Raw genomic sequence first — 144179 nt, 5'->3', positions numbered from 1 at the left:
TGTGTGTTTGGACTTTATTACAAGTGTGCCCCGTGCCTGCATTGCCATCTACCATGGACCGTGCCTGTTCCCTGCTTTGGACTGTGTTTTACGTACTGTTCCCCCTGCCTCCATGGAAGCCTGCCTCATATGGGCCCAAGCCGCCGCTAGCAGCCGGGCGCCTGCTGGGGAAACCTCCAGCGAGCCTGGCTAGGCGCTCCCTGGTCAGTTCCCGCCTGGAGCCTCCCGCAGGCCGGTCGCCGAGCTTGCCCTCGCTACCGGGCAGCCTGCTATCCAGCCCCAGCTATGCCCAGCCGGCAGCCATGTTCTCAGGCAGCCAGAAGACCCAGGGGAGAAGACTGCTTTGGGAAGCCATTTCGGCGAAGCGGGCACACCACGTCCGCAGCGAGAGTACCTTGCCCCGCTCTGCATATCTTAGGAGCCGCCCCGGAGAAGGAACTAAGTGCCGACCATCCCAAGCACTTAGAGAATGCATCTCAAAGAAACCTCCGCATTCCAGAGCTGATGACATCAGGACAAGCCCTGTCCGCTGGAACATCCATTCAGCCCACTTGGATTTCCCCCTCCCTCTTTTGTCCCCTCTTCCTGAGGTGTCACTTATCACAATCAGATTACCAAAGTGGCCCATCCAAGCCATTCAGTAGCCCATTAGAACCTTTGTTTTAATCTGTGAGAACCACCAAGTAAAGCAACAGCCCCAGGGTACGTTTTGGGGTATTTAAGCCGGTCTCCCAGACCGCATGGCGCGCGTGCCATCCTATCCAGAATCCCTTGCTGTCCATCTGTGGTCCCAGTGCTGGCATTGGGCCACCTCGCTGTTGTGTCTCTGCTTCGCTTCAGGATTGTGAGTATTCCCCACCATCGTTGGGAACCAGCTAATGCGAAAGTCTCTGCATTTCCTACTCTGTATTTCTTAGATCTTGTGTGTTCTCTTGTATGCTTGTGCAAGTGTAGGCTTACGCCACATTGTTAGCAAATACACGTAATTGAAACTATTTGTAGTCTGCCTCTTTTTCACTAGAGTGTCTGGAATCAGGACCTCCGTAAACATAGGTTAAGATCCGCGCTAATTTTAGTTACAGACTGCTAAAGCTAATTCCCCATTCAAACAGAGCAGTTCTGGTAACAATGGCTGAATAACACAAACTACTGAAGAAGTTGCAATCAACCAGGTGATTATATTCACATGTGGAGGTCATGCCCTGTAGTATCAAAACTTTTGGAAAAATATTTATATAAATGGAAAATATCACACAATAAAGTTATTTATGCCACACTAGCATATGCCCTGCTAACAATGGGGAGGGGGGACAAAATAGACAAGTGTCATCCAAGGGATTAATAGTGTTCATGTTGATGGCAGTGCATAAGGTAATAGCAAAGTACTGGAAATCTGTATAATCCTTATAAATTACATCATTGGTACTCTGAGTTATGACAAATAGCTGTGGCAGAAAAATGAACAAATCAACTTAGAGTCATTAAAGGGGACACCAGAATGTCAGATTTTTATGAAACATGGCAAAATTTCAATTCATATACTAATCAGAACAGTACCCAATAACAACGTTTATCTGAACCCTTCCTCAAGTTATGGAAAAGAGATGAAATGTATAGTATATAGAGAAATTTCAGGGAAAAAATCCCATTTGCCATTAAAGATGTTTTATATTGTGCAAGATAAATTTGAAAAACCTTCCATTAATGGTTTGAATTCAGTATTGCCTGTTTTCTTTTTTCTCATTTCTTTTTTCTCTTTTTTCTTCCCTTTTGTGTTTAATCATTTTTTTCTTTCATTATATGCTTATTTCTTTATTCTTTCATGTCATACTGTATATATGTGGTTTAAATGCTAATTTTTTGATGTGTTTGAAAAAAATTAATAAAAATGATTTTAAAAAATATATAATCAATCAAGCCCCCCAAATTCATAAGAACCAATGTGAAGCCAAAGAAAGAAAGAAAGAAAGAAAGAAAGAAAGAAAGAAAGAAAGAAAGAAAGAAAGAAAGAAAGAAAGAAAGAAAGAAAGAAAGAAAGAAAGAAAGAAAGAAAGGGCATGTCACAGGCCCACATGTGGGTGATTGCACTACCAGTTTAATTAAATCATTTGTCTTATGTCTGAACTAAGCCAAGAAGTGCAAATTAAGGTCAACTGTTCTGACTATTTGGATACCTAGGCCCAAATCTAGAAAGAAGTTGGTGGAAAAGTCGGGCTGAATCCAATAAACCATGCTACAAAGCCCATTAGAAGACTTATGATGTAGTGGTGATAGCAGCAAAGAAATGTTATTTTCCCACAACAATTGCATCAGCTGGTTCATGTCCATCCCAACTGTTTAAGATGGCTTGACATTGTTCAAATATGACCCAGCAGTTGTGAGTGCTTCAGAATCTTCCCCACTTTTGGAAACTCTTATTGAATCAATACAGAACATGAAACCTACAACAATTGTATATAAATATTTGATATTGGTCAATAAATATGATACACAGAGACTTAGAGATGAATGGAATAATGAGCAGGCACATCCAATTCTACTAAAGCAATGGGATAAGGCTTTAAGCCTTATACCTGTTGCTGCTCTCGATCTTAAGCTGCGACTTATTCAGCAAAAAATTATGTTTAGGGTATATCGGACAACACAGCACCTTTTTACTAAAGGATTAAATGTTGTTGGTTTAATTCACAAGATGCATCTCATAAGCTTAAGCTTTGAACATGTTCAGCCATTCAGCCCTTTTGGAGGGAAATCATTACTCATATTAATTTTGTATTAGAATACTCATTTATTTTTGAGGATGTTAATGCACTGCTAAACTATTTGCCTGTCTTTTGTAATCTAACTGATCGTCAACGGAATTGGACCCTACATGCTCTTGCAGTCGCTAAAAGACTTATATTACAGTACTGGAAAGACAAAAGTCTGCTTTTAATAATTCATTGGAATAAGGAACTTATAAACTTCAACATTTGAACATATTGCATACAGACTCCAATTATGTATGAATTTACTTTTAGATATTTGGAAACTTTTTATAGAAGCCTATGTATAGATTCGCTAAAAGTGTTTTTGTAACCTGCATTTTTATGTCTGTTTTTAATTTTGTTTTGTTTTTGTTCTGTTTTGCACTAATAAATAAAAATTTAAAGCAAAAAAAAAAGACAGCTTAACATCTTAAATCTGAACCCTTACTGGCTCAAGAACTTTGCAAAAAAATTTGCTGATATAATAGGTCTGATCTGGATGCCAGCTGTAATATAGATGAAGCAGAAGTAATGCTTAACTCACCATCTAGTCCACTTCTGAATAATTTTGAACCAGTTCCAGTGTGGGATAGGAGTGAAGGTGGCATGGTATAGCCTGATCTAGTCAGCACTTGCATAGGAGACCATGGAGAAAGGCTCAGCAGAGGAAGGCAATGGCAAACCATCTCTGCTTCTCACTTGGCTTGAAAGCTTATGCTATGGCCACCATAAGTTGGGTATGACTTGAGGGCACTTTACATACACACACAGTGACCGATATTGACAGAATTCTATTATCTGTGAAGGCCACTACTTGTACTCTAGATCACTGCCCATCCTGGCTACTAAAATATTGTAAAGACCACATAAAGCAGCCTTGATATCTATCGTAAATGCAATCACCAATTTAAGGCACCTTCCTTCATCCTCTCAAAGAGGTGATCATCAGCTCACTACTTTAAAAAAAATCCTTATACAAAAAAGATGCCACCAATTATCGCCCATTCTTTAATCTGTCCTTTCTCGGCAAAGTGGTTGAAATAACAATAGCTGACCAACTTCAGACCTTCTGGGGCAACTTTTATACTCTGGTCCTTTTTCAGTCTGGTTCTAGGCCAGGCTATGAGATGGAGACAGCTCTAGTTAATGTCCTCTACCTAAATGTTGACCAAGGCCATGCTTCATTGTTGTTCCTCCTGGATCTATCTGTAGCCATTGATACAGTAGTCCATTCCATCCTGTTGTGGTATTTGGAGGCAGAAGTAGGGATGTGCCTTGGACTAGTTTAAATCATTACTTGTGGGGCAGACTCATAGGGTTGCTGTAGGAAGCAAGCTATCTTCAGTGTTGGAATGATCACAAGGCACAATCTTATCTCCTATGTTATTCAACCTCTATATAAAGCCTTTAGGAGAAATTATTTGTAGCTATGGAACTGGATACCATCAGTATGCAGATGATACCTAGGTCTATATCTCACCACTCAAATCCCCCATGGTGATGCTGTAGAGGTATTAATTTGTTGCTTGATGGTTGTCAAATGGCTGAACATAAACAAATTGAAATTGAACTCAGACAAAAGTGGTGCTGGTTGGAAAAGCAGAGATCTTGAAACCTTTGATAGGCCAGGTTGGAAGCAGAGTACTTCCAACCTTTGATCGAGTTCAATTGGCTTTGACTTGGTTGATTTGGTAAAAAGCCTAGGAATGTTGCTGGAGAAGCAAAAAAGGCACTATTCCAGCTTAGACAAGCCTAGAAGATGGTCCCCTACCTCTACATGACTGATCTGGCTCCTGGATTCATGTCACACTGATATTGAGACTACTGTAATTCACTCTACATAGGTCTCTCCTCAAAGTCAACTCTGAGACTCCAGCTGGTGCAAAATGCTGCAGTTCATTTACTTTCAGGAGCTAGATAGAACATGCATATCACTTCCATTCTGCAGTCACTTCATTGGCTTCCTATCAGTTTCTGTGACCAATTCAAGGTCATGACTATTACATTCAAAGCCTTTCATAGCCTAGGGCCCTCATATCTGTGAAACCACCTCTCTTCCAATGTTCTGCCATGCAGCTTTGCTCATCTGAACAGGGCCTTCTGCAGATACCACCCTGCAAATTGGCTAAATCAACAACTGCTTGTACATGTTCTTTCTCTGTGGTAGCCCCCACCTTGTTGAATAGCCTGCCTGAGGATGTCAGGAAAGCTCCCACTCTCCTGGCTTTCTGCAAACTATGCATGACTGAATTATTCAGGAGAGCTTTCTACTCAGATTATAGGGTGGTGCCATAAGAAATAGCTCAAAGATTATTATTTATTTGATTTGATTTGATTTATACCCCTCTCTCCCCACAGATGGGCTCAAGGTGGCTAACAACATTCAAAAAATACATTAAACGTCACAAAAACATAAAATCAATAATAATTTTTAAAAAATCATTAAAATAGTCCAGGAGCAGGCTATTTAAACAAATATTGGGAGTCCATATATGGGCATAACAGATGGCCAAGGGCAGCCCCAGAAGAAGTGGTGGTCTTAGATGGAAGAAGGAGGACACCCACTGGCACTCAGCCGAAGGCCCGGCAAGACATCTCCGTTTTACAGCCCCTGCAAAACTGTAACAGGTCCTGCAGGGGCTGGATCTCCAACGGGAGAGTGTTCCACCAGGCCGGGGCCAGGGCAGAAAAAGCCCTGGCCCTGGTTGAGGCCAGACTGATGTCTTTTGGGCAGGGAACCACCAGGAGTTGCTTGTCTGCAGAACGCAACACCCTGCAGGGGACGTAATGGAAGAGGCGGTCCCGCAGGTATGCAGGTCCCAGTCCATGAAAGGCTTTAAACACCAAGGTTAACACCTTGAACTGGATCCGGAACTCCACTGGGAGCCAGTGCAGCTAGCACAGCACAGAATGAATGTGCGCTTGGATTAGCATTCTGGTAACGACGCGCGCCACTGCATTCCGGACCAGCTGTAACTTCCGGGTCTGGCCGAAGGGCAGTCCAGTGTAGAGTGAGTTGCAGTAGCCTAGCCTGGAGGTGACCGTTGCATGGATTACTGTGGCCAGGTCCCGGGGCAAAAGATAGGGCGCCATTTGCCTGGCCTGTCAATGATGAAAAAAGGCAGACCTCGCAACGGTTGTGACTTGGGCCTCCATTGAAAGTGTGGCATCCAAGGTCACACCCAGGCTCCTCACCATCAGTGAAGGTTTCATTTGTACCCCATCGAGAGCTGGGAGCCGGGTCCCCAGCTCAATTGCCCCACGACCCAGACACAGAACCTCCATCTTCAGGGGATTCAATTTCAGGACACTCTGATGTAACCATACCATCACAGCCTCAACACCCTTGGCCAAGGAATTCAGAGCGAGATCAGACTGGCCGTCCATCAGCAGATAGAGCTGAGTGTCATCTGCATACTGGTGAGAACCCAGCCCAAACCTGCGGGCTAACCGGGCGAGGGGGCGCATATAGATGTTAAATAGCATCGGGGAAAGAATCGCCCCCTGAGGGACACCGCATACCAAAGAATGGCGAACGGACATCTGTTCCCTGAGTGCCACCCTCTGTCCCCGATTGTGAGGGAAGGAGTTCAGCCATTGCAGGGCTGTTCCACGAATCCCCACATCGGCAAGGTGGTGGGTCAGAAGATTATGATCGACCATGTCGAACGCTGCTGTAAGATCTAAAAATATCAGCAGTGCCGCCCCGCCCCGGTCCAGGTGTCGCCGCAGATCATCTGTGAGGGCGACCAAAGCTGTATCTGTACCATGGCCAGGCCTGAAGCTGGACTGGAATGGATCCAGGATAGAGGCATCATGCAGCTGTTCCGCTACTGCCCTCTGTCCCTTACCAAGAGATACCTTGGTAAGGGACAGAGATTATAGATAAGGTATTGGGTGCTGTCTGCTGATATAAATACACTCCTACTGGGTAGTTCAACATTACTAAAGATGTCATGTTAATTACTTACGCTTTAATTCAGAAAGATTTTATCTATGTGTTAGGCTTTATGCTTGTTTTCAAATTTGTGGCCACCATACCCTATTGTATCTGTTTTCATTGTATGCTCTAATTGTTGATCATATTGCATTTTTGTTCTCTGAATATCCTAGCAATTGATTATATTGTATTCACTTGCAGTATGCAGTCCACCTTGTATTTCAGTGAGAAAGACATACTATAAATAAACCACTATAATAAATAATAATATCTGGAAAACGTGGGTAAACTTTTTTAGGAAATGAAAGAATGGTGATGGAGATTGTACAGCAAACATTGCAAAAATAAATGTGAAGGGTTTTTGTGTATCTAAAACAAAGACACATATATACATGAAATACTGCTACTCAAATGTGGATATTATATCCAACTCTTCTTTTTAATTAATTTTCTTATAACAGAGGAATAAGACTGGAGATATTCTGTCTTCTGCCTCTTCCTTCATTGATAAAAGATGTCCTAAAATAAAGACAACACTTTTTCTTAGGCTTTGTGTTTTGCTCATTGCCCTAACAGGATGAACTCAATATTATTGGCATTCAACATGAGCAAAGCATTCAGATGGGAAGATTACCATGCGTATGCAACGCTATTCGGCACAGCTTTAAAATTATAATTATCTTTACTGTATGCCCATGCGTTGCTGTCTTGTTTTTAAAAATGGTTGACAGAAGCAATTAAGATGTAGCCACTGCTCCTCTGACTTGCTGGTCCCTTACAAAGATCTGATCTGGTACAATCTACTGATATTTTAAATTTCTCTGCATTGGAAAACATGCCTACCTCTTTGTTAAGCTATGAAGAAAGAATAATTGTGGCTGCCCTAGCGAATACAGGAGGATTTCAGTTGGACCTTACTCTATCGAATATGCAATATACTAGTTAATCCATCCAAGAGCATATAATTATAATAGCAAGGACTGTTTGGTATATTTTCCATCTCTAATATGTGCCCTACCTTAGGTAAACATTGGTGTTTACTATAGCAACTTTTTATATAGAGATTTTCAAGTTGGATAAACATGAGTACATGAAATCACGACTGACTTCATGTTTTGCAAGGGACATTCTGAGTCATTTTCTCATTAATGAGAAAGATCTATCAAGTTTGGCCAGTCTCATTATCAAGCAATTTTATTCTGTGGTTTACATAACCCAGATTTTTAGGAAATAGCCAATTTTTAGGTAGTAATTTACAAATCATGAGATGGGTGACATCAGAAATCACACTATGAAGGTGCCAGTGTTCTGTGAGTCTTGTGCTAGGTTAAGGATGTGTGGAAACGGCCCTGCTCTGGTTATTCTTCAAATAGTAGATAGGTTATGATTTCAAGCAATATGCTATACCAACAAGCCTGGGGATTAAAGAAGGGATGCCTAATTTCTGTATTCTCCCATTGTCCAGGCAGTGGTTGAGGGCTAGGGTTGGCAACCTCTTGGTAGGACCTGGAGTTCTCCCAGAATGACAAGAGAAATCATTTCCTCTGGAGAAAATGACAACTTCAGAATGTATATTCTATGGTATACCAGAAATTAGGTGAAACCCTTCTGCAAACCCCTCCCACTGGCCCTACCCCCAAATCTCCAGGAATTTCCCAGGCTGAAGTTAGGAACCCTATCAAGCCCAGAAGTATATATGCAACTACTTGCATGGGTGTTCAAGATCCATAATAAACTTAGCACTAGCTAGCATTAAAGACTTCCCAGATACAAGCTGAACCTGACCTGAATCCAAATTCAAACTCAAAAATTGGTTTAGAGAGGGCTAGGATGTTTCCTTTTCTTTTTTAAAACTGAAATGCTGAAATTAGTAGCTAATTTCAGACTTTCACCTGCTTCTCTATCTAAGATGAGCATGAATTTGTAATTTCTAAATATTTATAATCCAAATGAAAAACTGAGTATCACTTTCTCCTTAGATGCTTGTTAGAAGAAGAAGGTATATGTGTATCTCTATATAAGTGTGCATTCACACATGCATGCATGTGTGGCCTTAAGCCAAGAGATAAGGTGGGGCATAAATATTTTAATAAATTAATACATAAATAAAGAGAATAAGAGAATGAAAAGTGAGTGTGTATGTATACACTCAATCTAATGGCATAGTTCTCTTAATTAAAGACTATAGTTATCATCTGGTAGTTGACCTGTCAGTATACAACTTGTTTTAGATGACCAACATTTGTGCTTTTAAAGAATAAATTATGGGACACAGGCCCTCAAAGTGGTATTTAAAAATATGCTATGATTGCATTTCTTCTGAACCACAATACAGTTCATTTCACTTGTTATCTACTAAAATGATATTCCCATTTTACTTGGTTCATTTTTCAATACTGTGAAAAATGTATAACTGCAAATTGAGCAATCCAGCTGTTTTAAAAATAAGGCTGTTGTAAACAAGAGCATTTGTTAAAAAATGCAGTAACTGATTGCATAACTAAAAAGAGTCCAGTAGCACCTTTAAGACTAACCAATTTTATTGTAGCATAAGCTTTCGAGAATCAAGTTCTCTTCGTCAGATGCCTGACATCTGTATCAGGCATCTGACGAAGAGAACTTGATTCTCGAAAGCTTATGCTACAATAAAATTGGTTAGTCTTAAAGGTGCTACTGGACTCTTTTTGATTTTGCTACCACAGACTAACACGGCTAACACCTCTGCATCTATGATTGCATAACTGCTACCTTGTTTTCTTCTTGCTTAGGTTTTCTTGAATGTATACACTTTTTAGTTTTTTATTTGGGGAACCCTGCAATCTAAGTGAACATTTATTTGCCTCATTGCAAACCATCAGGTCTGCTTGGGGCCAAAGTATCTCTTAAGGTAAGCCTGCCCAGATAGGCCCAAGGAAGTATTCTGTGTGACTCGGTGAAAACCAAAATCTGGGGCCAAGGAAGAGTGAAGAGTCATTTCCAGAACCAAGGAAGAGCAGTTCCTAGAGAGGTCTGCCCAGACATGTTTTGCAGAACACAGGAGCAAGCTAAATCATACAAGTGCCAAGGCTGGAGGGAGGTTTGTTCCATCATGTTAAGCTTATCAGAACCCAGTTCAAGATAATTGCTCTGATGGATGGCATGGCTCAGCTGCAGAAAATCATAACCACAAGGACCCGATTGGTTCTTAGTCTGCCTATGTTGCTGACCAATATGGGATAAAAATGGAGCTTCAGTATGGTTTTTTGTTCTTGAACCAATATTTGGATAGAGTGCTGGGCCTTGGACATCGCAGTCTGTAATCCCTGTCTTGGAGCTTTGTTGCTGACTGCAGTGCAACCCTTTACAAGGTAATATTTTATTTAGTTACCAAAGGACCCTGCCAGGTATGTGTAGGGCTTTTAGTTTAATTGTCTTTGTGTTGGGATTTTTACAAGTGTCATTCTCTTCAGTCATGAAAGCATTAATTTGTTTGTGTTTAGTTAGAGACAACCAGTTTGCATAAGACCAGTTAGATGTTGAGTTGTTCTTCCCGCCATGGTAAAAAGCGAGTTGCAAGCTTAATAAACAGATCTAGGATTGATTATTGGCAGCCCAGGTTTATTGGGGGGCAATAGACATTCTTTCCTTTACTCAGGACGCCATTGCTCTCCAGTTAGTTAGACCATTATCTTCAGGATGTAAGGATGTAGGAACTCAGTTAGCACTATTTTATTTTATCTTCAATGTACCCTTTATTATTTTTCTATATGTGGTAAACATTTATTTTAGAAGCTGAACGCACATGTGTCTGTGATTCTTTATCCGCTGGGCAAATTTTCTTCTCTGCAACAATACTTATCCAACACATTGTTATTTTATCTACCTGGTTTTGCATCCTTTCTAATTATATAATCTTTTGTGCACAACTTTAATAAACAAAATGTCTTTAATCCTGTGTGTTTTTGGGGTTTCATTTTATGGTTTTTTGGGCTTCATTCTGAAACCAGCACCATGGCCAATTGGCCCAGCTACTGTATAAGTGTTTTGCTAGAACTTAGCAGGCAAATGGACTATGTTACAGGGCTAACTTCCAAGTTAACACCCAATATTGCTTGGGACTTTATTTCCTGGGTCTCAGAACTTAAGGTTAGCAAGTGGAAGCTGATGGCAGCTACTCTGCCTGGATCTGAGGGGTTTCCTGACCTCAGAGTGTTTTGTTTAGCACATGGGCTCCTTAACTGGGGACTACTGACACAGTTTCTGAAAATAAACATGAAAAAAGCTTCCACATGTACAAAATTGTGAGTGTGTGATAGGGTTACCAGGTTCCCTTACCCTCCTGGTGGAAGGGGGACCTGGCACCTTTCCTTGACTTCTCGTGCGCACGCTTTGCGCACAAATTATGTTATCATGCAGAAGCTGAGAGCGTTTGCTTTGCAGTGGGCCAATTTGGGTCCTAAACAGCCCAATTTGGCCCACTGTGAAGCGTGGGAGTACTCTTGGGGTGGCATGATGATGTCACTCCTGGGAGTTGAAGTCGTCATGCCACCCCAGGAGTGTACTTGGGAGACCTGTTCCCCCACCTTTCTCCCTCCTCACCAGTCATATGAGTGGTGGTGGGGGACAGGGGGTGGGAGTGGGGGATTCCCCTCCCCCATTGGGGGACCTAGGATCCCTAGTGTGTGAAGAAATAGAAATGCTGTGAAAATGCTGATTCATTAAAATGTTCATAGATACAGAGGAGTTAGCTGTGTTAGTATGTAGTATTAAAATAGAAAATAGAAAATAGAAAAGAGTCCAGTAGCACCTTTAAGACTAACCAACTTTACTGTAGCATAAGCTTTCAAGAACCACAGTTCTCTTCGTCAGATGCATCAGCAACAGTAATGTTGGTTAGTCTTAAAGGTGCTACTGGACTCTTTACTATTTTATTAAATTGTTCCTCTCCTTTGAGCTTAATGTTCAGTTTTAAATGATTTGACCATGACTAAGAATGGCCCAGACTAAGAGAAGGCAACTCTCCTAACCTTCAAACTTTTGCTATTCAACTGAAATAAAGCCTAACCCAGAATCCAGCAAGCCATTTAAAAAAAAAAAGATTTGAGGAAGTCTTTTCAACTTGAGTTTCATTTTGACCCAACCTTTTCCTCCTTCAGCAGAGGTTCTGGCTTAGTTAAGTACGTTCTCCTGCCCTCCTCCCTTTTCATCCCTTGCCCTCAGGCCAATCACTTTCAACACTTAACTGTAGTTTGAAAGAGCCCTGTGTTCATTCATTGATCTATGATTTGACCTTTGATGAGCCACATGCAAGACAATGTGATTCTAATCCCTTGTGGCCCCACTTTTGGTTGCAAGCAAACATTGTCAGTATACAATCAGAGGGCTCATTCCAACTATAAGCACATTCAACTCTATGTTATATTGTGACCTTGTGCTTTAAGAGTAAATGAGAAGCATAAAAGTATACCATTCATGTTTTCTTTTTCTTTCTTTCTTTCTTTCTTTCTTTCTTTCTTTCTTTCTTTCTTTCTTTCTTTCTTTCTTTCTTTCTTTCTTTCTTTCTTTCTTTCTTTCTTTCTTTCTTTCTTTCTTTGTCTAGCTTTTTGAACAAATTTGATTCCTAAGGGGTTTGCAACTCAGTATCTGCAGGGCCTCCCTCCAGCACTGATGTTAAGTAATGCCAGGTCTATTAATAACAAAACCAACACACCGCAGGATTACTTAGCTGTGAATTATATGGACCTGGTATGATGAGAGACTGTGACCTTGGTGAAGGATGGCGAGATGGTCACCTTGAATGGGCTGAATGAGCTGAGTTTAAACTGTAAATTTAAACTGTATTTTATGACAGTTATGATTTTATTGTGGTTTTAATTGTATTTATACTTGGATGTAACCTGCCCTGAGCCCATTCACGGGGAGGGTGGGCTAGAAGTTGAATTGAATAAATTGAATAAAATAAATAAACTCAGAAGAAATTCTCTGAGATGGCATCTCTATCCTCCTTACCCCAAAGATCATCCTTTACAGGCAGAGAGATGAAAAGGGCCCCTTTCTGTAGGCAGTTACAATTTTCCCTTGCTGAGTAGGCATAAAACTGAGCTTTTGCCTCCTTTCCCTAGATACTCTCATAAGAGGAGGGAATCTGTTTGTTTTTTTAAATATATATATATAGAATGAGAGGGCGAGGGGAGCTAAATCTGGTGGATTATTTTGATGTGCTTAGTTTCTTTCATCACCAACTCACCCCTCCCCCCAGTCCGGATGACTTCCCAGACTTGAGCTTGACTTGAAGAAAATATGCTTGAAACATTAGAGTACAAAGCAGTGGGAGGAGGGGATCCTCACCTAATATATATCATATTGGAATGCTTCTTGAAAAAATTTGGTTTCTAAATGTTGGAAATAATTTTGTTTGGGATATGGAACACTGACAAAATTTACAAATCAGATGTGATTCAGGCCAGATATTGATGATTAAAGTTTCAACTGCATATTCCTAATGGCCAGTAGGTAGACTTGCATTTTCCAGCCATCACCAAATTCCTGTGCTCTTCCTATGCAAAGGGGCAGGCGGTGCAGCCTCCCTCTTGAGCTGAGCACTCTACGTTATTGGGGACATTTTCTGTCTCATTCTCTGCAGAGTTTTTTCTGAATTTGGCCCCTTCCTCTAGTCTTTGTAAATCTGGTTCCATATTTTGCTTTGATTTGTCTCCAAACCATGAGAAAAAGAGAGCCATGCCAAGCTGGAACTGTAGTTTTAATTTTAACTTAGACTTTTGGTATGACAGAGATGGATAGATGTAAAATATTATTGTCATTTTATCCCTAAGAGGAAAGACTGCTGTGGTCTTGCAGGGGAAAGACTGCTGTGATATAAAGAAAGTTAAGCTAACTTTTTTTTTTGGCATGGTATATCAACCTACCTTTGTAGGAAGAATTTTGCTGCTGTGAAGTCCAATTGTCTCTGTATCTCAAAGAGCAGCTGCTTGTTTAGTCAAAGGTATCATGTGAGTAATTTTCACTTTGTAGTTTGATGATGAGTAGTCACTAAATATTAAACATGTATTTTTTTCCTTCTAAGCTCAGCACTTCCAATTCAGGTTACTGTTTTTGATGCAGATGAGACGAGCTATCACAAAATGACGTTTTTGTGGAATTTTCACATGATGACATTGTGTTCCAGTGGTAAATACTACATCTTGGGACACCTTACAACAGTTCATTATGCTTAAAATATTGTTTCATCATGTGAACATTGATCCAGAGGTCACTTTGTGGTGATTTTTCCATTTACAACTTGGTTATGTGCATCAGGTTAAAGAATGCATGCCATGTGAACACTTTGTTTTAAAAACAGTTATTTTTAAAAAAACATGGCTGACCATAGAAGCACCCATTTTGGCTAATCTCTTTGATTAACAAAGGGGAGGGTTTTGTGATTGCACCTTGTCTCCTGTTAGCACAAGCTGAGTTGTTATTATTTCCTAGCCCTTTTGTTTCCATCATGAGCACTAGGTGCGTTTCTCTAATGACAACAAAGATTTGTTGTGGTAGTAATGATACCTGTTATAATCACTGGAATCTTGGCTTTTCAATTTTCACTGTTTGCCTTGGATCAGGTAGCTATAAGCTAAAAGCAACAGAAGGTCACCAGATGAAGGGCTGATAAGAGAGAGTGACTATTCTACTTAACATGCATGAAGGATTATGCTTTTCAGCTGTCCTAGAGCTAATCTTTCAAGTTGTCCTTTTTTGACTTTCTCAGTTTAATCAGTTTAATCTCATCTTCCCTCTTTTTCTGATTACAAGGATTTTCTGTAGAAATCTTGCCTCTACAATAAAGACTGTGTGGCAATTTATTCTTATATTGATTCTAACATCTTCCCCCCTGTACTCATATGCCAGTGCATCTGGAGGAAAGGGAACAGAGATGAGAAAAGAGATGACACCTGTAGTACTTCAGCTCCTGCACTAGTATGGAAGGTATCTACCCTATGACAGCTAAGGCCTGGAGAACCAAAGAATAATGGCTGAAAGAGGAAAAGAAAAGTCCAGATTTGGAGGGAAAGATGCATATATAAAGAAAAAATGAAAGACTAAAATGAAAGAAGATAATGTATCAATACATCATGGTAGCAAAATGCCTATCAAATTGTGAAAATACATATGGAACATTTATTAGAGATAAGGAAACATTTATTAGAACTAAGTTAACACAAACATGGTGTAGAACTATATATTAGAAATTTAACTAAAATCAACAACAATTAAAAGAAAAACATTTCTACACTATGTCTCTGTGTTACCTTAGTTCTAATACAAACACTTTAAGGACCTGATTCAGTTGTGCATAGTTTAATATAGGAGTATGCAATCAGATATTGCTGACCTGATAAAATGCCTGATAGTTCCAGTATCTAATTGGATTGGCAATATCCAGTTTAACAAAAGGCCCCTCTGCCTGAATATTTTCTGTTCCGATATTTTCACCATCGGGGCTTTTTATGTGTGTGTGTGGTGAAAACTCTCTATTACCACATGTGTGCATGCTCCCAGAAATGTGTGATGACATCACTTCTGGAAGTGATGTCACTTCCGGAAGTGATGTCATCACACATTTCTGAAAGTGATGCTGCTCCCGGAAGTGACACCAATTCCCGGAAATGACGCCGCTTCCTGGAACCCAGCACAATGCATTATGACGAGATAAATGTTAGTGAGCTTGGAAAATTACACTATTATGAGAAAGGAGTTTTTTCCTTTCTGTATACTCTACAAAAAGTGAAATATTCCATTCCCGTTCACAAACATTTCATTTCTATGGAATCATATTTTAAAATATACAAGAGGGGGGGGGCTCTAAAAATCCAAAACCCATCTCACAAATCTAAATTCTAACAGATTCCATCTGCCAGCATCGAAAAAAACCCCACCAAAATTCTTTCTCAAAATTCCACAGAGTCTGAAATTCCTAATCTAATGAATATTGAATTTTCAAATTTTCAGGGAGGATTTTCCTTTACTGGAGCAATTCAAAAGAAGATACTCAACTTTAGCTGCATTAGATTTATACTTAGTTTAAAATGGCTTTTTTTGTTGCCTGCCAACTCTACCTTACCAATGGCTAAGCTGTTATGACATTCTTGACATTCTAAAATGCTCATAAATATTCCAAGTTCCCAGGCAAACAATATTCATAAAAACTTCCTTAACATCCATATGTCCAGTGCAATTTCAGTGATGTTAATCAGCTGAGGGTGGGGAGAACCTTTTGAGTTATAGTTATTAAGACATAAGAACACCTATATGCTGATGAATATATTGATGAAAGTCTTCTGTGACTTGGACACAGCTATCCATTCCTAGCATAAAACTGGAATAACCATAACTGATATTTTAACTAATACAAATAACCATAACTGATACATTTAATGAACACAGAACCAATCTGCATTCAAAAGCTTTGGGAACCATAACAATATCAACTTCAGTCAACAAAAGAATGAAAGCAACACACACACACACACACACACACACACAGCCCCCCACAGCCCCCACACTCTGATGAAAAGAAAGCAGAATGAACTCAAAGCAGCACACACATGTGTGCGTGCACACACACACAGCCCCACCCCCTGAAAAGAAAGCAGAATGAACTCAAAGCAGCACACACACACAGAGCCCCACCCACCCACCCCGAATGAAAATAAAACAGAATGGACTCAAAGCAGCACACACATACACAGAAACCCCTGAATGAAATGAAAGCACAGAATCACAGAGTTGGAAGGGGCCATACAGACCTTCTAGTCCAACCCCCTGCCCAATGCAGGATGAGCCTAAAGCATCCCTGACAAATATTCATCCAGCCTCTTCTTGAAAATTGCCAATGAAGGGGACCTAAGCAGAATGAACTAAAAGCAGCACAAAGACACACATACACACAGCCCCACCCCTGAAAAGAAAGCAGAATGAACTCAAAGCAGCACACACATACACAGAAACCCCTGAAATAAATGAAAGCAGAATGAACTCATAGCAGCTTTGCCTCCTCTGGAGAGCCGGCCCCAGGCCCCAGCTTGCTCTCTCTCTCTCTCACAGAGGAATGAAAAGAAAGCAGAATGAACTCAAAGCAGCTTACCCTCCTCTGCAAAGCCTGCACCGGGCCCCAGCTTGCTCTCTCTCACTCACAGAGGAATGAAAAGAAAGCAGAATGAACTCTAAGCAGCTTACCCTCCTCTGCAGAGCCCGTGCCAGGCCCAAGCAGCATCTGCTTCCTCTCTCTCTCTCTCTCTCTTTCTCTCTCTCTTACTCATTCACACACACACAGACACACACACACAGAGGAATGAAAAGAAAGCAGAATGTACTCAAAGCAGCTTAGCATCCTCTGCAGATCCCGCAGGACCGAAGGAGGAAGGAATCACATGGGCAGATTTCAGAGTTGCCGGAACGCCACTCCAGGGCATTCCCCCTCAAAAAAACCCCTGTTCACCATCAATAATATCAAAACCAAGAATCATATTGGGAGGCAGAAGGAGCAGGAAGGGAGGCAGGGAGAGGAAACACACCCTGACCCACAGCTGGTCCATGATGCAGTGGCCCTTAAACATTTAAGGGCTATTATTTTCTATAGGCAGAAAACTTGGACTTTAAATAAAAAGTCAATAAACCACAAACCAGATGGAGGCCAAGGCACAACTCCTTACCCTTCCTCCCAGCTCCTGCTGCCTCAAAATTTATCATTTTAATTTCCTTCAGAAATGGCATGATTACTGTTTTCACTAAATTGGGAATATTTTTCCAATATTTATTAAAGCAGAAATTTTCATGATACAACTTTCTGGAACAATAACAATACTCCTGATATTTAATGATAATGATAATCATGCCCTTCCAGCTTTCCAATATGAAATTAAAATGATACATTTTGAATTTCACATCCCAGTCTAGTGTTCAGAAACATACTCATTTGCAAGGATGGATAATGGGAACATAGCCTGAAGTTACATATTATGTTCAAAGTGAGATTTAATTCAGGATCTTCTAGTTCAGAGTTGGTTTTTTCCCCCAAACCACAATGCCATATCCTCTCTAAAGACTTACCATACCAAAATTCCATGGAAAATTCACATTATGAAAGCATTTAGCACGTGAAAAATATCTTGATGAACTGGGCTTCAGGAGTAGGGGAAGCAAGGATAAAATAATGATGTGGCAGGAAGGAAGGAAGGAAGGAAGGAAGGAAGGAAGGAAGGAAGGAAGGAAGGAAGGAAGGAAGAAGTACTTGCATGTGACAGTGTTTGTTGATAATTCTGCATAACGTGGAATAACTTCTTCACCATATTTATTGTGCAGCAGTTTTTTTCTGTGTACATTAACAAAGAATAATTGGTTACAGAGACTATCTGGAATATCCAGGGCAAACTATAGGTTTATATGGACAATATTTTGTGTCTGGGAGATTCCCATCATTCAAAAAAAATCAAAATAACAGTTTTGAATGGCAAGTAGTCAGCTGGGGCAGTGCAAAAAGGGAAAGGGGGGTTAACTCTTATATTTCTGCAGTGTTTAGCCTACTGAAACCAAGCATGCACATCAATTTGTTGTTATTAGTTCTGGAAAGAAAAAAGATGACTCTCCATCTTTCCCCCCACCCTCCAATCCTAACAGTAACATGTGATGGGGTGATTTCAATTGGTGAAACTTCATGAGGTAGAAGAGTTAAATCTCCTCTCTCCAGTCCAAATCAAGGTCTTGTGAAGCTATTATTTCTATAAGGTCCTATCATGTAACCATGAGTCAGGTCCCCAGACCCCCCAGGTAGGAGATTGGAGGCCCAGCACCTACCTTCTGGCTTCCCCTGTTGTGCAAACAGAGCGTGTGTGCTTCTGGCTTGCACAATGATGTAACTTTTGGGAAGTGATGTCATCAGTGGGCCTGTAAGACAGAGATGTTCCACCAGGCATATGCTTGAGGCCAGCATGAGATCCTCACTGAGCCTCCCACCAGCCTCCCACTAAGTGTGGGGTTATACAGTGACCACCGGCCAGCTGTTCAACATATGAGTACAGCACGGGGCTATGTAGTGCCCATTCGTTTGCTGACTCACATATGGGTTGCAGTACATTATCTGTCCGCTTCCCTCCTATTGTTTTAATATTTGTATTATATTTTTATAACTGTTGTACCTTGCCCAGAGCCCGCTTGCGGGAAGGATGAGTTAGAAATGTTGTTGTTGTTGTTGTTGTTGTTATATTATTATTATTATTATTATTATTATTATTATTATTATTATTATTAATAATAATGATGATGGTGATGGTGATGGTGATGGTGATGGTGATGGTGATGGTGATCGTGCGGGTCACATGCTGCCCTGGGATCACTTCCATGCTCCCCATGGATGTGAATCAGGCCCAATTCAGCCCGATTCAGGCCCAAATTGGCTTGAATTTGGCCGCTGCAGAGTGCAGGAGTGCTGCCACACTCCACAGCAGCCCGATTCCTGCCGATTTTGGTCCCAATCCAGTCACTGTGGAGAGAACTGGGCTGGATTCAGGCCAAACTGGACCCAATTCAGGCCGAATCCAGCCCAAATCAGGCTGCTGCAGAGCGTGGGAGCACTGCTATGCTGCCTGGGAGTTCCAGCCAGGTAAGTGGGGCTGGGGGGGGGAGTTGGAGTGGAAGATCCCCTGCCTATGGTGGGGGACTAGTTGCGAAAATAACAGAGAAACCTCATGGGAGAACAAAATAAGTATGAAAACTTTACATTGTATTCAAATTAATTCAAAGTGCATTTTGCTATTTCCAACAGCTATATCATATTCTTTAAAGCACCATTCTTTGAAAACACCTTTAAAGCAACAGTCTCTAATAATGCATTTACGAAATGACCCAAGTGCAATAAAGTCCAGGAATAAAGTCCCAAGTGTATGCGTCCTGTTTCTTCTTTTGAATCTTTTACTGTAACACAAAACTTTTCCTCACAAAAGCAGAGCGAAAAAGAACAGCTGCACGCCCTATCTGGGGCCGGCTCGATGGCTCAGATTTTGTCCCTCGTCTTCTTCAGGGGCGTGACTCGACTTTGCTTTCCGCTGCAACACAAATCCATTCTCTCATAATATACAATTCCTTTAAACATATACATAAAGCACTAGCCGCAATTAGCAAAAAGTACTGGCCTGTGAGTCTTACAGAACAACAAATGGGTTACAAATCAGTAAACGAGTTACTCAAACATCTATGCCCGGACTGTGGCAGCTGTCTTTTCGTTAGCGTGCCTCCATATGTTTTTCACGTCCACTTATAACATCTTTCCCAAGTCTCTACACAATACTCTTAAAGGGAATACACACATTACAAAAAACAATTTAAAGAAAAATCATTATTTAATCCATGGGGTCTCATAGTTTGCAGAGAGTGTATCCAATACGCTTCTTTCTGCAACAGGATACTTTGATCGCCCCTCTGCAAAACACTAAGAACCGCTACTCGGAACTCATTTTCAGAATGCTGCTTCTCCATGAAATGTTGTGTAAGGGGCGCCTCCAAGACATTATTCTTAATGCGGGATATATGTTCTAAGATTCGAGTCTTAAGTGGTCTACTCATACACCCCACATAAAGATGACATGGACATTCAATCAGGTACGTAATTCCCGCTGTTTGACATGTGGCGAAATGGTTAAAGGTTAGCCGTCTGTTTTTTACATTGATCGATTGGCCTTCCCACATCAGTTTACATATACTACAATGGCCACACTTAAAATTGCCTGTAGGTAATGATCTATCTGTCACGAGAGTAGGCAAGTTTGCATGCACCAAAATATCATGTAGGCTCCTAGTTTTATGGAAACCACACAGAGGATGTTGTTCACAACCTTCAGTATCTGCGACCAATTGCCAATGGTGGTCCACAATCTTCCTAATTTTATTAGCTAAAGGAGAATATTCCATTGCCCATCTTATTCTCTGTTCCTCTCGCATGCGTGCTGTACTAAAAAGGGATTCCCTACTCCTAATTCTAGCTCTTGAGATGGCGATGAAATAACACGTTGAGGATAGCTTCTGCTAGCAAATTCTTTACATAGAACAGCGCCATCCCTTTCAAAATCCTGTTCAGTGGTAGAATTGTGTTTAATACGCAATAATTGCCCGTATGGTATATTCCTTTTGAGGTGATGTGGGTGAAACGATCTATACTCTAGATAAGAGTTACGATCAGTTTCCTTCGTGTAGGTCTTCACTTTAACCTGGTTAAAGGTTAAAGGTTAAGGGAGCACTGCTGTGCTACCTGGGAGTTCCAGCCAGGTAACTGGGGCTGGGGGGGGGGAGTTGGAGTGGAAGATCCCCTGCCTATGGTGGGGGACTGGCATTCCTAACAGGGAGACTGGGAAGAAAAGATAGCTCTGGCCCCACCCAAATGAGAGAGGAAGGCTGGGCTGGGTCTGTTCTCTGCACTGCACAAACTGGACACCTCCTTCCCTGTGCCATGCCGTTGGCTTGTGGTGGATTGTATCTGTTGAGAACAGGCCTGCCTTGGCCTACAACTATATTTAACATTTAGTCCTGCTTGACATGAGTCAAAATGTATCATGGGTATGCTTGTTAATTGTGGGTTAGCTCATTTCCAGAGCTATGTCCAGTGTTATTATTGGCTCAGGTGCAACATGAGAAACTTATGGTGGGAGGATGGGAAACCCAGGACAGACAGCATTCCATGCAATTAAGCTTATCTGAACATAGCTTCAGTCACAGGAAAAAGCTGGTGCAATTGTCTTTCAGCATAATAATAATTCTCTTATGTCTTTACCAAGCTATGATTGGTCAACTAGGTTACATGTTGCTAGGGAATATAGGGTTAAAATTGTCAGTTTAGTTATATCTTTGTCTTGAGCTTGGGTCTGGCCTGGATCCTTGTCCTTGGCCATCTGGATTTACAGCTTTGTCTTGAAACCTGGAAACATTGATTCTGGAAGCTCTGTTACTGGCTTAAAACTCATGTCAAGTATGTTTAGGTATTAGGTTAATGAGCTGTTTGTTATTTTCCTTTTCTTTTTGCACACTCTCTAAACATGTTATTATAATCACCTTCTTAAAATATATTTTTTACTTCTGTATGGTGTTTCATTGGTTTTTGGCTTCAATCTGAAAATAGTGCCTAGGCCAGTTGGCCTCTGCAACCTTTTTAAACTTTCTGGCTGGCTTTAGCACAGCTGGCCCCGGTCCAGTAAGGGTTGAAGCTTCATTCCTCAGCTTCAGGCTAGGACTTAGGAGGGAAACTAGTGACAGCTATAGATTTTGGGAGTAGCATAGCCCTTTGCAAAGGACCTCTCCCCCCACCCTTTGAAGCCCCTTGAGTTCTTGAGAACATCTGCCATTTGCTTGGGGTGGCCCTAGCGGGGGGGGGGGAAAGGAGCCCCCTAGGCTATTGGTCCTGGCCCACTAGAACTTTTCCAGGTGGCCTTAGCCACCAATGTGCCCTCGCATGTATCTAGCATTTTACTTAATTTAAAATTTTATTTTACAAATCTTTTGTGCCACTTTTCTGTGCATCATGTGAACTAGCCTAGTTAGGCCCTGAGCCCAGTGCAGTAAACAATAACAAAAAATTATTGTTTCTTGTCTCTTGAGCCTGGTTTTTTGTGTATTTTTGTAGCAACAACTACCGTCTGAAAGCAGTGGGTTGGCTCCAGAACTCCATCAGCTCCAGGCAATGGTGAATGTGGATCATTGCCTCACACCCCTCTGCCCAGTAGTCCCTCCAACTCTGAGATAAATCTATTTTCCAGGTCATGGGATTATGGTTGCCAACCTCCAGGTGGTGCCTGGAGATCTCCTAGAATTATAACTGATCTTCAGACTACAGAGATTGATTCCCCTGGAGAAAATGGATGCTTTGGAGGCTGGACTCTATGGCATTATACCTCACAGAAATCCTTCCCTTCTCCAATCTCTGCCTTCTAGGCTTCACCCACAAATCTACAGGCATTTCTCAACCTGGAGTTAGAAGCTCTACATAGGATGCACATGGACTAATAGCCACACAGATTTAGGATGTGCTCTGAGGAAAGGGAAGGGAATGAAATTACCTCTCCTCCCTTTTCTGTCAGCAAAGCTGCCCTTGCAGGAAAAGAAGGGGGGGTTGACTCAACCCCTTTCATTTATCCAGGTCCTGTGACCTGGGTTGGAATGGAGAGCTGAGGGCAAGAAATGTGAAGAGAAACCTGTGCTTCTTGCACTGACAGATTGCTGGATCCGGCATGAAGCATTCTGGTGTGGATCATGCTGTGAAGCACAAGGCAGACAAAATGAAGTAACACACAACATATTTCAGGTCCCCATCCTAGAAAAACAATTTTTAAAGTGAAATGTAAGCAAAACTTTTGTTAGACTAAAACAATAAAAAGCAGTTTTGCTATAATCCTTACTATCAGAAGTACATTAAATCAAAACGCCAAGAGCAGTTTACAGAACTCATATGCTTTGCTGATCATGAATATTTGTTCATAAGTGCTTTCAGGCTAAAAAAAAAAATTGGGAATGAAAACAAAAGAACCTTCTTCTAAGCCAATGATTGTCAACATGTGGTCTGTAGTGGCAGACTGGATCTGAACCCCAGTTATCATTGGCCCTTATAGGCCCTTTCAAATGTTAATAATTGCATACTAAGAAAATGGACCACAATTTTGTTCACATGAAACGGGAAAAACATATTGAAGTAGTCAATAGTGGAGATATTCTACACTTCAATATTATATGTCTTTTTGTATGTAATGTGTGATGTTTGTATATATCTTAGATCATGAATTCTAAAACTAGGATGCAGAGGACTGAACCTTTAAAAGTATCAGCTCTGTTCGTTTACCTCTTCGTTTAAATTCCCTGGTTCTATTCCAGTTCAGCTGTTAACTTTTAAAAAATGGCCCAGTAACTGGTCTAGCTATTCTGAACTGGTTTTGAATTTCTTATAGATTAATGCAGGCCAGCACTATTTATTTATGTATGTCATTTATAGTGCACCTTTCTCACTGAGACTCAAGACGGATTACACAATGTGAGATTAGTACAGTCAGTATCAAGAACGTTTCCATAAACAATGCTATTAGGGTAAATAGATATAAGTTTACAAAGACATAGCTGAAGTCAGGCCAGCAGACACTGGGTTGGATCCAATGCTGCTGTTCCCATCAGTACAACTACAACATTTCAGTAGGCAAAGGAAGGGACAGTGATTTCAGCCTTTTTCTGTTTTCCACTGCAGACCACCACTTTACACACATACCACATCCTATTATTGAGGGTCTCTTGATCATGAGCATAATTAATTCAGACAAGATCTTTTTTATAGTTACTGCTAATCACTCAGTGTATCGCTTGGCTTTCAATTAGAAATGTCTGGTTAATTCTGTGTATGACTTGGAGAATTCAGATTCCAAGAAGCAACAGACACTCAGGGCAAACTCGCGTGTATACTGTTCTCTACTTAGAACTGTTATCTCAATAAGAGGAAAGTAAGAACATAACTGCTTGCTGGATCCGACCAAGGAATGTTAAACTGGTATATTAGCAGCCTGCCAATTGCAACCCCAGCCAGAAGTAAGAGACAGACACAGGCTTGGAATAAAGGGCTGTTTATTAAAATGACCATAAAGGTAAAGCACGGCAAGAGCTAACTAAGTGGTACAGGTCAAGCCACGGGATCAGCCCACTGACCACTGCCTCGCCTGTCTGGGCGAGCCCCAATGCCCCGGGTGTAGGCCATTTCATGGATGGCTGCAACCGGGCCAGCCAGGCCACGGATCCCCACTCAAGCACCTGTTGCGCCCCAGCCGTCTAGCATGAGGTTAGGCCTTGTACCAGGGGATCCCTCAGGCATCTGCCGTGCAACGGTAGCCACCACAGGCATACCGCCCTAATGGCAGACCCTGTTCCCCAACCTTGGGGAATGCCACAGAGGCTCACCGGCCCGCACCCTATTCCCAAAATCTCCTGCCACTGCAAGGGTCAAACCTCTGCTTAGACCCTCGTGCCCCACAGGTGGCCAAGAGCCACCTGAAGCCCTTGCCGCAGGTCATCTAAAAATATATCATTGCCCTCAGGTGACAGATGGACACCATCTCCTCTGTAGAGGTGGGCAAATTTGGCCCTAATCTTGGGGTGTGGCAGATAAATGCCCAAGCCTTGCCCCAAAGACCTCTTAATGGCATGGTTAGCCTTGCGTCGGGCCCTCTCTATTGCCCTGGGATCTAAAGCTTCCCGCCAAACCCGTCGTTGTAGCATCTCTGACCACACTATAAGCATGCCCGGCCATCGGCTGCTTACATAACTCAGGTCCTCAGCTAGTTGCATTGACAGGGCCTTGCCCTGTACCAGCCCAAGGTCATTTCCACCCAGGTGAATGACCAACACGTGTGGGGGAGGACCCTTCTGTCCCCTAAATAGGAGGGGCAGCAGGCCAGGCCATCTGAGGCCATGCCAGCCCTGCCACTCCACAGTGGCCACAGCGCTCAAACCCAACTGGGATCCAATCAGCTTGCTCTTGGCTTGATTGGCCGCCCAGAACACCATGCTGTGGCCACAAATCAGGATCCTCTTCCTCGCTTGGCCCAACACGGCACCTGAGGAAAGAGCAATTAGTTTGCCATTTAAAACTGATGCAGGGGCCGGATATAGGACCGAAATGCCCTTGACCACCACCTGCCCACTCTCTGGATCGCCTGCTGAGGGTATCCCATAGCTGCTGCTGTCGAGGCCGCCCCAATCCGGAAGGAGTGGGTTCCGAATTTGACCCCCGACCAGCCAATTTTCTTAAGAGCCCTCTCTGTCACAGCCCAAAATTGATATTTCGTCAAAGGGGCTTGATCTTCATGGCAGAATAAGACCCCTTGGCCATCCCCACGAAGCGTGACATACTCCCTGAGGGCCTTAACAGGGCACAGCTCCTGCTCAGCACAGGGGCCCAAAAGCAAGGTGCTCCCCTGCTGCCGCTGGTCTGTCTTGGACCTTCTAATCCCAATGGAGACTTTGCCCATGACAAATAATGTCTTGGGCATTCAAGGCCTGGCCAGATGCGTCTGTACGCGATGAGGCCACCAGCTCACTGACTCGCAGGGTCCCAAAGAATGCCGTTAAGGCAGCAGCGTGAAAAAGCTTCCGCTCAAACACTGACGAGCAGACTTCCACCCACGCGGTCCCCAACCCCCTCAGCACTGATGGGGAGATGGGCTGCCTAGGGTCACTTGGTGTTTTTATCTCCCTGGCCCAGCATCTTTCTAATCCTGAAAACACCCGTGAATTCAGGTAAGCCACGTGCTTTGCTGGCAAAGGCCAAAGCGGCCAGCTGTCCCCTAATGGACTTCACAGCAAGACCTCTCCCTCGCTGCACTACACAAAAGTGCATCAAGTGCTCCGGCGGGATGGGCCACGACTGCTGGAGCCCCGCCAATGCCCTAAACTGATAAAGCTTCCCTACTACACGGTCGTAGGCCCAGCGTGTACTGGGGGCAATGGACAGCTGGATCGCTCTATTTACTTCCACCGTCCAAGCTCCCATAGCTCCTGGGGCATCCTCGCTGGTTGCCTGTCAGCCCAGGGGGTAAGCTGCCAGAATCGTTCCATCTGCTGGCGAGACAGAGTGTCTGCCACACCATTGTTAACACCTGGAACGTGTCTGGCCCTAAACAAAATGTTCATCTTCAAACATTTCAATGTAAAGGCCCTCACCAGCCTCATCACCCTCGGGGATCTAGATGCCATGGTGTTGACCACATGCACTACAGCCAAGTTGTCACACCAAAAATGGACAGCTTGGCTCGCCAATTGTGATCCCCAAAGCCACACAGCCACTAACAGGGGAAAGAACTCCAAAAACGTAAGGTCTTTGGACAATCCCTGGGCTACCCAATCTGCAGGCCATTGGTCAGCACACCAATGCCCCCTGAAAAAGACTCCAAAGCCCGTAGACCCAAAGGCATCAGAGGTGACCTGGAGTTCTGCTTCTAACAACAGATCCTCCCTCCAAAAAGTCACCCCATTAAAGGTGTCCAGGAATTCCTTCCACACCAATAAAGCATCCCACATACCCTTGTTAATTCGTAAGCGATGATGGGGCAACCGTAAGTTCCCCATAGCATCACACAGCTGCCTAAGGAAAGCCCTCCTAGGCGCCACTGCCTTACAGGCAAAGTTTAAATGGCCAACTAATTGCTGCAACTCAAGGAGAGATACCTTGTCTCTGCTCAAGCAGTCATCCAACCTGGCTCTAAGGTCTACCACCTTCTCCAATGGCAACCTCAAGGTCTGGTGAACCGTGTCAAGTTCAGTGCCTAAAAACGTCAGGACCACCGCTGGCCCCTTTGTTTTCTCACGAGTCAGAGGAACCCCCAGTTCCTCAGCGAGCTCCATGAACCCGGCCAGAAGCCTGGCACACTGCCCCATGCCAGCAGGCCCAGACACCATAAAGTCATCTAAATAATGGACGGTGTCTGGGCAGGCATAGCGGCGAAGCAACTCCCGTTCCAAAAACGAACTGAAGCACTCAAAAACAGATCAAGATATGGAACACCCCATAGGAAGGGCCCTGTCCATATAAAACTTGCCCTCAAATGCAAAACCGAAAAGATCAAAGTCTTTAGGGTGAACCAGGAGCAGGCGAAAGGCAGATTTAATATCGCACTTTGCCATTTCAGGTCCCACCCCACACCAGCGCACAACCTTGACCGCTTGGTCAAAGGAAGTGTAGTGCACTGTGCAGAGTTCATCTGGAATGCCGTCATTCACTGATCCCCCTTTGGGGAAAGACAGGTGGTGAATGAGGCGAAACTCTCCTGGCGCCTTTTTTGGCACCACCCCCTCAGGGATGGGACAGGAGGGGCATCAAAGGGCCTAAGACCCTGCCCTCAGCACACTCCTTCAAGATTTTTTGATGGACCACCCCTTCCATGCCAGCCACTGACCTAAGGTTGGCTGCCCTGAAAGGTGTCCTGGGACCCTGGAAAGGGATCCTAAACCCAAACTGAAAACCTGAAAGTAAATAGTCAGCATCCCTGCGCCTTGGGTACACTTGAAGCAACTGTTCAAGTACCCTCAGCCTTACTGGACTGGGCCCCTTTACCAGGCCCTTGCTCCAAAGCGTTTTCCTCCCTGTCCCCCTTGTCGTCCCCTAGGACAGGCAGAATGAGCGTGGGAACCAGCACAGGTAGGGCACTCGTGCCTATATTTGCACGCCCTTCTATGGCACACCCCCCTGGACGCAAAGTCCTAGCAAAGCAGCCGTGATTGAACCTGCTGCCCTGCGGGCGTGCGGGAACCTGAACCCTGAACGGGCCTAATAATCATATGACCGCTGTTGGTCCTGTCCCCAATGGTGGACTTAGAGGGGGGCATAATCTGTACCCAAAGCTGGATAAGTATTTGATCCCAGGGGAGGCCAGGGGTCAAAGCCGCACGCATGCGGAACTCTTCGTCATAACGAAGCCAAGCTGCCCCTTCAAAATCAGTATACCCCCTGTATATTATATTCATGTATTGAAAGAGGGGGAGGGCCCTGTGTGGCTGAGCCCTGGCCAAAACCCCAGCATACACCAGGAACCCAGGCAACCAATGCGCCCAGGTCCTGTCAATCTGCCACCGGCGGATCTTTTCCTTGTCCCTGTCGTCAAGATCATCCTTATCCTTCTTCTCCAGTTCCCTGAAGAGACGGGTAAAGACATCCACGTACTCACCCTGTATAATTTTCTCACAAGTAGCCTGTGTCAAATGATCCCCTAATGGCAAAGTCGTATCCCCAGGGGGCAGCGCCCTATAAGGGACCATGCTGTATCCCTGGGCTCCGTAAGGAGCTGAGTCCGGCTGGCCGCCATATCTGTAAGGCCACCCAATGGCTGTAGATGGATAGGCTTGCCCCTCCCAACCAGTAGCACTACCAACTGTTGGCAAAGCAGGCACTTGCTGTTGGTGCAAGGGGCCTCCGGCATAATTGGGCCACATTGATGGCCCCGCCTGAGGCCAACCCTGCACGGGATAAGTGCTAGAAATGGAAGGGGCCAAAACCCCAGAGGTGACCGTTTACCCCCAGGGCCCCCAGGACCAAGCAGTGCTCTGTTGAGGCAGTGAATCCTTACCCTCGGGCACAGGAGGTTCCACCGCTATGGCGACTTGACCAGCGTCATCTTGCCCATCTAGGTCACCGTCTGCCACTCCCTCCAGCGAGGTCGGATGATCCTGTCCTCCGCCACCGTCACTCGATGCCATACCTGATAGTTTCTCGAGGGCAGAAAGGCAAGAGGCAAAATCTTTATTAAACCCCACCTTAGCGACTCTTTTGGCACCCTTGCGTGGCTGAGTGGTGGCACAGGCCGATGCCATGGACCCCTTCTCCCTCTCGAGAGCAACAATGCACTCCATCAGTTCTTGTCTACTCAGGCCTTCATCCTCATCCGAGGAAGACAGAGCTGGAGGGGGGTTCCTTGGGGCGGGCCTTTTAACAGGCCGCTTCCCCTTAGATGGGCCACCCCCTTTTGGGGGCGGCATCCCTGTGACAAAAGGTGACACAACAACTGAAACACCAAATGATCCACTGGCCGTCAGCGGTATATCAGCCTGTTTCACAGCTGGACCACTTGACCAAGCAATGCCCTCCCTGCTAGGCAGCACTGTTGCTAGCCAGATTACTACTGGTATCAGCAGGAACAGTGCCAAAAACCACTACCAGATGGCATTAGCCGCTTTATACACAGAGACTAGAAGCCACCCCTAGGTGGAGCAGAGCTCGCCACACTATCATGCAAAAACTCTGCACAAAATGGCTGCGAGGCACTCAGAACAAAATGTCCCCCCAAGCCACTCAGAACAAAATGTCCCCCCAGGCCAATACAGGATAGGCCCCAGACCCAACCACCCCACCCTACTCCCAATATAAGCAATGGCCCTATGGGCCTAATGAGTAGGGCGGATAGGCTGAAACCTGGCTGCAGTAGCCAGCAATGGGAAAAGGGGGGGATAGGACTTCACCCCACACAGCAGGCCTTGACTCGCCCGACACCACCCCCTCCAATCAAAAGTATCAGCAATGGGGGATGGGGTAATACTAAAGTGGGCTGGGGGCGTACTAGGCCTAAACACCACCAGTCTCAGTTGCCCAGCAAACGGGGAGGGCCGCGGAGGCGCACAGGCACTCTACCGCCAGCCCCAACACCCGCTGCCAAGAATCGCAGCCTCCACTGCGCAAATTCGCCGCTGCCGCCGCCGCTGCAACTTCTGGTGCCGCTTCTGGTGCCTTTAAAGACGCCCCTCACACCGCCGCTAAAGCCACCGCTGCAGCTAAGAAGCTGCGAGCGCACACCAGCCGAGCCCAATCAGCCGCGGCTGAAAGGGCTAGGGGGGTTGCGGCTGTCTCTTTGCCGCTTGGAACAGAGCTCAGGAAAAACGCTCCTGCTCCATCTGAGTGATCAGAGATGACTGAAGCCGGGAAGAGTGGAGCCGTGCGCAACGGCGCTTGGCTCCACCCCCCCAGTTAAGCCCCGGATGCCCGGGAAGGGAGCCTGTCTCCGGGCGGGGCCACAAAGGACGGCTCCCAGCTGGAGCGGTGTGTCACCGCTGCTGGGAGAGCCGCACTCCCTCTGTTCTCAAGATAGTCATAAACGTGATAGCCAACCTTAGTTCTTTTGAATTTGTCTTGAAGCAAGTTATGAAATTTAGAGACCAGACATCAAAGTATTCCAATGGTTTCGTTCAACCTTCCACACTCAATGGATCTTTCTAAACCAACACACAGACACTGTCTAAAATGTCCAGACATTTCAAATGGGTGGAAATCTTTGTTATGAATCACTGGAGTTTGAAGCTGCCAATAAACTTACACTGTATCTCATTCCATACCTGAATTAGTACAGACAAGATCCTATTACCACCATTATTTTCTTTATCCAGATTTTTTGCCAAACCCAAGATAGTGGGACATTAATATCTTAAGTTTCAATATTTCATGTTAAGCTGCTTTCATCCTTCCAAAACCATTCTAAGATAATTTTTAACAAGGCCATATAATAATTAACATCATTGGGAGCATAGCTCCCTTAGGGTTGCTAGGAGAAGTTTTTTTCTTATTCTAGGTTGTGATTTTTTTGCTCCACAAATAATTTTATTACACATTCTTTGAATTTTAGCTAATTAACACTGAGTGATCAAAAGTGTCATGGCAGAAAACAAATATAAATACCTTGGCTGTATTTTGATCTTAAGTACCACTATCCTGCCAAGCCATGATATAGTTAACTTAGACCATCTAAGCAAATCTGCCTTATCTTAAAGTAAATTACATCTAAATTATGTGTAATAATCTTATCTATTTTGTCCATAATATTTTGATGTAAATACTTTGTCTTTTTAGTGACCCAGTCAGAACCCATAAGCTGAGACAATTGTTTCTTTATCCTCTCTTCTCTGTTAATTTTATATCCAGAGACTGTGTCATAAACTTCAATAATCCTAAATACTCTTCACAAAGATTTTTGTGGTTTCTGCATAACAAACCCAATATCATATGCATATAGTAACATCTTGGCTTCACTTTATTTATCTATAATTATCTTAATATTTACATCTTGGCTTATCTTTGGCCCTTTTCACACAGCCTTTGTAAACTATTTTGGCAGCTGGTTGCTAGTGGAATTTTGTACCATTTTAGACACAACTAGTTTGGCTATCAGTTGCTAGCAGATTATTTTTGCCTTTTCAGACAAAGCCTCTTCTGTCCCATTTGCAATGAGAGATTGAGCCTTTTTTAAAGAACTATTTTTTCCATTCTCAGCTTTTCAACGCACTTCCCATTCACTGTAGAGTACTATTTGAAATGTCCGGAAAGTTTCCAATAGTGCTGCCTTTTTATTTTCCTACCCAATTCTGGCACGTTCTTTTTTTGAACATATATAATTAGCTCTATAATATTGTAATTATAGGTGTATTCTCTTTGAATGCCAAGGTTTCATTTTTTAAAAAAAAGATAACTCTCTAGCCCTTTCCTTTGTGGAGATATTCCATTTTCCTTATATCTCTGCACTGGAAGGGGTTCAAGACTTACTATTTTTTTAATGAGATCTGGGATTTTAGAGAACCTATAGTTCTCTATAGTTACAATGCTACACCTATAGTTACAATCCTATAGTGATATTTTTGTGCCACTAAAGGCTCTCTCACCTTAGAGCTCTCAGTCTGACTTGTGGCATAGGAGGCAAGCAGCCAGAATCACGGGAGAGCTCCTGGGGGGGGGGTCAGTCATGCCCTGCACGATGAAGTGACGTCATTGCACAGTCCCAGGAACGTGTATGCGTGTGTGTTGCCAGGGGCACCACCTCCTGCCGTGAGTTGCCAACCCATGCTACGCCACTGCGTAGACCTTCCTCAGTGGTAGTTTCAACAAGGGTATAGTCATATTCTTGTTCTTTAATTGCTTTCTGTGTACAAAGGGATTTCCAGAAGAACCCCTCTTGCTTTACTTGCTCCTTGGCCCTTTTGGCCTTTCATTTGCAAAACTGAACTCCAGATGATTGCTTTTTATCAGACATGGCTCCCTAGAAAAATTACTATATTTTCTAAATAAGTTTAAGATCAGTCCAGGAATAAGTCACGACTGTAGTTAGCACAAACCCACTTAGTCGAAGCCAAGTAGGACCATGAGATAATTGAGTTTAGGGTGGTGTTACCTGAATTGGTCTCCTTGCAATAAGAGAATTGTGGGGGGAATTCGCAGCAAGAAAGACGGCTATGCAAGAGGTGGTAAGTACAGGATCTTTTCCACCAATTTTTATGGGGTCCCTTCCCAGATAGCAGTCAAGACTGGTGCTTTAAATTCAAAGAGCAAACTTTTATTGAAGAGGAAAAACACATGCACACACAGGAGTAATTAATAAAATGGTTACACAGAGAGAGAGAGAGTCCTAGGAAGCTAGTCAGATGTTGGAATAGAGTGAGGGAGGGGGAAAGTATATCTACCTATCCTGAAAAGTAGACCAATCCAAGGGAGAAGACAGTAGCTTTAAATAACCAGTGTCCTTGGCAAAGAGAGCAAGAGGCTTAGGGCAATCTCAAGAGAGCAGCACTTCAGATCTAATAAGTGTGCACAATTTGAATGAGACTCCCAGACTCATTCAAAACCAGACTCCCACAGCAACAACATATGGATTATGGCATCCATGGCCACAGGCACACTCCCACTTACCATCTTCTACACCCCAGACAGCCCAACAGAACCAAACTGAAGCCCAGCATGCCTAGAGCAGGCTGGCCAGCCACTCCCCATTATTCTCTATAATGAGAACTTTTAAAATTTCTTTCCCAGGGGCACTTATGCACAAAGCACATCCACAACCAAGGCACACTCCTGAATGCAAGATCATCCCTGGGAAAGCCCAACAAAACCAAACACACACATCCCCCCCAAAAAAACCCTGAACCCCCAGAGCAGGCTGGCCAGCCACTCTCCATTGTTTCGTATGAAGATCAGCCTTCACATCAGAAAATCATACTAATAAAAAGTACACAAACACCACTTGGTAGCCAAACCAAAAGTAAACAACCCAAACTCCACTTGGTAGCCCTACAACAAACAATAGCAGCCCACAACCAACAAGAAAAACACCAAACTAACAGTAAGTTAGTTTAAAGAAGTATTTCACTTAAAAATAAGTGAAAGCCAAGTAAAACACCCTCCAATAACACCCCCCAAACAAGCCAAACAAAACCAAACAATGAACCACCACACAGCAAAACAATTCAGCAAGCAAGCAGCAAAAATCAAACAGAAAATTTAACATTTAAAATGCCAACTAATAACAATTTTCCCTTCACTCCTCACCAAGACAACTCCCACAAAGAGAAAAAAAACACCTGTGAATCTAGTGACTCTCAAACTAGACTCCTCCAGGTGCAGTCCAGCAGGAGAATCACCAATAGCAGCAGGTCACAGCCAGAGAATCGCCATTACTAACCAGTTTGGTTCTATGTATTGTCGAAGGCTTTCACAGCCGGAGAACGATGGTTGTTGTGGGTTTTCCGGGCTGTATTGCCGTGGTCTTGGCATTGTAGTTCCTGACGTTTCGCCAGCAGCTGTGGCTGGCATCTTCAGAGGTGTAGCACCAAAAGACAGAGATCTCTCAGTGAGAGATCTCTGTCTTTTGGTGCTACACCTCTGAAGATGCCAGCCACAGCTGCTGGCGAAACGTCAGGAACTACAATGCCAAGACCACGGCAATACAGCCCGGAAAACCCACAACAACCATCAGTTTGGTTCTGTTGGGCAGTCTGCAGTTGGGCAGTGCAGATGGTAGTGTGCCTATGGTGGCCGTGGTAGAGGTCCCTTGCAAATTAGATGCATTTTGCTTGCAAAATGCCACCTCCAACTCCCTATTTAGCTCCCCTAGAAAGCTCCTTGGTTAGTTTCCCTAGTTTTCCCCATAGGGAATAATGGACTTGGGGGTGAATACAAGCACCTCCTTTGAGGGGGCTACAATATGGCCCCCAAAGACCAACCTCCCTGAAACTTGGGAGGTCTTGAGGGAATAGGTAGGAGTGGGTCCCCTGCAAAACCCCCAGCCACCTAGAAATCCCCCCTAGTTTCCCCCATAGGGAATATCGAAGATTGGAAGTGGATAGGAGCACCTTCTTTGGGGGGGCCATAACATGCCCCCTGAAGTCCAATCTCCCTGAAGCTTGGGGGGGGGTCTTGAGAGGACAGGTAGGAGTAGGTCCCCTAATAACCAGGTCACAGCCATTTCCAGAAATAGGGAAGCCACAAGGTCACACAGCAAAGGAGGCTTAAGCAGCCTCCAATTTAAATCCCTGCCCCTTTTAAAAAACATGCTCTCCTCCCAAAGAATCCCCAGAGAAGGAGAGCTGCTGCAGGGACTGGCCACTCTCTCACTGCCCCTCCCTTCCCTGATCCCCTCCCTCCTCCCTATCACTCACTCCAACCCCCTCATCCCCCCTCGCATTGGCCAAAAAAGGCGTGAAAACCTGCTAAGCACTTTTTCTCTTGCCTTTCCTTAAGGAATGACAAGGGAAAGAGTGTTTCATCACTACTTGAAGCTTACCAAAGTGTTCCAAAGTGCTTCAGCAAGCTTTGCTTCAACATTCCCAAATTGCGTCAGCAATGTTGAGGCTGATTTGGGAATGCCAAAATTTTGTTTTTTAACAACCATTCCATGCTGTGTGGCTGCAGGGAAACAGGGCTACCTATATCTTTGAAAACTAGCATGTGTAGTTTGGCCCTATGGAACCTCCTGAGGAGAATGGAATTCTAGTATATTATCTGCTATTTTTTCTTGTGAAGTGCAGAACTGAGTGTGGGGGAGAGGTGTCAGGATTGCACCTATGACATTGATCTTTCTGCACAGAGTTTATGTGCATATAAGTTGTACGTATGTTGGTTACCTTCAAAATTTTTGATTAATGCATAGAGGCCAAAGGTGGAACCAGTGTCTGGGACCATTTGCATGCAAAGCAGATGCTCTGCCTCTGGGCCATACCCCCCCCCACACACACACACACCCAACCTTCACTGTATGTATTCATTGTGTTGTTCTGCATAGAGCATTGGAGTTTATGAACTACAGAAATAGAGAAAGGCACTTGTGTCCACAGATGGTTTCCTGCCTCCCCGTTTACCCAGCTACCCTCAGAGACTTCTGAAAAGCTGACACTGGAGATTACGGAACATGCATGATTAAAATTCATAATAAATCAAAATGGGATATAAATATTTTAAATAATCAAATTAAAACATTTCCTCCCCCAGTGAAAAAATTGTCAGTGGGAAAGGGTTAAGCACTTCATTCCCCTACATCCAATCAAGATTTTAGCTTCCCAAGGCTGATTTACAGCTTTCAAAAATGGGAAATGTTTACAGATTGGGAGAATGTTGCATTTCAATGCATATTCCAGATCTGTTTGTTGCATTTAGTTTGGTCCTTAAGTAATGTATGGAGAAATTCCTTCTGTCTTTGAAATAATTTGCAGTGACCAATATTTGTAGCAGCCCATTCTATAGAAAAAAACCTCCTCCTGGAATGCAGGCCCTGGATATTTTAAAGACAGACATCATGAAATGATTAAGTCAAGGACTTTAGTAAAGTCATGCTCAGAGGAATAAAGGGGCAACCAGTAAAGTGAGAAGCCAGTGAAGAAAGGTACTCAGAGGGATCAAGAAGGAAATGATCAAACAGCTCACAGTAGACAGGGTAACCTTGAGAAGGGTACTGTGGAAGTCATGTCTCCTTTAGGAATATCATTGTAGGAATTAACTTCTTGTCCTGTATGGCAATAAATTCTTCAGTCAGAAGAATAATGAATAGCCTGTTTCGGGGGGGGGGGGATCTTTAAGAAGATACAGTTGTCTTTTTGCCATCTTGATTTAGAATACTGGACATGGATGGGGAGACATTCTGTTAGGCTCGCTATTTCCATGACCAATCCTATCCACCTCCCTGTCCTGAATCCTGTGCCCTCAATAATTTGAGAAACAGGAGAAAAATGAAGGATGAAATAGTTTTTATGGTGATGATCTAGGAATTTCCCAGTCTTTATGGTAAGACAATAGATACTGAAGCAATTCCTAGAGTATCACCTCGAAGTGATAGCATCCTCCACAGGGGTATAGGAATTTCCCAGTCTTTAGGGTCTTTGCAATAGAGAATGGGGAAATTCCTAGAATGTCACATGTAAACACCATCACATCCCTCCTGAAATTCCACTCCCCTCAGTCACTGCATCCATAAATTCTGTGCTACCAGAATGAGTTCTAGCTGGTCCTGATAAAGGTATTTATCTTAAAGCTAATGAGGGATACAATTTGGGACAATTTGTCCTGTTTCTTACAGGAGTGATCTCTTTTTGAATCCTCTCTCCTGTGTTTCAAAATGCTAATAAACAGTAAATTTGGCTTTTCTGCCTAGAGAAGCACAGGGCTGGACAGGGAGGGATAATTTTTGTGACTATGAGGCTTCTACAGAACTACAAGGAACTTACATGGTTTCTCCTTGTTTTCCTAGCCATTCACATCTGACTGCATCAGAGATTGTGACTGTTGTGGTAGTCTGGCAGTGATTGGCTAGGACTAAACCTCATTTTTGCCACAAAAGATTCCATCGTAAAACCAGAGAGTTCCTTCTAATTCAAACAAACTCAATAATGAAAAAATCCATTGGCTTAAAAATGAGCACTGTTTCCAACTAAATATCAGAGCTGGCATTAGCATACTTGGAGATGAGACAGCTGCCAGGGTCCAGGGCTTTTGGTAAGGCCCACTTCTGCTGAACTCTCCTCCCTCCTCCTGTGCATTTGCACTGCCACCCACCACATACCCTTCCCTGACGCTCATGAGGGCTCCACCAGCCATGCTCCTAGCTGCATATGTTGCTAGTACCATCAGGGATGGATGAATGGATACTGCACAATGGCAGGAACTCTCTGGCAGCCATGAAGGAAGAACTTCAAGCCACATGCACCACCCAGTACCATCACAGAAAGGGCTGCAGGCAGTGCAGGGGGCTTTGGGTACACATGGGTTGGGGAAAAAACATAGGCAAGGTACATAATGGTGGGCGAGCAGGAAAGGAGGTGTGAGTTAAGGCTCTGGTGGCAGATGTGTGTGGGGCTGAATGCCCTTTGCCCAGGACCCCTCAAAACCTGGAACCAACCCTGCTAAAGACTCAGCTTCCTGGCTGTGCTATTGGCTGACTGTATGGATAGGTAATTGTGGCCAGTACACTCCTGTTGCAGAAGAGAAGAGCTTCCTGATCAGTGTGCATTGCTGACTAAGTTCACCAGAAGAGGAAGTCATTGCACAGAAAAAGAATAAGATCCCAGACCATAGGAACATTTCTAGGTTTTTCTTAATTATATTTCAGATAATATGCTAGAATTCCATTCTTCTCAGGAGGTTCCATAGAGCCAAACTACACATGCTAGTTTTCAAAGATATAGGTGGCCCTGTTTCCCTGCAGCCACATAGCAGCTACTACATGGAATGGTTCTTAAAAAAACAAAGAGCATATTTGGGCTTGAAATGCTACCATGGGGGCACTTCCCTGTGCCATTTGGCTTGGGTAGGGGGAGGGGTGTTATTTCCCTGTTTTGCTTGCCTATATGCACAAAATACTCCTTATGACACAGCAAAATGGAGAAATAACTCCTTCCTAGCTCCATTTCAGGATGGGAAAACAGCTGGGCAGAGAAGGCAGGAGTCTTTACACACACACAGAGAGAGAGAGAGAGAGAGAGAGAGAAAGAGAGATGCACACACAATGGCATTCCAAGTCCAGAAGAGCTCTCATTTGTTTTTTTAACAGCCATTTTCTGCATCTGCTGTGTGGCTGCAGGAAAACAGAGTTGGGTTCATGTTCCTGAGACCCAATTCTTTTAAAACAAGCACATTTAGTTGGGCCCACATTCTACTCTGTGTTTAAGTGCAGCTTAGAATAAGAAGTGTTGAAATTGTATAAATATAGACCGTTAATTATAAAGAAAAGGGGGTTAATTAATGTTCCAGTGAATCTGTTTCTGTAATTACATTACAAACTGTAAAGTTAGAGGACTTTATACACTCAAGAATAGAGGTGGACATGGACTGGAAAATGGACCAAAATTTGACATGGTCTGGCCCAGTTCATTGTTCATGAACACATGGTTTGTGGGATTCAGGTTTTTTAAAAACTTTGGTCTGTTTGGGACAGTCCATCGGTCCGTGGTCCAAGAGTCCAGACATCCTAGTGCTGATCTGTTAAATTCCAAGGCAAAGGAGAGGACGTCTGCAGACCTTCTGCAGACCTTAAAAACTTAATAGGCAGCTCTAGCTGCCAACCAGAGAGCACCCATTCTTCTCTATGTGACCAAGTAGCAAGAATTAATTCCCTAGGCAACGGAGGGGATGGATGTTCTGCAGCCATGGGAACACCAATCTTAGCCCTCAAAACCCTAATAGGCAGCTCTGCCTGCCAACCAGACAGCTCTCATTCTTCTCTTTGCTAGCAAGGAGCAAGAATTTATTCCCTAGGAAATGGAGGGAATGTCTGACTTGGATAAATCTACTTGTGAGTAAGAGAGTTTGGGGGGAATTAGCAAGGAGTAAGGCTATGCAAGAGGGGTAACTGCAGGAAAATCTCCACCAATGTTTACGGGGTCCCCTCCCCAAGATAGCAAATGAGACTGGTGTTTTTAAAGTGAAAGAGTACTTTACTGAAAGATAAAAACAACGCTCACATACAAGAGAGATTGCTCACAAGCACACAAGCTGCCTAGGGTGAAAGTGGAATAGATTTGCGGGATTTCAGGGCAATAATTATCTATCCGAAGAGTAGTGTAGTCCGCAGAGGAAGAGCTTCAAACGTTCAGCGTTGTCAGCCAGGAAAGAGAGAGTCTTAAGGAGAGTAACCCCAAGGGAGCAGCGCTTGAATCCAGGAGGTGGGCACAGTTTGAATGGGGCTAGAGCCCTGGTTTTTATAGGGAAAAACATGCCCTGAGGTGGTAAGAATCCCTTCAGCCACTGGAACAAAGACCATAAAGGTCAGTCTCTGGGAATTACCAAGGTTTGATTACCTTGATTACTTGCTGACGGGGGTGTATGAAAGGAAATACAAAGTCTCTCCTGGACCTGCACAAAAGAGGCAGTTTGCTAATGAATCTACCAGAGCTGAGTTGACGAATTCAGATATGAGAAAATATACATTCCCAGAGATAGAAATTAATTTATAGATGCTGATTGATTGTTCCCGAGTTTGGAATAGGAAATGTAATCACGGGGAGAAGGCATTAGAATGTGCTAATGGGGTGACACAGCACAGCCTGCTATTGTCATGATCTCCTCAGCAAGTTGCTGAGGAGATAGTAAATCCAATCACCTTGGTCCTTTGCATTCACATGCACATTCCAGACATACCTGAATCTCCTGGGCTGGGTCCAGCAACATTCTGCCTAGCCAGGTTGGAATTTCCCCCTGATGCAGATCAAGCTGCATTAATCCAGGGGCCCTGTGACCTTTTATATCACAGGCCTGTATTAAAGGTGTATCAAATATGGTGAAGGCCAGGGCTGACTGCTTACAGATGGATGTTCTGCAGCCATGGGAACAGAAATCTTAGCCCTCAAAACCTTGATAGGCAGCTCTGCCTGCCAATAAGAGAGCTCCCATTCTCCTCTATGTGAGCAAGGAGCAAGAATTAATTCCCTAGGCAATGGCTGGGAAGGTGTCTGTGTGGTGAATAAGGGGGCTCTTCCTTTTCTGTTTGATTTTGCTTCACTGCAACTTTTCAGTGCTGCAAGCCAATGCAAGTCCATTGGCATTTGCAACTCGTAGTATCTACTGGAAGTTTCCTGAGGATGGCCATTTTGGGGGTCTGTAACTCAGAAATCCGAGATGCAATCTTGGCCAAACTTGGAGGGTGGCTGGAGGAGAGCCTGCTGAAGCCTTGCTGCAAGTCTGGTATCTCTGAGTGTGAAGGGGGCGATCCTAGGGCCATCAGAATTGACAGACCACAGACCAATGAACTAGTCCATGAACCGGGCAGGTCCATGAAAAGTTCATGGTCCATGGTCTGTGAAACACAACGGACCACAGTCCAATGGTCTGTGGGGTTTTCCTGGTCTGGGCCCACCTCAGTTCAGGAATATGGGAACTGAGCACAACCAGGGGAGGCACTGACAGGACAGCCACTTTAACATGGAAAAGAGGCCTTGGGCCTGCAGGAGTAACTGGTCATTGGCCTTCCTTGATTATATTTCAGGATTTATATATCTATTATCACTAGTGCACAAGAGGAAGAGCCATAGGTAAAGAGTTATTTTAGCAATATCTTTGAGAGATATTTTGATTTATAGAGCTGCCAATTCTGGCTTGAGAAATTCCTGGAGTGGTGCCTGGCGATGGCAGTATAAATCAGAGGGTATAAAGCCATATAGTCCACCCTCCAAAGCAGCCATTTTCTCCAGGGAACTAATCTCTATAGTCTGGAAATCAATTGTAATTCTGGGAGAACTCCAGGCCCCACCTGGAGGTTGGTAACTCTACTTGTTGGACATCTCAGGTGTGCAGATTTAAATTGCTGTAAATTACTTTGCAGTGCACTCTTCTAAGTCGGTGTATACATGTAGTGATTACAAGGGATAAGTACACATTGTTTTAAATTTTAGAGCTCATGTTAATTTAATGCTTTTGTTAATAACGCTGTATTTCATAGTACACAAATGCAATCGTTACTTAAAATTATATTGTCTGGGCTGGTCTTAACATGATTGGTTTTGTGTAAGTGGGTTGGGGGTAGGGGCAGGGGTGGGGATGTGTCCTGTGTTCTTGAGATCCATTAGTGGCCATCTTAGTTAAATATTTGCATAGAATTTCCCATTAAAATGTGATCACATTCTTTGCTTCTTCTAGTTCAGTAATATGACTATGCCACTATTTTGCAATACTTTTAAGAGATTTTTCATCTCATTTTTTGACTGTACACTACAAATGGTGATTAACATTGCATAAACATTCTGATCCGTTGTAGTAAAGTTAGTACTAAAAATGTTACTTCTGCTTGCTGCGTGTGATGTGCCACATCACAATATGAAGAAATAATTTTACGGGGGAACATTCTGTCAACAATTTTGTTGTTTTGTTTTGTTATCAATATGAACATGCACATATACAACAAAAAGATGAAATCCTGTAAGCCAAGAGGAAGTTGAATGTTTCAGAAATAGAGGCAAACTTACAAAACCGGAGATTTTCCATTTCATTTAGATGAGCATTACATGTTCCATGGCTTTAAAATGCTTCATTCTGGAAAGGCAAAAGAGGTCAACATTTGAAATAAATATGAACCAGTCAAGATGATCTGCAATAGCTGCTCTGTCAGGTTAACCCAAAACACTGTGAAAATGAGAAATAAATCAAAATGAACTGATTTGGAACCAATTATCATTTCATGTCATATTGACATCAGCTGTGGCACATTATTAAAAACCCACATGGAAGCTGAAGCTGTATAGACTCCGTAAAGTGCCACGAAATTGGAAGCCCTCCCTGAAGTGTTCTGGCCTCTTCACCTTCAAATCTAGCCAAACGGCTCATGTATTCAATAATGTGTATCAGCCTATTAACAATGCCTAGTATGAGGACCAGATGTGCAATGCTTAGTTAATGTACAATGTTAAAAAAAATACTGACTCATAAAGATAGCGTTATAATTGCAACTTTACTTCAGTGGGGAAAGTTATAGTCTGAGGCCCATAATACACAGCATACTCAGATGTCCTTGATGAAAGGTAATGATTGTATATTTGCTCTGCAAGGGCATATTCATGCCATGCCTACTACTTAACTTATGAATATCAGTGCCACAAAGTGTGGCAATTCGGCCCCCACCCGGCCGGCAGCCAAGGGCTTGAGGCCGGGGGCCGCATTTGCCACTGTGGAGGATAAGTGGCAGCGTTTCCCTGGCCTCTCAGGGTCACATGGGAAGGAGGCAGGGCTAAGTGCCTTAGCAGGACAGCCCTGCCTCTGCATCAGCACTTGTTGACTCGGGGGCGGGGGGGGGGGCAATAGCCACTAGCTGTTCATGGAGCATAGACCTCTCAATGATGGTTAGCCATGGTAGCTAAATAGAACCTTCATGTTCAGAAGCAATATTGCTTTACATTCCAGATGCTAGGCAAACCAATGGGGAAGGGCCATTGACCAGAAGTATCTGTTACTCTTTATTGTATATAGGATGCTGTTCCAGATTGAACCTTGGTCTGATCCTGAAGGGCTCTTTATGTTCTTATGCCCTGAAAGTAGAGCTGCCAAAAAAACTCCACACCAAACTCACCAGTGTTGATTTCTTCTTGTGCATGCTTTGCACACAGGTGCTCCTGGGCCTGGCATCCATGGCAAACCTGGACTAGAACAGGGGTGTCAGTCCCCACTGCAATACTCTTGCCATGGCTAGCCTCTGTTCCCTGGCAGTTGTCCCTCCACAGCAACTGGTTGGCCACTTTATGAAGCAGGATACTAGCCTGCCTGTACCATGGGATGGATCCAGTAGGGCTCCTCTTCAGCTCTTAGCACCCTTGGATACACTCCTGTGGACCATTTCAAAGGTCTGAGCACAATCCAGGCTTGATTCAAAGAGTGCCCATCTGCCTGGGCCACTGTGCTGGTGCAGCTTCTCATGGGAACTGGGCTGCTGCCGCCTGCACATGGGCACTGCATGAGTGGCCCAGGTGGTGAGGAAGCTCAGTGCTTGCCTGCTGCAGCTTGTTGGAGGGCTCTTGGTGATCCCTGGTTGGCCAGTGGGTGCACGCAGAGCTGCAGGCAAGGCTCCTCCAGCCACACACAGTGCTGGATAGGCAGGCAGGTAGCTGGGGGGCTTTCTCTCCTTCCCTCCCTTTCTCACTGCCTGCCTTCATTTGTGCTTCTGTCTTCTCTCTTACTGTGCTGGCTGCATTGCCCCTTTAATTGTGTCCCCAACCTTTGGGCGTCTCTCTCCAATACCCACGACAGTAACTACTTTTTGTTTCTCGACTGGCCAGGCACTCACATGTCTGCCAAACTGCAGCCAAGCTTCACATTAACCTGGCACGCCCGTCTCCAAGGCAGCAGTAAGGCATTGGCTGGCTGAGCTGAGCATCCAGCAGCATGGAGAGGAAACCAGCCAGCGCCTGCGCTCTTCTTGACCTACCTGCACCTCTTGGGTGGCATTGGACAGCGCCTGGCCAGCTGCCCAGCTAGCCTCACAGGGCACCATCAGCTGCTCCTGCAAAAGATATTCATGATATCCTGGCCCTGATGGAAAAGCTCTGGTCAATATGTTAATCTCCATCTGTGGGATGCTATCACTTGCTAGAAGCACAAACATGCCAGCGGTCTCTCTTCTGTTTTCCTTTTCTCTCTTTAATTGATAACTTTGATTAACATTCTGTGGCTCATTCAGCCCCTTCTGGTTTTATTTTATTTTTAAGTTACAAAGTTGTATTTTTTCAACATAACCTGGGGAGACCCACAAATGTATAGTGTGGTCAACACTTTTTACTGTTCTGTTGATAGGCAGGACCATCAATTTTGCTTTTCTTCTTCCCTCATTGTTTCTTTTCTCTTTTGTATTGTGTCTCAGATCCATTATTTTAAATTATAAACTGTTTGAGTGCTTTAGCAGAGAGATGGTACATAAATAAAGTATATAAAGTATATGAAAAATGTGTGCAGAAATATTATAGTAACTGCAAAGGCATTAACAGAATACATATTTGACAAAACATATGCACTAATTAAAAGTCACAAATCTACCTCTCTGCCAATTGTCCTTTTTATAAATTGTTTTATTCAAGCCTTGGTATACTGCATGTTGATTACAAGGACTATGACACAGGATGTCATATCTGGTATTTTATATTTTCATTTCAAGGTGATTTTGAGCTGTCAAAATTTTAAGTAAAAAAAAGAAACAGAGGAGCAGTTCCTCAAAGCAAGCAACCACAGAGGGCCACAGAACTAACACTTGTATCAGCAAAAAACAAACAATATATCACGAATGGAAAATTACAAATGGTAACAAATAACAAGGCTTTGCATAAATTGTTATTTCATGTTTCATCAAATTCATGAAAGAACCTTTCAGGTGAACAACATGTATGACTATGATCTTGTTAGCAGAGGTAGAAACTGCAAATACCAACCCACATTGTAACGGCAGCTTGGCGGAATGTTGGACAAGTGACAGTTGAAAAGTCCATTGGACAGCAGTCAGAGAGCCAAGCTGCGAGACTAGGATGCCTACATTTCCCATCAAAACTTGAGGGAAGCTGACAAGTGTCCAACCTGTGCCTTTTGTCACTTGTAGTTCCGCACTTAGTTTGATACCTTGCACCCTTTAAAACCTTTTAATATTTATAACCTTTTTAAAACCTTTGCCTTTGGACCTTCATATCAGTTGCTTCTTACATTACCTTAAACTCTTACCTGAGGAGGGCCCTGAGGCCCATCAATGTTTATCAAATCAAAATAAAAATGTCTTATAGTTCCACTCACAGAGAACTTCAAGTGTTCTCTATTTTCCCTGGACTTATACTTTAAGAACATCTTCCCTATTTTATTTATGTGACCTCTATATTGCTGCCTCCCCAAAAGGCTTTTGCTGCCACCAAAGGATTTCACCTTAGATCTCTTTTGCTTAACTGGGTACTACAGGAAGGCTTTGTTATAGATTGTAGTTTGATAGAACAGTCACCACATGAGAGTTAAAAGGGGATCTTTTTCTCTTACACAAAAGCAGAATTTATTTGTAAGTATATAAGTATGATGGTTGCAGAGTTCTGATAAGCATATTGGTTTCAAAATAGTTCTTAAGTTTGGTGGTTTCAAAGACAGTTATATATTCACAAACCCAGTCACACAGACTCATTTTCCAGACAGATCTTTTCTAACAGAATAAACTTTCATTTAATACACTCAGGCACAGATTCACTCTGGCCTTCCTGCACAGCTTGCCTGACCTAGGCAGAATAATTTCTCGCTCAGGTATATACAGATTGACCCACATGTATACAGTTTTCCTGACTTAGACAGAATTAGGCTCTCAGGCTTCCACACAGCTTGCCTGATTTAACCACTTGGCAAAATAAATATTTTATCTCAGAAACACACAGACAGTTCAGGTTCCACACAGACTGCCTGGCATAACTAGAATACCCTCCCTCTAAGATATACAAAGGGTGATTGGGAAACTTTCCCTCAGCACTGACTAAAAAGTGCAGTTCACTCAGCCCCCAATCATATTACACTCCACTCACTCATCCAGTTCCCCACTTCTTTCCTCAGAGGTTTACATTTAAAATCACAGCAACATCTTTAAAAACCCTGCATTAGCAAGCGGGAATAAAACTCTCAAAGTTAATTATATGCAAAACATTACACACGTGTTGAAAGATAAAAACCTTTTTAGCAGTGCAATCCTAAAAAGATTTACTCCAGTCTAAGCTTATTGATTTCCGAGTGTGGGCTTCCATGGAGATACAGCTACTTCCCAGCTTCTTTGATGTTAGATGTGGGATGTCTTTTGCATTTTGTTCATGAATCTGATGAAGACATGAAATGAGAATATATCCAGCACAGCCTCATTATCTGTAAATGTTTGTTCAAAAAAAATTCACTACATGGTTATTTCCTGCACTACATGTTTAATCTATGAAGAAAATTCATCATGTCTAGAAATTAATCTTGTGTGAATTTTCAGCATTGGAGGCCAATGCTCTGCTTTCCTAGATAGGAAAAGTAGAAAAGTTTTATTTGTATCTGTTTTTAAAATGAAGTGTTACATATTGCCCCAAAGAGTTCTTCCTTAACAACATTACACACTCTCAAGCAACAATACATTATGTACAGCCATCATATAAGTGTTTTTTTTTAAGTCAAGATGGGCATGCTGCTAGCATATCTAATCCAGAAGTGTCTTGTACATTGCTTTGCCATGAGCCACACAATATTCACTTATCCTTTTTCTTATGGAACTACAAGCAATTAAGGAATTATATCTGAGGTCAACAGCCTAGGCTCCACAGATGATACATGACAGAGGTTTATCTGCCAGACAAAGAGTACATTTTGGAAATGTGTGCTCTACTTATCTAATATAGTCTATTTATCTAATAAATTGTTACAGCATCATAAATAACATGTTGATCACAATGAATATTTAATTAGGTAAATCACACTCAAAATCTTGTATTAACAGTGATTACAATTTCAGGAGTAATTATCCACCTCAACTACTCACAACATGGTGTTTGGTAGGGGTGTGCATAACAAAATTCCCCAACTGAACATATACATGGAACTCAATGTTTTAAACCACTACCTTGATTTTCCAGAATGGTAACACTAATCTAAGATGCTTAGCATGCAGAGTGGCACCTAAACTGTTAATGTACAAGTGGGGATCTCTTTCTATGTATACTAGGTTCCTGTGGATTTATTGAAGTTTTTTAGAACCATATCCATTTTACTTTAGACTTTGTCAGGGGATCTGTTATAAAATAACATAAAAACTTGATTTGACAAAATAGAACAATTAAATTATAACATTAGAAGCATTAAAATATAATACATAGATACACATACAAGTATGTTACAGGAAGTTTCTTTAGCAACATACAGAAATGCAACAATTTGTTATTTCCAGAAGGGAAGGAAAATATTCAAAATAGAGTGATAAGAAACAATGTGATAATATACTAGGTTCCTGTGGGCAGCACTAATTCTCACTACTAGGAAATGCAAGCAAGAGCAGGAGGGAGGGGAGGGAGACTCCTGGGCTCACCGCTTCCTGGTATCTAAACAAACACAGTGAGGAATTAACTAAACAAAAGCATTCATGATGGGGAATTAACAAGACATGATACTCAAGCACAATAAAGAGGCTTTACTACTACTAGACACGTAATGGTAGAGCAATGAAAACACAGGCCAGAAAACACTGTACAAATGTTACAGAACAACACACTGAGATGCTAGGTTTCCCACTTCCCATATCACAAACAGCTACAAATTTAGATCAGTAACAATAAAGAAAAGGAATGAGGTTTCACTACAAGCAGGAAGATGAACAGAGGAATTGAAACTAGAGCACAAAGTGAAAAGTATACAATAAAAAACACATAGAGGAACAGTGGGATATTCACTTGCACACAGTCCATACCACAAGCAGCTATAGATCTAGTCATGCCATACACCAGAGATTGTAAAGTTTAGTGGGGGGCAGTGATCTGTGAATCCCCAGGGTAGGCTAATAAACATACATATACCTGATATAAAGAAAACCATACAACCTGGCCTGAAACAGGTTGCGTGGTGAGATGTCCTCCCCTGGAACGCTGACAAGGTAGAGTGTCCAGGGAAAAAAAAGTATTCCAAGGAAAATAGTAGTGGGTAAAGTGGAGTCGGTCATTAAGGGGATCTGCAGTTTTTACAGGTGGATTAGAGCCCAGGAACTCAGAAAAAATGCAAAAAGGAGAGGAAAAGGCACACAGAAAAGGGAGTACAGAAACACACAGAGAAACAATGGTGACTCAAAAGAAGGCGAAAGCGAAAGAAGGACCAAAAGACAGAAGCATCTAAAAACCATTTGGGGGTTACCTATTCAAAATGTAAATTAGGCTGTTTAATATGGATGCTTGGTATGAGCAAACTTTTAGATTGGCTCATGCTCTTTAATTCTGGCTATGCTTGGGGAACACTGTACTTGGCTACATCGAGGGAAATCATTGGAGGAATGATTCATTTATTCCAGGTGTCCCAGATGGAAATATGAATCTTTATTATTGAGGTGCAAGATTTCCTCGGAAAATATCCTTAACAACCCTCACCATGATGAAACAGAGGCTTTCATACTTTAGACATATCATGAGAAGCCAAAACTCTCTGGAAAACCCAATAATGCTAGGAAAAGTTGAAGGCAGGTGGAAAAGAGGAAGACCTCCAATGAGATGGCTTGACGCAATAAAGGAAGCCATATCCTCCAGTATGCCAGATCTGAGCAAGTGTGTTAATGATAGGATGTTTTGGAGGTCTTCCATTCATAGAGTTGCCATAAGTCATAACATTCCACCTGTGGGTGAGCCTGGGATCTGATTCATCCAACTGACATAACAATCTATCTATTTTGTGTTGAATAAGTAAGTGAAAGGTAGGCAGAAAACCACATTAGAATAGCCTGGTAAGGGTCCTCACAGGATAATATAACTCCAACCATTGTTCTAAAACTGTTATCTGTCTGTTCCCTAAAGTGCTTAGATCATGTGGAGATACATTAATTAAATAAATAAAACTGGCATTCTAAAAATGTTAGTAGTGCTAGAAGAATATTTCACATTCAAGAAAATTCCAACGTGCTCCAAGAATACTAAAAATGGCACTTACATCTTAATCCCCTATAGATACCATGTGGTGGATAAAATCAGAATAAGCGCCTACAGTGGACACTTTGAGCAGTCTGCTTCAGGATTACTAATATCCTTTACCTGTTCACTTGCTTCATCATCGCAAAATAAGGGGAAATTGCCTGTGTCTATTTATATGAATTCATAAAGTAAATTTCAGTGGGATTCCTTAAAAGCCTTTTGTGCGCACTTTCCAAACATCAAGAAGAGGATTTAAAATTCATTTGGTCAAATATTTTCTTAGTATCAGTTCAGAATTATTTTGCTTTAAATAATTACAGTTTAAAAAATTGCTCATCCAATCAGAGAACATAAACAAAATCATATGCCTTTTGCACAACCTTAGTCTAGCACTGAGCTGGTGAAACACATCAACTCAGTTTAAGGTATAGGCTTAAGGTATGTCATTTTAGAGCATGTGTTTCCCAACTTCTATCCTAATTATTCAATGGACTTACTAGCACGTGTGCTTTGTAACGCTCATTTTAGAAATGGTAGGGTCATCATATTCTCTGTTCCTAGACTGATAAACAGAAACTTCACCATATGCCTCTGTTTCTTGCTTGGATACACTATTCATACTACATAGTAGGGACTGAATATTTAAAAGCTCTTTCACAAAATACTGGCTACACATACAAAACTATCATGGCAGAAAGGAGGTGCCAAATTAGTCTTTCCCCTAACATATCAGATTCAAAATTATGAGTGTTTTACATGGAAGAATAGTCAAATATTCCACCCCCTGCATACTTTAGGGGAAAGTACAACTCAGCAACAAACTAATAATGGAGGGATAAAACTTATTTTATCATATATAGTAAATAGGTAGTAAATAGTAAAAATAATAAATGAAAGCATCACTCAGGGATGCTTACCTGCCCAGTGTTCCCTTGAATATCTTCATGGAAGGAGACCAGATAGTCTCTCTAGGAAAATATGGCATTGAACCTCTTGAGAGCTGAAACTGTAAACTGTGACTTTTAACACTGGGCCAGCACTTGGACCCGAATACTAGTGCTACGCATGGAACACCCCAAATTAAGCAAACCACAAAGAAATGAAGGGAAATGAAGTTGGTGGAAACTGTTATTAAAGAAAGAATTAGTAGGCACATTGATGAACAAAAGCTATTGAGTAAGACTCAGCATGGGTTCTGTAAGGGAAGATCTTGTCTCACGAACCTGTTAGAGTTCTTTGAGGGAGTGAACAAACATGTGGACAAGGGGGAACCAATAGGTGTTGTCTACCTGGATTTCCAGAAAGCTTTTGATAAAGTTCCTCAAAAGCTGCTAAATAAGCTCGATAGTCATGGGGTAAAAGGACAAGTCCTCTCATGGATCAAAAACTGGCTAATGAATAGGAAACAGAGAGTGAGTATAAATGGGCGATATTCACAGTGGAGGGTGGTAAGCAGAGGGGTACCGCAGGGCTCAGTATTGGGTTCAGTGCTTTTTAACTTGTTCATTCATGATTTGGATTTGGGAGTAAGCTGTGAGGTGGCTAAGTTTGTGGATGACACTAAATTGTTCAGGGTGGTGAGGATTGTGAGGCACTCCAAAGGGATCTGTCAAGGCTGGGTGAGTGGGCGTCAACATGGCAAATGAGATTCAACGTGGCCAAGTGCAAAGTAATGCACATTGGGGCCCAAAATCCCAAATATAAATACACAATGACGGGGTCCAAACTGGTGGAGACTGACCAAGAGAGAGATCTTGGAGTCATGGTGGATAACTCACTGGAAATGTCTATACAGTGTGCGACAGCAATAAAAAAGGCCAATGCTATGCTGGGGGTTATTAGGAAGGGAATTGAAAACAAATCAGCTAGTATAATAATACCCCTGTATAAATCAATGGTATGGCCTCATTTGGAATACTGTGTACAATTCTGGTCACCACACCTCAAAAAAGATATTATAGCACTGGAAAAAGTACAGAAAAGGACAACTAGAATGATTAAAGGGATGGAACACTTCCCCTATGAAGAAAGGTTAAAGCGCTTGGGGCTCTTTAGCTTGGAGAAACGATGACTGAGGGGTGACATGATAGAGGTTTACAAGATTATGCAAAGGATAGAGAAGGTAGGGAACGAAGTATTTTTTCCCTTTCTCACAATACAAGAACTCGTGGGCACTCAATGAAATTGCTGAGCAATCGAGTCAGAATGGATAAAAGGAAGTACTTCTTCACCCAAAGGGTGATTAACACATGGAATTCACTGCCTCGGGAGGTGGTGGCAGCTTCAAGCATAGACAGATTCAAGAGCGGATTGAATAAACATATAGAGCAGAGGTCCATCAGTGGCTATTAGCCACAAGGCATAGATGGAACTCTCTGTCTAGGGCAGTGATGCTATGTATACTTGGTGTTTGGGGGGACAATCAGTGAGAGGGCTTCTAGTGTCCCTTCCCCACTGGCAGAACTCCTGAGGACACCTGGTTTTTGGCCACTGTGTGACACAGAGTATTGGACTGGATGGGCTATTGGCCTGATCCAACATGGCTTCTCTTATGTTCTTATGACATTTTATACTATTCAAGTTTAGGGTTACAACTAGACATGGGCACAAACCAAAAAAATTTAACGAACCAGTGGTTCATGGTTTGGTGCCGCCGCCGCCGAACCCGAACTAATGAACTGTAATGAACATTTCCCACTGACAAACTGGTTCGAGGTTCGTGGGCATCAGAATGGCCCCTGTTGGACTTTGAGAGCCCATATTCCCAGGGAGTGTTTAGCAGGCTCTCCTCCAGCCAGCACCCAAGTTTGGTCAAGATTGCAATAGGGATCTTGGAGTTATATCCTCTCCAATCCGAGGCCCCCAGGAAACTCCCATTCGATACAATTAGAGCCACCAGTTGATGTTGGCCCAATGTACAAGGGGTTGGTCGTCAGAACTGCCTATCAGGGTTTGCAGAGATGAGATTGAAGTGCCCATGGCTACAGAACACCCCCCTTCTCCCTCCCTCCGTCTGGGTGTCTTCTCCCATGTAACCAATTGTAACCAATTTGCAGCTCCATGGTTGGAAGGAAGACCTGCCGATCAAGGTAAGCTGGGTTTCGATTTGGGTTTCCAGGGCAACAGAAGGAGTGCAGACAGAGTTCAGGCATTCCTCCAGCTCCGTTTCCAAGGGAATTGATTGATGGTGCCTGACTGTCTGGCTTCACGAACCGCGGGCAAACACAATGAACTGGGCTTCCAATGAACGCTGGTTCGTTGGCCATGGACCCTCACGAACCGCCGGTTCATGAACAGATGATCAGGCGGTTCATGGGTTTTTTTGGTTTGTAATGCAGTTCGTGCCCATGTCTAGTTACAACCATGGATTCTGTAATGCTTTGCCTTGTAAAGATTTTTGTGTGTTTTATTTTAGCGAATTAATGTGGGGTTTGTTTGTATGTTTACTATGGTTAAAAACTGAGGCCTCTAGGAGAAGAAAGAGGGGGCTGGATGGGCGAGTAAAGAGCTCTGTGATTGGATGGTAGCTGTACTCTATGGGGCAGAATAAACTGCCATTTAATTAGAATTGTTCTGAGGGAAGAGTTCAGTCATTTGATCTGGTTTTGATCAGAATTGTCTGGGGAAAGTGGCAGGAGGAATGAAGTGTTGAAATCTGAGGGAAGTCTATGTGTTCTTTTCTTTTATTAGGCTAACTGGCAACTGGGGAAAAATAAGTATTTGTTATTGAGTCCATGTGAAGATCTGTACCTATCTTGAAATCCTTATGCCTATGAACTACTCTGAAACTATTATGCATTTGTACTTGTAATAAATTCTGTTTCTGTTTAAGTAAAATGTGTTTTACCTAGAATAATGGATTCCCTTTTACCTCACAGCCACACCCATGCACTGACCATTCTATTATTCAAGTAAATATAACTAAGCCTTCCTATACTGTGGGTCAAATTGAAAGAGAACTAAGCTTTTGGCAGTGTCAAAAATCTACAGGAATATTAAGAAAGGCATGGAAGCAGTCTCATAAAGGGAGGGAAATTCTGCAGGTTCCTTATTCAGCGAAGACTTGTAGCCAATTTAAACTGCCCTGGTGATTGGTGGGGCTAGCATGCAAATGTTCCATGCATTTGTATTGATGTAGGCAACAAAAGAATTCAAACGTTACTTACCACCCCTTAAATCACCTGCACAATAAAGAGCTTTAGGGGGAGTGTGATGGACAGTTTCAAGTTCCACACTCCAAAAGTCTCAGCCAATCACTTTCCAATGGTGGATTGGAATGCTCAAAAGCATAAAAAGTGGAGTTTGATTAGGGATGCCAGACTTCCACCAGGGGCAGGGGATCCTCCCACACCCCGCCCCCACTTACCTGGCTAGCGGGGGGAGCACACCTTCCATGCATGCTCCCCTGTGGTATTGCGTGCTCCCATGCACTGTAGCCACCTGAATTGGGCCTGTTTTGGCCTGGATCAGGCCCAGATTGGGGCTGCTGCAGAGCACAGAAGCGCTCCTGCCCTCCACAGCAGCCCAAATCGGGCCCGTTCTGGTGCAGATTAGTCCCATTTTGAGCCGCTGCAGAGCACAGGAGTGCTCCTGCACTCTGCAGTGGCTCAAAACTGGCCCGATCTGTGCCAAACGGGCCTGAAACCAGCCAGATTTGGGCCGAAACAGGCACATTTTTGGGCTGCTGTGGAGGGCAGGAGTGCTTCCATGCTCCTCAGCGTCCCCAATCCTGGCCCCTGCAGAGCATGGGTATGCTCCCAGGGGGCCACATGATGACATCACTTCCCTGAAGTGACATCATTATGTGTGTGTGCACCTCCACCCCCACAGGTAAGTTCCAGGCCCCAATCCCCACCGGGAGGTTGAGGGGAGCTGGCAACCCTAAGTTTGATAGTTTAGCTTTTGGTCAATTGATAGAGTTGGGGGTTGTTGAATTTTAGTTTAAGTCTGAATTAGTCAAAAAAGAAATCTGTTTTGTAAGTGTTATGCTTTATCAGGTACCAACTCTCCAATATCTGTGTTACTGAAATACTGAGAAAACAAGAGAAAGTAAAAACAAGGAACTAACCAAGGGAAACCAAGGAAATAACCAGCTACACATACTACCGATAAACTGTTTCTTAATTGTTTTCATCAAAACTACTGTATGTTTCCTTCAAGCCTATAGCTCCCACATAATAGGCCAAGTGAATGCCAAGCAGCACCCTAAGTCTAGTCACTGCCCTCATTGAAAACTAGAAGACCAAGTGGTTTCAAAAGCCTCAATTATGGAAAATAAAAGTCTATTTAAAAAGAAGTTTGTAGGGTGTGAAATGTATGTCCCTTGTTTCTAGGTCTGGAGATGGGGTGTCATAACAGGAACTACTATCAGATTTGAAGGGCCTTACTTTACAGAAAATACCTGATCAAGAAATGTGTGTTGACTCAGGAGATAAGACTTTTTTTTTTTTAGTACAAAAGTTAACTTGCAGCAAAGGTAGGGAAACTCTGGGATTTATAAGAGCCAGTGTTGTGGAAAAGAGTCATCATGAGTCTTTGTGAAAAAAAATTCATGAAAATCATCCAGGTATGGCTGATACAGAACAAAAAATCCTTAGCTAAAGATAGGCTTAGTGGCCATATATGGACAGGGATACAGAAAAATCAATTTATATTTGTCATTCTTGTCAGTTTGTAAAAGCCAGGCTATGTCTCGTATTAGAAAATCACTAGATACTGCCATTGGAGACTGTGGATGCCACTCAAACATTGATTTTTGCCGGCTGTTTTTATGAGGCAAAACTTTTTGATATTTGTAGAAGCTATCAAATGACCAGATATTATCCCAATATTCTCAGTTAATAGTGACAGTACCTCTGATCTGAAGACTCATGAATTACCACTTCTATTTGAAACTATCTTTACAACCTATGGACTGGAGAATTTTTTGTAGGCTAATAACATTGTTCTTGCATGAAATGTCTGTCTTTACATACTGGGGCTGAAATAAGGAAGTGAAATATTATGTGGGGAAATTCCATTTATCATAAAATAGTTCTCAAGGGAGATAAATAGCTTTACATTGGGAAAAAATCCTCTTCTTTTGCCTTTCTAAAGAAAAACAGCTCATTACTCTTTTAAATGTATGTAGTACCAGACTCTGCTGGGATCCAGAAAAGCATTTTTGTCCCTGACAGAACAAGAATTGGTGAAGATGTTGTAAGCAAAACCATATTGGTGCAATCTGTTTTGGTAACACAAGATCAATGTACACCTTGCTACTTGGTCAACATATCTGTTTATCTTATTACCTGCATCTACTCTCCAGTCTCTAGGGCCCAAGCACAATTCTTTGGATGCAGCAGAAATCATCACCTCACAGTCCTGTTCAATACATAAAAGCTCATGTCCCATGGAAGAAAATTCTAATTTCTTTCTGAAATTACATAAATATACCTTTTGATGGTAATGACCTTGCCATCCAGGATGAATCAGCCTATGCCTTAGTAAGCTGATCACCAAGGTGCCAGAATACGTTGGCTTAATGGCCTTCCTAAAGTATATCTGAATTTAGTTTATTTCCAACACGCAAGGAGTTCCTACATGCGGAAAAATGGATGTGTGTTGGAGAAGCAGATCTCAGAGGAAATCGAGATCATCTCTTCGACTGCTAAGGAAGTCATTTCAAGAAATACCACTTCAGAGGGATCCCAGGATATTGGACATAATTGACTAGTCAGTTCTAATGTTATTAGACTCCTGTAATGGAAACGGTTGGAAAAGCAAGTGTAGTGACCCTCACATCCTGAGAGTGTTAGGTCATTTCCATATAATAACTGTACAGGAGACATGGGTCCTCGATCAAATTAGTTTGCCAAATTATTGGTCCTTCTCGGCCCCTGCAATAAAAAGCAGGGGTAAAGGCCGACCTAAAGCCGGCCTCGCTTCCCTTGTTTCTAGGGACCTGAAATTGACTAAGAGCGAAATAATCATGGTTTCACCCTTGTTGTTAGCTGTTTGTATATGGACTAACTACTTAGTAGAGCCTGATTCTCACAGTGTATATTCCACCAGTAGAAGGTGATTCTAAAGCCCAGTCACTCTGGGAAGATTTTACTGACCAAGTGGGACATTCACTTACCAAATACCCTAATGCATTGGTTATATTGTCAGGAGACTTTAATGCACGAATAGGAGGTAATGATGAGGCCTTGCTTTCAAAGGTGCTGGGCTCATCTGATTTAGTTCTTCCATCTCCCTGGTTTTCCAGATGTTCTAGAGATCGCAAAATTAACTCAGCCAGCAAGTATCTGGCCTCACTGGCGGTCACGTTAAATCTGGTGCTTTTGAATGGTACTGTCAACCCTAAGCAATCAGGTTGTTTCACCTGTATTACCTCTAATGGTCAGTGTAGTTGACCATTTATTGGCATCTACAAGCTTACATTCCTTAACCACCAATGTGGAAGTAGGTGAATATCTTGGGGGAGATCACCTTCCTTTGATTCTTGAATTCACACCTCAACAGATAGATATGTCCACCTATATCACTATAGCCCCCCAAGATCAGACCCTTTTCAAGAAATCTATCAAATGGTCCCACAAGATCGAGTCCCAGATAGCTGAATTGCTTAATCAAGGAAAGCCTGATATATGCTGGGCATAACACTGCCATTCAGATGAAACGCAAGGAGGGTTGGAATATTACAGAACGTTGATGAGGAGTTTGTCATCTTTTTTCTCTGTAGATAAGAGGGTTATTAAGCAAGAAAATGTTGCATCTAATTTAAGGGGTAATAATTGGTATGATGAGGAATGTAGAAAGTTGAAGAGATTAATTAGAACACAGTTTAGAGTCGCTAAAATCACAGGTCTTCAAAAGGAAGTTGTAAAGATCAGACTTCTTAAACAAGAATACAGGAAGACCAGTAAAAGGAAGAAAGAGTTGGCAGCCTTGAAAGATTGGGAATCCCTTCATCTAGCGACAGTAAAAAATGATCATAACCTTTTCTGGAAGCTAGTCAAAAATTCATCTACTTACTCACATGAAAACTCAGATATTACTACACACCAGTGGATTTCTCATTTTAGTGCCCTTTTTCAGAGTACAAAAGAACCTATACAGACCACTATCACAGTACCTTGCTTTTCAAATGAGAACATTGGAACTTGGCCAATGGTCTCTCCAAGCCAAATAACTAATATAATAAAACGTCTGAAACGGGGCAAAGCACCCGGACCGGATTTTATCCCTCCTGAATTGTTCCTAATGAACCCTGATTGGTGTGGGGCTTGTTTAGCTCCCATCTTTTCATCAATAAATAGTTCAGGTTCCATGCCATCTGACTGGAAGCGTTCAATTATAATCCCAATTTATAAGAAAGGTAATAGGTCCGACCCTCATAACTATCGTCATATAAGTCTACTTTCTATTCCAGGGAAAATCTTTGCGGCACAACTTCTTGATAGGTTAACGGATTGGATGGATCAAGAAGCAGTACTCTACCCTGAACAAACAGGCTTCCGTACAGGGGCCTCAACTATGGATCATTGTTTGGTTTTACACCATCTAGCAAGCAAATATTTGGCACCCCCCGGCAGTAAACTCTATGCGGCCTTCATGGATTTGAAGACCGCATTTGATTCTATTAATCATTGTAGATTGTGGCGTAAATTGTCAGAATCTACAATAGATAAAAGACTTTTATATTTAATTATGAGCTTATATACTGACACTTCCGCCCAAATTAGGTACAACTGGCAGGGTCAATTAACTCCAAGTTTTCAAACCGATAAAGGTGTGAAACAAGGTTGTTTGCTGGCTCCATCCTTATTTAATCTATTCATTAATGATATGATTCCATTTGTGAAATCACATACCAGACACCCCCCTTATCTAGCAAATACTCCAGTTTCGATTCTTTTATACGCAGATGATGCTCTCCTTATCTCCAAAACAGAATTAGGTTTAAAATCACTAATTAATGTATTTATCACATATTGTAATAACGAGGAACTTAAAGTTAATTATGCTAAATCAAAAGTCCTGAGATTTTCCAGGTCCATAACGGCTCCAAATTGATAAGAGTACTGGGAGGGGCTTTGGAGAGAGTCCCCTCCTTTAGTTATCTTGGTATCACTTTTAATTACAATTTATCATGGAAACCACATATTCAGGCTGCTCTGAAGGCCGCAAACATTTCATCAATGGCAATTAAAAAATTCTTTTACTCCAAAGGAGCAAAACATATACCAGCAGCCATTAGGATTTTTAATGCTAAGGTTATCCCACAGATACTTTATGGGTGTGGAGTGTGGATTGAAGGTGTATCCAACAACCTTGACACCCCTCTACACACATTTTTGAGGGAGATAGCGGCAGTCCCAAGATGTGTAGCAGGTACTGCACTTAGGGTGGAATTCGCCCAACCCTCAATTGAGAAGAGAGCATGGATTACAGCCTTTAAGTTGTTCTTGAACAAGGAAATTTACAAGGACAATTCAGGGAAAGTAGGTTTTGCACATTTGATCTCGCAGGATACCTATAAGAGTAGCTGAACTAATTTAATTAACCAGAAACTAAAAATTCTGGATATTGATATAACATCTTTACAGACAAATGAGGCCCTAAGAGTTATAAAATTAAAACGAAAGGATCTCGATTACAGCAGTACTCTCCAGAGAGCCAGACGTACATGTTATGCTAGAATAAGTGTGACTCTAGAAATGATATATACTTGTTGCGGAGAAAATCGGAACTCAACCTGTAGTGTAATATAGGTATTTTTTTTGTTTTCTTTTCTCTTTTCCTTTTAATTATATAGATATATGGATTCTTAGTGTGTCATGTTTAGAATTGTGTGTTTTTTCTTATTCTCTATGTTTATTGTTTATTATGTTATGGTATATAGTTTATAGTTTAAATAAAGAAAAATTTAGAAGTGTAAAAATTCTGTTAACTTAGGTCATTAACATGATTTTATGGTACTGTTTTAGATCATTAACTTATATCATTAACATGATTGTATGGTATTGACAGACAGACGGACAGACAGACAGAGTTAATAAAATTGTTCCTGCAATCAATGGGCTTAGACTGAAGTAACTATGTTTAGGATTCCACTGTAAAAGTAGGAGGGAGAAGGTCTGCAACTTGGAGTGTGACTGAGAGTATTTTCAAGTTGTTGGCTATGCTTTATGGATGCCTATATATATTTCTTAAATGTTAAGAAATAGTTTTAAACACTGCATAACTTTGTATTCATTTAGCTAATAGCGTAGGGGGCACATCCTTCAGTTAACCCAGCCAGTGGTAGAAGGGAGAAGGTATAAAGGCTGGAGCTGGATTAATAGCTTGACTAAGCCCATTGACATAGAAGGATGCATCTTTTCTTAGGATGACACTGTAAGAATACAGTTAATTTGTTTGCAAGTCCAGCTACAAGAAAAACATTAAATGCTGTGTTTATTACAATGCAAGATGAGGTTTATTTTCAGGCATGCCATAATAGTTATGATTATGTATAATAATAATAATAATAATAATAATAATAATAATAATAATAATAATAATAATAATAATAATTGTGTGTGTGTGTGTGTGTGTGTGAGAGAGAGAGAGAGAGAGAGAGAGAGAGAGAGAGAGAGAGAGAGAGAGAGAGAGAGAGAGAGTCATCTTGTATTAAGGGTACACATGGGCACGAACGGGAAAAAAATGAACAAGCTGTTTGTTGTTCGTTGCCATCCATGAACAACGAACAACAAACAGTAAGGAACATGACCCTGTTCACAAACATGTTCGTTGTTCGTTGTTCGTGGCCCCTTAAAGATCCCTTTAAACTATCAGCTGGCAGGTGGCAGGGGAATTTCACCCTGCTGCCTGCCAGCTGATAGTTTAAAGGGCCCTCTCCTGCTATGTGCACGGGGCAGGGCCCTTTAAACACCCCACAAACTGACCTTCCCAAAGTCCAATACCCAACAAATTTGCAGGGGACATAGCCCTCACTGTCCTCCAAGACCCCCCAAGTTTCAGAGAGATTGCACCCAGGGAAAGACATGATCTATGTGTGTCCCCCCCCCCCTTTGCTGTCTTTTTCTGTTCACAGTGGAAAAACGGAACTGCCTGTTGGAAGGCAGCTACTTTGAGGGGTTACAAAATGACCATCCCAATACCCACCAAAAGTGCAGGGGACATAGTCCTCACTGTCCTCCAAAGACCCCCCCCCCCAAGTTTCAGAGAGATTGCATCCCGGAAAAGGCATGATGCATGGGTCTCCCCCTTTGTTGTCATTTTCTCTTCACAGTGGCAAAAACAAGACTCTCTGGTGAAAGCTACTTTGAGGGGTTACAAACTGAACTTACCAATGTCCAATGCCCACCAAATTTGCAGGGGACATAGTCCTCACTGTCCCCCAAGTTTCAGTGAGATTGCACCCCAGGAAAGGCATGATGCATGGGTCTCCCCCTTTGTTGTCATTTTCTCTTCACAGTGGCAAAAACAGGACTCTTTGCTGGAAGTACTTTGAAGGGTTAATAAAGCCAGAAGGAGTTCAGATAGTTCAGTCCCTGCCATTACCAGGGAAATTGATTGAAAGGCTCCAGACTGACTGGCTTGACAAACGACTGACAAAGGCAACAAACGAGGCTTGCATCAACCACTTGTTCATTTAGAATGGAGCTTCACAAATGGCTTGTTTGCGAACTGACGAATGGGCTGTTCGTGGGTTTTTTCTGTTCATAATGCTGTTCGTGACCATGTCTAATTCAGGGTCATCTTCCTTTCAAGTAATCAGCATCAGCAGGAACAGCCATCAGAGTGTAAAAATAGAAAAGGATGCTGCCCGGCTTCAAGCATCTATTTTGGAATTCCTATTCTTTATTTTGCTGGGTTCCACATCATCACAGAGTATTCTTTTTGAGACGTGTTATGATGCTACAATGACAAAAGTTACTGTGTTCCCATTCTGTATGCCTTGTTTATAGACGTGATTGTAAATTATTACATATTATGGCTATGATGAAAATCTGTATGTTTGTGTTTTATGCCGTCAAGTTGCTTCCAATTTATGGTGACCCTATGTGTCAGGCTCTGCCATCCAGGAGTCAGAGGCCAGGGGAGTTTCGCCCTCCAGGATGCTCTTCCTGTCAGGGCTGACAGCAGGTAGGCCTCAGAAAAGGGGAGGATGGGTTTACAGGACCCATGCACCCTCCCTCCCCTTGGAGAAACCTGGCTCTCTGGCTCCTACCAGCATTGTTTTCCACTTCTTCCCCGCCCTCGTCTCCTGTCCCCTTTTTATCGGGACCTCCAGGGTGTGGCCCCCATCCCCCAGCCTTCCTTCCTTCCCAGGGCTGTTCCTCCCTCCTCCCAGAGTCAAGCAGCAGGCCTTCTTCTAAATCTAAGCCATAAAAATCTACTCTTTTAAAAAGCAATCTTTACTTACAAGTCTGTTACCTTGAGTAAAACACACTGCCATTTCTTGGCTCAAACCATTCCCACTTCTCCACTTGAAGAACTCAGAAGTGGTGAGCTTCATGTAAGGAGTTTTATTAGTTGCATATACTCTACTGCTGTTGTCCAATTCAGGAACAATTTTCACTGTCCTAATTTAGGAGAATTCCTGAGGAGTTATTTTTCCAAGAGAGGAGATGGGAATTAAGGAAAAGAAGATGCTATACCTTCAAAGTAGCTTCTGTGAAGGGACAGCTGATATACCTGAGGTCCCTGCTGCCCAAGGTAGGAAAGGAAAGTCACCAAGGGGGCAACTGTGTTTCTGAGATGCAGTCTCAAGGAGAATTAGCTTAATGGTGCTGCTTTGTGATAAAAACTGTAAGAGGGGTTTTGGTTTTTCTCCCTCTACTGCTATGTGAGAGCTAGATAATAGAGATGACCCATCACATGTATCTTTTCCCAATGATAAAAAAACAGTCTTGAGATTCTGCAAGTTTGGTGGATGGGCCATCAAAAAACCCTGTTCCTGTTGCTGTTCTCCTTCCCAGAGATACTTTGAGTTTTAAAAAGTCATAGAAAGACTCTTATGACTACATCAGAGAAAAGACAGAATTCTGAAGGTCTGAAATGTTGGTTCTAGACGGATAACTCAGCAGTAATAGACCAGTCATTATTTATTACTGGGGCATTTCTGTGCCTTTCTTCTCTCCAAAAGGGACCCAAAGTGGCTTACAGAAAATTCCAAAATACAATTACAACAACCAATTTAAACAATACAATTTCAATAAAACTATCAACAAAGAAAGTACAAACATTCTTTGGTAGCTTGGTTCTGGTGCACAATATGTCTGAATAAAGGCCTAGACCATGTCCAGGCTAACTCCTATGCTTGCCAGCCTCCAGGTGGTAGCTGGAGAGCTCCCAGAATTACAACTGATCCCCAGGCAACAGAGACCAGTTCCCCTGGAGAAAATGGCTGCTCAGAAGGGTGAACTCTATGGCATTATACCCCACTGAGATCCCTCCCCTCCTCAAATCCCACCCTCTCCAGGCTCCACGTCCAAAATCTCCCGGAATTTCCCAACCTGGACCTGGCAACCCTAATTCCCCCAACACAGAAGAGAAACAGTCTCAGCCCAGATGGTATTCTCCTTCTGCTATCAAACTAACATGATTTACCCCACTTTACTTGCTTGCCACACTTTTGCATTATGTGAAAAAATGAAAGGTTTGGGTAGCTATCTGCATTCCTAATTCAGTGGGTGTGGGGGGGGAGGTCAGCAAGACATTGGTCCAGGCTGTGGCAGGAAGAGTCAGATGAAGTATCTTTCTCTCTGTAATCTAGCTTTGTTTGGTTCTTGTACCCAGAAGTACAATATTTGAAACAGAAACAATAGAACATACCAACCATCCTTAAAACTGTTTCTGGAAACTTCAAAGAGAAATCTGGAGCTCAAGAGTGGTATAGTGTTTAGTATGTAGGACTCGGACCAGAAAAACATGGGTTCAAGTTCTCTCTCAGCCAAGGAACTCACTGTACAACCTTGGACCAGCTGCTCTCTCTAAGCCTACTGTTGTAGGGATAGAATGGAAGGAAGCAGAACCATGTCTGCTCTTCTGATGTCCTTGAAGCAAGGGCAATGTAAAACATACTATGTGGAATCTGGTTGAAAATGTTAGGGACTGGTGATGGTATTGGACTTCTTTTGCCTCTGCCCTTTCATCCTGACAACCTCCTGATTCAATTTAAAATAGGCCAAGAAAGTAAGAATGTAGGAGGTGACATGCTTGTGTCTTCTTCCTGTTTAGCATCCTGGGCACATCACCAGCCCATTATGCCAGATAAAAACCATGCACTATCACATGGGTATGGAACCGGAGTTTTCACTCCTCTAACAATGTATCCTTTAATTGCAGTAATGTTTTGTTGCACTCCTTTAGATTAAAATGCTATTTCTAACTGTCAGTTAATAGGTTTTAATGAAAGCAATTTATTAGACATTATGTACTCAGTTTAAATCTAACAGGGTAACTAAACATTAAAGTAACCAAGGATGGGGTGGGAGGAAATCTATATTACTCTAATTTGTATTGTATGTTCTTCTCACTGAGTATAATTGCTATTGACTGCCTAGAGCAGCACTCGCCAAATCACGAATAATCAGAAAAAATATAATTAAGTTAAATGAGCACATTGTGGAATAAACATGGGGCAGGAAGACAGGAATTATACATTGCAGATATCCAAATATAAATAGCTGAAATCTTTCACAACTGCATTGTTTTAGGCCACACTTGCCATTTTCTATAAAATAAAATCACCATCTGCCCTCCTGTCACCATTTGCTGTAGACACTGTTCCATGATTATACGTGTATATGAGGATGAAAGAAGCCTAGAAGATACTGGTCTTGGATGTAACAGACCTGGATTCAGATTCCTTTTGATACATAATACTTTGTTCTCACATTCTTGAGAATAGTAGATTTCTCATGACTTGCTGATGCACCACTGGATGACTTGCAGCAGAATGACTCTGAAGGTGGGGGTGGGGTTGGACAATGGGTTTGAAGCGTGAGACTTGATACCAAAGTTCTGTCTGTGGAGTTTGATATATGATGGCTTACTCACACAGGCAAGTCACTGTTTAATGCTTCAGTCTATCAAGTGATAAACATCCACTTGTGAACTAGATAGATTAAGGGTGACTTTATACCCAACTGTTCATTATTTGCTGACTGCAACATCCACTGAGGTCTTGAATGTTTAAATAGCCATCAAAGGTCAAACACTAATAGTACTTCCATGTAACTTGACTTCACATTAAATACAATACTTTTTTCCATGAAGGCTGTTCTTCATAAGGTGAAGCATGTGGAGAAACTAGTTTTGAAGCATAATTTCCAAATGGTTTGTTGTTATCCTTGTTTTGTTTATGTAATGTTTTAAGGGGGGAAACCGATTGGTTATTGTGATACAATGTATTTTTACAGACTAGTTGGTGAAACAAGAGACTGTTTGTAAGTGGAGGTTAAAGAGCCAACGAGAAGGGATTTCAAGCTCAAAATAGAATTTCAAGTTAATTGGGACTTCTTGAAAGGGACTGTAAACATCACAAGGCAAGAACTAATCAAAATAAGGCCTGACAAGTGTCAGCAAGTGATTCACTAGAATGGTCCTCAGCAGGTATGTAAGGAGAGGCAGCAGAGAAAGAGGAGGATGGTAGGAAAATTGTTAGAAGGCAGCAGATATGCGAAAAGAACAAATGAAGAGAACTATCAGCCAAAATCTTCCAAGAGCTGGATGAAAGAGAAGTTGAAGGCACAGAGCAAAATTCCCCATAAAGGAAAAAACAGGAAAGGAGCGCAGATAGCCTGAGAAGGGGATAGGAGATTTATAGCCAAGTTTGTCAGAAGAATTTTGTGAGAAGAATGCCTTGTTGGAAATACAATGTCCTGTGTACAGAGGAGGCAGAAGACACAGAATACCTGCAGGGGCAGCAAATCTGACAGTTAGATATATAGCAAAAAAAGATCCTTTTTCCTGCCTATCCTTCTTGCATGCTCCAGATTGGTATTCTTAGGCTACTTCCTGCTTCTTCCCGGAAGTCCCCTCTCCCAGTTTAGTAAGTTAGTTAGTATTTAGTCTTTCTCTCTGCTTTCTATCAAAGTTGTAGTTCCTGAATAAACTTTTCATATACTAAATAACAACTGGATTTGAATCCAGTGGCACCTTAGAAACCAACAAGATTTTGGCCGTTTTCACATGTCCTACTGGCTGCACAAAATCGCACAAAACTCCCAGAATGATGGGATCTTCCTGGCATGATTTCCCGTCATGACTCCAGTTTGTTGCACGACTCACTGGGAAATTGTGCCAGGAAGACGTATTGTTCCAGGAGTTTTGCACAGTTTTTTTGTGTGAAAACGGCCTTTGAGGGTATAAGCGTTGAAGAGTCAAAGCTCCTTTCTTCAAATAGTCCAGACATCGTGATTAAAAAAGGTATCTGAAGACTGGATCATTGACTCTTAAAAGCTTAAACCGTGAAAATCTTGTTGGGTCTAAGATGCCACTGGACTCAAATCCTGCAGACCAACATGTAGATGGCTACCTACCTGTATCTAAATAACAATTGCAGCTGTTATGAAGAGAGATTTTTGTGCTAGGGTAATGAAATCAGATCATTTTCATGTACTGGGAGCTTAAAGTTTTACTAGTGTGAGACTTAATATACTAGGGTTGCCAACCTCCAGGTGGGGCCTGGAGACCACCCAGATTTACACTGACCTTCAGATTACAAAGATCAGTTCCCTTGGTGAGAAAAGGTGGCTTTTCAGAGTGGCAGCACATCCCTGCTGAATTCCCTCCCCAAACTCTGCCTTCCTCAGGCTCTGGTCCCTAATTTGTAGGAATTTCCCAGCCCATCGTTGGCAGTACCTCTTTTGTCTGAGACTCACATGACTTAATGTTCTTGTATTAAAAAAAAAAAATCCCTGAGAAAGGAGAAAGGAGAAAGATAGTTCTGAATCCTCTTCTCTGCTATGTTATCTATATAAATGGTACTTACTGGTTGGAAGAGCACTCAGACATGTGTGCTCCTACCTGCAGCCTCAAACAGGAGGACTCCACGTGCTCCCATCTGCAGCCTTCTGAGGACCAGATCTGATGTGATGGTAGGAGATCCATAAAATATAGAGTAACTCACAATCTAGTTGGTTCCAATGAAAATGTTATATGTTGCCAAGAATGAAAGGGACTCAGAGCAGTAGCCCTAATAGGGTAATTTTTAGGGTTGCCATTTTGCCATTGGGGATGAGGGATCTCCCATTCCCAGGAAGCCCTGCCAACTGCTACTCAGCTGGGAGGTGGAAGAAAAATGTGGGTGAAATAGAGGGTGGTTGCCAGCATCCTCACACGCTGACATCACTTTTGGTGCAACTGGAAGTGAGGTCAGCACATCAAAAATTACACGCTGTAGCATTTGGTCAAAACTCTATTATTAAACCATACAGTTTGAGCCAAATGTTATAGCATTGTGGGAGATGTACTGACATCACTTCCAGTTGTTCTAGAAGTGATGTCAGTGCATTACTGGTGAACTAGTGACATCACCCGCAATGGACCACCCTTCCTGCTGGTTGCCAGCCCTATGATGGCAACTCTAGTAATTTCAGTCCTATATTTGAAGCACACACTTGCATCACAAAGCTTAACAATGCAGCCCTAAGCAGAGTTACAGTGGGCTTAGAATGGTGTTAACTGCTAAGGCTTGCTGCATCATCATCATCATCACAACATTCAATTTATATACCGCCCTTCAGGACAACTTAATGCCCACTCAGAGTGATTTACAAAGTATGTCATTATTATCCCCACAACAAACACCCTGTGAGGTGGGTAGGGCTGAGTGAGCTCCTAGAAGCTGTGACTGACCCAAGGTCACCCAGCTGGCTTCACGCGGAGGAGTGAGGAATCAAACTTTGTTCTCTGGATTAGAATCCAACACTCTTAACCACTACATCAAACTGGCTCTCACTAAAGTTAGTGGGAGCTATAGCTCAGAAGAAGAGTTTATTCGTTACAGGCCTACACGTACAGATTCAGCTTGAAATAGCAGGGCTGGAAAACTGCTGGCCAAGACAGTAAAAACTTACTGGTCAGGTGTGTAATAAGAGAGGTCATTATATGTTTCATACTCCAAACAGCAAATGTATACCCAAATGAGTTATTCTACCCTTACAACTCTAATAATAATAAGCCCAGTGGAAAAGAAAATAATAAATCTGGATGGAAGTAGCTCAGAATGGTCTTTCAGTGTTTAGTTTCCCATTTGCTTGTGTTAGAAAGGGAAGAACCTTGGGCAAAAACAACTGATTTTTTCCTGTGGGGAGTTTGGTTCTTGCAAAAAGAGGGCGAGTGGGTGTAGAACAGCAGCTCTGCCTGTTAAACTTAAAAGTGCTTGTGTGAGCCTGCATTTAGTGACAGTGAACAGGCTTTTGCCTGCAACATGATCAGGACTTCAGAAGGATTTCAATATGATGCTTGTTGTTATCACTGTCCCAAATTTTTTACTGAAACCAAAGGCAAAAAAATCCAAACAAAGTTCTAGTGCAAAAGGCTCTTTCTGTGTTCAGTAACTCCACCCTAAAACCAGTCTGGAACTTTAGGGCCACAGACTCAACCTGGGTTGGATTCCTTTGTGCTACAGAAAGTGGGTAAGATGAGGCCTGGCATTTTCCTGGAATTACAACTGGTCTCCAGACTTCAGAGATCAATTCACCTGAGGAAAAGGCAGCTTCAGAGGGTATCACATGGCATGACATCTATGGCATGACATTAGGGTTGCCAGGCCCTCTCAACCTCTCGGCGGGGGACAGGCTCCTGGCACTTACCTCTTGTGTGGGGGGAGTGCACATGCAAGCATGATGATGTCACTTCAGGGAAGTGACATCATCAGATGGCCCCTGGGAGTGCACCCACGCTCCACAGGGGCTTGGATTGGGACTGCTGTGGAGCACGGGAGTGCTCCTGCGCTCTGCAGCAGCCGCAAATGGGCCCATTTTGGCCCCAATCAGGCTTGTTTCAGGCCTGTTTTGGTGCGGATCGGGCTGTTTTGAGCCACTGCAGAGCACAGGAGTGCTCCTGCACTCTGCAGCGGCCCAAAACAGGCCCGATCCATGCCAAAATGGGCCAATTTTGGGCCGCTGTGGAGTGGAGGAGCACTCCTTTGCTCTGTAGCACCTCAAAACGGGCCCAATCAATGCCAAAACAGGCCCCAAATGATCCCGATTTGGGCCGAAATGGGCCAGTTTTGGGCTGCTGTGGAGGGCAGGAGTGCTCCTGTGCTCCACAGTGAACCCAATCTGGGCCTGATCCGGGCCAAAATGGGCCCAATCCAGGCAGCTGCTGCGCACAGGAGTGCACAGTGCTACGGGAGAGCGCGTATGGAAGGTGCACCCCCCCCCACTGGCCAGGTAAGTGGGGGCAGGGTATGGGGGCAGGGGGAGGGTATCCTCTGCCCCCACCAGGGGTCTGGCATCCCTACATGACATCTATGGCATGACATCCCTCCTGAGCTTCCTTCCCTTCCTCTCATCCCAAACTCTACCTTCCGCAGGCACCACTTCCAAATCTTCCAGAATTCCCCAAGCCAGATTTTAACTGTGTTAACAGAGTTAACAGAGAACACAGTGGAAACTTCTGATCTTGTCATTCAAACAAGGCAGTTAACTCTTTTCCTTCACACTGTTACGCCAATTAGGGTTGTCCACACAAGGCTGGCAACCAGCAGGAGACTCACCACCCTAGTGGCAGGGGGCATGCCAGTGACATGATGTCACTAGCGATGTGATAACATCAGTTCTGGTCATGTTGGAAGCAACATTATTGTGTTGATGCTGATTGAATCACATTCCCATGTTTTTCCTGCTGCCCGAATGAGTGGTGTTGGGAATGGCCAGTTGGTGGGGGGGGGGGGCTCTCCAACTGAACCAGAAGACCTGACACTCCTAATCCCAATGCAAATCAGCATTCTGAAGCTGCTGCTGGCCCAATAGGAGCAAACAGATAGACTGATGACTTCTGTACACAGGCAATTCAGGATCATAGTTTGTGCTCCTAAACAATATTTCAAAGGAATATTTATAGACTTCTGGTAAAAGAAGAGCCAAAATGAGACAGGGAGACAGGGAGGTGTGTCCTCTCTTTTACCACACAGGACTAGGAGTAACAGGAATAGTCAGGATTGTCTGTAGTAATAGGAGAAGACACAGAAGCCTTCAGTTCTAGATGTTGCAACTCTAGATTGGACTCACATGGTCTCACATGCAACAGCAAAGGCCTAATGACCAGGAATATGCATTAGTAATTTAGTTATTAATCCTTGTTTTGTGAAGTAATTTTGTATTCTCATTTCTCAGTTTCTAACATTGGAATAGTACAGCAGAGAAAGGTACAGATACCGTCCTAAATCTTGCCTATTTCATTTTTCTCCTGTACCGTTAACCCCATATAACATTTTCAGAATCCCATTGTATTTTTTTGTTTTTTGCAGTTGTTAAGAATCATATAAGAACTTCTGGAAAAGTTTTTGCTTCTTCATGCTCCCCAGATAACAGAGTAAATCCAATGAATTTGGTGACGTTTATGATGGCTTTAGCATAATTTAACTATGTAAAGTAAGCCAGTGTTAGTGAGTATGTCATATGAGTCCTTAATATTTAGACTTCAAAATGATAAAATGCACTGAATTGATTAAGCTATTTCTAGATGGCTAGAAACACACTGCAAATAATTCATAATTATGAGGAAAGGATGGTAAAAGATTTCAGCGACATTGGCTGCAGATGTAATAACCTTGATTAGAGAGAGACTTATTTTTAAAAAATTAACTTCTGATAGGCTGTTATCCCATAAATGTCTGCCATGCTTTTTTATGCTAGGGTACTGGTTTCCTGAAGTTCATTCCCAGAAGCATCATTTTTAGAAATATTACCATATTGCTTTCAGTTACCTCAAGAGTGCTTTGCTATAGTGATTGGTTAATGGTTTATTACCATTCCCAAATGGACTACCCTCTGTAAGCAATACTTGTTTATTAAAAAATAAAGTCATGCAGCACTTTTTAAAATCTATTTAGAAATGGATTTTTGTCAAGTAATATTGCCTCTTCAAAACTAGGGACTAAACTAATTCAGATAGAAAAGAACGAAGCATAATGCAGTTAGACCCATACTGGTTATTGGACATGCATGCATTTGGGCATATGATAAATTACTTAGTTCACTTTAAGCATAAAAATCAAACAGGTTAGGAGGTGGTATGAATCAGGAGTATTTAAGAAATGCAGTTCATTCAAGTTTAAAAACACAATTTGGGTAATATTTGATTCAAACAGGCAGGCTGCAGGTAGAATGGTAACTAACTCCATATTTGGTTGTTCTTCCACCAATGAATTTGATAGTGTTTTTTTAAAAAAATATAACCATTTCATTAAAAAGGATTTCAAGACATTTGCCAAAGTGTGTTCATAATAGCTAATCCCAAATTATACAACTAAGATTTTCTTAGCAGATTTATGCCTGATTGGTTCCCAGCAATACTGGATGCCAGTGAAGAATCCAATCTTACCCCTTTCTAAGATCTAGTGAGTTTGAGCTATGCCAGCATGTTTTGTAGGGGTCCAAAAATGAAAATTGATAAGCAAAAGTGAGTCTGCAGTTGTAGTATGGAAAAGGGGAGTAACTGGATATGTCCTACCTATCCAATCTGCTGAGATTCCTATTATATTATTACCATTACGGTGAGGGGGATGAATGTCTACTGTGTACCCACTTTCTGTACTCTCATTGGAAATTCTTCCAGTAAGAGAAAGAAGATGCCTAAATTTATCCAGTGATGTGGAAAGGATATGGGTGCAGATGTGTTGGGGGGGGGGTAAGCGCATACAAAAATTGAGCCATTGTGAAAGCCATTAGTTGTGCTGATAAAACTTAAATTTAGATAATTGCTGGGAATTTCATCCTCAGAAATACAGTATTGCTTAAAGAAGAAAAGGAATGGGGAAAAAATGGCAGTTACCAATATTTACCTGAGTGCTAGCAAAATCACCCTCCAACTCCAGTTCATTATTGATGGTTCAATTTCTGTCTCTATTATTTGTGACTCCTAAATTGTTTTGGTTCTGGGTTAACTTTGCATTATTAAACTAATAAAATAATACTTCTTTACAAACTTTTCAGTATCCTTTATTTCATGCATTATTTCATCTCTGTCTAATTAATATCAGGTTTAATAGCTGGCTCACTTCAGGTTAGGTTCCAGTATACTTAAGGGTTTTTTTATACAATTTAATTGAGAGCTATCTCAAATTAATTGTATAATTAATCTTGTCAAATTAGGTAACATTTCATAAAGGGTTTTATTAAGAAAACCTGAATATTTTAAATTGCTGTGCTATTAGGAATTAATAAAGAAGTTCCTCTTCTGCATTGTTCTCTTTAAAACTCAAAGAAGGTAATTGCACTATAAAAGCTACCTTCTTTTGAACATAAATAATTAGTTGCAAATTTATCCATATGCTACCTTTTTTCTTATTATGTTCTTTCATAATATGGGTGAACTTTTTCAAGTCAGGAATTAAGGAAGAACAAAATACAAGGAATAAGAAAACTCTGTTGGTAATGGAACATTTTGAAATCTTCTGTGGTTGTTTGACTGGCAAGTTAAAGAAATAAGCTTCTGAGAAATCTCAGTATTGAAGGCACACATGGAACAGTGGAGTTCTTCCTTTCTCATCGAGTGTCCTTATATCTAGGAATAAGCGGCATGTTGATTTCTTCAGTGTGAGTGAAGGACTGTGATTTTTCAATAAGCTCTAGAGAGTTACAAAATACATCAGCTTGCTGGCAGAGAGGGGTGGAAGAGTTTACTCTAGAGACCCTCTGAAGGGTGGCTGGGAAGATGATATGCAGGAGTCAGGAATCAGCAGTCACGGCTCTGATGGAGGAGAGGCAGCCAGGCAGGCTGAGGAAAGGGGAATGGATAATGAAAGGGACCATCAATTTTTTATAGGTATGGAAATTATACTCAAGGTCATCATAAAGTTCAAATGCTAACTCATATTTATATGCAAGGATTATTTTCATATATGTATGAAAGTATCTGTTGGTCTGTCTTTCTGTGTTTCTATCTATTCTAACTTTCATGCCATAGAATATAATGATCTACTTAGTTACAAAACATGTGAACACAAATAATGAAATATATATATGTGTGTGTATAATATATGTTCCAGAATAACTACCTCCAACAGGAAAACACAATTAAGTAAAAATGCTTCAGAATAAGTCAACCATGTATATACCTGTTACCCACAGATGTGGATAAATCCATCAATTATATAAAAGCCTATCTTTATGCGTGCAGATCCCATAGGCTATAATGTGCCATGGTATATTCAAGAGTGAGATGTGATACATCAAAAGAGAAATATGTGAAGCAGAGCTAGGTCATCAGGTCCGGCAGCTTGCCTCCATCTCTCTGCCTGAGACCTAGAGACAGTGATCAATGCAACAGTCATCTCCAGATTGGATTACTGTAACTCACTCTATGGAGGACTGCCCTTGAGATTGATCTGGAAACTGCAACTGGTCCAGAATGCAACAGTGCATGTCCTTACGGGGACTCCAACTAGGGCACACATACAACCTGTGCTACGCCAGCTGCATTGGCTCACAGTTGAATTCTGTATCAGGTTCAAGGTCTTGGTTCTAACTTTTAAAGCCCTTAGCAGACTGGGACCAACATATCTGCAGAACTGTCTCTCACCATATGTTTCCCAGGAGGGCACTGCGTTCAGCAGACCAACATCTGCTGGTGATTCCCAGCCCCAAGGATTTTCACCTGGCCTCGTCGAGGGCCAGAGCCTTTTTGGCTTTTGCACCAGCCTGGTGGAACACGCTCTCCATAGAGATCCAGGTCCTGTGGGACTTGTTACAGTTCCACCAGGCCTGTAAAATGGAGATGTTCTACCAGGCCTATGGCGATAGTTGAGGCATGGATGAATTTTCCTGCTGACTTTTTTGTTGTGGTTTGTTTGACTTCTTTGCTCCTGCTGGTTGGACTTTGGCAGATCTCCCTGTGTCTAACTCACAGTGACTGAGGGTAATTATTCGATTGTAGGATGACTTCCATATCTTGGAGAAATGTTTTATATTTTATAATTTTCTGTATTTTATTCTGGATTTTATGATGTATTTATTGTGTTGTTTTATGTACTTATGTATTTATATTCTTGTATTTATGTGATTGAACCCACCCTGAACCTGCTTGTGGGAAGGGAGGGCTAGAACTCTAATCAATCAATCAAAATGATATGGTCAGGATGAGAAAGCTCTTGATTATTTTATTTATGTCATTTATAGTCCACCTTTCTCACTTAGACTCAAGGCGGATGACATAGTGTGAGATTAGTCAATTTCTTTTTTTTTTTTTTTTGAAAATTTTTTTATTGGGTTAGAATCCATTATTTCCACATTTACATTCAATTTTCCCCAATTTTTTCATCTCTAACCCCCTCCCTTTCCCCCCCCCTTTTTGTTGACTTCCAACAGCTTTCCAACCCTTTGTCCCCTTTCCCTTACTTTTATTAGCTTCCTCTATCTAAAACAAATATATATTCTCCATTATTCTAAGCAGTACATCCTTAACTATTTATCTATTAATCTGACTGCTTATTAATTCACATTTATCTCTTCTCCCCCCGGTAAAGTCTCCCCCCTCTACTTCAATACTTCAGTAGTTCTCAAACTGCCACAGTTTTCCTCCCACCTCCCATTTCTTCTCCAGGTATTGTTTCAGCTTCTCCCAGTCTGTGTTGAACTGCCCTGAGTCCAGATCTCTCAGTTTTCTTGTCATCTTGTCCATTTCAGCCATATACAGCAATTTGTAAGTCCAATCTTCAATAGTTGGCACTTCTTGTACTTTCCATTTTTGCGCATACAAAAGTCTAGCTGCTGCTGTCATATAAAATATCAACGTCCTGTGTTGGGCTGGAATTCCCTCCATTCCCAAGTTCAGTAGCAGGAGTTCTGGGTTCTTATTAATTTGAAATTGTAAAATTTCACTCATTTCTCTTATTATTTCCCCCCAGTACTGCCTGGCTACCTCACACGACCACCACATATGATAGAGGGAGCCCTCATGCTTCTTACATTTCCAGCATTTATTAGAAGTATTCAAATTCCCTAGCGCAATCTTCTTTGGTGTCATGTACCAACGATAGATCATTTTGTAAATGTTCTCTTTGATATTAATACATGTCGTTGTCTTCATTGTAGTTTTCCACAAGTATTCCCATGCCTCCATTGTTATTTCTTTATTAAAGTTTATAGCCCATTTCACCATTTGTGTTTTAACTGTCTCATCCTCGGTATACCACTTCAACAGTACTTGATATACCTTGGATATTCTTTTCTTATCTTCTTTAAGAAGGGTCTGCTCTAGTTCCGAATTCTCTATTCGTATACCTCCCTTTACAGAGTCCGAATTATATAAGTCTCTGATCTGTCTATACTGGAACCAATCGTAGTTAGGTGATAGTTCCTCTTGTGTCTTTATTCTAAGTTTGGATGCTTCAGTTTTAGTTATTTCTTTATACGTTAAACATTGTTGTTCATTATCAACAGCTCTCGGGTCTATCACCTCATATGGAACCACCCACAAAGGGGTTCCTTCTTGTAGATAAATTCTGTACTTCTTCCAGATTATGTATAGACTTCTCCGAACAAAGTGATGCAGGAACATCGAGTTGACCTTTACTTTGTCATGCCATAAATATGCGTGCCATCCAAATATTTTTTTATATCCCTCTAGGGCTAATAGTTTCTTGTTCTTTAATGTCATCCATTCTTTCAACCAAACTAGGCAGATTGCATCATGATAAAGTCTCAGATTGGGCAGTTGCATTCCGCCTCTTTCCTTTGCATCTTGTAAAACTTTCACTTTCACTCGAGGCTTCTTGCCTGCCCAAACAAAATCTGATATTTTCCTCTGCCATTTTTCAAATTGTTTGGAGTCTCTGATGATTGGTATTGTCTGTAGCAAAAACATTACTCTTGGTAACACATTCATCTTAACTGCTGCAATCCTGCCCAACCATGACAAATTCAATCTATTCCATTTAATCAAGTCTCTCTCTATCTGAGTCCATAGTTTTTCATAATTGTTTTTGAATAGATCTATGTTCTTTGCAGTTAATTCAACTCCCAAATATTTCACTTTACTTGTTACTTCACAATCCGTTGTTTCCATTAACAATTGTTGTTTCTGCTTAGTCATATTTTTGCATAATATCTTTGACTTCTTTTTGTTAATGAAGAAACCTGCCAAGTCTCCAAACTCCTTGATCTTATCTATCACTCTTGGCATGTTCTCCAATGGGTCCTCTACAATTAACATTATGTCATCCGCAAATGCTCTGACCTTGTATGAATAGCCCTTTATTTTTATTCCACGAATTTCATCATCTTGACGTATTTGTATCATCAGAATCTCCAATACTAAAATGAACAACAATGGAGATAACGGGCAACCTTGTCTTGTTCCTTTACTTATCGTCAATTTCTTGGTCAATTCATCATTCACCACGATTGCTGCAGTCTGGTCTCTATAAATTTCCTTAATTGCTCTGATGAATCTTTCTCCCAATTGTAGCTTTTCCATAGTGGCAAACATAAAGTCCCAGTTTAAATTGTCAAACGCTTTTTCAGCGTCTACAAAGAAGAAACCAACCTCTTTGTCACAACGCTTGTCATAATATTCAATAGCATTGATCACTGTCCTTAAGTTGTCTCTTATTTGTCTGTCTGGCAAAAAGCCTGCTTGTTCCTCCTCTATGACTTCCGAGAGCCACCCCTTCAATCTCTCCGCCAATATCTTCGCAAAAATTTTATAGTCATTGTTGAGTAGCGATATAGGTCTATAATTTTTCACATTAGTCAGGTCTTGGCCCTCTTTTGGGATCAATGATATATTCGCTTCACTCCAAGTTTCTGGAATCCTTTGATCCCTTAAAACCCCATTCATCACCTCTTTTAGGAATGGTGCCAGTTCATTAGCCATTGTCTTATAGAATTTAGCCGTAAGTCCATCTGGCCCTGGCGCCTTTCCTAGATTTGCAGATTGTATTGCCTTACTTATTTCCTCGTCAGTTACTTCACTATTCAACTTATTTCTCCAAGCTTCCGAGATTTCTGGAAGTTTGGTTTTCTCCAAATATGACGCTATTGATTCTTTGTTTACTTCTTTTTTATTATACAGCTTAGCGTAAAATTTATAAACGGCTCTGCTAATGGTAGCCTGCTCCAAATACGTTTTGTTATCTTCGCAAATTTTATTTATTATCTTCTTTTCCCTTTTCTTCTTCAATTGCCATGCCAGGTACTTCCCAGGTTTATTAGCACCCTCAAACGCTTTTTGATTCAGTCTTTTGAGATTCCACTCCAATTCTTTATTGCTCATTGCTGTTAGCTGTTCTTGAAGTATTTTAATTTCCTGGTATACCTTCTTTTTCCCTGGTCTCTTTTTTAGCTGTATTTCTTTGGCTTTTATTTTCTCCTCAATCTCTTGTCTTTTCTCCTCTTTCTTCTTTCTTGCTCTACCATTTAAGTCCATTAGTATGCCCCTTACAACCGCCTTGTAAGCATCCCAAACTTTATTGGTTGGTACTTCTTTATTCACGTTGTATTGTATAAAAAACTTTGTCTCTCTTCTCAGTATTTCCATATTCTCTCTTTCCTGTAACAAGTCCTCATTTATTCTCCATGCTTTCCTTTTTCTCTTTTTTCCAAATTTCCACATAATTGGGTTGTGATCTGAGCCTACCATAGGCATTATTTCTACCTCCTTAGTCCATAATGCTAAGTCTTTTGAGGCCCAGATCATATCAATTCTTGATAATGTAGAATGCCTTGCAGAATAAAAAGTAAACTGTCTGCTTTTAGGATATTCTCTCCTCCATACATCTTCAAGAGTCTCTTGTTGAATCAACTCAAAAAAAAGCTTTGATAATAGTCCTCTTTTCTTTTGTGCCGTTGTAGTCTTTTTGTCTAGTTCCAAGTCTGTCACTCCATTGAAGTCTCCAGCAAGAATTATCTGGTCATATGCAAGATCGTCTAAATGCTTCCTTAAATCCTCAAAGAAGCTTTCTTTTGCACCGTTAGGTGCATAAAGTCCGACTACCAACACTCTCTTTAAATTCCAAATACATTCCACTGCTACAAATCTAGCTTCCACATCTCTCATAACAAATTTTGGCTGTAGCTCCTCTTTTATGTACAACACCACTCCTCTTTTTTTCTTGTTGGAGGCCGCTACATATTCTTTGCCCAGTTTTCCAGATTTTAAATATTTTACATCCTGCTTTCTGATATGGGTCTCTTGCAAACAAACAATGTCACATTTTTGTTTTAGTAGCCAGTGAAAAGTATTTTTCCTCTTATTCGGTGAGTTTAGTCCATTTACATTCCAAGATAATACTTTACACTCCATACTCATGATCTTGTTGGTAAGTCTTTTTCATTGTCCTTAATAAATCGCTCCATCTCTCGCTCAGATCTGATGCGTTTTTTGGCCCCTCCAAACTCAAAGGACACTCCTTCCGGTAACTCCCATCTGTACCTGATTTTCATGTCCTTCAAAATCTGAATTAGCACTTTATATTTTTTCCGGTCCAGTAACACTGATCTGGGCAGTTCCTTCATTATAATAATCGTCTTGCCATCAATCTCCAATGGATCTTGAAACTGTTTTGTCACAATCCTCTCTTTCATATTTCGTGTTGTAAACTGCACAATCACATCTCTTGGTAGTTTCCTCTGGGTTGCTATTCTCGAATTCACACGGTATGCCACATCTAGGATAGCCACAACTTCCTCCTCCTCCTTCCCCAGGTACTCAGCCAACACCTCAGTCATCTGTTCTTGCGCTGACTTTCCTTCCACTTCTGGCAAGCCACGAAAACGTAGCTGCTTCTCCATATGTTTAGTTTCTGCAACTGACATTCTCCCCTTCACCAATCTCATCTCTGTTTGTTGCGTGTCTGCTAAATTCTCCATCGCGTCTTCTACTGTTTTAACTCTCTGCTGCGTTCCTTGTAATTCACTTCGTATTGTTTCCATACCTTTTTTCACTTCTGACAGCTCCGATTTTACTGTCTGTGTAACCTCTTTAACCTCTTTTATCAGCTCCAATTTCGTGTCCTTAAGTTCTTTAATCATATCTAAAAGTTTTTTGTCCAGGTTTTTATCCAGGTTTTCTATTGCCGATTGCCACTCTTTTTTTGACATCGTGGGGCTTGCTTTAGCTCGCTCCCACGAATCCGCTCTCTTCCTTAACTCCGTGGCGTAAAATTTAACGTTTTTCTATTTTAAATGTCCCGGTCTTCTTATAGAAATTAAATTTTAAAGAGTCCAAAATGTCGGGCGTCTTTTCTCTATGGTTTCTCTATGATTTTGTAATCCAAGATGGCCTACTTCCTCTTCCGCTGAAGCCGCGACCCTTCCCCTTTCAAAAATGGCGATTCCCTACTTCCTGCCCTCCAGCAAGGGCCGCTTCTCTCCAGCCACTCTATTGTTATTACGCACTTCCTGTCTCCCGTCTTCCCACAGCAGATCTCGCGATGGTGTCTTTTTCTCACAGCTCCAAAGCCACAGGTATTCAAAACAATAGTCCCATTTCTTTAATAACTTCTTTAAACTTAGTCTCTTTTTAAATTCAATTCCTGCCGAGTCTTCCCCTCCTTTTCACTAGTCTGTTGCAGTTTAAAAATCTACTTTTTTTCCTCTCTGTTTTTATCAATCTGTCCCGTCTCAGAAGATAATGATCTTTACCTTCTCTTCACTTTTCTCGGGTTGTAATCGCTGTTTCGATTTTAAGTTCTCCTCTCAGCTTCTTCCCCCAATCGATGCTTGGGTATGTAGGTCTTATGCCAGCCGAATTGGCCCCAAAACTGCCGCAGAGATTATAGCCGACCCGTCGCAAGGTGGGACCTCAAGGATCGGGGGGAGACTCGTTGTGTAGAGCCCCCCCTCGTCCGAGATCTAGCTCACCCTAGGGTCTTGAGCGTTCTTTGCCTGCTCCCCGCCTGAGAGCAGTCGGCCGCGGGCTATTTTCACCCCGCCGGCCGGTTAAAACGGCAGTCCGGTCAGCTCCGCAAGTGGAGCTGCGTTAGACCTCCATGGATCCCAAACAGGAAGTCCCGAGATTAGTCAATTTCAAGGACATTTCCATAAACAATGCCATAGGGTAAATAAACACAATTTACAAAGATATAGCATTAGTAAGAATCCAATACAGAGCTGACGAAATGCTGAAACACAACATAAGCACTTCTAGGGCTCACATTAGACCACTAAAGCACAAGTAGCTCATAGGAGCACATATTTAAGGCAACCGGTAGTACATAAGGCAGCTGCCTTAACTTGTTTTTCTAGTAGTAGCATTGGATCCAATATAACCCCCAAGCTCTTAATCACGTCTGCAAGGGTCAGACAGACTCCATTGAAAATGGGGAGTACAATGTCTTTCAAGATCTCTGCCTTCCCAACAAGCATCACTTATTTATTTATTTGTATTTTTTTAATGTCATTTATAGTCCATCTTTCTCACTGAGAATCAAGGCAGATTACATAGTGTGAGATCAGTACAATCAGTAGCAAGGACAAGGGTAGGCATTTCCATACAGTGTCAAAGACATTTCCATAAACAATGTCATAGGGTAGATAAATACAAGTTTACAGAGACATAGCATTAGCAAGGATCCAATACAGGGTTGAAGGATTACTGAAACAGAACATAAACAATTCTAGGATTGACATTAGACAACACGTATTCAACTACGTATTCAAGGCAACAGATAATATGTAAAGCGACATAATGGTGGAGCCCATGGTTCACAACTCATTGGTGAAACATTCGAGACCTCCTCCCTACAATACCACCCTCCTATTAGCGAAACATCCAAGACCCACTCCCTACAATACCACCCATCTGAGTAAAAAAGCCTTTTTGAATAATTCAGTTTTGCATTGTTTGCGGAAAGCCAAGAACATGGGAGCTTTCCTGATCTCCTCAGGCTTCCATCTTGTATGGGTTTAATTTCAATTTGTTCTTTTTTAGCCATTTCACTACAGCTGTCAGGCAGCAATTCAGATGTCTATTGCATCCTGAGGGGATCTGCATAGGGAGATATACGTAGAGTAGGGTGTCATCTGCATATTGGTGACATCCAACTCCATAGCTGCAAATGAGTTCTCCTAAAGGCTTTTCATAGAGGTGGAATAACATGGAGGATAAGATTACACCCTGCAGAACCCTGCAAGATAGCTCCCATTCCGGAGATAGCTGATCTCCAACAGCAACCCTTTGAGTCCGTCCCATAATTATGGAGCCAACTATTTTTCCTATACTGTAGTGATAAAATGGCTAGCCCTATGCCAATCAGGAAAGCAGCACAATCAGATAATGGGGCCACCCACTGACAAGGAAGGGCTCTCCACCTATTTGAGAGACTCCCCACATATGCATAAAAATATGACTTTGTAAATTAATCAGTGACTGGATGAGGAATGAATATGCTCCAGGATGCATGAAAGTTGAGATCAGTTTACAGTAGACATGGGCACAAACCAAAAAAATTTAACGAACCAGTGGTCCACAGTTCAGTGCCGCTGCAGATCCCAAGGTCGCGAACCGCAATGAACATTTTCCGTTGCCGAATCAGTTTGCGGTTCACAGTTCGTTGGGCGTGGAATGGCCCCCGTGGCACTTAGAGAGCCCATATTCCCGGGGAGTCTTTTGCAGGCTCTCCTACAGCCATCACCGAAGTTTGGACAAGATTGCAAAAGGGATCTTGGAGTTATACCCTCTCCAATCCAAGGCCCCCAGGAAACTCCCACTCGATACAATTAGAGCCACCGGTTGATGTTGGCCCAGTGTACAGAAGGTGGGTGCTGACAGCGGGTGCTGGGCCTGGCAGGCATGGGGAGGCAGTGGCAAGCCACCTCCCCTCAGGGGGCAGGGGGTCTGGGCATTCGCCAGTGGCACCCCCCATGTGCCTGTCTGCCAGGCCAAAAAGGAGCGTGCTGGTATTCCCAGTGATGTAGGAAGGTGGGTACCACCGGCGGCCGCCGGGCACGGCAGGCACAGGGAGGCGGCATTGAGCCACCTCCCCTCAGGGGGCAGGGGTCTGGCCGCTCGCTGGTGGCACCCCCCATGTGCCCACCCGCCAGGCTGAAAAGGAGCATGCTGGTATTCTCATAGATGTAGGAAGGTGGGTATTGGTGGCGGCGGCCAAGCCTGGCAGGCACGGGGAGGTGGCATCGAGCTGCCTCCCCTCAGGAGGTGGGGGGTCTGGCTGCTCGCCAGCAGCACCCCCCATGTTCCTGCCCACCAGGCCAAGGAGGAGCATGCTGGTATTCCCGGCGTGAGTGGGAGATGACATGACATTTGGATGGGGACCTGATCCCCCAGCAACTGTGGGTCCTCACCTCAGGGACCCACTAAGGAAAATTTTGACAGCAGCCAACAGTACCCACCTTCCTGCCTTGACGGAAAGGATGGGATGGAGAGGACATGTCGTCATGAGGAGGGGGAGGGGGAGGGGGAAGATCCCTCAGCAACTGCAGGTCCTCACCCAAGGGTCCCACTCAGGAAGAGTGTGGCAGCGGCAGCCAACAGCTCCCACCTACCTGCCTTGCCGGAAAGGATGGGAAGGAGAGGACATGTCATCATGAGGATGGGGAGGGGAAAGATCCCTCAGCAACTGCACGTCCTCCCCCAAGGGTCCCACTCAGGAATAGTGTGGTGGCAGCAGCCAACAGCTCCCACATTCCTGCCTTGCCAGAAAGGATGGGAGGGAGAGGACCTGTCATGTGGGGGGTAAGTGGGAAGATACCCCCACAACTGCCAGGCCAAAGAGGAGCGCACTGGTATTCCTGGAGTGGATGGGAGAGGACATGTTCCCACCCAGCTGAAAGAGGTCCCATCAGTCCTGTTGACAGGGGAGCTGCCACATTGTCAACCGACTGTATCCCTATACAATACAATCAGCTGCGCGATCACAACTGAGCTGTGTAACCAAGGAGGGAGCAGTAACAGGATAGTCCCTCGTGAAACAGGGGCTGACCTAATCCGCCATCCTGCCTTTGTGGAAAGTAGGGGATGGGCAGGACAGGAGACATTGTTTGGATGGGTCAGAGTGGTTCCTGAGAGGGGGAGACGGAAATGTGACAGCAGCAGCAGCAGCAGCTGACATCGGCCACCTTCCTGCCTCTGTGGGAAGGACATGAGTTGAGAGACCCATTCCCTCCTGCTCAGAGGGCTCAGCGTTTGTAATGGATGGGGGCACCGTGCGGCTAAACTATTTGTGAAACACTTCCTGAGCTGCTGCGCGAGTGCCCAAAGGAGGCTGCCATCAGCATCACCCACCTTCCTGCCTTGCCAGAAGGGATGGGAGGGAGAGGACCTGTCATGTGGGGGTAAGTGGGAAGATCCCCCCGCAATCACCAGGCCAAAGAGGAGCGTGCTGGTATTCCTGGTGTGGGAAGGAGAGGACGTGTCATTCGGAGGGTTACCCTAACCCTCACCCAAAGGTCCCACTGAGGAACAGTGCGGCAACAGCCACCTCCTGAGCCATCAGCCTCGAGGTTCTAAGCGGCGCTGTCCCAGACCCCGAGGGGACAACCTCTGTGAGCGCAGCCTGCCAAAGCGCTCTGCTCCCACCAGCATCACCCTCAGGGCAAAGTGACCCTCCCACTGACCTCCACTCAGAAGAGCTGGTGGCCCCCTTTCTCCCCCCAACAGATGTTTCACTGGGTGAGGAGGGAGACAGACTCAGGTGGTGCCTCTTCAGGTGCCGAGTCAGGGCCGTTGAAGACAGGTGCTTCGGGTTTTTGCCCCTGTGCTCCAGGACATCACAGGCACGGCATGGCACCACACGGGGGTCATCAAGAAGGGCCCGAAAGTGCCTCCATACAGAGGTATTGAAAAGTCGACCACTAACTGTCCCAGGGGAAGGAGGACGAACAGTTACAGGCTGCGCTGTGGGGCTGGACATGGACAATGGGGTGAGGGATGGACTGCAGGCAGGGACACCATCGAGAGTTTGGAATGGGGACGGGAGGGATCTTTCATAACACACGTACCATTCCTCCAGGGATCCATTGCCCACCCACCCCTCCTCAAAATATTGAGAGAGATTCTCTCCCCCCTGTGCAAAGACCTCTTGGGCCTCCTCCACAGCCCACACAGGTGAATTGGGGGGAGCAAGAGGACTCTCTGAGGTCCCCAAGCCACACCCAATACTGCTTTCCACAACTGAACCAGAAGGACTGCCATTGCACTTCACCCCACAACTACCCTTGGCAGCCAACACAAGAGGAAGACTCATTGTGCCACCAAACTAGAATTAAGGGGGACAGGAAAGGAGATGACTCTGTGTGCCGTCCGCCGTGGTGCCCACTGAGCTTGGCCCCAGGGCCTGGCAGCAGCCCTAGAACCAGAGGCTGAGGCTAGAGCCCTAGCCCAGCACACCAAGATGCCTGACCACCAGATCAGGCACTGGAAATAATACTGTGAGCCCTCAGCCCAGGTGCCCACTGAGCTTGGCCACAGAGCCAGGCAGCAACCCTAGCACCAGAGGGAGGGAGGGACTAGAGCCCTAGCCCACCACTCCCACAGACCTGACCCGATCAGGCACTGATTAATAATAATCAATGTGAGCCCTCAGCCAAGGTGCCCACTGAGCTTGGCCCCAGGGCATGGTAGCATCCCTGGCACAAGAGGGAGGGACAAGAGCCCTAGCCCACCACTCCCACAGACCTGAACAGATCAGGCACTAAATACTGTGTGAACCCTCAGCTGAGTTCCCACTGAGCTTGGACCCAGGGCCTGGCAGCAGCACTGGAATCCAATGCAGGGGCTACAGCTGGAGCCCAGCACACCAAGATGCCTGGACGGAACATGCACAGAGACTAAGAATAATAATAGTAGTAATAAGAATCATAATTAAAATGATAATGATTGTGATAATAATAAGAATCATTTGGTGAGCCCTCAGCCCTGGTGCCCACCGAGCCCAGACAGATCAGGAACTAATGTGAGCCCTCAGCCGAGGTACCCACTGGGCTTGGCCCCAGGGCCTGCCAGCAGCCCTGGCACCAGAGGGAGAGAGGGACTAGAGCCCTAGCCCAGCACTCCCACAGACCTGAACAGATCAGGCACTAATGTGAGCCCTCAGCCAAGGTGCCCACTGAGCTTGGCCCCAGGGCCTGGCAGCAGCCCTGGCACCAGAGGGAAGGAGGGACTAGAGCCCTAGCCCACCACTCCCACAGACCTGACCCAATCAGGCACTGATCAATAATCAATGTGAGCCCTCAGCCGAGGTGCCCACTGAGCTTGGCCCAGAGCCAGGCAGCAGCCCTGGAACCAGAGGAGATAGATTTCTATCCCCCAAATCCAAGCTGAATTATACTCTCAGTCTCTCTCCCCAAAGGCTAGCAAGTGGCAAGCAAGAGCTCTGTCCTACTCCACTGCTCGCTGAAAGTGAAACCCAGCCTGGGAGCCCATGGCTATTTATAAGCACAGGTCCCATTGAACAATGCAGGAGGTCTGTGTTTGGCCGTCAGAGCTGCCTATCAGGGTTTGCAGGGATGAGATTGGAGTGCCCATGGCTACAGGACACCCCCTTCCCCCTCCTTCCCCTGGGTGTCTTCAGCCAACTTGTAACCGCTTTGCAGCTCCATGGTTGGAAGGAAGACCTGCCGATCAAGGTAAGCTGGGCTTCCATTTGGGTTTCCAGGGCGACAGAAGGAGCGCAGACAGAGTTCAGGCATTCCCCCGGCTCCATTGCCAGGGGAATTGATTGCTGGTGCCTGACTGTCTGCCTTCCCGAACCACGACCGAACGCACCGAACCAGGCCTCCTCCGAACACTGGTTCATTGGCCGTGGACAATCACGAACCGCTGGATTGTGATCACCATTTTCGTGGGGTTTTGATGTTCGTAATACGGTTCGTGCCCATCTCTAGTTTAGAGTCAATTAAAGAGAAATGAAGGAGAAGGCAATTAGTCTGCTCAAGACCCTGAGAGTCTATAGAATTTCAAAAGGAGGTGACAGAAGGGGGTGTCAAGTTGTCCGACCCTGTTGCAATGTCGCAGAGGCCCCAATCGTGTAAGGAAAATAAACAGGAAAAATGATGACATTCATTAATATTATATTCTGTTTGTTATTCCTATGCCTGAATGTCTGGTTTAGAGGTCCAAGAGGCTAAGGAAGTGGGAAGAGAGTCAATATATAATGAAACTGCCAAGGAATCTTTCCACTCCTCAAAGTAATACTAGATCTTAGATGTGCAGGGAGCACTTTTGCTGGTACCTTTGGGAGAATCCCACCCACCAAAGGTGAAGTGTGTGGCTGTTGGCAGTGGGGGGGAAGACAGATTATATCTGAGAAAGATCCTTGCAGTAGTCACCCCAGTCTAAGCTTCTCCGTTACAGGCATATGGGGGTATAGTGGAAAGGATAGGAGCTCAGCACACAAGGGCTTCTCTCTTCCCAGAGCTTTACCACAGGCAGGCAGCTCCCTATATTCACTACCCCAGCTATTGCACAGGACTATTGGGGGGAAGGAAACTCAGTGTTTACTTCCTCTATATACTGCCACTATTTAATTAATCTGGCCCATTGGTCATGACCAGAACATTTGATGTTTGTTTGTGAGTTAGTTCCCCTTAGCCAACAACTTTAAGCCAGCCAGAGTTAAAACAAAAATAAGTTTTATTTACAAGGTATACTGGAGTGAATTATTCAAACACATGCCTTGTTGTTAAGAGCTGAATTTATAACCCCACATTCTTATAACAGTGGATGGTTATAATGTATGAGAACAGGTGTCAACAGCTAGCTATATCTCTGCTGTCTCTCTTCAGCCTTAAAACTCCTCTCACTAACTGCCTTAATGGATTTCAACTGTCTCCAGCCCCAGCATTTCACCAGTTCTCATTGGTTGTTCCCCAGGAGAGTTGGAGCTGGAACTGTCCTGTTCATCACACCAGTGTGACAGCATTAGCAGTCATGGATCTCAGAGGGGCTATGTTAAGAAGGTGAGTAGTAAGATTTAGATTTGTGTTTGGGACATTTCTCTGAAGCCATTTTTGAAGAGGATAGCCTCAAAGGAATGCTCACTTGTTCCATCCTAATCTGCATGCTTCAGCTTCACAGGCACATTGAGTTAATCTTGCTGCTTTCCCATTTCTTCTTTTGGAAGCTAACAGCAAGAAGAAGCAGGTAGTCTCTCCCAGGAGCACCCATTTTCTCTCCTACTCCTACACATGCCTCAGATTGACAGAAGACCACCAGGGGAAAGGAAAACCCCACAAATCACCTGTGCCTTTCCACAGCAAATGGAAGGATCACTGGTTAGTTTCTTCTTTTCTATGTGGGAGGAAATTGTTCAGAAAAAGATGATAAGGCACCCCATACAGGTACCATCACTTAAGGAATCAGCATAATTCTGTGCTGCTGCAAAAGAAGGCAGTGTGGGCTCAGCAGCTATGCTCAACTGCTCAGTGTTGGTCAGTGCCACAACCACTACCATGAGGCCACAACTGAGGAAATGGGGTTGGACTATGTGGGACTCTCAATGGGAAATGCAAATTAACTGCAATCTAAATCACCAGCTACATTGCTAACATGGTTGTGCTGAGCAGCCAGCCCTTCTTCATGGTGTAGCACATGCTGTTCAGGTTGTACCCTGATAAAAATGCTATATTGCACTGTGTTTAGAAGGAACATGGTTTCTGTAGCACATTATGTCTTGTAGCACCTGAGAAACCACTGGGGTAGCCAACTGAAAGTGATTCAGGTCAACACAGAAGTGAATTTGTCTAAGCAATGAGATTCAGTTAGCATCACACAAGCTCATGAGAGTGGGTTACATAAAGGAGGCATCAGAGGACCTTGGAAGCAGTCAGGAACAGGCAAGAGCTCCTTGCTGCCGGGAGGGGAAATGGGCTGTCCCCACTCCAAAAGCCAACAGGAGCACAAGGATAGGGCAAGAGACCTGTAGGTCCCAGCACCTGGCCAGCACCTGGCCTGGGGAACTCCTTGGGTTAGAGGGACTCTACCTTAATGCCTAACTTTCAAAGGGCACTTAAATACCAGCTATGCTGTTTCCATACCATGCCGTCTGATCTGAGTGTGTGAAATGCTCAGTTTTAAAAATTGAAATATACACAATATTTATGTGAAAATAACAAAATTTAAAATATAATAATAATAGAGTAAAACAAAGAGTCCCCGCCCTCTCAGTACTATTGCTAGTGTTTCAGCAGGTGCAAGCAAAATTGCCACTGCTGTTCTTTCTATAACCCGCCATTTGACCCTGTTTTAACAACTCACCAGAGAGCTTGAATTGTGGGCAATTACCTACTAAGCTCTGAAAAGAAACTTGTGCAACTGGGTCTTTTGGACTCTTAATTCTTCATGTGTAGCTGCAGAGCAGTGAATACCAATGTATAATGCAGACAGATTGCTACTGATATTTTTCTTCGTAACTCAGTAAGCCATGAAGCTGATGGAGCCGCATTCTTGTTGATTTTTAGTGGAACTGTCATTCTGACTAGCTTGTGTTTTTGCTGTATATAATAATATTTATACCACTTCTGTGCAGCTCATCTTTCTCCTCCCTCTGTAATCTATAATATTAGATGTTCTGCATTATATTACTTCTCCATGAGATTTGATTTCACTCATGTCAGCCATACTACTCAACCTGTCACTGGCCTCCTGCTGGTACAACTGACATTCACCGACTCCTCTGCTGTTGTTCTGTGGGGAAAGAAAAAGTGGAGCAAAAGGAGAGGTCCCAGGGATTTATTCTGCCACAGCATTTATTAAAATCAATCTTATTCACCTGCAGGGTTTCTCTTTATTATTTTAAACATCCCCCCTACTGTCATTCTATATTATCATCAGTTGTTAATAAAACTAGCCATTCACAGTGGGAGGGAAATGATTTTATCAGGTGTGTATTAACAGAACATGCTGAGCCCAATTGGCTCTTTTTACAGTTAGCTATTTGTCTCTGCCAGTGATCCTCCCTGTCATTAGCATTTTTACCTTCAGCATAGGCTTAAGTGAAGTTTGATCCAAGCAGTTATTGCAAAACTAGAGCATTAGTTTTTCTGGATATATAAAATGCTTCCAGAGAGTTTGAACGCAGCTAAATTCCATTAGGGCTTGGGTCCTACTCCTAACCAGTGTGAGTGGAGTTGTGCTAGAAGAAGGCTTTCCCCCTCTTGCTTCCCCCTCTCACCCCTATAAACAGTGTAGATAGGAAACAGGGTGTCTGCAGCAGGGGAGGTGATCAGTAAAAATCTCCCTCTCCTCCTCTGCATTTGGAAAAGCTGTTCCATTGGAGATGAGTTTGCCAACATCCAGGTGTGGCCTGTGGATCTCAAGACTACAGTGATCCGATCCCCTGGAAAAAAACAGCAGCTTCAGACTCTAGCTAGCCAGATAGGTACCTTGTAAGGGCTGATACACACTATATGTGTGAATATGTATTTGTCAGCTGCTCACTAGTTTTTTCACCACCCAGAATGATACTGTGTGAATTTGAGCAGATTATGGAGAGTGTGGGATATATATATTTTTAAATCAAATATAAAAGGGAGGAGAATATGTGATAGGTCTTCATGGTCCAGAGATTTGGGGGGGGGGCTAGATCTTAATACTGTATGATAATAAAGTCCTGAAGTGGATATATTGACAGAAAAGGTTCTTTCATGCATTTTTCTAGTTCGTAACACCATTGCATCTCTTTATTATAATACAGCTAATGAAAGGACACAAGATGAAGAGCTGAAGCAGCCAGCATAACTTTTGCAAACATTTTCTAAAACCTAAGCACTCTTCTCCCTGATTTATTTTTCAGTTTTGGAGCTGAGCGAATCCTTCAAAATGGAAACTTGCATGCTTAATTTAGGTGTCACAATGTGTCTCGAGTCCCGACTCCGAGTACGTGAAATAAAATATCATTTCATTTTTTTTCTTTTTTTCTTTACCCCCTTTCCAAATTTCTATGGTTTCCTAGGATAACACTTCTATTCCCTATAGAGTGGGACTCAGTATAAAGTCTGCTTTTCTTTCCCACATTCTTACAGTCTGACAAGGGTCTTTCTCTAGAGAGCCATCTTCACCAGCCTCTTTGTGTTTGCTGTCACTTGTTGGCATTTTCTTCCACATTACAGCATCAGGAATGTAGCCATTGCTGCCAACATCTTACAGATCCATTTACCCAAAATAAAATGAAATAAATCTAATATGCCAGGGTAATAGTGATGGACAGAGATAATTCTCCTTTGCTAACACTAAGCATCATTTCTGATTTGGGATCCCAATCAAATTCAGTGAAGAGAAAACAAATGAACTCTTGGATGAATACTGAGGTTCTCCATTGGCTGGAATGTGATGCAATCTATACAGAATGTATTTCCAGAAAAGGAGATTATAGGTGTCAAAATGAAGGTTATTTTGGACACTCGTAAGTATCTTAGGTGCTGCATAGCACTCATTGATTATAGCAGGTTGAAATTATGGACTGACCCCAGTTGTAGGCTTTGTGGGGGAGGAAGGTATTTGATTGACCATTGTGGTAAACAGGAGGCTTAAAAAGATAGGTTCTTTCTATACCATTTTCCCTGTGCAAATTGCCTCTCACCTTATAGCACTGCTATTTCCCTGAAGAGGAAAATTGTGTAGATTCCTCTATGTTTTCTTCCCTGGGACAAAGATCCACTCCAGAGGGATTATTAGCATTATGAATCCCCCCCCAGGGCATTATGGACTCCCCCTCCCCCAAGTTGTAGACTCATCTTGTTTGGCTGTCGTTGCTGACCCACTGAATCCTGCTTTACACTTTTAAAACAACCAAGTACCAGCAAGCATGCTGATTGGCTGACAAATGCCCCCATAAGGCCTACAAGTGAGGTGAGTCTCCCCTGATAATCAGAGGTTCCATTTAACCATCAAATTATCATTTGATGAGTCTTTCCTCTCTTGATTTGTCTAAGCCATTTTAAAAGCTGTCTAAGCTTGTAGGAGGGAGGGAAAGTGACATGGAATAGCCCTATCTTGTCAGATCTTGGAAGCTATGCAGGGTCAGTACTTGGATGGACAATTACCAAGGAATACTGCAGAGGAAGACACTGGCAAACTACCTCAGCTTCTCACTTGCTTTGACAACCTCTTGCTGGAGTCATCGTAAGTCCCATGTGACTTGACAGCACATACATATACATAAATGTTGTGGGCATCACTACATCTTTCGACAGTGAAATTTATAAGTTAATAATGTGTTGTATAAGAAATGCATTAAAAAGGATTTAAATCCTCCTCCTCCAGCATCATAGCCCCCATAAGATTCTGGAAGCTCTGCAGCTGCTTTCAACTAAAAAACAACAACAAAGGAGATTCAATCTGAACATGAACATCCATAGTTTAGCCCTAAGGCTAAAGATAAGCATACAGAATCTAAATGGGGGTTTGTAAATAGTAAACAAAAATATGTCTTCTGATGGAAATGGCTGCAATGCTGGGCTAGAACCCTTCTCTAATTTACTGTTCCCTGCTTGCTGAGAGTATTTTAACATGGGGAAACCATCATTAAATGTATCACTCTCCTATGATTATTCTGCTGCATACATAGATTTGATCTTATAAATGTGGAATAGGTAATTTTTCAAGTTTATACATTGCTTTTGAATGGTATTACAGACCTACTCCAATTATGAGCACATTGCTTAGAACATACTAGGGTTCAGTTTAAGATAACAAACATTCATTAGGAAGTGTGTATTTTGGACTTTGATAAGACTTTTACGTGAAGCAGTGGTGGGTGCTTCTTTTTTTATGGTTCTTTTAATATTTTGTCATTATGGCTATTCACACAATCCTCCTCTTGATTTCTCCTCTGGCTGTTCCTTGACTGTCTGGCATAAGCCAGCAGGAGCCAGTTGACAAGCCAAGTTATGATGAGCTGCAGGAAAAAAGCAAGAATTCTGCAGTCAGTGACTTGTAGAAGGGGCCATAGTTCACTTTCACGCTATACTTTCCGTTGAGAAGATTTACTGTAGTGATAAAATGGCTAGCCCTATGCCAATCAGGAAAGCAGCACAATCAGATAATGGGGCCACCCACTGACAAGGAAGGGCTCTCCACCTATTTGGGAGACTCCCCACATATGCATAAAAATATGACTTTGTAAATTAATCAGTGACTGCATTTAGCCTGCATTTCTTGATGAGATTCAAGGCTGATAAGAGGTTCAGTCCTGAACATCTCTCGTTGAAAGGACTGAAGGTAACAGAACTTTGATACTGGAAAGGTGGAGTCAAAACAGATCATAGTGAACTGGATGGAATAGTGGTCTGAGAGTATAAGATAGCTTCATATGTTAAAAATGCATCCAGGAAAAAGATCCTACAGTGGTGATTAGTTGGCATGTCCCACTACTCCTCATAGCCTGGATTACCCACATAGCAGGAGGAGGTAGTAGAGTGGTGAGGTGGTAGAACAGACAGCACCACTGCATATGGAGGCACTATTTCTACAATCTCCCTGAAAACATAAAATCAGCATGCAGTTTTCCTCTTGATACTCCGTTTTTTCTTTCAGGAAAGATTTCAAAAAATAGGGGAGAATTAATTATTTCATCTGTAGCCTAAAGTGGTATAGTCCATTTTACTTTCCACCATCTCATTTCCACCTTATTCTGTTGTACATTTAGATCTTTTTTTTTGAAAGTTTTTTTATTTTTTAATATCTAAGACAAAAACCTACAGAAAAAAACTGCAAAAGTAAGTGGGAAGGGAAAAGGGGAAAGAAGAAAAAAAAAGGGAAGGAGGGCTGGGAAAGGGGGGGAGGTAACATACAAACAATAAACACTACACTACAATGCTTTCCCTTCATACTGCCATAGTTAAAGTTTTAAACCTTCATAAAGTAATGATGGAGTGGTTGACCTTACAAAATACAAATTACAGCCCAAATTAAACCTTCTTCCCCCCCCTAGGCCTCGGACACAGTTCTCTCTGAGCAGCCGCAGCCACTGCGCTCGTTGCCTCCCCCCTCCCTTCAAGCTTCAGATCTTCTTCTTTTTGCTTGGTGTCTTGCCCAAATTCTTGATTTTTGTCCACAAAATCCCTTAGCTGATCTTCTGAATTTATCTTGTAAGCTTGATCTTTATAATTGAACCAAATTCCTTCCGGAAATAGCCATTTATACTTTATCCCTCGTTCCCTCAGGAGAGCTGCGAGCTTTTTATACTTAAATCTTCTTTTCTGAACTAGAAATGGAACGTCCTTCAGTATCTTGACTTTATTTCCCAAAAAGTCCAAGTCCACATTATATGAGTTAAATAGGATAGTGTCCCGGACCCTCCTAGATGAAAACTCAATAAAAATCTCGCGAGGCAGCTGCCGCTTCCTTGCATATTTTGAAGAAGCCCGACGGACTTCCAAAATGGCGCTTTTTACCTCTTCCTTAGTTGCCCTCGCGGGTGTCGCCAATAATTCCGAGGCAAGCTCCCTTAGATCCTCGTTTTCCTCCTCTTTAACATTCTGGAGACGCAAAATAGTCTGTATTCGTTCCACTTGCAGCCCGATCAGCTGGTTTTCCACCAGCTTTAGCTCCTTGTTCGTTGCTCTCATGAGTGACGCATTTTCCCGAGCAGACTTCTCTGCCCCCCGCCCGCTACTTCCTTAATGGCTTTCACATCGCTCTCAATTAAGCCCACCCTTTGATCTGTTTCATTCAGCTTGTCAACAAAGGGTTTTATGGCTTCGATGACCAACCTTTTCACCAAATCCTCGAGCGACTCCGCTTTTCCCTGCAGGGCAGCCGAGATTGACTTGCCCAAAGCGGGACTCTGCTTTTTCGCTGCCATTTTAGGGGGGGGACCGCCAACCTTCTGAAACTCAGCGAGGGGGAAGAAATCCGAGTCTTCTTAACTTCAGATCCCACCACTCCTTCGCATACGCTTGTAATAACAGAAGGGATTCGCTTACTTACAGGCTTCCGCTTAGTCCTGTTCTTTGCCGTTCTCCGTGGCCCGGCAGCACGCAAGGTGCCGTGCACGTCTGCCGGCCTCCATGGGGACAAACGGGCAATTTACCCCCTGCCTCGATTTGCCAGAGGGCTCTTCCCGCAGCGTCCCGGACCCTGACTCCCTCCCTGGGAGTCCTGGGGGCTAATCTTTGCAGATCAGCCGCCCGGTCAGGCTGCTCGGGCGCTTCCTCTCGGACCTGCGAAGAGGAGCGTCCGACATGGCCGAGAAAACGAAACCGAATCTGTTGTACATTTAGATCCAGCCTCAAAAGGGACATCTTTGAAGGAGGATCCTTTTTCATTTTACCATGGACCTCAAGAGTCCCAACTTCAGAGGAAGAAACTGTTAGAGGTTCCACTGAGCTCTCATAAACACCACCCTGGAAATACTTACTACTCCTTGCTGGATTCTTTTTTTTTTAATTTTTTTTATTGGATTAGATATCATTAAATTATACATTACAATCAATTTCCTTTAATTTTTCCAATTCTAACCCCCTCCCTTTCCCCCCCTTTTGTTGACTTCCAACAGTTTTCCAACCCCTTGTCCCTTTTCCCTTACTCATTTCAAATTTATTCTATCTATCAAACATAAACTTTCACTTTCTTCTAAGCTTATCTATATAACACAGTGCTCCTTCTGCCTTCCTACTTACTTTAACAACTAAATAATGCATAACTAAATAATACATTCTTGGCATATTTTCTTTTAATAATAATCATTTAGCTAATTTGGTACTCTATACTCTATCTTATAATCTCATCTTCAATATGGGACAAACAATTTATCCCTCATTTAGCATAATTTTAGATACTTCTATAAACAATACATTCAATATAAGTCAACCAATTTAACTTATACTCTATATATTACTTTTTCTACATATCTTATCTTCGTACTGTTTTAATTGTATAATTATATAATTCTTCCATTATGGAGCTATCCACCAAAAATAGTCAACCAATTTGACCCATATATACCTCCAAACTAAGTCAATCAATTTAATACATAATCGATACATTAATATATATTTTCCCACCTTGCTTAAATTTCTTCATTGCAATTATAAAATTATCTCCATTATACGATTATTGCCAGAAATGAAATTAATTAGTTTCTATCCTTATAGTTAATTAATTTCTATCATTATAATTTTTATAATAACACCTATAATACTTAATGCTATATATAATAGTCTAATAAAATAGTTGCTTAGAAATTCTCATTTAACTCTCCACCCCCCGGTAAAGTCACCTCCCTCTACTTTTATTGTATTTCAGTAATTTTCAAACTGCCACAGTTCTCCTCCCACCTCCCATTTCTTCACTAAATATTGTTTCAGCTTCTCCCAATCCGTGTTAAACTGTCCTGGATCAAGGTCTCTCAGTTTCCTTGTCATTTTGTCCATTTCCGCCATGTACAGCAATTTATAAATCCAGTCCTCAATAGTTGGCACTTCTTGCACTTTCCACTTTTGCGCGTACAAAAGTTTAGCCGCTGCTGTCATGTAAAATAGCAATGTCCTATATTGTGCTGGAATGTCCTCCATTCCCAAGTTCAGTAGCAGGAGTTCTGGGTTCTTATTAATTTGAAATTGTAAAATCTCGCTTATTACTCTTATTATTTCCCCCCAGTACTGCCTAGCTACCTCACAAGTCCACCACATATGATACAAAGATCCCTCATGCTTTTTACATTTCCAGCATTTATTAGACGTGTTCAGATTCCCTAGCGCAATTTTCTTTGGTGTCATATACCAACGATAAATCATTTTATAGACATTCTCTTTGATATTGGTGCATGTCGTGATCTTCAATGTGTTTTTCCACAAGTATTCCCATGCCTCCATTGTTATTTCCTTATTAAAGTTTATAGCCCACTTCACCATTTGCACTTTAACTGTTTCATCTTCAGTATACCATTTCAGCAGCACTTTATATACCTTAGAGATTTCCTTTTTGTCCTCTTGTAAAAGTGCCTGTTCTAATTCCGAATTCTCCATTCTAATCCCTCCCTTCACACAGTCCGAATTATAAAGATCTCTGATCTGTCTATACTGAAACCAATCGTAACTTGGAGACAACTCATTCTGCGTCTTTATTTTGGGTTTAGAAAATTCCATTCGGGTTATCTCCTTGTATGTTAAACACTGTTGTTCATTATCGACAGTTCTCGGATCTATTACTTCATATGGAACCACCCATGAGGGGATTCCATCTTGTAGGTAGTTTCTGTACTTCTTCCAAATTGTGAATAGGCTTCTCCGAATATAATGATGTAAAAACATAGAGTCCGCTTTTACTTTATCATACCATAAGTATGCATGCCATCCGAATATTTTTTTATATCCTTCTAAGGCCAGTAATTTCCGGTTTTTCAGCGTCATCCAATCTTTCAGCCACACTAAACAAATTGCGTCATAATAAAGTCTTAGGTTGGGCAGTTGCATTCCGCCTCTTTCTTTTGCATCTTGTAACACTTTCATTTTCACTCGAGGCTTTTTGCCTGCCCAAACAAAATCTGATATTTTCCTTTGCCATTTTTCAAACTGCTTAGAGTCTCGGATAATTGGTATTGTCTGTAACAGAAACATCACTCTTGGCAGCACATTCATCTTAATTACTGCAATTCTTCCCAACCATAACAAGTTCAGTCTATTCCATTTAATCAAATCTTGCTCTATCTGAGTCCACAATTTCTCATAGTTGTTTTTAAATAAATCTATATTCTTTGCAGTCAGTTCAATTCCCAGATATTTCACCTTACTTGTTTCTTCGCAGTCTGTTATTTCCATTAATAGTTGTTGTTTTTGTTTAGTCATATTTTTACATAGTATCTTTGACTTCTTTTTGTTTACATAAAATCCTGCCAAATCTCCAAATTCCTTAATCTTCTCTATTACTTTTGGCATATTCTCCATTGGATCTTCCACAATTAGCATTATATCATCCGCAAATGCTCTGACCTTATAGGAAAAGTCCTTTATTTTTATTCCTCGGATTGCATTGTCTTCTCGTATCTGTATCATCAATATTTCCAAAACCAAAATAAACAACAGTGGAGACAACGGGCAACCTTGTCTTGTTCCTTTACCTATAGTCAATTTCTTGGTCACCTCGTCATTCACCACAATTGCTGCATTCTGGTCTCTGTAAATTTCCTTTACTGCTCTTATGAATCTTTCTCCCATTTGTAGCTTTTCCATGGTGGCAAACATAAAGTCCCAGTTCAAATTGTCAAACGCTTTTTCAGCGTCCACAAAGAAGAAACCAACCTCCTTGTCACAACGTTTGTCATAGTATTCAATAGCATTTATAACTGTCCTTAAATTGTCTTTGATTTGTCTATTTGGCAAAAACCCAGCTTGCTCCTCCTCAATAACTTCAGAAAGCCATCCCTTCATTCTTTCCGCCAGTATCTTCGCAAAAATTTTGTAGTCATTATTAAGTAACGATATAGGTCTATAATTTTTCACATTAGTCAAATCTTGCCCCTCTTTGGGGATCAGTGATATATTGGCTTCACTCCAAGTGTCTGGGATCCGTTGATCCTTTAAAACACCATTAATCACATCTTTTAGGAATGGTGCCAGTTCATTAGCCATTACCTTATAAAATTTGGCTGTAAGTCCATCCGGTCCTGGCGCCTTTCCCAAGTTTGTTGACTGTATTGCCTTTCTTATTTCTTCCTCCGTTACTTCATTGTTCAATTTGTCTCTCCAAGCTTCCGAAATTACTGGGAGCTTCATTTTCTCCAAATATGTCGCTATTGAGTCCTTATTCACCTCTTTTTTATTATACAATTTGGCATAAAATTTATAAAAGGCTCTGCTAATAGCTGTCTGTTCCAGGTACACTTTATTGTCCTCACAGATTTTATTTATTATTTTCTTCTCCTTTCTCTTCTTCAATTGCCATGCCAGATATTTCCCAGGTTTATTTGTGCCTTCGAACGCCTTTTGGTTCATTCTCTTAAGATTCCATTCCAATTCTTTATTATTCATTGCTGTCAGCTGTTCTTGAAGAATTTTAATGTCCTGGTAGATTTTCTTTTTCCCTAGTCTTTTCTTTAACTGTATTTCTTTGGCTTTTATTTTCTCCATGATCTCGGGTCTCTTCTCCTCTTTTTTTCCCCTGGCTCTTCCATTTAAGTCCATTAATATGCCTCTAATTACTGCCTTGTAGGTGTCCCATACCTTGTTGGTTGGTACTTCTCTATTCATGTTATATTGTATGAAAAACTTTGTTTCTCTTCTCAACATCTCCATATTTTCTCCCTCTTGCAGCAAATCCTCATTTATTCTCCATCCTCTCCTTTTACTCCTTTTCCCCAACTTCCACATAATTGGATTATGATCTGAGCCTACCATAGGCATTATTTCCACGTCCTTAGTCCAAAGCGCTAAGTCTTTTGAGGCCCAGATCATATCAATTCTTGATAACGTAGAGTGTCTCGCGGAGAAAAACGTATATTGTCTGCCTTTGGGATTTTGTCTTCTCCATACATCTTCTAAAGTTTCCTGTTGCGTCAATACAAAAAACGTCTTTGGTAATAGTCCTCTTTTCTTTTGTGCAGTTGCTGACTTTTTATCTAGTTCCAAGTTTGTCACTCCATTGAAGTCTCCTGCAAGAATTATCTGGTCATAAGAAAGTTCATCTAATTGCTTCCTCAAGTCCTCAAAGAAGCTTTCTTTTGCTCCATTAGGTGCATAAATTCCAATCACCAATACTCTCTTTAAATTCCATATACATTCCACTGCTAAAAATCTGGCTTCCGCATCTCTCATCACTAACTTTGGCTGTAGCTCCTCTTTTATATACAATACCACTCTCCTTTTTTTCTTATTAGAGGCCGCTACAAAATCACTGCCCAATTTATTCAATTTTAGATACTTTGCATCCTGCTTTCTAATATGAGTCTCTTGCAGGCATACAATATCACATTTTTGTTTTAATAGCCAGTGGAAAATACTTTTTCTCTTATTCGGTGAATTAAGTCCATTTACATTCCAAGATAAAACTTTGCACTCCATATTCATAATCTTGTTGCTGTTAAGTCCTTTTCATTGTCCCTTATAAACTGTTCCATCTCTGATTCAGATCTAATACGCTTTTTCGCTCCTCCAAATTCAAAGGACACTCCTTCTGGTAATTCCCATCTGTACCTTATTTTCATGTCCTTCAGAATCTGAATTAGAGCTTTATATTTTTTTCGATCTAACAACACCGATCTAGGTAATTCCTTCATGATAATAATCGTCTTGCCATCAATCTCCAATGGATCTTGAAACTGTTTAGTCACAATCTTCTCTTTTATATTTCTGGTCGTGAATTGCACAATCACATCTCTTGGTAGTTTCCTCTGGGTCGCGATTCTTGAATTTACACGGTATACCACATCTAGGATAGCCACAACTTCCTCCTCCTCCTTCCCCAGGTATTCAGCTAACACCTCAGCGATCTGTTCTTGAGCTGTCTTTCCTTCCACTTCCGGCAAGCCGCGAAACCTCAGCTGCTTCTCCATATGTTTACTTTCCGCAACCGCCATTCTCCCCCTCATCACCCTCATCTCTGTTCGTTGCGTATCTGCTAAGTTCTCCACCGCACTTTCCACTACCTTGACTCTTTGCTGTGTTCCCTGCAGGTCATTTTGCATTGTTTCCATACCTTTCTTCACTTCTGCCAGTTCATTTTTTACTGTCTCTTTAACCTCTTTAACCTCTTTCACCAACTCCGGTTTCATGTCCTTGAGCTCCTTAATCACTTCTAAAAGTTTTTTATCCAAATTCTCTATCGCCGATTGCCACTCTTTTTTCGACATCGTGGGGCTTGCTTTGGCTCGCTCCCACGAGTCCGCTCTCTTCCTTAGCTCCGTGGCGTTTAATTTAATGTCCTTTTAGTTTAAATGTCCCGGTCTTTCCAAAAAAAACTTTTAAAGAGTCCAAAATGTCGGGTGTCTTTTCTCTATGGTTCCTCTATGATTTTTGTAATCCAATATGGCTTACTTCCTCTTTCGCTGAAGCCGCGGCTCTTCCCCTTTCAAAAATGGCGATTCCCTACTTCCTGCCCTCCGGCAAGGGCCGCTTCTCTCCAACAACTCTATTGTTGGTTGTTGGGGGTTTTCCGGGCTGTATTGCCGTGGTCTTGGCATTGTAGTTCCTGACGTTTCGCCAGCAGCTGTGGCTGGCATCTTCAGAGGTGTAGCACCAAAAGACAGAGATCTCTCAGTGTCACAGTGTGGAAAAGATGTAGGTCATTTGTATCTACTCAGGAGGGGTGGGGTTGAGCTGAGTCATTCTGTAAGAGTTTCCCAGGGTGTGGAATGCTAATGGCGGGAGGCTTCACTGTATCCTGAGGAGGTTCTTTTGCATATGGATTGGTGCTTGATGTGCTAATCTTCTCTGCAGGGCTATTGTCGGGTGTGGAGTGTTTTGTTGGCCTGGTGTTTTTCAGAACTGGAGCCCATGCTCTGTTCATTCTTAAGGTTTCTTCTTTCCTGTTGAAGTTTTGCTTATGCTTGTGAATTTCAATGGCTTCCCTGTGCAGTCTGACAAAGTAGTTGGAAGTGTTGTCCAGTATTTTGGACTTCCAACTACTTTGTCAGACTGCACAGGGAAGCCATTGAAATTCACAAGCATAAGCAAAACTTCAACAGGAAAGAAGAAACCTTAAGAATGAACAGAGCATGGGCTCCAGTTCTGAAAAACACCAGGCCAACAAAACACTCCACACCCGACAATAGCCCTGCAGAGAAGATTAGCACATCAAGCACCAATCCATATGCAAAAGAACCTCCTCAGGATACAGTGAAGCCTCCCGCCATTAGCATTCCACACCCTGGGAAACTCTTACAGAATGACTCAGCTCAACCCCACCCCTCCTGAGTAGATACAAATGACCTACATCTTTTCCACACTGTGACACTGAGAGATCTCTGTCTTTTGGTGCTACACCTCTGAAGATGCCAGCCACAGCTGCTGGCGAAACGTCAGGAACTACAATGCCAAGACCACGGCAATACAGCCCGGAAAACCCCCAACAACCATCGTTCTCCGGCCGTGAAAGCCTTCGACAATACAACTCTATTGTTGTTACGTACTTCCTGTTTCCCGACTTCCCACAGCAGTTCTTGCGATGGTGAAACTTTCTCACAGCCTGATATCTCCTTATAGCCACAGGTATTCAAAACAATAGTCCAATTTCTTTAATAACTTCGTTTAACTTAGTCCTTTTTCTAATATAATTCTTGCCGGGTCCTCCCCTCCTTATACTTAGTCTGTTGCAGTTTAAAAGTCTGCTTTAATTCTTCTTTACTTTAAGTAATCTGTCCCGTTTCAAGAGATAGTGATCTTTACCTTCTCATTCACTTTCCTTGGGTTGTAATCGCTGTTTCAATCTTAGATTCCCATCCACTCTTCTTTCCCCTGTTGAAGCTTGGGCATGTAGGTCCTATGCCAACCGCATTGGCACCAGGACTGCCACAGAGATTGTAGCCGACCTGTCTTAGGGTGGGACCTCAAGGGTCGGGAGAGGATCCGTTGTGTAGGACCCCCCCTCGCCCGAGATCAACATGCCCTGAGGTGCTTGAGCGTTCTATGCCTGTTCTCCGCCTGAGAACAGTTGGCCGCGGGCTTGATTTTGCCCCGCCGGCCGCTTAAACGGCAGCCCGGTCAGCTCCACGATTAGAGCTGCGTTAGACCTCCATGGATCCCAAACCGGAAGTCCTCGCTCCTTGCTGGATTCTGTGATCTATATGTGTATCCACTTGTTCCATACTTCAGTTGCCCCTTCCTCGGATTACTCTCTGGACCCAGGAACAAACATACCACTGAATTCAAATGGTCCCAGTGTTTAAAAAGTGGGTACCACTTAGTCATGTCTCTCCCAAACTACTGACAGAGAAGATCCAATCTGACACATCAGCTAAGAAGGACGGGAAAGCCTGTATGCACAAGATCCAGAGGAGTTAGCCGTGTTAGTCTGTAGTAGCAAAATAGAAAAGAGACCAGTAGCACCTTTAAGACTGACCAACTTTACTGTAGCATAAGCTTTTGAGAATCACAGTTCTCTTCGTCAGATGCACAAGAACTCCACAGTATAAATAGCAGGAATCTGAATCAGAGCAATGATTATTTCATCCCACCCTATTGCAACTTGGAGTCTTTCTATTCCTAGCACAGTTTCCAAGGAAAGGCCCTGGACTTCAGTGTTGATCAGACTCAGTCCCGTTAGGACGTCTGGAAAGTGTGAAACCACAAGGCCACCTAGAGAGCCTGGAACTTGCTTGAACAACATCTCTTGTACCAAACTCTTCTCTTGTCTTAACTTTAGCTACCTGCCATCTCCCTCACAATCCCAGCCATCTTACCTTGCATATTGCTCCTTGACCTGTCCACTAGCCTTGCCCATAATATGAACTATATGGTTTAAGTATTTGGGTGGGGGTGGGATGCTGGTTAGACTCTGAATATGAAGCACTGTCAAATACCAGGAAAACAAGTGTTCTTATTCCATGAAGCAGGGTACCTAGGAGGGAAGGCAAAATGGGGGGGGGGACCCTTCCCGAATCCAAGTTTTCATACACTTTATCTTTATACATAGTTAGCACCTTTACATATTTTGAGAATATAGGTTACATATTTATATAGTTTGTTGCTAGAAACCTTTCACTTGCCACAAAATCCATCCAGCTCAGTCAAGTTCTTGGCCAGTTTTGTTCAAGTTTCAGATAGCTTTCTGTAGCTGTAAGCGTAACATACATCCACACTACCCCTTTCCTCAGCAAAGTACATTGAGAATTGGCTCAAACCCTTTCCCAACAGCCACTTCCATGAATTGTGTTGAGCAATGTGGTAATTTAAGTGCACCTGCACTTCCAATTGTGTGTTGCATTTGGATATTGTTATTTGACTACAAAAAAGTAACCTAAGCAGCAGTCTTCTTTCAGACAATGACGTGTTGTACTCACACAATTGTTCTAAGAAAATTAGTCTAGAATTTCAAGTTTATTTATTAGGAAACCTATCCTTCACACTGTCAGTCTATGGAAAACAGGATACGTTGAAGCTGACTCCCCCTTGCAGCAAGAAATCCAAGCTTTCTTGAGTCAAGGTTTTTTATTGAGAAATCATAACTAAAGCGTATATATGTCCATAGGTTACACAGAAGCAATTAAAAGTGTCTGGCTGTACACAGAACTCTTGCTGAGAATGACGTATGGAATGTTTGCTACAAAGTTCCAGTCCCTCCCTGTGAACCCCCACCACACCCCCAGTGCCCAACCAGCTGGGCATAGTCAGTGGGAGAATAGGAAGGAACCGTCTCAAGGCCTCTGTGGTGAGCCATCCGAGATAAGCGTGCTGTCTTCCCAGGAGCGGGACAGCTTCTGTGAAAAACTACACACACACACACACACACACAGAGGATGATTGCAAATGAAGGGAAGATGGAGGGACTGTGGGCAACAGACCTGACATTTTGCCCCCTCAAAGGCCCCCTTCACCCCCCTGGCCCCAGCTTGGCTGAGTATTTCTTGTGGAAGTTAGTTGTGAGACGCAGAGCGTTAACATGGGAATGTTCGACCCATTCCCTGAAGCTTTCATCAAAGTCTTTCCATCTGATTAAGTAGTAAAGTTTTTTGTTTTTCCATTTAGAGTCCAAGATTTCCTCCACTTCATAGTGGACTTGGCCATCAATTAGGGTTGGATGCGGAACGCCTCTTTCAGGGTGCCACTCATCGGGTGGGGGAGCTTTTTTCAGCAGGCTAAAGTGAAAATTTGGGTGCACTTGGCGTAGGTTCTTTGGTAATTCGAGTTCTACTGTCACTTCATTGATTACTCTTTTAACTGGGAAGGGACCCATGTATTTGAGTCGTAGTTTTTTGCAGGGCTGATTACTTTTGAAGTTTTTAGTGGAGACATACACCCGGTCTCCGGGTTGCAGGTTCCATTGTTCGGTGCGATGCCGATCTGCATACTTTTTGTAATCCTCTTTGGCTTTCTTTAAGGTCTCCTGGATGATACTCCACTGAGCTGTTATGGAGGACCACCATTCTCCTAGGTCTCCTGCCTTATGAGTTTCTGGGTTGGTGGCAAAGGGTAGGGTTTGTCCCTTGTATCCATGCACTATTTTAAAGGGGGAAACCCCCGTGGAACTGTGTACTGCGTTGTTGTACGTATATTCAGCAAAATGGAGAAAGTTTATCCAGTTGTCTTGCTGATAATTGATGTAGCAGCATAGAAATTGTTCCAGTACTTGATTAGTGCATTCCTTTTGTCCATCGGTTTCGGGATGATGGACGGAGCCTATTCCTTGCTCGATGCCGGCAACTTGGAGGAGCTCCCGCCAAAAGTTGGCCACAAATTGCACTCCCCGATCTGAGATCACTTTGACAGGAAATGAGTGGATCCTCACTATATGTTTCATGAACAACTTGGCTAGCTTTTTGGCTGTTGGGATAGTGGTACAAGGGATGAAGTGGGCTTGTTTGGAAAACAGATCCATCACTACCAATATGCATGTGCACCCCTTGGAGGGTGGTAGATCGGTGATGAAGTCCATCAAGATCACCGTCCAAGGTCTGGAAGGAGTCTCTAGTGGTTGGAGTAGCCCTGGGGGTTTTCCTTTTCTGGATTTCCCCATTATGCAGACTGGGCAGGTGGACACGTATTGGGAGACGTCCCGTCTCATGTTGGGCCACCAGAACTGGTGCTGAATTAGGTGGAGGGTTTTTAAGTAGCCAAAGTGACCAGCTAATTTAGCGTCGTGGCACTGTTGAAGAATTTATTTGCATAGACTGGGTGGAATATTCAGTTTGTTGCCTTTGTGTCAGCTTGTGGCTAGATAAGGCTCTTCCTACAGGTTCCCTTTCAAAAGCAAACAGGAGTCCATTGATCGAATAAGGAAACTTTACTGCAGAAAAGGTCCATTATAGTCCACAGTCCTGAATAGGAGACTCAGGATGGTACACAGTCATTGTTACCAATGAAGGGCAAAGCATGAGGTACAAAGTAACAATACCCATCTGGATTTGCCTCCCCCCACAGTTCTCAAAACAACATCTCTCAGTCCTGGGAAGCTGCTCTCCTTCAAGGCCAATGCTTGGTGGAACGGTGTTAGACAAAACAGTCGCCTCCGATGGGAATGCTGCCTGGGAACTGGTGCACCTGGGAAGAAAGCACTTAAACACTAGGAGCATTAGAAAATGGAGTCAGTACAGTTTAGATATACACTGGACCTGACATTCTGCCCCCCTTAAAATAGATCCCCCCCTGGTTTATATGGGTAGCGAGTATGAAAAGCTTTGGTTAATCTAGGAGCATGAACATGTACAGAGTTCACCCACTCATCGTACCCAGAATCAAAGTCCTTCCATCTAATGAGGTAAAAAAGCTGATTACGTTTGAGTTTAGAGTCCAAAATTTGTTGCACCTCATAGTGTATTTGGTCGTCAATCAAAGTTGGAATGGGTGGAGCTTTGATGTGCCACTTGTCATCGGTAGGAGCTCTTTTTAAAAGACTGACATGGAACGTATCGTGTACGTGGCGTAAGTTCTTGGGCAAAGTTACAGCAACAGTCACTTTATTTATTATTTTGCGCACAGGGAAAGGTCCCAGGAATTTCAGAGCGAGTTTGCGGCTTGTCTGAGCTATTTTCAGGTTCTTTGTGGAAATATACACATGATCTCCAGGTTGTAAATCCCATTCGGCCACACGATGGCGATCTGCGTATTTTTTGTAATCCAGTTTGGCTTTTTCAAGATGTTTCTTAATAAGAGTCCATTGGTGCGCCGCCTCCCCCCACCACGACGATACATCTAGCAAATTAGAGGAATGGAGAGGGGGAGCGTCCAACGGGAAGGGATTGAAGTGAGCTCCATAGACAATTTTGAAAGGGGCCTCTCCAGTTGAGGCGTGTACACTGTTGTTATATGAGAATTCGGCCAGAGGGAGAAGGTCTACCCAATTATCTTGTTGGAAATTAATGTAGCAACGAAGAAACTGTTCTAGTATCTGGTTTGTTTTTTCGGATTGTCCGTCGGTTTGTGGGTGGTGGCTTGAGCTGATGCCTTGCTCAATATTCAACATTCTCAAAAGCTCCCGCCAGAAGTTGGCAACGAACTGTCCGCCGCGATCCGAAATCACCTTGGACGGAAAAGAATGTAATTTTACGATGTGTTTTAAAAATAAATCTGCTAGTTTTCGAGCGGTGGGTATAGCAGTACAGGGAATAAAATGAGCTTGTTTGGAGAACAGATCTACCACGACTAAAATGCAATTATGTCCTTTTGAAACAGGTAGATCAGTGATAAAGTCCATAGATATTATTTCCCAGGGTCTGTTGGGTGTTTCCAATGGTTGCAGGAGACCCGGAGGTTTTCCTTTTCTGGTTTTGGCGCTGAGGCAAACGGGGCAGGAACTAACATATTGGGAAATGTCTTTGCGCATGCCCGGCCACCAGAACTGCCTTTGGATTAGATGCAATGTTTTCAGATACCCATAATGACCAGCAGTGGGAGCATCATGACAGCGTTGCAAAACCTCCAGCCGGAGGCTGTCTGGGACATAAAATTTGCTCCCAGCTAGCCAATCCCCCTGTGGGGATTGGACCAGTTTGTTTCGCGGAGCCTTATCCCCCTCCTTTTCCACCTCAGTTTTAAGTTTCGATTTCCACTCCTGGTTGGCCGGGATGGGCTGTTTGGCTCGACTGCGAGTAGTCACCACGCCCCCAAGTTGCGTAGGCGAGAAGACCGTGTCGACAGTCTCCTCCCGTTTGCTTCTGTGTTGGGGCATGCGCGATAGGGCGTCCGCCAAAAAGTTAGTCTTGCCCGGGAGATAATTTAGAGTGAAGTTGAATTTGGAAAAGAATTCCGCCCATCGCAATTGCTTGGCATTCAGTCTGCGTGGGCTTCGGAGGGCCTCCAGATTTTTATGATCTGTCCAAACCTCGAAGGGGTATCGCGCCCCCTCCAGCCAATGTCTCCAATTAGTAAGGGCTGCTTTTACTGCAAAAGCCTCCTTCTCCCACACATTCCAATTCCTTTCCGCCTCTGAAAATTTTCTAGACAAGAACGCACAAGGCCGCAACTTTCCATCCTCCCCCTTCTGCAGTAAAACTCCCCCTATTGCCGTATCGCTGGCGTCGACTTGCACTACGAAAGGGGACTGTTCGTTGGGGTGGGAGAGGATGGGTTCCGTTACAAATTGCTTTTTCAGGCGTTCGAAAGCAGTTTGGCAATCGGAGGTCCATTGTAGTTTGGAGGAGGGTTTTTTAGCTTGGTCCCCTTTATCTTTTGTTTTCAACAATTCTGTTAAGGGGAGTGTGATTTGGGCGAAATTTGCTATAAAGTCTCTATAGAAGTTGGCAAAACCCAGGAAGGATTGTAGTTCTTTACGGGTGGTGGGTGTTTGCCATTCTTGAATCGCTTGTATTTTGGTTGGATCCATTTTTAAACCCTCTTGGGAGATGCAATACCCAAGGTAAGTGAGTTCGGTTTTATGGAATTCACATTTGGACAACTTGATGGGTAGTTTATTATTCATCAAGGTGGCCAGGACCTTTTGTACCATTTGAATATGTTCTTCCTCTGTGTCTGAATAAATTAAAACATCATCAAGGTACACCACCACCCCTTTGTACAGAAATTCGTGCAGAACTTCGTTTATCATGGACATAAATACAGACGGGGCTCCCGTCAATCCAAAAGGCATAACTAGGTATTCATATTGTCCGAGGGGCGTATTAAATGCGGTTTTCCACTCATCCCCTGCCTTGATACGGACGTGGAAGTAAGCATCTTTTAAGTCTAATTTTGTAAAGATCTTACCTTGGGCCACGACGTTGAGAAGGTCTCGGATGAGTGGTATAGGATAGGCGTTGTTGGTGGACACTGCATTAAGTCCTCGAAAGTCCGTGCACAGTCGTAGTCCCCCATCCTTCTTTTTCACGAAGAGAACCGGAGCGGCGTGGGGGCTGTTGGCTGGGCGGATGAACCCTCGTTGGAGGTTGGTGTCGATGAATTTCCGGAGCTCTTCTCGTTCATGGAGACTCATAGGATAGAGTCGTCCTTTGGGCAGTGAGGCTCCGGGTAAAATTTCCACCGCACAGTCCGTTCGTCGGTGCGGGGGTAGAGTATCAGCTTCCTCCTCGGAAAAAGCGTTTAGAAAAGGCCAATACGGTTCGGGTATTTGGTTGATTTCTTCTTGAGTAAGAAGGGCCTTTTCAGTATGAGTTGGATCTTTGCCCCAGTTTTGGTTCCAACGGTGATTTTTGCAGTTGGCATGACTGAAGGTGATACATCCTTGTGCCCAGTCTATGTAGGGATTGTGATCACAGAGCCACTTGCTGCCTAGAATTAACGGGTATTTGGCAGTGGAGCTGATGACAAAAGACCTCTTTTCCCAATGTTGTCCCATGCCTGTGATCACTGGGATGGTCTCAGTGGTAACGGGGTTCATATTGGTGCCATCCATTTGTTCAAAGATTACTGGATTTTGTAATTCCCGAGTTGGTAAGACTAGTCCATTGACTAGAGCTGGGGCGATGATGTCTCTCGAACAGCCCGAGTCGATAAGGGCTTGCACTCGGATGTGCATTTTTCTCTCTGGGTTGATTAGAGTTACTGGCATGAATAAGATGGACCCAGGCGGCCGGTTCCGTGCAGGGACGGGCTTGGGGCGGATCTGTCGTTTGGGCCCTTTTACGACAGATCCATCTCGTTTCCCGACTGGGGGCTTTCTGGATTGACTTCTGCGTTTGGGGAAGCGGGGTCGTATTCCATAACTTCTTCCGCTTCCAGTCCTCTCTCTGAGGCGGGCCTTTGGGAAGCGCCGCGGCCTCTGTTCGCGCGTGGCGCGGGAATCGGGCGTTGGAGAGTAGGAAATGGAGCAAGGGTTGGGCGCCGTAGTTGAAGCGGAGGTCTTTGCACAGGCCGGTAGGGGCATTGTGCTGCAAAGTGACCGGCTTGTCCGCAGTGCCAACACAGCCCTTGTTGCCATCTAGCATCTCTCGCTCCACGGGTGGCGTACCCAGCTCCCCGTCCTCCCTTCTGTAAAGTCAAGGGTCTTCTCTGTCCCGTTTGTTGTTGTTGTTCAACCAAACGGACTTCCAAAATGCGATTCTCGACTTCGCACGCAAGTTGGATCCAACCCAACAACGTAGGGGGATTGTCCTGCATGAGGGCTCTGTCCAAAAGTCTCGGGTTTAGTCCTTGCTTGAACAGAATGATTTTGGTGGACTCCTCACACCTAGGGCATTTGGCGGCCAATTGTCGGAATTTCGTAATATAGTCTCTCGCCGACATACTGCCCTGTTTGAGGGCTTGCAATTCTGTTCGGGCCCTGGTTTCCTCTAAGGGGTCTTCATATTGCGCTCGGATAGCATCCACCAACCCCTGGAGAGTATCGAGTTCCGGGGCCCCGATATTGTACAGTCCTACATACCAGTCCGCTGCTTTGCCTTGTAAGCGGGAGCCGAGATGTTCAATTTGACTGGCCTCGCTGCCGAAGAGGTGTCCCCACCGGTTGAAGAATTGCACCACTTGCACTAAGAAAAATCCCAGTTTGGAGGGATCTCCATCAAAAGTGGCTTCCAGTTTCACCCAACCCATCGGGAGGTCTTGCCTCGGAGCCGGTGCTGGGTAGAAGTCTGTTGGAAGCATCAATGGCACTTGAGGTATGGGGGGACCCGGTTGTGGTAGCGGTGCTGGCGGCGGCCTCACCGGTTGAGCCGGGGGTGGCGGTCTCGGCTGGGCTGGCGGTGGTGCTCTCGGCTGGGCCGGTGGCTGCAGTCGTGGTTGGACAGGCGGCTGCAATCTCGGTCGGGCTGGTGGTGGCAATACAGGAGGTGCTGGCAGTAGCGGTTGAGGTGGAGGTGGCCTGTGCGGCTGAGTAATGACCGGCCGCTGAGGGATGGGTTGGTGGGGTCGTAGTGGTGTAGGTCCCACCGGTTGGTTCGGAGGTGGTAATACGGGTTGATCAAGTGGCAAACGTATCGGTTGCTGCAACGGGGTTAACTGCGGTCGAAGCGGAAGGGGCCGCAGCGGCGAAGGTCTGATGGGTGGTGGGTCGCGCGGGCTTGCCCCTCCCGACGCCGTGATCCTGGGAAGCAGAGGCTGATCTTGAGGTGCCGGTAGGCCGTCCCTCGGGGTTAGTTGAATGGGGACCGTTTCTCTTGGTTGTTGTGGCAATTCCTCCCCAGGAGGAGCCGGAGGCTCTTCCGTCTGAGTCGGCCGTACCGTCGTGGTAGAAGCAGGAGGGGGTATCACCGTCGTCTCGGTTGGACGGGTTGGCCCTTCTTCCCCCTCTCCAGGCCGCTCAGCTGGAGTCTCCTCGCTAGGTGTATCCCCGTCTGATTTAGGAGTTTCAGTTGGAGTCTCTCCGGGTGCCTCAGCTGGAGTATCCCCGCTAGGCGGAATTTCGTCTAATCTAGGGGGTTCCTCGGGCGTTTCCCCCGGTTCTCCAACGTCCTCCACTGGATAGGACATAACGCTTTGGAGGGTGGCTATTTGTACAGCCATTTCTTCAGGTGAAAGCCTCTCTCCTGCCCCCATCGCTGAGATTAGGTGGATGGCATGAGCCAAACTTTCCTCCATATCAATCAGTCTAGCTTCCAACTGTTGCATTCGGCTTGGACCCGGTTGCCCCGTAGCGGAATCTCCCTCGGTTGTACTCACCGGGGAACACGGCCCCCAAGGCGGAGGATCTCCTTGATCGACTCTCGATCTCGCTGCTAAAATTCCTTTGGCTAGACCCGTCACTGCCGAGATCCCGGAATCTACAGCATGGGTGCGACTTTGCATCTGCACCCAACTTTGTTCAGGAACTTCCGTTGGTTCTTTCCATGGAGCAAGTTCCGAATAATCCCAACTCAGGGCGCCGCGGTGGGATGTATTCCCGTCCGTACGTTCGGTCGTCCTGTTCCAAAACAGCCACGGTTGGCTGCTATCCAGCTCAGGGACAGTTCCTAGGCTTCGGCGCCCGTCCATCGAAACTCTAGGATGTAGTCCTCCGGCCCGGCGCTCTCGCGTTTCTCGGGGTCTGGCTCCCCACTCCGACGGGGTGGGTAACGAGATCAAGGGGAGAGCGGTAGCCTTCGGCCTGGTCCCCTCACCGCCGAGGTCGATGAGAGGCGGTGTGGAGGTCGAAGCTCCGGCCCCGACCGACACCGGTTCTTGAGGTTGATTGTCGGGGGACGCATACGGATCAAACAAGGGATCCTTGTCCGGGACTCCCTTGGATTCCGCTGGGCCCGACTCAGGCATGTTTGGTAACAAAATGTCAGCTTGTGGCTAGATAAGGCTCTTCCTACAGGTTCCCTTTCAAAAGCAAACAGGAGTCCATTGATCGAATAAGGAAACTTTACTGCAGAAAAGGTCCATTATAGTCCACAGTCCTGAATAGGAGACTCAGGATGGTACACAGTCATTGTTACCAATGAAGGGCAAAGCATGAGGTACAAAGTAACAATACCCATCTGGATTTGCCTCCCCCCACAGTTCTCAAAACAACATCTCTCAGTCCTGGGAAGCTGCTCTCCTTCAAGGCCAATGCTTGGTGGAACGGTGTTAGACAAAACAGTCGCCTCCGATGGGAATGCTGCCTGGGAACTGGTGCACCTGGGAAGAAAGCACTTAAACACTAGGAGCATTAGAAAATGGAGTCAGTACAGTTTAGATATACACTGGACCTGGCACCTTTGTACCACTCACCTGCTTTGGTTTGTGTGAGCTCGTTGCGAGGCACACCTTCGCCCTACTTTTCCACTTCCTCTTTCACCCGCCTTCTCCAGTCAGAGAGATCAAGTTTCTTATTGAGTTGTTGTTTCACCGTTTGGCTATGGGTTGTCACTGCCCCTCCCAGCTGGGTTGGTGAAAATACTGTGTCAATAATTTCTTCCCTCTGGCTGTCATGTTGGGGCATTCGTGATAGGGCATCTGCTAGGAAGTTGGCTCACCCTGGTAGGTAATTGAATTCAGCCCAGTGAAGTTGTTTAGAAGTTGGAGAAGAATTCAGCCCAGTTAAGTTGTTTAGCATTCAGCTTTCTGAGCGTGCAGAGAGCCTCTACATTTTTATGATCAGTCCAAACTTCGAATGGGCTTCTAGCCCCCTCCAGCCACTGCCTCCATGTAGTAAGAGCAAGTTTAACAGCAAACGCTTCTTTTTCCTACATGCTCCAGTTGCGTTCTGCATCAGTAAATTTCTTGTATAGATAGGCACAGGGGCGGAGTTTGCCTTCTGCATCAGGTTGTAGCAACAACAACAACACCCCGCTGACGTGTCACTGGAGTCAACATGCACAATGAACTTGTGGTTTTCGTCTGGGTGCTGCAGCATGGGCTCCAAGACGAATTTTAATTTCAGCTTTTCAAATGCTTGCTGACACTCTGGGGTCCACTGTAATTTGGCTTGGGTTTTTTTCTCTTGTCCCCCCTTTCCCTTGGTTTTTAATAAGTCCATCAAAGGCAGAGCTATTTGGGCGAAGTTTTCTATAAACAGTCAATAGAAATTGGCAAATCCCAGAAAAGATTGCAATTGCCTTCTCGTTTGCGGTGCTTCCCACCCCTCCAGTGCCTGTACCTTAGCTGGGTCCATTTTTAGTCCTTGACTAGATATATGGTAGCCCAGGTAATCCAACTCCTCCTTGTGAAATTCACACTTGGACAGTTTGACAGGCAACTTATGCTTGATTAGGGAGCTTAGCACTTTCCAGACCAGTTCAACATGTGATTCCTTATCCATCGTATAGACAACAACGTCATCAAGGTAAACGACCACTCCTTTGTACAGGTATTCATGGAGCACTTCATGAATAAACGTCATGTATACAGCTGGGGCGCCTTTAAGCCCGAACAGCATGACTAGGTATTCAAATTGTCCTAAGGGCGTGTTAAAGGCGGTCTTCCATTCATCCCCCTCCCGTACGCTAACACGGAAGCATGCATCTTTTAAATCCAGTTTCAAGAAGACTTTGCCTTGAGCTACTAAGCTGAGCAGATCTCGAATCAAAGGGAGGGGGTAGGCATTTGACATGGAAACCACACTGATGCCTCTAAAATCTGTGCATAGTCTCAACACCCCATCCTTCTTTTTGACAAACAAAACTGGGGCAGCATGCGGGGAGCTGGCTGGCCAGATAAACCCCCTCTCCAAATTTTTGTCTATGAACTTCCGTAGTTCCTGGCGCTCCGCTGGGCTCATGGAGTACAGTTTGCCCTTGGGTAATTTCTCCCCAGGAATCAGTTCAATGGCACAGTCAGTGTTGTGGTGGGGGGGAAGCTCATCTGCCTCCTTTTCACTGAACGCTAGGCGGAGATCCCTGTACTCCCGAGGGAATGGTTTTCTCCTCCTCCTCGGCTAGTAAGGTGACATTCAGGGGGGAGGGAGGTGTCTCGCCCCACTCCCTTGTCCACGCATGCGCACCACACTGACTTCCTTTGAATATGATAGCCCCCTCCGACAATTTGATGTAGGGGTCGTGGTCTCCTAGCCAGCAGCTACCCAGGATCAGCAGCTACCCAGGATCAGCGGCTACACACACATACACACAAAGGATGATTGCAAATGAAGGGAAGATGGGAGGGACTGTGGGCAACAGACCTGACACACACCTTCAACTTGAATGGTCAGTCTATATTCACTCATTCCAATGAATTTATAGTGTGCAATTTTTTCATGTTTCCTATCCCATTTTAATAATAACATTTCTTCCATGGCCTTAACATGGACAATTGTTCACACTAGAATTTTTGACTCCAGGCAAGTAGAAATGGGGAAATGGCAAGGCATGAACTTCTGCCTTTGCTGTCTTTTGGATTTAAAACCCTCAATGTTGTTAGAGGTACAAGAAGCAGAGGCAGTATCTTCTTGGCAGGCTCAAAGTACAATTCTTGTAATGCAAACTGCATGGTGGCTACCAGCAGAGGCACACAGGGAACAGGGGGGCTGAGGTGTGGACTTCAGATGTTAGATTTGCATTGAGCCAACTTTTTCAGTGAGTATCTGCTGCTGACCATACAGACATATACTTGAAAGAAGTACTGTTGTGAATTTCTCTTGAGCTAGCATGAGAAAGTTGCAAAGGTAGACTCCAATAAATTGTTTGTACCTACTTATATTGACAGCAAGATGCCATAGTTTCACTGTCCCATACTCTTGGATAGCAGAGCACATAGCTCTATTGTTCATTTCTTTTAGCACATATACTATCACTTTCAGCAATATGCTTCCAGGTGGCTTACATGGAATACAGTTAGCAAGGGATCAGGAGACATTTGAGCCTTATGCAGTATTGTTACCCTAATAGGGGGTGCCCTTGTGAGTTGGGGGGATTAGCATTCAGCAAGATGCAGAAAAGGGGGGTAACTGGGACCTCCACCAATGTTTTCCAAGATTGTTCCCTTAGAGAGCTTTCTGAATAAACCAGGTAGGTTTTCAATAGGAACAGGTTTTATTAAGGGAGCAGTAAAAGAGCAATTGCACAGAAAATCACACATAGCATACACACAGGGCTAACTAGGAAAACAGTGAGAAAATGTGAAAGCATTTTCAGGGAGGGCTATACTTGCCAGTCCTGAAGACGAAGAAGAAGAAGAAGAAGAAGAAGAAGAAGAAGAAGAAGAAGAAGAAGAAGAAGAAGAAGAGGTCTGTGGAGAAATGGCTTAACAACCAACACTTCATGGAAGAGAAGGGAGGGCTCAAATATAATCTGAGGGTGTGTGAGTGGGTCCAGAACACACGCACACAGACTGCTATGGCTGGCCATCCCAATTATAGTGCAAAATGGAGCGAAACTGGCATTTCTGCCTCAAAACAATAACTTAAAGGCTGTGTCTGGAGGTGAGACAATAAGTTGGGAAAGGTGTGACATAACTATTGGGGTTGTACTATAGGTAAAAATATTGCTTGATGACCTGGTAGATATTAGATAGGGAGGCTACCAGATTTGCTGAATAGCCCTTGATTAGGTAAGTGGTGGAGGAAGGTGTTGATGGGATTAAGCATGGAGGTGTCTCAGGAAGCCTGTGCTATTTCTGCTGCTCTCCAGGGTGTGGGGGCATCTAGTCTATCAGCCCATTTGTGACTCATATTCTGGTAACTTTCCAGTCTCCAGGCAGGATGCTGGCATGTGCTCTGTCTGTCTGAGCAGTGTTTTTGTGCATATGGCACATTGAGGATGAGGCTTATGATATTTCATATCCATAAACTGCCCTTCTAGCATAAGGGTAGGGTCTCACTGCTAACAGTATGGCTGGCTGCTGATGAAGGCTGAGAAGGAGGGGCAAGGGGGTTGCTGTGTTAAACCAGTTGCTTGAAAGTAGTAAGCAAAGTCCAGCCAAAGCTAAGCACTTTGATTTAACAGAAAAATCAAGCATATTTTCATTGAAATTGAATAACAATGAAATAATGAGGTATTATTATTATTATTATTATTACTATTATTAAATAATAAGCAGGAATAGGCTCAAATTATGCTTGTATGGTATAGCTGGAAAATAGATACCAGTTATGCTTAATAATTAATTCATAATTATATTAATTTCTATTTTAATATTGGTAAAGCTTTTGGTTTTCGGACACTGTATTTCTATAATCTTTGTAGCACATAGTTATATATTTGTCTTAATTTTCTTTCCCTTTCCCCCTTTTTTCTTCTGTACCCCCTTCTGTTAAACTAAAAAATAAAATATATGTAAGCATATTTTCATTGAAATCAATGCGACTTACCAGTGGATTGTGCATAATGTTAATTTTTGGCCTGGCTTTTTAGGTAGTAATCAATTACAATACAATTTGGTCTTAATTATTTTTATTAATTAATTCTGCTTTCCCCCACTATATCAGATCCCCACCCCCCCCCACCCCCCGGCTAGGCATGTGCCATGCTGTGCAACTTCTCAAGCTTAAAAGCTCTTTGCTTCAGGTTAATTTGTAGCTGGTCTAGACATGGACCATTTTAAGTGACTTTTGTTGTGGCAAATCTCATTTCAAAATTAAATGTAAGTTGCTATGCAGCCCTTTTTTCATGGTGCTTTGCTTGGCTCTAGATCATTTATATTTTTGTCAATCAGCCCAACAGTGTTATGTATTTATTTAGCACATAATAACTGTGCTGAAGAGAATAATTTATCTGGCATAGCATGGTAATTTGTACTATAATTTCACCCCTGCTGCCGCAGACTTGCATTCTGTTACAGAGATGGTTGAGAAAATTATGATTCTGAGGTCATTTTTTTCTGGCTCTGTTTTCTGCCTTTCATAATTTTATTTTGTCTGAACTCCAGCTGAGGGTTCATCCAAAAATATGATGATAGGAAGTGGGGGAGGGACACCAGTTTCAGACCACCAGTTTCAAGTTAATGCCTTGAAGATGAGGCAATAAAGTATGTTGGAACATTCCAACTATAGCTACATGTCAGTCTCATCTCAAGTGCAGAACCCTTGTACCTGTAACTGCAGTGCAGAACTCCAGTGCCTGAACTGACTGGTTTGGCAACAGGCTCAACAAGATTTTGTTACACTACCCATGTCTATCTATGTTTAGGACATGTCCCTCTGTATAGACTGGCACCAACATACACACTGGGATCTATATATACCAGAGTCCCATGCATGGTGCTCAGCTAACCCTTGCTGTAACTTGATGGCAAGGAGAATTGAATGAGAGAGAGGAGGAGAGGACAAGTGATGGGCTGTCTTCATCATACTCTAATATCATTGTGAGGGATTAAAGATTTTACATTCAGGTTTGGTAATGGGGTTTTACTACTACTAAATAAACAATGTAACAGCTACAAAGGCAAAAACTAGAAATACAACAAAAGCACATAGCAAAACAAAGGGACGTTCACTTGTGCACACTCCATATCATTAGTAGTTATAAATCATATAAAGACAGACATAACCCACAAGATATTCCACATTTCCTAGTTGTAATGATATTTTATATGTTCCTAAAGGTGCAAGTGTGTGTCTAGATTTGGTTGCAAGAATAAAACATATGACTTGTCTTGAAGAGCAATGAGTCCAGGGTGCAAGGTTCACCCCAAATAACTCAAAAAACGTAACAACAACAACATTCAATTTATATACTGCCCTTCAGGCAGTAACATCCATTCAGAGTGGTTTACAAAATATGCTATTATCCCCCACAACAATAATCACCCTGTGAGGTGGGTGGGTCTAAGATAGCTGTGGAAGAGCTATGACTGACCAAAGGTAAGCCAGCTGGTACCCGAGAACTGTCGAGAACGAACAGCAACGTTTAACTTACAAGGAGATAACACAAATACAATATTCAACATTAAGAATAAAGTCACAAGAAGAATTGTCTCCTTGCTATAGTTGGTTTCAATACAGACAGATAAGGGATCTTTACAAATCGGACTGTTCAAGGGGAGGAATAAGTATGGAAAATACAGAATTGGAAGAAGTAATGCTACAAGAAGGCAAGAAACAAATCTCAAAGATCTATAAGATACTTCTAAAATGGTACACTGAGGAGGAAACAGTGAAAGTACAGATGGTGAAGTGGGCAATAAATTTTCATAAAGAAATAGCAATGGAGGCATGGGAGCACTTGTGGAAGAATACAATTAAGATTACAACGTGTACGAATATTAAAGAAAATGTATACAAGATGATATACAGATGGTACCTAACACCGAAGAAAATTGCGCTGGGGAACGCTAAAATGTCAGATAAGTGCTGGAAATGCAAAAAGCACGAAGGTTCATTATACCATATGTGGTGGACTTGTGAAGTAGCGAAGCAGTACTGGGGAGATATAATAGAAGTAATTAATGAGGTGTTACAAACCCAAATAAATAAGAACCCAGAACTGCTGCTACTAAACTTGGGAATGGAGAATGTTCCAGTGCAAAATAGAACATTGTTATTTTATATGACAGCTGCAGCAAGATTACTGTATGCGCAGAAATGGAAAGTGCAAGAAGTACCTACTGTAGAGGACTAGATTTACAAATTGCTGTACATGGCAGAGATGGATAAAATGACAAGAAAACTTAAAGACCTGGATCCGGGACAGTATTTGGCGGACTGGGCGAAACTGAAACAATTTTTGGAAAAAAAATGGGATGTGAAAGGAGAACTGTGGCAGTTTGAGAACTTTTGAAATAAGACATTTTAAACAGAAGAGAGAAGTGACTTTACCATTAAGAATTTATATCTATTTTAATCTATGCTTGGATTATAACATAGCAGAAGAGGGGTGAAATTTAGAACTGATTTTTTAAAGAATAAGATAGGGAGGTTACGATAAGTAATACCTTTCTCAGAGTATATGAATAAGGGAATAGTTAAATAAATATACTGATGGGGCATACTATATATACTATTATGTTGGTAGATCAGATTGTATATTATATAATGGATTCGGTTTCGTTTTCTCAGCCATGCCGGACGCTCCTCTCGGCTGGTCCGGGAGGAAACGACCGGGCACCCTGACCGGGCGGCTGATCCGTAAGGATTAGCCCCCAGGACTCCCAGGGAGGGAGCCAGGGTCCGGGACGCGGCGGGAAGAACTCCCCGAAATCAATGCGGGGGGGGAATTGCCCGTTTGTCCCTATGGAGGCCGGCAGATGTGCGCGGCGCCTCGAGTGCCGCCGGGCAACGAGAAACGGCAAGTAAAAGAAACAGGCGGAAGCCTGTAAACAAGCGAATCCCTTCTGTTCTACAAGCGTTTGTGAAGGAGAGGTTGATCTGAAGAAGACTCGCTCTTCCCCTTCGTGGAGTTCCAGAATTTTGTTGGCGCCCCCCCCCCCCCCAAAATGGCAGCAAAGAAGCAAAGTCCCGCTCTCGGTAAGTCAATCTCGGCCACCTTGCAGAAAGGGGAGTCGCTCGAAGAGTTGGTGCGCAGGGCGGTGGTGGAAGCCATAAAACCCTTTGTTGACAAGCTGAACGAAACTGATCAAAGGGTGGGCTTAATTGAAAGCGAGGTGAAAACCATTAAGGCAGCAGCGGGGGGGGCAGAAAAGTCTGCTCTGGAAAGTGCGTCACTTGTGAAGGCTACAAAAAAGGAGCTGAAGTTGGTGGAGAACCAACTGATCGGGCTACAGGTGGAACGAACGCAGACAATTTTGCGTCTCCAAAACGTGAAAGAGGAGGAAAATGAGGATCTGTGGGATTTGGTCTCGGAACTACTGGCGACACCCGCGAGGACGACTAAAGAAGAGGTTAAAAGCGCCATTTTGGAGGTCCGTCGGGCTTCTTCAAAATATGCAACAAAGCGACAGTTGCCTCGTGAGATCATTATTGACTTTTCAACTAAAAAGATTCGGGACACCATCCTATATAACTCATACAATGCGGATTTGGACTTTATGGGTTTGAAAGTCAAGATTTTGAAGGACGTTCCATTTCTAGTCCGGAAACGGCGTTTTAAATATAAAAAGTTTGCAGCTCTTCTGAGGGACCATGGAATAAAGTACAAATGGTTATTCCCGGAAGGAATATGGTTCAGATATAAAGATCAGGCCTATAAGATATTATCAGAAGATCAACTAAAGGATTTTGAGAATAAAAACCCAGAACTCTGCTGCACCAAGAACGAAGAAAAGGAGGAGCCGGAGGGGGGGGGGAGGAGGAGAGCATCGCAACAGCAGTTGCACAGAGAGAATTGCGTCCGGGACCTAGAAGGGGGAGGAAAGTTTAATCAGAATTTGAAATGTTTATTTTCTGTATGATTAACCACTCCATCATTATTCTATGGAGCTATTTTTGTATTATGACAGTATGAAGGGAAACATTGAAGTGTAGTGTTTAGTGTTTGTAGTTCATTCCCCCCCCTTTTTCTTTTTCCACCCCCCTTTGTCCTTTCCCTCTCCCCTTTCCTTGTGATAGTCTGGTGTAGTGTTTTGTAGTTATGAAAAATAAAAAAATTTATAAAAAAAAAAAAAGATTGTATATTATATAATGAATGTGCAGTATGGTGCTGTGTGCGGTGCCACATTGGTGGCAGGGCGCACAGTAGGGGTGTTAATACATATTATAATGACAATAGTATATTTGATAGAATATATGTTTAAAAGAAATAGAATATGTTTAAACTAAGACTTTTGTTATATATTATATTATATTATATTATATTATATTATATTATATTATATTATATTATATTATATTATATTATATTATATTATATTATATTATATTATATTATATTATACTGGTCTGCTATATTGAGGGGTATAAGATTTATACTATATTGATAGTATAATTGATAGATGTATATTATACTGATAGAATATTTGATAGTATAATTGATAGAAGTATGCTATATTGATAGGATATTTGATATATATGATAGAATACCGGGAAAAAAATTAGAATGTGCTTAGACTAAGGGAATTATCAAGTAATAAGAGGTGGTAAGGGTTGGAAAGCTGTTGGAAGTCGATAGAGAGGGGGGAGGAAAAGGGTGGGGGATAGGGTTAATTAGATATTGAGGGAATGTATGTATTGAATTTGAAAAGTATACTCACCAATAAAAATTTTCTAAAAAAACAAACAAAGGTAAGCCAGCTGGCTTCAAGTGAAGGAGTGGAGAATTCAACCTGGTTCTCCAGATTAGAGTTCTGCTGCTCTTAACCACTACACCAAACTGGCTAGAGTCCTGCTGCTCTTAACCACTACAGTAAACAGTAAATGAGAGGGATCACTTTAGCTGTACTAACAAGCCAGAAACATTCCTGATGTACGGGCACATACTGTGCATAGAGCACCATGGGAGTTTATTAAAAAGGACTTGGAAAAGGTGCACAAAGAGTACTAAAGGAACAAAAACAAGTCAAAAAGGAAACTAAATACGAAACTGGAAGGTACCAGTTGGGATGCTTAAGCACCTGTTAAGATGCTATTTTTATACTCTGGGTTACCGATACAAGCTAATTAATGTGGACAGTTAGTCTGTGTCTAAACTCAGATTAGACAGTATGGATTAATTTGGGCTAGGATTGGGAGTTGGAGTTCTTGAATGAAGAGATGGGCACGAACAATAATACAAACAAAAAAAGCCACGAACAGCCCAATCTGCTGTTCACGAGCAAGCTATTTGTGTGGCCTCATTCTAAACGAACAGGTGGTCATTGCAAGCCTCGTTCATTGTTGTTCATTGCTGTTCGTGAAGCCAGACAGTCTGGCACCTGTAATCAATTGCCTTGGCAATTTAGGCAGGGATTGTCTGAACTCTTGCTGTTGCCCTGGAAACCCCAATCTAAGCCCAATTTAGCTTGATAGGCAGGTCTTCCTTTCAAGTGTGGAGCTCCTAATTTGTTACAAGGGAACAAAGACCAGGGCGGAGGGGGGCTCCCAGCTCTGGCTTTGGAGAGGGAGAGACAGCTGCTGTTGGAATTTTGACAGAGAGAGTGCATTGGAGCTTGAATTTTCTTTGTGTGTGGTGGGATAGGGATCTACCCCTTCAAGTTCCAGGGCTGCTGCCAGGCTCTGGGCCAAGCTATTATTTATTACTGGTACCTTTCCTGCTGCCTACTCAGGTAAGGTTTCTGGGAGTGGTGCAGTAGGGATCTACCCCTTCAAGTTCCAGGTCTGCTTCCAGGCTCTGGAGCCAAGCTATTATTTATTATTGGTACCTTTCCTGGTGCCTGCTCAGGTCAGATTTCTGGGAGTGGTGCAGTAGGGATCTTGACCAAACTTGGATGATGGCTGGAGGAGAGCCTGCTGGCCCTATGAACAGCCAACCACGAACAGGGCCATGTTCGTGGATGTTCCTGAGTCCCTGTTCATGGATGGCAATGAACAACGAACATCATGTTCATTTTCTTTTCTGTTTGTGCCCATTTCTACTTAAATGTGCCCATTTCTACTTGAAAGAAAACAAGGTGCAGAACACAGTGCAGAATTGGTAGGAGTTTTCAATGTTTATGGTATAACTACTAACAAAGCTTGTTATGGGAAAAAATACAATGGGCGCTAGAAAGGGGATGGCGGGCAGGCAGGCATTGCCTCCTCCTCCATGACTGATCCCAGCCAGGTGAAGGCGGGGGGCGGACATTGCCGCTTGCTCCACTCCTGATCCTGGTCAGGTGAAGAGGTGGCGGGCATTGCCACCTGCTCCACTTCTGATTCCAGCTGGCAGAAGGGGGCGGGCACTGCCTCTTGCTATGTGCCTTTTTCTGGCTGGGTGAAAGGGGGGTGGGCATTGCCACCTGCTCCGCATCTGATCCCTGCCAGGTGAAGGGGGAGCAGGCATTGCAAACTGCTCCGTACCTGATTCTGGCAGGGTGAAAGGGAGCAGGCATTGCCACTTGCCCTGCTCCTGATCCTGGGAGGTGAAGGGAGGGCGAGCATTGCCACCTGCTGTGTCTGATCCTGGCCAGGTGAAGGGGGGACAGGCATTGCCTCCAGCTTCACACCTCATCCCAGCTGGTGAAGGCAGGGAGTGGGCATTGCCTCCTGCTCTGCTCCTGATCCCAGCTGGGTGAAGAGGGGTTGGACATTGCCTCCAGATCCATGCTTGATCCCAGCCAGGGGAAGGGCATTACCACCTGTTCTATTTGGTTTTAATTAAGGCACGTTAACTAAACAAACTGCACGCAAAAAGCTCTCATCCAAGTTATAGAACCAACAACTGTTTATTTGTCTAAAGAAATATATTTACATAAATTTAGTGGAGAGAAAGAACTAGTAACTGATCTAACTAGCTATGATGGCTTTAGATTGAAAGTAGGCTGTCTCTCTCAATAGGAGACACCATGCTGCCTCTCCTGGTGCATGCAGGGAAGAAAAGAGAGAGGAGGAGGAGAGAAGGGAAGGAAGGAAGTTCTCCTGGCAGGAAGGAGACTGATAGCAGCCTATCTATCTGGCTCTACGGTTGTTGCCTTCCTTTTTCTCTGCTGGCAGTCTTAAAGGCCTTTAGCCTTAGCAAGAGACATCACCAGTCCCTTCTTCCAACATGTTCTGCTCCTGATCCTGGCCAGGTGAAGACAGGGGGCAAGTATTGCTACCTGCTCTGCGCCTGATTCCGTCTGGGTTAAGGGGGCAGGAATTGCTGCCTGCTCTGCATCTGATCATGACGGGATGAAGAGGGGGGTGGGCATTGCCTCTTGCTCCACACCTGATCCCAGTTGGGTGAAGGCAGAGGGTGGGCATTGCCACCTGCTCTGCTCCTGATCCCAGCTAAGTGAAAGTGGGGGGCAGGCATTGCTCTCTGGAGGGACATGCTGCCTCGTCTGGGCTTCACCCTCTGGAGGCAAACCAGTGTAGGAAGTATGTTGTCTGGAATACGGTTTGCCTTTTGTATAGTAGAATGCCAATAGGAGCTTTATATCAAAACATGCTTTACCTTCTGACTAGACAGGATTGGATTTTGAGGTCAGGCCCAGTTCCTGTAGCAGCAGTTTTGTGGCTGGCTCCGCCTCCTTCCGCAGCCATTTTAGGGTGGTGCCCACTATCCTTTGTCAAAATTCCAATATTGCCTGCAAACTCAAAAAAGTTAGGGGCCTCTAGCATATGAAAATTCATTTAGAAGTTGGCTGAGAAAAGTTTATGCCATAGTATAGATTTTAAAATGCTGTAGACTCCTTATTGTGTCAGAGGTTCAAAATCTAGAATATATTTAAAATATAAGGTGGATGAGGAATAGGAAAGCAACAGCTGGAACATGTACTGTTTTTCTCTGAAGCACTCCCCTCTGTCTTGGCAAATAAAACATGTTTTATTTAATCATATTACCAACTGTAGCTGTCCTTTATCCCAATCCTGCCATCGTCATAAATCCTTTTGTATCAAACCATTTTCAGACAATGAACTGCCTGACTTCCCTACTTCTTTGCTTGTTCCTCACCTTTTCTGAACTTCATTAAACAAGTGTTGTGGCCTTGTAATTACTCTTCTCAGCTCAAAATCCACAGCCTACATTAACCCCTGAATGCATTATTTAAAAGTAATCATTTATACATGGAGCAGTGGAATGAAGTAATTTTTAAAAAGTAAAGTTTAGCCTTCTACTATTCAGTCTATTTTATCCACTATTGATGCTGTAAATCTATAAAATGAGTAGAGAAGTACTTACCATATGCTTGTGAACTGAGCCATTCACACTGACACAGATTAGACTGCAAGAGCTTAACAGCATTTATGTCAGGGACATAGGACGATACCAGGAAATTTTTCCTGGGAGTAAGCTCCATTTAATAAACTGGGAATTACTCTCTGAGTAGACCTGCTTAGGACTGCTTCCATCATCCTCTGTATACACTAGAGGACCCAGAGGAGGTCTGATTTTCTGCAGGATTCTGCAGAAGGAAAGAAGGAGCTCTAGTTGTTCTCTGCTTTTGATCCTCAACAACTCATGTGCTTTCCCTGTGCTAGGCATTGGGGAAGATCAAGAGTGAGAAAGACTCATGTTGCTTTTTTCTTTCTTCAAAACCCAACACAAAGTAAGGGGAAAGTTTCTTTTACTCCTCATCTCCACCCCAAATAATTTATCATACCAAAGGATGTGGGGGAGGAAGGGCTGAGATGAGACTTGTTTGATTTTGCATTGCTTTCACAGAAAAGAGAAGCACTTCTAATCAGTGGGGTATTCTGGTTCAAGTGTTGCACTAGGGTCTGGAGGGCCCAATCCCTACTCTGCCAAGGAAGCCTGGTTGGGGCAGTCACTTTCTGTCAACCTAAACAACCTCACAGGGCTGTTGCTGTGAGGATAAAATGGAGAAAGTAAGAATGATGCGCCCTGACCAGGTTAGCCCAGGTGAGCCTGATCATCAGATCTCAGAAGCTAAGCAGTATTGGCCTTGGCTAATAATTGTATGGGAGACCTCCAACAAAGACCAGAATTGCTGAAGCAGGCAATGGCAAATCACCTCTGTTAGTCTCTTACCATGAAAACCACACCAGGGATCACTATAAATCATTCTGACTTGAGTGCACTCTCCAACTCCACTAAGAATGATGTAAGCCGCATTTGGTCTCTCCTGTGGAGAAAATCGGGGGAAAATAAATAAATAAAAAGAGTCACCCTGACTTATTGTATCTCTCTTTAAAACCATGTAAGAGAGTATTTGGAGTAGACATGGGCACGAACCAAAAAAATTTAACAAACCAGCGGTTGGTGGTTCGGTGCCACCAACAATCCCAAGGTTACAAACCACAACGAACATTTTCCGTTGCCAAACTGGTTCGTGGTAAACAGTTCGTGGGGCGTGGAACGGCCCCTGTGGCACTTAGAGAGCCCATATTCCTGGGGAGTGTTTTGCAGGCTCTCCTACAGCCATCACCCAAGTTTGGACAAGATTGCAAAAGGGATCTTGGAGTTATACCCTCTCCAATCCAAGGTCCCCAGGAAACTCCCACAAAAATCCAGCTGAATTATACTCTCTGTCTCTCTCCCCAAGATTTCACAGTAGATATGCAGACATAACAAACAATATTGGACAGTAGCTAATAGTTACATTCAGTAGAAACTAGAAATCTGTTTTTGAAACATCTGACTATTTGACAGCAGGTACTCAATAGCAATTAATATTTTACAGGAACTGATTGTCATGGTAATGAAATTTAGAAAGCTGCAGCTCAACCTTAACAAAAACAGGGGCATTGTGAAATTTGCTTTCCCCATTTAAATAACAAAATGGAAATTTTGCAAATGGAAATTTTGCACGATTTTAAAATTCACTTTCCCAACTTTGCCCTGATGTGTACTGACAAAATATGCCCTCCCCCCTCATCCAATGTGCATTGCATTGTGTTTTTGGGAACAGAATGGGTGTGGCCCCTGCATTATGCACTCCTCTTTCTAATACGAGCAATCCTAATGATGAGCATTTTTCAAGCCAAACATACAGACAAGTGTGAAATCCTGCAGCATACTGTTCTGTAGAACCAATAAGTCATTATGTAAAAAAAGAAATGTCAGACAGTGAACACCTCTTCACCTGTAATTACTACAATAAATAGAATTAAACAAAATCCTGCACATTGCTTGCTTAAGTCAGCCAGTAATAACAGCGAACTGAAATGTGAATCGTTTGAGGCTTTGCTGAAATGTTTTAAACATTATCATGTAAACTGGAGAGCTGATTATTGCAAAAAGAGTTGAATTAAATATAACACTAATTTGATCAGGTGAAGGAAGATGCAAAGAGGTTTTACAACATTTTTTGCTATTGTACACTCTGAAGGTTTCAGGATCAGGGGTGGGGGGTAATTTAATTCATTTTTTCCTATTGGGCCATGGTCTGAAATAGAAAAAAGACATTTTAGAGTTGGGAATTGACTTCTTAAAAATTAATATTTGGAATCTGGAGGCTGCATATTGCATTATTTGTAAGAAAGACCTCACACAATCTAGACCAAAGATCTCCAAGATGGTTCCTGCCAGTGAGCATTGTGAGCAAGTTGGCAATCCTGGCTTTTCTCTATTTCATAGGAGCAGGAGATGTTTCAGAAGAACACAGGAGACATCACCTTTGTCTCTTCAGGGAGCACCCATTCAGAAACAGTTGCTTTCATTGTAGGAGGATGCTTGGCCTGCATCCTCCCAACATTTTGTGATTGGCCCCAGTACCACAAGACAGCCATTTTGTCATTGGCCCCACGTTGCAGCCATTTTGTGATACACCCATTCCCCAGTCACAAAATTTCAAAATGTACACAAATTCTCCATGACTGGGAACCCCTGGGTTAGACTTTATAGAATGGCACTAAATTATATGAATTGTCACTCTGTACCACAGAACAAAAAGTAGGAAACCAACAAAAAAGTTTGTCGCAATAGCACCCAGTATTTCTAATTGGGAGAGGCTTAATATTGCCTGATAGAAAGGAAATGTAATACATTATAAAATGCAAATCTTTTTTTTAAATACTAGAAGTTAACAAACATGTTATTCAATAAAGCTGCTGTTGCTGTATATAGCGTAGAAGGAAGTATTTTGGGAATAAAGTACACGAAGCAAAGCAGTGCTGTGCTATGAAATATAGGATTACTGCCTTAGTTCCCTTATTGTTAGCTTGGTCACTACAATTACTTTAGTTCCATTTCTAACTTGAGAGCTGTAAGAAGTGAAGGACTTTACAGCTGTTCCTTGTCTTGGGTCATGCAATAGAGACAGAGATATAGAGGTCAGGGCCTATGCATCTCACTTTCCTATTGGAGCGACATCTGTGATATGTGGATTGCTATTCTCAGGGACTTCCTTCTTCTCCCTCACTTACCGATATCTCTTCTCTGTCTTGCAACCATAGAGGCAGGACATGCTTCCTGCACCCACTGGCACCCTAGCTTAGATAGATAGACTAGACTCTATTTCTTCTCTTACCTATCATAAGTGGAGTTCCTAAAATAAAAGGACTATTATTTTTCTTACTAAAAAAAATTAGGTAACAAGATCCAGCAAAGAGTTTGAGAGAGCAGTAGTTTACCAAATCCAGGACTTCTTGGACAACTCTTGTGCTTTGGATCTTTTTCAGTCTGGTTTTAGGCCAGGCTATGGGATGGAGATAGCTCTGATGGGTTTAGTTGCTGACTTCTGCCTGAATGTAGAAAAAAGTCCATGCTTAATTGTTGTTCCTCCTGTATCTATCTGCAGCCTTTCATATAGTAGGTCATGCTGTTACCAAAATAGGAGGTCTCCTTAAATGGTTGGGAGAATTTGCATTAAAGAGGCAAGTGAGAGGGGGTAACCAGGAATCTCCACCAATGTTAACGGGGATTATTCTTTAGAGAACTCTCAAAGAAATCAGGCAGATGTTCAACCGGAAAGGTTTTTTTTATTAAAGAGAAATAAAAGGCAAACGTAAAGAAAACCACATACAGCACACATACAAGGCTAACTAAGAAAATCAGGGAAGAAAGGGGGAGAAAGCAGTTTAGGGAGGGTGATAATTGCAAATCTTGAAAACAGAGGTCCATGAACACAACAGCAAAATGACCAGCTTTTCATGGAGAAGACAAAAAGCCCAAATTAATTTGAGGTAGGGATGCCAGACCCCCCCCCCATCAGGGGTGAGGGATTCTCTGCCCCTGTCCCCCACACCCTGTCCCTGCTTACCTGGCCAGCGGGGGGAGCACACCTTCCGTGCGTGCTCCCCTGTGGCACTGCGCGCTCCCATGCACTGCAGCTGCCTGGATTGGGCCCGTTTTGGCCCAGATCAGGCATGGAATACGGCTGCTGTGGAATGCAGGAGTGCTCCTGCACACCACAGCGCCCCACAGTGCCCCAAAACATGCCCGTTTTGGCCCAGATCAGGCTCGTTTCAGGCCCGTTTGCATGGATTGGGCCTGGAGAGCGAGTGTGTGTGCATTCTGATTGTGTAGGCACACTGCCTGGCTCGATAGTGCAAGCCTGGAGAGCAAGTGCAGGCGAGCGTTCCAATTGTGTGGGCTTGTGCGTGGCCAGGCTTAGTGGTGCGAGCCTCGTGAATGAGTGTAGGAGTGTGCGTTCTGATTGTGCAGGTGCATGGCCAGGCTTGATGAAGTGAAACCTGATGAGGAAGTGAAGGTGCATGCAGTCTGATTGTGCGGGCGCACATCTGGGCTTGATAGCTTACAACAGTTTGAGTGTTCTGAAAAAGGGCTTGATAGCTCATAACAGTTTTAGTGTTCCGAAAAAGGGCAACGGGAACTGTCCCTCCCCCAGAACCCTTCAGAGGGACCATCCTGGTCCCAGATCTGTGAGTTTGTCCTGATCTGTGTTTGACCCGTCCTTTCTCTCTTTGGAAGCAGGAGCATGTGCTTCTATCTCTCTGAGTCTTAGGAAACTGGACTAACCTGACTTTGGCTTTTTTCTGTCTTTCAACTCTTCTTTGGGGAGAGAGAAAGGGGAGGGAGGCTATCAGTTGCTTTCTTTCCTGGCTTCCCAGCTCCCAGAGTCTCTGATAGCACAGAGCACCGGGAGGAGGAAAATGAAAGAGACGGGCAAGGAAAATTCACTCCTCACCCATCTGAGCAGGCTGTAAATGTATCTCATTTGTGGATTGCAGTGGTTTGCCCCCTACCCCTGCCTGAAGCCGCATTCCAGTGAAAGATCAAACATGAACTGTTGTGATGCTTCTTATTATAGAGGTTTGGATGCCCTTCACAAGGTGAATGGCTCCTGGGTTTTCCAACACCTGACCTCTAGTCCACAGATCCTCTGGAGTTTTCTAAGGCAGCTCTGGTTTGCCTAGACAGTCTCCATGGGAGGCTACTCCTTACTCAGGCTCTAACGAAAATGGGGAGGGAAAACTGAAGCCTTCATTCATGAAATAATGAGATAGCTGGGATGGAATGCCAGGCAGGCTGGTAAATTAAGTAATGGGGTAGTTACATGAAAGGAACTGCTTATTGGAGCAATGGGAGTCTGAGGTATCCTAAGGTCTGACAAAGATTGAAATTACAGGGTAAAAATTACTGTAATTATTCATTTCCAATATAATTAGAGAAAGGGTTTTATTAAAGAGTTAAGATTATTAACTCTTATTAAGGTCCCAACACATACACACACAGCACATGGCTAGGAATCCCAGTTATAGGGCAAAACGTTCCCTGGGACAAAACTGACATCTTTGCCCAAAAACAATGACTTAATGGCTGTCTCCGGAGGTGGAAAAATAAGTTGGGAGTGGCTTGAAGTGACTATCTGGGATGGACTATAGGTGAGAATATCGCTTGATAACCTGGTAAGCACCAAACTGGAAAAGCTCTCTGGTTTGCTCTCTCAGCTTTGAATAGAGTAAATGGGTGAGGGGAGGTATAGGAAGGCTTAGACAGGGGTTTTCTCAGGAATTCTCATTATCTCTGCATCTCTCTGGGGTGTGGAGGGGCAGTCAGTCAGTCCACCAGCTCTGATTCATGTTCTGGTAGTTTTACAGGCTCCTACCCAGTTGGCATGCACTCTGCCTTGGGTCAGGCAGTGCCTTGGATTTATGGTATAGGAGGAAGGTGTTTATGATATTTGATCAATAAGCTGCCCTCTCAGCCTGAAGAGGGGGTCTGACTGCTAACAATCCCCACCCCCACCCCATGAAGGAAACACAGTTTGGGCATGTGATTTCGTTCCATCAACATGGAGAAGCGGGCAGACTTGAGGCCCCAAGAGAGGAGAGAAGGGGAAGAGGGGGAAAGGAGAGGAATAGGAACCAGGGATATCAACTAGAAAAATGGGTTTTGTACAAAAACGAAAAGGAGCCAGATTAAAAGCAAAAAGTTTTTCTTCCTTTCTTGAATCAAGGCTGCTATTTCCATGGATCAAAAATAACGGAGAGGGGAGGGTTCCTTATCTATCATAAAGCAACTGAATTGTAACACAATAAAAATAGCAAATAAAGCAACTGAAATACACAGAACAATCAAATAATGTAACAATTCAAACCAAACAATCAAATGGAAGAATAAAATGAATGTATTAAATAAAGCAAACAAAAAGGTAAACTAAATCAATTAAAATGAAACAATAATATCAAGGGAATTAATGTAACCAAATAGCAGAGAATTGGAGCAAGTGAATACATTAATACACAAACAAGCAAATGGAATTGATTTCACAAATGGAGATAACTATTTACAGAAGTGGATATTTGAGAGGATGGTTTAACAGTCACCCTTTCCCCTTGAGCCCAAAAATAACTGATGGCACAGGCAATTAGTGCTAGGACACACACACACCAGAGTCCAAGACAGTGTCTGGGGAGCTGCAGAGAGGTGTTAGTGGCTGGCTGTGAACGGCTAAGCACCAGCAAGCAGGGATTTGCTGAGGTAAGGGCACTGTGTTTAAACCAGGAGGAGACTGGAGGAAAAGACAGGGTCTACAGGCTGGTGGATCCTGGCTTGGATACTTGCAGGTCGAAAAGGAGTTAAGAATAGTTAGCAAAGAAGCCTGCATGGCCAGAACTGTGCAGCTTGACAGAGAAGTTCTTTGGAGAAAGCAGAGCTGTCAGTTTCCTCAGGGTCAAAAGACCAGTGGCAGCAAAGCTTAGACAGAAAAGGCACAAGCTATGGAGGTGCTGCTGAGTCTGTGCAATTTGGGGGTACATGTTTCAGCAAAGCCTCCTGGATATGCAGATTAGGTTACGTGTCCAAAAACATGGAAGAAAATGAGGGGAAATGGCAAAGAAGAAAATCTTTTCCAAAAGAAAGAAGGCTGACTATTAAATTCCATGCTTAAGGCATTTTAAAAAGCTGATTGCTGGCAATGGGTATTTGGAAAAACAGGGGACTCCCGGAATCACCTGCATTTTCATCATATTGGGAGGGGTTTGGTCTTCCCCCCAAATTAAAGAATAGTGGGAAAAAGAAAAGGGAAAAATTAAAACAAAAACTGGAAAGTAGCATAGGCGGGTAGACTAGACTGACCCAGGCTTGCGGTACTGTGCCAGGTCACTCAGGGTTGCTAACCTGATGATCTGGCATCTCACCCAACATTTGAGAATGAGCAACAATAAAGCTAAAAATAACCATGAAAGCAATAGTAGTTAGGATACACACAAAACAAAAAAAACCCCAAACAACTCCTGATCTTCTTAAACAACCTCCTTCAGAAGGGGGTATGCCTCCTCCTCCCCCCACCCCCATTTCAGAAGACAGGAGGGCTGCACAAAGGGATGACCCCTGGCTTAATAGGCCATGAATGTTTCAACACAAACCATAGTAAAAATGATGCAATACAAGAGGGAAAGACAGGGGAGACTATGGTTGTTGTGGGTTTTCCGGGCTGTATTGCCGTGGTCAAGACCACGGCAATACAGCCTGGAAAACCCACAACAACCATCGTTCTCCGGCCGTGAAAGCCTTCGACAATACACAGGGGAGACTCATTAGAAGGAGGGGTTATGCACTGTGGGGCAACCGTAAGGTTCCTCATTAGAAAACATAAAGCAGACAAAAACACACAGACATGTTCATGGAAGATATGGTGTGACTTCCATTTGCTGGAGAAATAAATCTGGTGCTCGATCCATCAAGGCATGATTATTTGGGTCAGTTTTAAGGCAAATTGCATGAGCTGAATAGGTCATGGACTACAATGTACTTTCAGGCTTTAACTTTTCTATTCCTCTATCACAGTCCATCTTTATACATACCTCTATTCATCTCTCCGCGTACAAAAACCTGCTTTGTCATTACTTCCTATAGCGAGCACCATTTGCTGCAGTCCAGCGGAGCTAGGCACATCTTGCTCCTTTACCTTTCACTTCCTCGAATACCTTCTTAAATATACATTTCTCTATAGTTACTTCTCCTCAATTCATTACTATTACATTCACTGCCTGGTTACTTCTTAAGCTTTACTGACTTTCCTACCTTCCAACCGAGTCCATTTATTGTTGTCCCATTGGTCTAGGATTTATTATTGGCAGTACATGTAACAAAAAAAGAGTGAAAGGGGGTGTAGGTGTGCACATTTCCTGCACAGCTAAGGAAAATGTGATTTGGGATGCAGTGAACCTGCAAATCAGTGAGATATGCATCTACATCCTTTCCCTATTGCTGCTTACAAAAGGGGGGGGCACACTGGCAACTCTCATAAAAAAATAGAAAATGCCATTGAGTTTTTTGGAGGCACAAGTAGGTATCAGAGAATGTGCCTTGGACTGGTTTAAATCGTTCCTCAAGGAACAGGCTCAAAAGGTTGCTATCGAAGACTAGCTATATTCAGTGTAGAAATTACCCTCCAGGATTCCACAAGACCATGTAATTCAACCTCTATGTAAAGCCTTTAGGAGAAATCATTCATAGCTATGGAATTGGATGCCATCAGTATGCAGGATATCCAGCTCCGTACCTCGCTATCCAAATTCCCTGGTGATGCAGTAGAGGTACTGAGTTGCTGCTTGACAGCTGTTGTCAAATGGCTGAAAACAAACAAATTGAAACTGAACTCAGGCAATACAGAAGTGATGCTGGTTGGAAAAACAGAGAACTTGAAGGACATTGTGTTTCAAAACTTTGAAGGGGTTCAGTTGATCCTGGCTGAATGTAGGAGTTATACTGGATCTACTGCTGCTAGAGAAGCAAGTAAATGCTGCAGCAAAAAAGGCCTTCTCCCAACTCAGACCCTCTACCTTGACATGGCTGATCTGGCCACCTGGATTCATGCCATGGTAACATCAAGGCTAGATTACTATTATGTAATAGGTCTCCCCTCAAAGTCAACTTGGAGACTCCAGCTGGCACAGAATGCTTCAGCTGCTTTACTTTTAGGAGCTAAGAGGAGCATGAATATTACCCCCATTCTGCAATCCATTGGCTACCCATCAGTTGCCAGGCTCAATTCAAGGTCATGATGACTATCACATTCTATGGCTATCATAGTCTGGGCCCCTCATATCTGAGGGACTGCCTCTCTCCCTGTGTTCTGCCATGGTAGCTCCACTCGTCTGAACAGGGCCTTCTGCAGATACTACCTCGCAGTTGGGCAAAATCAACAGCTACCTTTACATGCACTTTCTCTGTGGTAGCCCCCAAGTTATGGAATGGCCTGCCTGAGAAGGTTCCTCTCTCCTGGCCTTCTGCAAATTATGCAAAACTGAATTATTTGGGAGGGCATTCTACTCAGTTTATAGACCTTTGTCATAAGAAATAGCTCTGAGAGATGCTTTGGTAAGGGACAGGGACTATAATCTCTGCTATCGTCTGCTGATGTAAACATGGTCCTATTGGATAGTTTCCATGTTGCTAATAGAAGTCTTGTTATTTAGTTATGATTTGTTTCAGAAAAGTTTCATCTCTGTGTTGCAGCTCTATGCTTGTTTTCAAATTTTCTGCTACCATACCCTATTGTATCTGTTCATTACATTTCCTAACTGTTCACTACATTTCATATTATATTTTCTCTGTGAATGTCCTAGTTGTTGATTATATTGTATTCACTTGCATTATGTAATCTGCCTCTTATCTCAGTAAGACAGGAGGACTATAAATAATAATAAAATAATAACATACATCAGTATTCTCTGCCTACGAAATAGAGGGCTATGCACCTGTGGCAAGCAGCACTGACATGAAGGATGCCTGAGACCAATTGTGAGAAGTGAGTAGCTAGAGTTGTAAAAATATCAAGAAAACATGAGAGAACCCATCTCTGTGTGTTTTCAGGGGAAAAAATGAGAAATATTAAAATACCTGAAGAAGGGGTATCTGAAGAAGGGAGTTTGACTCTTGAAAGCTTATACTCTGAAAATCTTGTTGGTCTCTAAGGTGACACTAGGAACAAATTCTGCTGTTGTACAGCAGACGAACATGGCTACCTACCTGAAATATATGCAATACTTATTTTCAGATTGGTAGCTGTGTTAGTAGAACAAAATGTAGATCCAATAACACCTGGAAGACCAACAAAATTTTGCAAGGTATAAGCATTTGTGAGTCAAAGTCAGATATAGAAAGTGCTGTGGGCATGGTTGCTGCCGTTTTGCTCAAAGTTTCCTGAAGTGATACAAATCGTTTCAGAAAGCTTTGCTTTGGGATTCCTGAATTGGCTCAGCAATGCTGGGGCCACTTTGGGAATCCCAAATCTTTCCAAATCAGGACCAATCCCAAATCTTTCCAAATCAGGCCCAAAACCCGAATCAGAAACCGAAAGTGCACATCCCTAAGGCTGATAATATGGGGCCCACAGTCACCAGGCAAGCTTCCATGGCAGAGTGTTCTGTAGCCATGGGCACTCCAAACGTTTTTTGCTTTTTAAAAAAACGGGGCTTTGTAGGAGGAAAGGCTGTTTTTCTGTCTGTCACTCTCTGTTTTTAACTTGCTTTTAAAACACTGTATTTTGTGAGAAAACCTCATTCACGGCTCTGTGTGTGTGTTTAAAAGGGAGTGGGTAAAAGCTGGATCCAGATGATTTTAAACGGATCCTCGTGAATTCATATGATTTTTATATTGAAACAAAACAAAAAGGCTGTCATATTATAGATCATGTCCTAGTCTACAGACAGCAACAAAACAATCATGCATCCACTAATCCGTGGCGCTGCCTTGGCACAAAAACATGCTTAAAAAGCACGGATCCGCATGGATCCTCTTGAGTTTTAAGTGGGGCCACCCAAAATCCACCACACAATCACAGACCATGTCTGTTGCCACAAATGGGACAAAAAAATTCAGCCATCCACTACTTCGTGGAACCACCACGGTGCAAAAATACGGTTCAAAATCACGGATCTGCATGGATCCTCTAGGTTTTTACATGGGACCACCCAAAATCCACCATACAATCCCAGATCATGTCCATTGCCACAAAAGGGACAAAAAAATCAGTTATCCACCACTTCATGGCAATCCCACGGTGCAAAAACATGGTCTAAAAGCATGGATCCTCATGGATCCTCGTGAGTTTTATGTAGGGCCACCCAAAATCAACCATACAATCCCAGATCATGTCCATTGCCACAAATGGGACCAAAAAAATCATTCATCCACCGCTTTCTGGCAGCGCCACGGCGCAAAAACATGGTTCAAAAGCACGGACCCTCATGGATCTTCTTGATTTTTACATGGGACCACCCAAAATCCACCATACAATCCCAGATCATGTCCATTGCCACAAAAGGGACAAAAAAATCAGTTATCCACCGCTTCATGGCAATCCCACGGTGCAAAAACATGGTCTAAAAGCATGGATCCTCATGGATCCTCGTGAGTTTTATGTAGGGCCACCCAAAATCAACCATACAATCCCAGATCATGTCCATTGCCACAAATGGGACCAAAAAAATCATTCATCCACCGCTTTCTGGCAGCGCCACGGCGCAAAAACATGGTTCAAAAGCACGGACCCTCATGGATCTTCTTGATTTTTACATGGGGCCACCCAAAATCCAACATACAAAACCAGATCATGTCCATATCCACAAATAGGACCAAAAAAATCATTCATCCACCACTTTGTGGCAGCGCCACGGCGCAAAAACATGGTTCAAAAGCATGGATCCTCATGGATCCTCTTGATTTTTACATGGGGCCACCCAAAATCCAGTATACTGTCCCAGATCATGTCCAATGCCACAAACAGGACCAAAAGATCTAAAATATGACAGCCCTTTTGTTTTGTTTCAGTGTAAAAATCATATGAATTCATGAGGATCCGTGTCTCAGATTCATGTTTTTTCACCGTGGCAGCACCAAATATTTTTGAATCTGTGTTTTTTATATTTCAGTCTGTGGACCTGGCTGTGATATGTGATTTGATGTTTCATTTGTGTTTTTCCCATTTAAAAAACCATAGGATCCGCGAGGATCCGTGTGGATCCTGGTTTTACTTTCTTCCTGTTTAAAATATGCTTTTGGAAGACTGGCTGCTTGCTTTTAAAATCGGGTGGGGAGGAATGGAGGATTCTATCCCTGCTTTTTTTTAAAAGCTGGCTGAATCATGTTGATGGGGTGTCTCTCTCTCTCTATTTGGAGAGGCAGGGACAGGTTAAAAACCTTTCCCCCCCCTCTGCTCTAAGTGTGTGTGTGTGTGTGAAAATGTCCCCTCCCTGAGGAGAGGCAGCTCCGTCACCGGGTTAAAAAATTTTTCCCCCTCTGCTCTGTGTGTGTGTGTGTGTGTGTGTGTGTGTGTGTGTGTGTGTGTGTGTGTGTGTGTGTGTGTGTGAAAACGTCCCCTCCCTGAGGGGAGGTGGCTCGTTGCCGGGTTAAAAACCTCCCCCCTCTCTGCTCTAAGTGTGCGAGGGGGCGCCCCTCTGCTTTCGCCTCCCCGATCCCTGATCCTGGATCGGAAACGGGACTTGATCGGTGTGGATCGGTGATCTGGGGTCGTCGCTGGCGCAGATCCACGATCAGCTTGATTGGTTGTTTTTTTTTGGATTGTGCCCACCTCTATTTAGAATAATATTGATCTTGATAGTAATGTATATTATCATACAATTAACCTATTAGCTATGACTAAAAAGAGCCTCATGAAACCTACATCATGTTATTTAAACAGTAAACAATATAGCCTTCAAAAATGCTACCATCATTTTTTTTCTCTGAGCAGAAAGAATCCGTTTAAGAAAAATGAATAACTTCTGATAACTTCCAGTTTTTATTTCCATGAACTGCAAAAAAATGAAGTGTTGCATGAATTGAAATAATTGATTTCTCGATTTAGAAATATGTTTCTAAACATAGACAAGTTTCATTCACATTCTACTGAAAGTGGCAGAATGTGAAGTAAGTTACAGAATTAGAAAGTTGTACATGTCTACAGTTTAGAGGAATCGTAAATATCTAATACTGTACATTGTGTACATTACTAGGAAATAAATGGCAGCTAAAATAATATTGTAAAGTACTGCCTTGTAAAGCATTTCATACTTCATGATTCCACAGGATTACATCACCCCAGGATTACATCAGACAGGCGATCTTTCCATGAATCTACAATAAATCTAAAGATGAAATGACTGAATGGATGTGCCTATTTGAGTAGCCAAGAAATCTTATAAAACACTTTCCTGGCAGTAAGCCTCACTGAATAGACTCACATAGGATTCTGAGAAGATCTGCTTAGGATAGAACTGTAACATTTATAGGTCAGCATTCTTAATCCCATTTAATAAGGACTAAACCCCACTGAGCTCAATAGGACAATATTGAGTAAACCTTCTTAGGATTGTACGGCTAAAGATCTGAAGATGTGTACTTGAGAAGGATCAGCCATTAAGAAGAGAAAAATCTTCTCTGTGACATTTTGATTATAGACTTTCTTAGGATTGCATGGCTAAAGATCTGAACATGTGTACTTGCGAAAGATCAACCATTAAGAAGAGAAAAATCTTCTCTGTGACATATTTGATTATAGAGGAAACATTGTACACACAATGAAGCTATTCGTCTTTTGATGAACAGAATTTGTTTCTTATGGAGAAAATTCAGTAGCTGGATTTCTGTAAATATGAAAATGTATCAACTATATACTGACATGGACATTTCTATAGCTCAGCAAATGAGGTTGTCTGCCTCCCCAAAAGCAATTTCAGGTGATACAGAATGTTTTGAGAGGCCCCAAAAGTGGATGCTGTTCTAAATTAAATAGATCTCATATGTCTCATATAGAAACACCTAGGGATAGTGTGAAGTTATCTCCCACCGGAGAAACCTAGTTAAATCCATATTTATAAACACCTTTATCCCAGTAAGAAATTATTAAATCACTATCCCCAAGGCTGCTCTGGCTGTCGTAGATAAACACAAATCTACGCATTGTTATGTCTGAGTCTGAAGTCACGTTAAAAAGAGGGCAAAAGTTCAGTGCAGGATATGACAGAGCAGACAGATGGAAGGAAATGTGATCAGAAGACTGTACAGAACTTCACATGGAAGGAAGTACTTTGCTCATTAGCACTGTACAGACAGTCTTGCCAACCGCAAAGTAACTGCCCCTTGGGAGTAATAGGGAGGAAGAGGAGGTAACAGCTCTGCTAAAGGAGTGTTGTTGTAATTGACTTAAAGGAAGACATGATCCAGGGATGACAGGGAACTCAAGATAATGAAAGACACTGAAAGCAATCAAAATCATTACCATACATGAAGTTAGCAGAACTGCTAACTTCAAGCCAAGTCAACACTATGTTAGAATAGTTACTCATTTGAATCCGGGCTCCCACATCTAAACTATCTTCTGCCCTCACCTCTTCCCAGGTAATGCCAATTACTTATTCAATGGGTGAGTGCACAGAAATCTCCCTGTGCAGCTGCACATAAAGCTCTGGAGCTCATATGCTACCTTTGCACATACACAAGTCCTCAAGGCAGCTATATACATAACAAAATTCAGTGCTAGATTAATGCAACCATAAGCAACCTGAGAGTCCATAAAACTCCAATGTGATATATGCTCTCATGTGCCAACAATGCCTCTCTGCTCTGTACATAGGACAAACCAGCCAACCTCTGCACCAAAGAATAAATGGACACAAATCTGACATAAAAAATGGCAATATCCAGAAACCAGTAGGAGAACACTTCAATCTACCAGGACATTCCATCAAGGACTTAAAAGTCACCATAGTTCAACAGAAACATTTCAAAAGCAAAATCCAACAGGAAGCTACTGAATTGGAATTCATATGTAAATTTGACTCAATCAGACTTGGATTGAATAGAGACTCTGGATGGTTATCTCATTATCAGAAGTAACTGCCTTTCAGGCATTCCATTCAGATTCAGCAACGGAGGGGAGGGGTCACCCAGCCTGAATTGAGCACTCCACCTCTTTCATGACTTTTGCAACTGATTTGCATCTACATGGCCCTCACTCCCTGCACCCTCTCCCCCCTCCCCTCACCACCTATATATCTCTGGCTAGTTTCTTCATACCCTCCATGCATCTGATGAAGAGAGCTGTGGTTCTCAAAAGCTTATGCCTCAATAAAGTTGGTTAGTCTTAAAGGTGCTACTGGACTTTTTATTATTTTGCAACAACAGACTAACACGGCTAACTCCTCTGAATCAGAATAAGAAAGTCTGCACTTTCCTGTGTAAGGGCAGTGCTAATGGATGAAGAGGTTTCAAAGTTTGGTATTACATTTCTTTGTCATGGTGTCTGTGCACCACACATATGGAATCTCAAGCGTGCTTGAAGTCTGCCTGAGAACAATAAAAACTATAGAACTTTGGGTGTGAGCTTTCTCACCCTCAATGGCCACTCTCTCTCTCTCTCTCTCTCTCTCTCTCACACACACACACACACACACACACACACACACAGAGTGGGTGGAGCCATCAGTTCCTTTTACTCACCCATCAGTTTCTTTTGTCTTGTTTGCTGAGGTTCTACAAGACATATCACTATTACTGTATACTCATACACACATATGCTTCATGCTCCTCAAGAGAAGAGACATTTCACTCACTGACTAACGGAGCCTTCTTGAAGTCTATAATGTTCTGCCACAAAGACTAGAAACTTACCTTTAAAAATCAAATTAAAACAGATTCTTTCAATAGACTGCATTGGTTTCTGCATGACTACCACCATCACCACCCCCACTAGATTTCAATATTGACAATATTTGCATAATTAATATAACAAGGCAGATTTAAACTCCATTTAACCCTTGCAGCAACCCTGTGAGGTTGGTTAAACTGAGGTGGGTTTCTTTCGCTGTTACACACAGTCAACTGTCAATGTGCTTCTTGATAGTGAAATATGTATTTAATAATCTTCATTATTAAATATTACCAGCTGGTATCTTAGACTGACTTAAAGTCATGATGTAAAGTCTCCACAAAGGGAGGCCAAAGACATAAAAGAAAGGTCAGTGGCTATGCTCCTCTGGTTTAAACAAATAATTGAAAGGACACTTTTCTCTTGAGCTAAATATTGCCTTATCGATCATTTTCCAGGATCCAGAATTGAACACAAAAAAGCTGAAAAATAATTCAGTAGATTTTTCATGTTCATAACCAGTCACTGAGTCCATAACAGTGTTCATTTTAATTTTCTCATTTTTTTTCATCAAAATAGAAGTCCCTAATTTTATTTTAAGTATTTCAATAACCCTGAAGAATTTGATACAATAGAAACCTACCTCCTGGCTAGAGACCAAGACAAGGATGCTCTTTAGTAAATTGTTCGAACAGTAATGACTAAATCTAGCTTCCTCACCAATGTGTCACCATTCTAAGTTCAACAGTGTTGTCAGCGCAGAATATTGTGTGTGCTTGACTGAGTAAAACTGTCTACTATAGAGCTCAAAAATTCAATCTTCCTCTACACCACTGGTTATTTGTTTTGGAATTGTGTTATTGTTCTATTTCTGGACTACTCCGTAAAAAGAAGCAAAATCCTTCTTGGCTCAAATTGTTATGAGATATAAGGTAATAATAATCTTTAAAATATATATTTTTAAAAATGAACTGAGGAAAGACTGAAAAAATCCAAATAAAGAAACAAAATCTATAAAGGAAACAAAGTCCGTTAAAATAATTCAGTATACACAATACTGTATATTGTGTTTCAGCTCTGTGGAGATTTACAGTCAGAGAAGATTTAGGGTGTTTTTACACATTGAATAACGCACTTTCATGATCATTTGCAAGTGGATTTTCCTGTGAAACACAGGAAAATCCAATTGCAAACAATTACTAAAGGGCATTGAAAGTATGTTATCCAACGTGTGTGAAAGAAGCCTTATAGCAGAACACACTGTGACACCATACATCTAAAAACTGAGCACAAAAATATACATTAAATATATGAACTGTAAACACTGGTGAAAACTGGATATTTTATAGTGCCATCCTAAGCAGAGTTCTACCCTTTTGTTCACTGAAGTTAATGGGTTTGAAAGGGCACAGCTCTTACTAGGATAACACTTTTCCCTCACATTAGAAGATGCTTATTGGAAATGTTTGTGATTACATTTTGAAATTTAAATAATATATAATGAATTTTACATCATTTTAAATTTTAAATATTGAATTTAAAATCATAATTCATATTATAAATCATATCACACATTTTAAAAGCCTCCATATTATGACCTCATGAATGCAACTGCATGGAGGAAATAAAATTTAAGTTGGCATGACAACACTGACAAACATAGCTTCCTGAAATCAGTTTGCCAGAGTAAGGCAGCATTTTGTCTTTTTGAACTGAGATCTTCAAATACAATAGTATTAGAATTTATTATTTATATAGTACCGTCAATGCATGTGTCACTATGCTAGACCAAGATCTCTGCCCAAAAAAGCTTACAGTCTAAAACAGGTGTGGCCAAACTGTGACTTGGGAGCCGCATGCGGCTCTCAGAGGTCTCTGAGCATTTATTTTAGTTTAGTTTAGTTTAGTTTATTTCCCTCCCTCCCTCCCACCCTTCCTTCCTTCCTTCCTTTCTTTCTTTTTCTTTCTTTCTTTCTTTCTTTCTTTCTTTCTTTCTTTCCCTCCACCCACCCTCCCTTTCCTTCTTTCCTTCTTTCTTTCCATGTCTTTCCTTCCCTCCCATTCCATCTTCTTTCTTTCATAAGAAAGAAATGTGGCTCTTATGTACATAAGAGCATGCGGCTCTAATGTATGTATCATGCAGCTCCCAGAGGTCTCTGAGCATTTATTTTATTTTAGTTTAGTTTATTTCCCTCCCTCTCTTTCTTTCCCTCCACCCACCCTCCCTTTCCTTCTTTCTTTCCATGTCTTTCCTTCCCTCCCATTCCTTCTTTCCATGTCTTTCTCTTCCTCCTTTTCCTTCCTTCTTTCCTATTTTCAATAAAAACATTGGGGTTGTCAGGTCTGACTTGGAAAATACCTGAGGACTTTTGGGGTGGGACCAGGAGACTTTGGGGGTGGTGTCTGGCAAGGATGTGGCATCACTTTTGTGATGTCACTTCCAGGTCAAAGGCTCTTCCCAAGCTCCAACCTCTTCCAGTGATGTCACTTTCCACATACTGCACCAAACCCCACCCCTTCCTGTGATGTCACTTTCAGGACACTCCTCCAAACCTGCCTCTTCCTCTGAAGTCACTTCAATGCATCAAGTCTTGTGGCTCTCAAACATCTGACGTTTAGTCTATGTGGCTCTTACATTAAGCAAATTTGGCCACCCCTGGTCTAAAATATACATAGGGGAGACTGTTTGTTTGTTTGTTTACAAAATTTATTCCCAGCCTTTAATATTTAAATCCCCCTTGCTCCAGCTGACTGGTGGCCATCAGTCAGCTGGAACAAGTGGGGTTAGAGCACTCTCAGCAACGCTGGCAAGAGACGCCAGGAGCACTTTAACATTTTAATCCCTCCTTGCTCCAGCTGACTAGTGGGCCCACCAGTCAGCTGGAGCAAGGGGGGTTAAAGCGCTCTCAGTGCCAACCCAGATCGATGAACTGGTTGGTTTGCAAACCGGTGCTGGACCATGTAAAGTTTGTAGTCTGTTTTCCTTGAAACGCTATGGACCACGGACTCACAGCCCGTGGGTTTTTCCCAGTCCGTGCCCACCTCTAGTCAAGATTGCTTGCTGGGGCGGATCAGGCTCTGATAGCATGTCTCTGGATATGATTTAAAGGTCTTTTTGTCCCACACTTAAAAATAAATTTTTGGCTTATAGCTCAGCCCAAATATTTGGTAGGGTAGAAGCAAGAGCCCACATCTTTTTAAAATAAAATTGCACTAGAGGCTGAGTAAAGTTCAAAAGGAAACAGCAGGTTTTTTATACAGGCAGGGTTGGTATATAGGTAGGAAGGGAAAGACAAGCTGAGGTAAATTTTGATTGTAGAACAGAATACTTCACAAGCATTAGGTACAATAATCTTCTTAAAGCTTTGTTTCAGTAGTTACAGATCTTAAAATTGAGAATTGATAGTTTCAGGTTACTTTATCAAGGTTCCTTTATAGATTTCACTTCACAGCTTAGGTGTTCTGATTTCAATACAGCACTCTTTTCCCTTTACACCAGACCTAGGTTCCTTCTCAGAACCAAAACTCCTTTTTAGACACTGGGCAGGGATTATTCTTTTTCAAAAGACCTAACCCTGCTCACTTGACTGAAGCAGAGTCTCCTTTAACTACCCACTTTCTGTGACAACAACACACCCCCAGTTCCAACTTGTCTGTGTAAATCAATGCTGGCTTTCACACTTTAGTTACTAGAAACCTAAAGCCGTCCAATTTAAGGCAAACTTTCCCTTTCCCCCCCTCATACGGAGGGTTATTAGTCTGACCCTCCTTGTCAGACTCCAAACTTTAACTCCTTCAACAATTCTCTCAACACCTATTTTTACCTTCTCACTGGCCAATCATGGGGGGGACCCTGTCAATCATTCTCCCTTCAGGCAGTATTTTAACCCTTTCTCTTCCATTCTCTGTGTGTTGCACTTAGTAAACCTTTCGTTTAAAAGCCTATTCCGTCACACACCATCCCTCTCCTCTTTGACTTAGCTCTAGATAAGGCACCCATCTCCCCAGAAGCCTCATTTTTGAGGAGTGAGGTGAGAGTGTTGTGGGAGGATAAAGCAAAAAAAAAAATTACAATCTACAGGTATTGATCCTCCTGTCCATGGAAATGCTTTGATGGATTGAAGCCTGAGTCTTCAAGCTTTTCAGAGACCAAGAAATACTAAATGGATAATTTTTCTGGTTCTTTGCAAGCACTGTCACAGCCAAACTCTGCTGCTTTAATGTTAAACCAGCCAGGGACAGTCACAAAAAAGGAAGGGTTGGGCTTCTGTTTTAACTAGCTCATTAAAATCAGTAGGCCTGGCAAATTTAAGAACATTGATGTAACTATATTAGGGATAAAGCTGCTTGCTTGATAATCTTTTCTTCATGTTTTTATCTTCATGTAATTATTTCTGATTATAGTTAACATTAAATGGCTTTTTTTGTTTAAGTCTAGTATCTTCATTTGCTGTTCTGTATTATTTGTAATAGTGATGCCATGGATCAGATAGTGTCCAATTACATTCCCTGCAGGGGGAAAGAACCTAAGAGATCAGCAGTCTTTTATGCTTTTGCCTAAAGGTATCAAATTCAAAAACAAATTAGGTGTCTAAAATAAAATTAAGGATAATAAAATTGATTTTTATGCCAGACTTGTTTGTACTCAATGACACAGACTGACTGGGCAGGTAATTGTTATAATCGGTTTTCAGAATGAGAATTTGGGAAGCAAATTAATTTTATTTGTTCTTGGACAGTAAAAAAGGATATTGAAAGTTAAAACACTGGAACACTGGAAAAGCTAAGACAAACCCTGGCATCTTAGCTACCAACAATGATGATTTCTGAATAGTTATAAAGAAAAGGGAATAACAGAGTGGTTTGTACTTGAATGTTTTTAAAATAAAATCCTTTCTTGACTACTTTATAACTTTATGCACAGATAAAGTAATGAAATAATAATCATGTTCACAAATCGTAGGATTTTTGTTAAACATGAAAAATCCTGATATCTACTGCTTAGCTAAAGCTGCTGATTACCAGTAGGGTAATATAAATATTGTTCCTGAGTTTGGGAAGGAAGGTTTAGTAGAATTACTGGCAATCAAACACCTCTTGCTTTAACTCAACAAATTATGGTAGATAATGATTTTATTTATTTATTTATTAGATGTTTACACTGCCTCTCCCTCGAATGAGGCCTAAGGCGATTTACAAGTGAAAACAATTAAAACAATAAATATTATATGTTAAACTAAAAACACAACCCTACAATTAAGTGGTCCCAAAAATACAGCCAATAGTAAAAACAACTGCCAGGTAACAAAGATTCCATATTAATCATGGCTTGTTAAAGGCCTCCTGATATAGTTCTGTCTTGTCAGGCAGAGTATTACACCTGGATAAAATCTATGAACTACCCCATGAACATAAGAACCTTGCATTTTTCCATAACAAACATCACAGCTTCTCCATCATTTGTTCAACATCTGTTCCATTTCTCATCTCCTTGCTCCATGATTCACACTTATCTAAGGACTTATTTCACTAGATTTAGGAAGACAAATATGCACATAATTCCACCGAGGGCTGGTTCACGTGTCCTAAGCTTGTACTTATGGGGTACATAACGAGTGAGCCTCAAGCTTGTACACTGCTCCTCTATGAATATATGGTCTTTAATATGGACCAAGG

This window comes from Eublepharis macularius, chromosome 1 (assembly GCF_028583425.1).
Source record: "Eublepharis macularius isolate TG4126 chromosome 1, MPM_Emac_v1.0, whole genome shotgun sequence".
Classification (NCBI taxonomy): domain Eukaryota; kingdom Metazoa; phylum Chordata; class Lepidosauria; order Squamata; family Eublepharidae; genus Eublepharis; species Eublepharis macularius.
The sequence above is the reverse complement of the archived record's forward strand: the minus strand, read 5'-3'. Positions refer to the sequence as shown.